The 144179-nt window shown below is 41.9% G+C and overlaps 1 protein-coding gene across 2 annotated transcripts; it reads left to right on the plus strand.

Annotated features, from left to right (window-relative positions):
- Positions 1-12611: 12611 nt before the first annotated feature.
- On the plus strand, positions 12612-76253 carry CRISPLD1 (cysteine rich secretory protein LCCL domain containing 1). 2 transcript variants are annotated; one of them, XM_050940997.1, is made up of 15 exons: positions 12612-12812; positions 14187-14509; positions 46743-46861; positions 47009-47141; positions 50665-50780; positions 51484-51584; positions 53757-53936; positions 54037-54097; positions 54221-54287; positions 55286-55416; positions 60209-60252; positions 60341-60413; positions 62629-62704; positions 72429-72559; positions 74757-76253. In XM_050940997.1, the coding sequence occupies exons 2-15, from the start codon at positions 14252-14254 to the stop codon at positions 74806-74808; spliced, it is 1542 nt and encodes a 513-aa protein (XP_050796954.1). In that variant the 5' UTR covers positions 12612-12812; positions 14187-14251; the 3' UTR covers positions 74809-76253. The 2 variants fall into 2 exon arrangements, with proteins under 2 accessions (XP_050796954.1, XP_050796955.1); XM_050940998.1 differs by lacking the exon at positions 12612-12812 and adding an exon at positions 13236-13296.
- Positions 76254-144179: the final 67926 nt, after the last annotated feature.

Consider the following 144179-nt stretch of genomic DNA (forward strand, 5'->3'; position numbering starts at 1 on the left):
CCAGATCTGGAATATCAGCTTGCTCTCTGGAAAATTCTACTGGAAAACAACCCTTTCTATTTAGACAAACAAATAAAAATAAACTTCTGCAATGTGATATAGCTTGCACTCCAAAATGTACTAGTAGATTAAGGAAATGCTGAATCACCAGTGCTTAAGGCCCAGTTTGAAGAATTTTTTTGATGCATGGAAAGGTGGAGACTTGGCAAATAGATTCAGGAAGGACATTCTAGCTTCAGGGGCAGAATGGAAGTAGGCAATGTGGAGAGGGAAATAGGAAAAAAAAAAAAAGTCTAGGAGGAAAAATGCCAGATCTGAAGGTGGTACATGGACAAGAACAGAATAATATTCAGTAGGGATTGGTGACATTTGCAGTTCTTCCCAGAACATAGAAATGGTCCTCAACAATTAACAGTTCCAGACTCAAAGTTGCCAGCCGAAATAGAGAAAGTCTGCTACTCAGAATACATTCAGAAACAATAAAGCAACAATTTTGCCAAATTGTCTAGATAATCAGAAATTGTCAACAATGATTGATTCTTTTTCAAGCTCAGTGTTCAAAACTCCCACAAGTAAAGTAATTACTCAACCTGAGCATTACAGGGATTATTTGGGCAGAATAATTTCCAGATAACTCTGTGGTAACTGATAGTCTATTCCTCAAGTCAGTTAATTTACTGTGATTTTGTAAATATTGCATTAAGTGAGTTGTACATTGAAAAGTATAGTTTAGAGGAAATAAAGTCTAGTCATTCGTTCATAAGTCAAACAACAGCAAAAATAACAAGTGGTAATGTTACAGGAAATGCTGGGGAACCTAAAATTCCTGTGTGAGTTGTAGTGGGGAATGTTTTCAATCCACACACATGAGCGTGTGGGAGGATTGTGCTGTCTTGTAATGGGGCTAAATATGGGGTTAAGTATAGCAGAAAGAATTTCATTCAGATGTCCTACAGTATATAGAAATATTAGTTATAGCTTGAAATTCTTATTTTAAAAAAATAACTTAAAAAAACCCAACAGATTCTGACCTTTGCTCCAATTTACAGTAACTACTGCCTTTCTCTGCCAAACTATCCTCTTTCTTCTTTAATGGTGTTTCCTTCATGTACCATTGTCATGTAAACTGTCTTACATGTTGGAAGAAATGGCTTTTCTAGTATTTTTAAAAGAAACATACCATTTATTGTACATCTGGAAATAATGCATTATATAGCTTCCTTGCATCATTTGTTTTCTACTGTCTATTTTGGGAACCTAACAAATTTCAAGACCTTTTATTGTGATTAGTTATATATGCAAGTCTTGCTGACAAGTCATTTTTCAAAATCTTATCCTATGTCACAGGGTGGGTGGTCCCCTAGTCAGAAAGAGAATTTGGAGAGGGCTGGGGTTGAAGGGAAGAAGTACATAGAGTTGATAGATTTGTCCAATATCAGGTAGGTTACTACACAGATCCTATGGGGTTTTTTATTATGTTATTGTCATTGTGTGTGTGTGTATGTGATAAGTAATAATTCAGTTATAATTCATACTATAGGAAATATTTAGCAGACACCCCTCCCCCCCACATGAATAACATCCAGTAATTTTCATAAAAATTATAAGGGTCATTTTACACTATATAGGCTCTCCAAAAACTTCTGATCTCAGTGAAATACCCTCTTAGGACACTATTTCCACCAAGTATATGTAAGGGGACTGTTATCCCCTTACTAACATTCAGTGGGGGTATTTGGTTGCTAGCTCTCAGCACTAAAAAGGGAGGGATCGATGGCAAATCAGGACCTTGAGACTGACAGTTCCCAGGAACAATGGCAAGAGGCCAATGCTCCAGGTCAGCCTGATTGACAGGGCGGGCAGGCTAATCAAAGAGGCAGAAGGACAGGGTGGGTCCCGTCCTCTCTGTGAGCTGGAATTGCCTGGGTCAGACAGAGTGGGGCTGAGCTAAGGAGAGAGCAGGGGCCCAAGCTAAGCTGCTGGGAGCAGAGCTGCAGCCCAAAAAAGCCAGAACACAGCCCAGAGAGAGCAGACCTGCCCTGGGAGGGGAGCTGCAGCAACCAGAGCCAGAGGGGTCAGACAAGCAGCCCTGGTCCAGGAAGCAGGTGAGAGCTGAGAGAGAGTCACAGAAGCAGCCTGCAGAGAGACCTGCCCTGGAGCAGAGCTGTAGCAACTGGAGCCAGAGAGGCCAGAGAAGCAGCCCAGGGAGCTGAAGGCAGAGCAGCAGCAGCCGTGCTGAGGCAGTGTGGAGCTGGGGCTGGAGCAGTCCGGAGCTGGGTGCGGTGAGCAGCTGGGGAGAGCGAGGGGGACCCTGGGCAGTGAGCCCAGCACAGGGAGATGCCTCAGCCAAGAGGCCCTGCAGGCCAGACTTGGAGGGGGATCATAACCCTGACAGAGCAGGGGTGACACTGGGGAGAAGAGTCCTGCCACTCAGAGCCTGAGAGTGTGTGGCCACCGCCAGAGCAAGTGTCCAACCCGCAGCATCCCTGCAGCACAGCCAGGGCCTGAGAAGGAGGCCTGGGACCTACAAGGAACAGACTGTGAAGTGCCCTAATGTCCAGAGACACTGTTTGTGATGTTCTCTGCCATAGAGCGGGGTGATGTGTTTTCCTTTAACCTTTTCCATTTTTTCTTATTCTTTTTTTAAAATTAATTGTTAATTAAATAACTTGTATTTGCTTTAAATTGTATGGTGTGATCAGTGGGTCAGGGAGGTGCGCAGTGCAAAGAGAGTACCCCGGAGTGGGGACACCCTAGCCCCTGTCCTGGGTGACCACAGCAGGGTTGAGGGTTGAGCCCCCCAGGAATCCTGGGCCCAGCCTTGTTGGGGTTACGAGGACTCTGCCAGACAGGAGAGTGGAAGGGGAGTTCTCAAGGGCAGGGAGGCCTCTGGGTAAAGGAAGTGGGAGTGAAGACTCAGATCCTTTCGCTAGCCCACTTCACCGGGGTAGTGCAGAAGCCAGGAAAGTTCCCCGCAATAGCGGGACCATTCCCCCGCTTACATATATACACACACATTACAGCAAAACCTCACTAATATGCACACTTTGCCATTTTTTTGTGAAAATTCTAATCTCTCCCACTTCTCACTACATATTCCCCAGAGTGCCGCAGTGAGTTTTATTTAAGACTAGATTATTTTTACAAGTTATATTACATCATGTTTTCTAATACATCATTAAATGTTCTCATAAATAATTAAAACCATGCTCTAGGCTCTGATTCTGCAGATGTAAGCATGTGTATAGCTATATGCACATGTATAGTTCCAATGACTTCAGTGGGGCTAATCAAGAACCTGGTTCAGTGCCTATTGAAGGCAATCATATTATTTCCATTGACTTCCATGGGTGCGGGATCAAGCCTCATCTGAGCAAAGTATGCACAGGCTTAAATCTTTAGAGGATCAGAACTTATTGCAGAATAAAATAAATAAAGTAACTTTTCTGATGCAGCATCCTTTCTTTTTTGTTTGTTCCTTTAGTAAGTCACAAAATTCAGTAATTCACAGTGGAGCTCTCGTTTATTAGTGAGTGTGTAAGGTTCTACTTTAGGACATGTAGACAGCCGCATGCCTCTGACTTCTATTTAAGGTTGCTTGTAGGCTCAGCCTGCAATATATGATGTGGGCAAACAGCACATATACTCTCCCTCTGCTCCAGGAGACACTGTTGCCAATTGCCTAAACCACACTGAGGCCCTGACTAGCATAGCTGAAACTTGAAATATCTCTCAAATCTTACTTCTCCTGGAAATAATGCAGTAAGCTGTGGTTGATAGATGTGGTGCAAGAACCTGAATAAAATCCAAATAACACCTTTGAAATAAATTATTAAACATGACATTGTATGAAGAAAATTAACAACCCAGCATTAAAACATGAACTTCTCATATAATCACACTAGACAATATTTTAACAGACCAAAAACTACATGCAGCTTCATTTATAGAAGCAGAGAAATAAATAACAGCAATACTTTCAATTGTCACTGTTTAGAAAACATGAGTAACTCTTGTGGGAGAGATTCTTGGCTCCTGCAGAAAGAATGAGTAATGGAATTTGAGCTCAGGAACGAAGATGATTGTAGGGGAATGAAATTGTCCCCCTTCCAACCAGGAGTCAGGATATAGGGTAACAGTGCAGCTAGTCCACAAGTACCACTATAAGCTGCTGTAGAAGAAGCAGGCAGCTGTGCCTCTCCATCCCTATGTAGAAATAATGGCTGGTAGATCTGTCCAGGCTGCTGCCATGCCCCCACCATTCTCCTCTAGGGTCCACAAGTTCCGCTCCATCCTTCTGCAGAGTGGGCTGCCATGGCGCCTTGATTCAAGATGCACAAGAAGCTGAGTAGTCCATCTAACTGGCCTCCAGTCCAGCTACACTAGTTCTGCTGCATTTCGGACCTTTCACACCTCCTCTCCAGCAAGGTGGATTTCTCTCATGGTTCACAATTATTAAAATAAATCTGCTTCAATCTCTTTCTCAAAGGCAGCCTAAGTAAACTTTGTAGCCTCCACTTTCTTGGCTTCAATAAGTTTCATAACATCCTCAGGAGAACAGATCACAAAAATATGTATGTCCCACAAAATTTACTTTCAACTTGGCTGGGTACCATATTGCTATAGCAATGCCAAGGTACCAAAGCTCTTTTTGACATCATCAAAGGTGTCTTTGTCTGTATGTTGTCTGCAGATTTGAAAACCTTTAGAATACTGTTTCTTCAGGAAAGAGAGACACTGGGCCCAATGGGTTTTATGAATATATATATTCTAACAGTTCTACACATACAGGTGTTAGTCTGTTTAAAGTATGAGTGTTCAAGAGCATATACCAAAGATTCCTCCCAAAAGGGAAATTGACTTTGAATATTAACCCATAAGGTGTTTTACCCTCCTAACTAATATTGGTGACACATTTTCAGAAAGTCCTTATAGGCTTTGTAACTCTTACAGCAAATTTGCAAAACATTTAATATATAACTTGCCTGATTCCACTTCTTCTGGGACCTCAACAATCTACCAATTTATGAATTCTCACTTTTAGTTTTCATAGCATCGTGTTCAGAGAATAGTATTTTAATCTAATCTAAATATCCTGTATAGAAATTAGTATACATCTGTTCTGTTATTAAAGGATCAAAACAATTCCTTACCCTCATTTTAGGCTGATTTCTGAGTTGCAGCAGCCTCAGTAATTTGTTGTTATTACCTTTATAGTTTTATATATCATATTTGTAATAGGGTCAGCACCCTCCTCTTGTGAGCACCTGCTCTGGTTGGGTGTGTCTGCATTCTTTCAGTAAGTAGTCCCAGCCCTGGTATGGGGCCATATCCCCAGGGCTTCCTCCCTGGAGACACTATATTCCTGCAGCCCTTCCCAGGCTCAGTCCCTACTCAGTCCCCACAGCCAGCCATGAGCTTCCTTAATGCTCTCCTGGTCCCTGCTAGCAAACTGTCTTAGGCACAGTCCTAGCAGCAGCCTCTCAAGCTCCCAGTCCCTGCCAGCAGACTGTCTTTAGTACTGCTGCTCTTCCAGCCAGGCACACAGTCCTTTCTTCTAACTAACCATCAACTAACTGCTGCTGTGATCTGCAGCTCCTTTTATATGGTCCTCCTGGCCCCTGATTGGTCATTCCACCAGCCCCTCTGATTGGTTGCTTCCTTGCAACCACTCTAGGACACTTGGGGGACCTCTCCACTGCTCTTTTCCTGGGCTGGGTGTTGCAGAATCCTGAGGCCTCTAGTCTTTGGACCATCACAATATTGTTTATGTTTATAGCACTAATGATGTCCTAAAATATCTTCAGGAGGAATGTGGCTGAACTGTTTCATGCCTTGAGCTGTATAAAGCTTTATAATGGAATTGTGCTCTGAAGATAGCTGAATTTTTGTACTAATGTAATTATTATTTTTTTACAGAAATCATGGATTGGGGCTCCATTGTGGTAGGCACTGTACACACATGTCTTTAAAAGATAGTTCCTGCCCCAAAGAGTTTACAATCTAAATTAAACCAGGACACAACAGGTGGACAAAGCAATGAGTGGGTGGGATGGAGGAAGGATAGAAGTGGAGAATGAGTTAACAATTAAACAAGTGTATCTGAGCACAATGAGCATTAGTTCACCACCTGCCTCGCCATTGTTGGCTCTCAATGTCTCGAAAACGTGATGGATAAGTTCATGCCTAGGTGGAGTTCACTGGAGAGTTTTTCCTATAGTTATGAAGGCACATAGGTGAAAGAATGGAAGCATTTGTGAAAAAGCTGAAATGCAGTGGAAGCTGAGAATGTTGGTTGAGTTTGGATAGTGACTGATGCCACAATGAGTTAATGGACAAACTGGACAGCTTGGGGCTAAGTTATAAGATCACTTAATGTTGAATCACCAGCTGAAGTTTTGGTATGGTCTTCCTAGCCTGGAGGTGATCAAGCCTTGCAGTACTGTGACTGGGTCAGCATTTAAGATGAAAGAGTCATAAAGTTCAGCACCAGAAGGAACCACTAGATTATCTAGTCTGACTTTCTGTATCTCACAGGCCACCAACACTACCCAGCACCTGAACACTAAATCCAACAACTGAAAAGGCACAATCTCTTGGCTTTCCAAAAAGTGAAAGAAGACATCCTTCTGGCCTGTATCTTCAGACACAGACTCGGACAAATAACACTTAAATGAAAAAAGTGTTTAAAAAAACCAACAGCAAAAACACCTGTGTGATGTTACAGTGTGTGTTAACGCTACATGCTGTTTTCAGTCTCATCTTTCTGTAACCATATTCTTGTCCACTTGATTCAACAAGAAAAGTCACATGACATGATACACAGAGCCTGTAACACATCAAGAATGGGTCCTCACCTGACACTCCTAAGACAATTTGCCCAGCACAAGGAAGCAGTTAAGTAGTGTTAACAGTCCAGAGTGTACATTGAATTGTAAATGACTAGCAAATAAGCTATTAATTAAAATAGAAATTGAATCCATCTTATGGGATTTAAGAAGAAATAGGATTCTCAAAAGGTCTTGTTGGAGTGCTCCTGTAATATAGCTAGAGGCAGTATTTTGATTTTCAAATAATCCAACTCTATAATTAAAGTTACATTTTGCTGTAAATTTTAAAATATTAATAAAACTTGAATAGATCTGGCCAAAGTGCTGGTAGGCAAAAACAGAAGTATGCTAATGACCACCTTTTTCAAAGAGATATGTATGAAAGAGCCACATTCCAACTGACAAAGTTCACTGGTCTAGTTTAGCTGTGCTTTGTAATTCTAATTAAGTTTTCTTTATCAATCAGTTTTTTAAACATTTTTTTCCTTTCATGAGTCTGAAGCAGACATTTAATTAAATTTATTTAGAAAATGTAATAACAAATCTTAGGCCATCTTTGTTTTACATGCTTTGTTGTTTTTTGTGACCCAGGATGCAATATTGAGAAAAAATCTTAGGTGATGTATAAAGTGGTGTACATTAATTGTTAATATGTGTGTGCTTGGAAACTTTCCAGAAGTCTAGCTAGGTTGAAACATGGGGTTTCACAAAGTTTCTAATTTTTAACTCATATTTTGTGATCTATGGCTGATATCAAGTGTGTCTTTGATCTGCAGGCAATCACAGACCTTGAGAAAGCTGATGGGCATGCTAGCTATTTTGTAAAATATGGAGTATAATAGCTGGAGACAGTGGAAACCGTAGGCAAGGGCACTAGGTCACATGCAAGGCCCAGCAGCTGTAAAGGCATGCGGGCTGAGGGGTTTCGGTGGGAACTGAATGCAGATGCAGGGGCTGGGGCATTGATTGGCTGGAACTGTGCATGAAGAGCTCTGTATGACTTGAAAGCTTGTCTCTTTCACCAACAGAAGTTGGTCCAATAAAAGGTATTACCTCACTCACCTTGCATGTGTCAGATGAAGAAAACAACCAGAGTGCCAACAAGAATGCCAGGAGACAGCAGTCTTCAGCATGGACCAGCCCGAGGTTTTTAATTGCAATGTAGACATAATCTAAGAGGCTATTTTGAGAGACAGTGAGACATCATGTGGTCCACTGTGAGCAGTATGCTGAGAAACACCCAGCTGTAAATCTTATTATCACAATGCCTAGAGAAAATCAGTTCCTGGAGCAGTTGGCATAAACTCCACCCAGGTAAGGTCTAAGTGATGCCTGTTGGTAGGATGGCCATATTTCCCTATGCTGAATACGGGACACCTGATAAAATTACTCATATTCAAGTGAGTTCAATGGCAATCAATCGTACACATGTTCACATTAACATCAAGTTGACTGGGCCCCTGTTAAAAAGAAATACTGCATAGTAGGATTCTTTTTATTTACTTTGTTATCTTTAAGGCTTTAGGGTTCACATGGGGACACACACACACACACACACACAGAGAAAGAGGGGTGACCGATCGACTTGATCCTCCCTGCTGGTGCTCTCTGCCCTCCATGCCTGGCTGGCCCAGCATGGACCCACCTGTCCTTGTACCTGGTGCTGCATCTTCAAAGGCAACACATGGAGGGGCACACGGGGTCACTTGCCCCCACCCCGTCCCCCAGATTCCTGCCAGAGTTCATACCAGAATGTGGCCAGCAGCAGTCTTTCCTCACTGTGCGGGAAGGAAAGGATGACATTTCAGTCTATGAATCACCATTTCAGTCATAATCACCACAGTTGTGTTCTGCTGGAGCAATGCAGATCATAAAGATCTGTAACCAAAGCATTCTCAGTTGAGGGGATCCAGCTTGCAAATGAACTTCCTGAGCGATTAGAGGAAGCCAGAGTCTGACCAATTTTTGGAAATGAAATAGGAATTCTCTTTTGGGGGATGGGGAAGAAAGATGGAAGGAGGAAAAAGGAGATATTTTCTTCATTGACCACGCCCTCTTTCTTTCATTCCTCTTTCCCATCCCCTCAAAAAGAGTCCCTACTCCAAGCAGTTTGTCAAACCTAAACGGAGAAAAATCAGAGACTACCTGAAGTCCTCAAGAAATAGATAAAATAAATGAAGATATTTTTACATCAACAGAAATCAGACCCCATTTTAGCTTATTTCTTTTGGTCTTTTAAGTAAAGTCACAAGCTTTTACAATTAAACGTATCCTCTCAATATGGGTATGTATATTTCCTAGATCCATTCTCTTTGCTTTTATCAATTTACATAAAAAGACAGCACGGGTCTTTCTTTTCATATAAACTGATAAAGACATAAAGAATGGAGCAATTACATGTATATATACACACATATTGACAAGATAGGTCAAAACCACATTTGTCAAAGTTGCAACATTTTTAGGTTGTCACAAATCATGGGCTGTCACAAACCAAATACAAAGGATGCTGCTTAAACACAAAAGGTAAGGAGTTTATTTGCTTGCTGATAAATTAACTTATTTTTATGCATTTTATTGAGAACAAAACCTGTACTCCAATATTGTAACATAGCTTTCAACCTGCCAAGCTCCAAATATGTCTCAGTAAAATTTGTGACGAATATCCAAAATGAGGTGTGCAAGATGATGGTTGGTGTGTGTTTCATTTTAAACTGAAAAGAGTGCATACTACTGAGGTAAAGAGAGATACAGTGCCTCAGTGATTTACAGGAGTACCACGGCCTCTTTTCCCTTTGAGAATTTTGAATTTGTTATGTGTGATAATCAGGGCGAGTGCAAAGATGTTTTGTGCCCTAGGCGAAAATTCCATCTTGTGCCCCCCTCCGAGTCCTGTGGCAGCTCTCTGCCCCCACCTCCGCCCCAAAGGCCCCCTTGTGGCAGCTCCCCACCCCCTCCCCATCCTAAGGCACTCCCCTGCAGCAGCTCTCCCCCCTCTGCCTTGTGGCCCCCCCACGGCAGCTCCCCCCAGCTTAGGGAACCGTGCGGCAGCTCTCTGCCCCAGCTCACCTCTGCTCCACCTACTCCCCGAGCACGCCATCACCACTCTACTTCTCCCGCCTCCTGGGCTTGCGGTTTCAAACAGCTGTTTGGCGCCGCAAGCCTGGGAGGGAGAGAAGCAGAGCGGAGCGGCGTGCTCAGGGGAAGAGACAGAGCAGAGGTGAGCTGGGGTGGGGAGTTCCCCTGCGTGCCACCCCCCCCCTTACTTGCAGCAGCTGGCCCTCCCCGTGCCCCCCAGCCCCAGCTCCCTCTGCCTAAATGCCACCGATGACTGGGGCGGCCGAAGATCCGGGCACTGCGGTCGCCGCCGAAGGGCCCGAAATGCCGTCCCCCAAATGCTAGTGTCCTAGGCGACTGCCTGCGTTGCCTAATGGGTTGCACCTTCCCTGAAGATAATATGCAGCCATAAACTACTACCAACAAAATTCCTATTTATAGTTTCATAGATTTCAAATCCAGAAGAGACCATGGTGATCATCTCATCTGAACTCTTGTGTAACACAGACCATAGATAGTATCAGAGGGGTAGCCGTGTTAGTCTGGATCTGTAAAAGCAGCAAAGAATCCTATGGCACCTTATAGACTAACTGCTCCAAAACCTCTTTTAGTCTATAAGGTACCACAGGATTCTTTTGCTGCTTTTACAGGCCATAGAACTTCTCCAAAATAATTCCCAGAGCACATCTTTTACAAAAAAAAATCCAGTCTTGATGTAAAAATTGTCAGTGACGGAGAATCCACCACAAATTGTTCCAGGGGTTAATCACTTCAAAAATGTATGCTTTATTTCCAATCTAAATTTGACTATCTTCAGCTTCCAGCCATTTGATCTTGTTACACCTTTCTCTGCTGGACTGAAAAGTCTCTTATCACATATTTGTTTCCCATGTAGGTACTTTCAAGTCATCCCTTAGTCTTCTCTTGTTAAGCTAAATAGATGGAGCTTCTTGAGACTCTCACTATAAGACATGTTTTCTAATCCTTCAGTCATTCATGTAGCTCTTCTTTGACCCCGCTCCAATTTACCAACATCCTTCTTGATTTGTGGACACCAGAGCTGGAGACAGTATTCCAGCAGCAGTTGCACCAGTGACTTTCTATTCCTACTTGAGATTCCCCTGTTTATGCATCAAAAGATTGCATTAGCTCTTTTGGCCACAACATTGCACTGGGAACTCACGTACAGAAAGAGGAACAGAAGCACACACAGCATGCAAACTGAGATGCAAGCATTACAAAAACTCAGATCTGGCATATGGATCTTGCCAGATCCAACTAATTTTTGGCCTCCACTCAAGTTCCAAACCATCAACAGAGAATAAGTATAGCCACTCCCACTACACCCCAAAATTTCAGATTGTGATGAATTCTGGTGCATAACCCCTGCAATAACCTGACTCTAGCACCTGGGTCCAGATGGATCTTGGCAATTGTTTGCCTCAAACCCCAAACTGTACAATCTAAATAGATAACAAGTTTAGCTGCTCCTGTTTCAGTGGAGAAATCTGTATGTACTCTGATGGATCCCAGATCAACAGCACTGAAAAAAAAAAAAAAACCTCACATAGCTGGTGGATCCTTCTGATCCTGCCAATTTTTAACCTCAACCCCTTAATTTGTGTTGTCTCTATATATAAATTGCATGGGCACCAAAAAAACTCGGACCATGCTGCAAACTGAGACAGCAGTACCAATGGGTGAATGTATGCGGCACAAAGTCAGCTGGATTCTGCCATTTTTTGGACCCAAGCACCTAATTCATCAAAATAGACAACACGTTACCATTCCTGACCTGGCTAGAAAAATCCAGGCTCTGACAAAGCTCCCTGTAAGAACAATGCAAAACCACCTATTTAACAGTGATGTCTTGCTGCATTCAGCACCCTTTTGGGCATAAACTTCTAAATTCTACGGGGGGGCGGGGGGGGGGAGGGGAACAAGTGCAGCTGCTCCTATTCCATCTGGTCCCTGATAACTGGATGGATCCAGCAGGTTCTATGGGATCTGAGTGTTTGCAGTGTTGCTGTGTCCTTGGCCAGTGTTTTGGTTGGTTTGTTTGTTGTTATCGTTTGTTGTTGCAGCTGGACCTGTCATCCCTTTAGCTATTAGGTTAAACTGTAGGGACAGATGGGGCAACATTTGGCTGGATTCAGGGGTTTGACCTGGGTTTTCCCAGTACCCATTTTGTAGGATCCAGAATGTTTTGCTGCAGTTGGAGCCACATTTGTCTTGACCTGATTTTGGTTTTTTTAAGATTTGGAGCTTCACACCCAAAACTTGGCTGGCTGCAGCTGCAGACTCTGGGGTTTTAACGTGCCCTTGCTGCCGGTCTGGATTTGCTTGGTCCAGTGAGGACCTTTGTTCTCTGTTCTGATGGTACAATTTGGGGGTAAAAAATCTGCGGGAGGGAGGCAGGTAGCTGAGCTCAGAGGGATCCAGCTTTTCCCTCTCCAGACAGGGTTTGAGTGGCGCTAAGCAGAGCCCCTTTCCGAGTCTCCTGGCGGGTTGCTGGTGGGGCGGGGTGGCCAGGGCACGTCACTGGGGGCGCGCTCTAGGCCCAGGATAAATGGCTGGGAGCAAAGGGGAAGCAAGCGCTGAGCTCCTGGCACTGGCAGCAGCAGGGAGCAGGAGGGGGCCTTCCAGAGGCCGGAGCGAGCGCGGGAAGGGGACTCCACGTCCAGAGCGGGGGGCAGGGAAAGTGTCTGCGCTGAGGGGCTGGGACTGGTGCACAAACTTCTCGCAGAGTTTGCAGGCGCAGCCTCCAGCGCGCCTCGGCTCCTGCTCTGCTGCTCTGGCAATTCCGGCGCGTCTCCCGGCTCTGCGAGGCGGGGAGGAGACGCGGGCGAGCGGCGGCGGCGGCCCGAACACGGCTGTGGCTGGGTGGCTGCAGCCGGGACCTGGGGGTCCGAAAGGCCGGGAGAGGTAAGGGCTTGGCTCAGCATCGCTTGGGAACGGCTCCGCGCCGTTCAGCCCTGACTCCCGCAACCATCAGCAGCGCCCCAGCTGCGAGCCTGCGCGCGGCGCCCCCCGGACCTGCGGTTCTTCCCACGCACGAGTCGGGGACTTCCCGGGGAGACCCAGCTCCCGGCCTGGGCTTTCTGTCCAGTTCTCCTCGCCGTGTAACAAAGGGCCTGAGGAAGGAGGGCAGGGGCCAGGGGAGAGCTCCAGGTCTGACTCGCTGGGAGACTCAACTCTCCGCAGAGTTGTCGCTCCATCGCGCGCTCGCAGGACGCTTGCTGCTGAGCAGCAGCTTTGGGGCAGCAGCAGTTGATTTGTCCTTAGAAGCCGGGCGGGCGTGTGGTTGAAATGCAGCCCAGTGAAGCCAGATTGATGTTTTTTTTCCATAGGAACGGGAGCCAAAAAGCCAGACTTTCTCATTCCAGCATCTTTATTTAATGCCTAACAGGTGCGGAAAGTGCAATTTTGCCCCAATAGTATAGTACGATGTATCTTCCCTATTGGAACATTGGATATACTGGGCACCTATGCAGCCTCTCTGTGCATTTTCTTCAAGATGCCAGATGTTCCTTTCCCCCCTATACCCTCCACAGCTAGGTCCATAACTGGAGTGCTAGGGGATTGGTGTTACAGTGTTAATATATTTTGAGCTGGGATGAGGGAGCTACTGTAGATAGAGCACTGCAGCTTTCCAAACGGTAGTGGGCATCAGAAGAACATTCTTGATTGGAGAACTGCATCTTAAAACCTTCTTTTAAAATAATTCATTTCTGTTCTGCAAGTATAATAAATAAACCCTGTTTGACTAACAGGTTTTAATAATCTAACTTTTGTTGTTAAGTTTGGAGACTCAAAATGTTTTTAAATCATAAAACAAAAGCTTCTGATCAACATCAGATTTGATAGTTCTGATTTTTTTAAAGCATACTTCACATTCTTTTTGGGGGGTGGTTTTCATTTTGGGATTCGCTGCAAGACCCTTTAGTTTGAGAACAGCTATATTTATACACTGGGATAGTCTAAGAGGACCTTATTTAATTTAACCATCTAATTTAGATTGCTTAAAGGGAGGCACTATCAGTTGAAGGCAGTTTTTGAAAAAATTGCTTTTATTTATGCAGACTCTTAAGTGTGCTTTACATAACTACCTGAATAATCTTCAATTCATGAGGTCAAAGCCACAGTGTAAAGGATGGGTGTCTGTGTTCTCTGGCATCCCTAAAAACCACACTGGCACACTCCTTTCCCAACTACAGTTTGACTTTTGTTATTTAACAGATTAATTCAGGCCAACACTCTAACCTCAGAATCACTTTACTCTCTCTTATGCCTTTGCAGCCAACAGACCTGGAAGAAAGACTTTGTCCTGGAATTAACCCTGGGGAGTTTTGAGGTCATTCATCATGAAGTGTGTAGCACAGGAATGGCTCACAGTAACTGCCTTGCTATTCATAGCTCAAACAGTTTCTGCAATGGTTCTTCCCAACGGTACACTATTAGAGGAACTTTTGGAAAAATACATGGACGAGGATGGTGACTGGTGGATTGCCAAGCAAAGAGGGAAAAGGGCTATCACAGACAGTGATATGCAAAGTATCTTGGATCTTCATAATAAATTACGGAGTCAGGTGTATCCACCAGCTTCCAATATGGAATATATGGTAAGGACAATTTGATAGTGGTGTCTAGAAAGAAATGTTAATGCAGTAGTTGCTGTCATATAAAATAGCATACTTTCAGCCATTGTTTCTTGATGTTTGTCTATTTAAAACATTGTTATAAAAGGATGAAATGCAACACAGTGTCTTCAGGAGCTAAAAGATAAGCAGGGTGCTAAACTGGAAACATTGCATTGCAAAATAACACAGGTTCTTCCTAGTTCGTAAACTGGTATATTTCTATGTTTAATATATTAGTATGTGATAATTTCCCTTAGTTTTTGGCCGTTTTCCCTCTCAATATGTATTTGGTATTTGTTGAACCTAAAGCTTTCACATTTATCAACTTCTGTTTGTTTTTTTTTTTTTATAGGATAATTTAGGTTTCATTATGACTAGGGCCCTACCAAATTCAGGGTCCATTTTGGTCAATTTTAGGTCATAGGATTTTAAAAATAGTCAATTTCATAGTTTCAGATGTTTATATCTGAAATTTCAGGGTTGTGTAATTGTGGGGGTCCCGACTCAAAGGGAGGCCATGGAGGGGTGGGGGGTAGTCGCAAGGCCATTGTAGGGCGGGTTGTGGGATTGCCACCCTTATTTCTGCACTGATGCTGGTAGGGATGCTGCTATCAGAGCTGGGCAGCCGGAGAGCAGTGGCTGCTGTCTGGGTGCGCAGCTCTAAAGCCAGCATCACCGCCAGAAGCAGTGCAGAAGTGAGGGTCACAGGGTATGGGGAGTTGGTTACCATATATTCCAGTTTTCCTGGCAGCCTCCTGGCTGGGTCCGCCTGACAGCTGCCCTCATTTGTGCACTGCCTTCAGAACTGAGCTCCCAGCCAGCAGGTGTGGAGCTTCCTGGAGCCTTGGGAGGTTCGCAGAGGTGGGTCTGACCGGGCTTCATGAGTGACCCGTGCATGGGAAAAGGAAGTCCCATCCCTAGTTAACTTGGGCTGGGATTAGCAGCTGGAGCCTGGTGCATGATAAGATTCCCCATCTGGAGCACTCTCAGCCCAGCCCCTGCCCTCCAATAGCCAGATTTCGTGGTCCATGACACGTTTTTCACAGCTAGGAATTTGGTAGGCCCCTATTTATGATCCTGCTAACTTATTAGAGCACATTTGGAATACTAAAATTCTATCCTTGGAACTACTCAAAAGGCCAGTGGCCTGAGAAGAATGGGGCAATTGTATTATTACTCTTACATCTGCAGAAAAAATAAAACTTTTATCACAATGTTCATTTTTTGACTATACAGATATTAAGGAGATTGCATTATTGTAGGCAGGACTGATTGCACGCTTTTACTAAGGTTGCCCAACAGTTTCCATCATAAGATCCTGTTTCAGTTACTTATAATTTAGCCAAACTTGAACTGTTCAGGCTGAAATTTTCCATGCCAGGTATCTGCCACAGGCTGGTGGTTTTTTTTGTTAATTTCAGCCACAACAGTTCAGCCATATGCAAAAATGAGGCTAGGAAAAAATATATTTCATTCTTGCTAGAAAATTCTGCTGACCATTGAAAAGCATGCTTTCAAACAGGAAATTTAAATTTGTCAAGCAGGCAGTCTTATTGTTAGGGCAGTGCTTTTGTTATCCATGTGAAATCCACCCAAGTTTAAGACAAGTTAGAAGCCTTTGAAAAATCTCAGTTTGCACATGCTCAGTAGAGACTTCTTAGATTTTTAGCAGTTAAAGTTCCTGACAATTCTATTTGTGCTGAATATTCTCCAGCATGGGGCTGAGCAGGCTGCTGTGAGCTGGGTTTGGGCATCTTAATTGAAAGCAGGAAGACAATTTCTTCGGTGCTGCCAACGAGAAAAGGGCTGGGCTCAGGCATGGAGGAAGAAGCTGCCTTATTTGAATGCAGAGGGAGTAATAGGTGGACTTGTGCAGATTGGCGTGAGGTAGATGGGACGAGGACCTGGGAGAGGGATTGAGACTGGGACTAGAGGCTAGCTGGTGGTGGGGCAGGAGGAACTCGGACTTGACAAGACAACTGGGACTCAGAGCTAAGGGGAGACTGACTCACCGGGCAAAGAGATTGGAAGGTGGGAAGGGAAACAGGTGAGGGAAGATACTGGATGAGGAACCTTGATGGGAGACTGGAACTGGTTGGTCAAATAAACTGTGACAATGAAGTGGTGGGATAGATGTAAGGGGACACTGTGGTTGGGTCAAGAGCCCAAGGAAGGAGTTTGGGACAGGGAGGTATTGAAGATAGGGAATGTGGGTGGGACGCAGCTGGAGATCAGGGTTGGGGAAAGAAACAGATTAGACTCATAGACTCATAGGTCAGAAGGGACCAATCTGATCATCTAGTCTGACCTCCTGCACAAGGCAGGCCACAGAACCCCACCCATCCACTTTTATAACAACCCCTAACCCAGGACTGAGTTATTGAAATCCTCAAAATTTGTTTGAAGACCTCAAGCTGCAGAGAATCCACCAGCAAGCGACCCATGCCCCACGCTGCAGGGGAAGGCGAAAAACCTCCAGGGCCCCTGCCAATCCGCCCTGGAGGAAAATTCCTTCCCGACCCCAAATATGGCGATCAGCTAAACCCTGAGCATGTGGGCAAGACTCACCAGCCAGCACCCAAGAAGGAATTCTCTGCAGTAACTGAGTTCCCATCCCATCCAACATCTCCCCGCAGACCATTGAGCAGACTTATCTGGTGATAATCCAAGATCAATTGCCCAAATTAAACTATCCTATCATAACATCCCCTCCATATACTTATCAAGCTTAGTCTTAAAGCCAGAAAAGTCTTTTGCCCCCACTACTTCCCTCGGAAGGCTGTTCCAGAACTTCACTCCCCTAATGGTTAGAAACCTTCGTCTAATTTCAAGTCTAAACTTCCTTATATCCAGTTTGTACCCATTCGTCCTCATGCCTACATTAGTACTAAACTTAAATAATTCCTCTCCCTCCCTAACGTTAACCCCCCTGATATATTTATATAGAGCAAGCATATCCCCCCGCAGCCTTCTTTTGGCCAGGCTAAACAAGCCAAGCTCTTTGAGTCTCCTTTCATAAGGCAGGTTTTCCATTCCTCGGATCATCCTAGTACCCCGTCTCTGGACCTGTTCCAGTTTGAATTCATCCTTCTTGAACATGGGACACCAGAACTGCACACAATATTCCAGATGGGGTCTCACCAGCGCCTTATATAACAGTACTAACACCTCCTTACCCTTGCTGGAAATACCTCGCCTGATGCATCCTAAAATCGCATTTGCTTTTTTAACAGTCGTATCGCATTGGTGGCTCATAGTCATCCTGCTATCAACCAATACCCCAAGGTCCTTCTCCTCCTCTGTCGCTTCCAACTGATGCGTCCCCAACGTATATCTAAAATTCTTATTATTAATCCCTAAGTGCAAGACCTTGCACTTTTCACTATTGTATTTCATCCTATTACTATTACTCCAGTTTACAAGGTGGTCCAGATCTTCCTGAATAGTATCCCTGTCCTTCTCGGTGTTAGCAATACCCCCCAGCTTTGTGTCATCCGCAAACTTTATTAGCACATTCCCGCTCTTTGTGCCAAGGTCAGTAATAAAAAGGTTAAATAAGATCGGTCCCAAAACCGATCCTTGAGGGACTCCACTAGTGACCTCCTTCCAGCCTGACAGTTCACCCTTCAATACGACCCGCTGGAGTCTCCCCTTTAACCAGTTCCTTATCCACCTTACAACTTTCATATTCATCCCCATCTTTTCCAATTTAACTAACAGTTCCCCATGTGGAACCGTGTCAAACGCCTTACTGAAATCGAGGTAAATTATATCTACCGCATTTCCTTTATCTAAGTAATCCGTCACCTTCTCAAAGAAGGAGATCAGATTGGTTTGGCATGATCTACCTTTAGTAAATCCATGTTGCAATTCGTCCCAATTACCATTGACCTCTATGTCCTTAACTACTTTCTCCCTTAAAATTTTTTCCAAGACCTTACATACTACAGACGTCAAGCTAACAGGCCTATAATTACTCGGATCACTTTTATTCCCTTTCTTAAAAATAGGAACTACATTAGCAATCCTCCAGTCGTACGGCACAACCCCCGAGTTTATTGATTGCTTAAAAATTCTCGCTAACGGGCTCGCAATTTCATGCGCCAGTTCCTTTAATATCCTCGGATGGAGATGGTCCGGGCCCTCCGATTTTGTCCCATTAAGCTGTTCAAGTTTGGCCTCTACTTCAGTTGCGGTAATATCCACCTCCATATCCACATTCCCGTTTATCATCCCTCCATCATCGCTAAACTCCTCACTAGTCTTATTAAAAACTGAGGCAAAGTACTTATTTAGATATTGGGCCATGCCTAGGTTATCCTTAACCTCCATTCCATCCTCAGTGTATAGTGGCCCCACTTCTTCTTTCTTTGTTTTCTTCTTATTTATGTGGCTGTAGAACCTTTTACTATTGGTTTTGATTCCCTTTGCAAGGTCCAGTTCAATGCGGCTTTTAGCCTTCCTCACTTTATCCCTACATGTTCTGACCTCACCAAGGTAGCTTCCCTTGCTAATCCCGCCTTTCTTCTACTCCCTGTAAGCTTTCTGCTTTTTTCTAATCCCCTCTCTGAGTTGCTTGCTCATCCAGCTTGGCCTACAGCTCCTGCCCATGTTTTTTTTCCCCTTTCTTGGGATGCAGGCTTCCGACAATTTCCGCAGCTGCGACTTAAAGTAATTCCAGGCCTCCTCTGCATTTAAATCCACAAGTTCCTCCGTCCAATCCACTTCCCTAACTAATTTCCTTAACTCTTTAAAATTAGCCCTCGAGAAGTCGAAAACCCTAATCCCAGATCTACATTTGTTTATCCTTCCATCCAGTTTGAACTGAATCAGCTCATGATCACTTGAACCAAGGTTGTCCCCTACCACCATTTCTTCTACGAGGTCCTCACTGCTCACCAAAACCAAATCTAAAATGACATCCCCTCTCGTAGGTACTTCAACTACTTGATGAAGAAATCCATCCGCTATCACATCCAGAAAAATCTGACCCCTGTTATTCTTGCAAGCACTCGTCCTCCAGTCTATATCCGGGAAGTTGAAGTCTCCCATAATCACACATTTCCCCTTTGTGTTTACTTCATTAAAGAGGTCTCTATCCATATCCAAATCAGATCCCGGTGGTCTATAGCACACCCCAAGCACTATCTCAGGGGAAGCTCTAGTTGCTTTTTTACCCAGTGTGATTTTTGCCCGGACAGACTCTGTCTTATCCATTCCATCGCTTCTTATTTCATTACAGTTAATATCATCATTGATGTACAAGGCTACTCCACCACCTTTGCCTTTCTTCCTGTCTTTTCTAAACAGCACATAGCCTTCAATACCTGTACTCCAGTCGTGAGTACTATTCCACCAGGTTTCTGTTATCCCTATAATATCCGGTTTCACTTCCTGCACCAGTAGCTCCAGTTCCTCCATCTTGTTACCTAGGCTCCTCGCATTTGTGTACAGACATTTTAATTTTTGGCGTTTGGCGTCAGTGACATTCTTTCCCCTGTCGTGCACAGACCTTCTACCACCAGCATCACCCGTTACTCTGGTTTCTACTCCACTATTCCTCCTTAGATCAATTCTTCGGTCCGCAAGAGTATCCCCTCTCACTTTGTTTACTTCCCTCTCCAGGTTATATTCTGGCGTGGAGATCTCCTGAACATCTCCCAACCATCTCCCCCAACTTCCTAGTTTAAAGCTCTCTTGATGAGGTCGGCGAGCCTCCATCCTAGAATTCTATTTCCCTCCTTACTTAGATGAAGTCCATCCTGAGCGAACAGTTGTCTATCCGTAAACGCTTCCCAATGACTGTACATCCCAAAGCCCTCCTTATAACACCAATGCCTGAGCCATCTGTTGGTAGCTATAATCTTGTCACTCCTTCGTCGCCCTGCTCTAGGAACTGGCAGAATCCCATTGAAGATCACCTGAGCCTCGATTTCTTTGAGCGTCTTCCCCAGTCTGGCATAGTCCTCCTTGATACAGTCCTGCGAGTAACTAGCTGTATCATTCGTTCCCACATGAAGGACAATCAGCGGATTCTTTCCCGCTCCCGCTAGGATCCTATTCAGCCTCCGGTCCACATCCTGTATCTTAGCCCCTGGCAGACAGCACACCCTTCTGTTCTCCCGATCAGGTCTAGTTACAGGCCTGTCTATTCTTCTCAGTAAAGAGTCTCCAATCATGTAGACTTGCCTTTTCCTGGCGACAGTGTGATTCTCCGGTCTATCCCCCACACCAGCTGGCCGCAAGTCCTCTCGATTTGTATTCGCCCTTACAATCCTCCTAGGGCTCATACTTGGTGTCGCCTCCATTGACTCCTCCCCTCCTTCTGCAGGACTAGCTGCTCGTCTCTTTTTTCTTGCCCTCTCTCCTTCAGCAGCCTGCTGTGCTCCATCCTCATTTTCCAACTCAGCAAACCTGTTCCTGAGTTCTATTTCTCCATCACTGGCCCGTCTTTTCCTCTGCCTGGTCCTCCTAGTCACATGCTTCCACCGTCCACTTTCCTCACCCAGCAGCCCCTCCTCAGAGTTCTTTGGTCCTGCTTCTATCCGCTTGTTTGAGCTTATCCCCTGTGCCTCATCATGTCTGTGTTCCATCATCTGCTCAAACCCCCTTCTAAACTCAGCCAGAGTTTCCACCTGCATCTCCAGTCCTCTTATCTTTTCTTCCAGCAGCTCTATCAGGCGGCACTTCATGCAGACAAAACTCCTTTCAGGTGCCCCCTCCAGGACCATGTACATGCCACAGCTACCGCATCCGGTCATCCTCAGTGTGTCTCTACCTGCTGCCTCTGCCTCCATCATAACCTTCCAACTCTGTGCCTGGCAATCCGCGCCTCACACCGCACCACAGGCCACCAACACGCACTGGGCTGCTGGTGGACCCCTGCCCCTTCCCTTGTCTGACTTCCTGGTTTCTCTGCCTTGGTCTCCCCTGTAACCTCCCCCTGGAAACTCCCACTGAAACTCCCCTGTTAGCAGCTCTGTTCGCTGGCTCCTGTGCCGCTGCAGCTGTCTGGATGAGGAGCCAGGAAATGAGGGCCTGAAACTTACTCAACAAAGAGACTTAGGACATGGTGCTAGGGGTGGGACAGAACTAGGACTGGGCAGTCAGGAAGACTGAGACTAGGAAATGGGGGGACACTGGGACTAGGATGGAGAGTCAAGAGTGCTGAGATTAGGACTTGGTGGGTCAAGAGGCTGGGACTGGGATGAGGAAAATTTGAAGAGTGGAGACTGGGACAAGGAGAATGGGAGTGGGATGTGGTGCCAGGGATGGGGAAGATATAGGAATAGGTCAGGGAGAAGTTGGGAAGGAAGTAATGGAAGAGATTATGCTGGAGTGAAATGGACAAAAGAGTCTGTGCCCGCTAGAACACACTTCCCCCGAAAGCCTGGAATGGAACCCAGGTTTCCTGAGTCTTATCTATCCTTTCTCTGCTATCAGCAAATATCTGTGAAACCCACTGTCAAAGCCTCTCATCCTCCTTTAGTGTTGGCCCACATAGAGGGTAACACCTTACTACTGCTATCATTTACTTTGTCAGCTCAAGTGCCAGAGGCACGTGTAGGGGATCTAAAGGTACCAACCCTGCTGATGACCCATATGGTGTTCATATGATGCTACATAGTGGGGTTTCTGATTTTTCAGTTTGCTTTTTTTATAACCTAGAAAATTACAAAAAAAAAACTATGTTAAAAGAAAATAATTAAGGTTGCAAAGTGAAGCAAACACTCAAAAGTTAGGAAATGCTATAATTAAGGTTAATTAATTTCTCCACTTGTAAGGTAACTCCCTTCTCTTCATGTGCCAATATATATTTATGCCTGTATCTGTTATTTTCACTCCATGCATCTGAAGTGGGATTTTTTACCCATGAAAGCTTATAACCAAATAAATCGGTTAGTCTTTAAGGTGCCACCGGACTTCTCAATACTTTTGTGGATGCCACCCTGTATGTGTTATGTGTTATGATACAGTCTTTTATTATATGATCAAATACTAATTTTTCTACAGGATCACTGCCTAATTCACTGGCCAGGATGGATTTGCTCTGGGGATTCATAGATTACGAGGCCAGAAGGAACCACTGCGATCATCTAGTTTGACCTCATGTGTAATGCTAAGACCATAGGACTTCCCCAAATTTCTATTTGAACTAGAGCATATTTTTCTAGAAAAAACATCTTAATCGGGGTGTTTAGTGTGGGACACTGTTGTCTGGAGGCATCCCTGCTTTATGTGTTGTCCAAGTTGGAAAGCATGTATTGAAAGAGACAGGAGATTGCAGGAAGAGAATGGATAGTCTCGTGGTTAGGGCAGTTGAATACAGTACTACCCAAGCAAACTGAATTCTGTCCCTGCCCTTTAGACACGTTTCCTGTATGATTCTGATCAAGGCATTTAAACTAAACTCTCAAAATGTGTTTTCCTCATTTTCTGGGTGCCTGACTTGAGACCACGGGGTCTGATTTGTGGAAGTGTTGAGTACTCACAGTGCAACGGAAGTCCATGGGACCCGTGTTTTGAACAAACATAATTCTATATAATATTAAGTACTCTGAAAAATCAGAGCCTGGGTGTCTCAGCTTGGGCAACCAAAATTAGTGAACACTCCTGAAATTAATCTTTATGTGCCTCAGTTCCCCATCTGTACAATAGAGAAAATACCACCTCTTATCTCTTAGCGGTGTTGTGACAATAAATGCTCAAAATGAGTTAGGCTCCTAACTTCTACTTAGACTTCTCACGTCTGCTGATTTCAGTAAGTTAGATGCCTAACTCCTTTTTGAGCATTCAGCCCTTAAACAGTATAGTGATGAGCAGGGCCATCCCTAGGTGGTGCTGGGCCTGGGAGAACCCCCCATTCCGGCCCAGGCCCCGCCCCCACTCCACCCCTTCCCCCGGTCCCTGCACCACCTCTTCCTGCTTCACCCCGGCCTGCCTTTTCCTGACCCTGCTCTGCCCCCATTCCACCCCTTCCCCAAGCTGCCACCCCCATCCCGCCTCTTTCTGGCTTCTGTCCCCTCCCCCAAGCTAGCAGAGTGGAGCAGGCTGGATCTGGGTTGCTTGTTGCTGCTGGCATCAGGCCCCCCACTAACCACCCAGGCTGCCCTGGACCCCGTGTCCCAAAGCGTGGGGCCCCCCAAAGCGCAGGGCCCTGGGCAGTTGTCCCAGTGTGTCCTATGGACAGGATGGCTCTGATGCTGAACACCATAGAAAAGCTTGTGAGGAAATTAATAATGCCATCTCCAGAGTTGAATTGAGTGTGTTAAGTAAAGCATGGGGCTAGATACTGAAAAAAAATATGAATACAAAGATTTGGATAGCTGTTCATTATTTGAATTCCATCCATTCTGTGTACTGAATGAGGCCAGGGCACTGTGGAAAAAATCGTATGTAATCATGTAATTGAAGACTGTATTATAAGGCATACACATCTAGTGTTGCACAGACAACCTTAATTCTGGTATTTCATAACTTTTGAGTGCTTGACTTTGCCATTTTAACTTTTTTTGGGGGGGTGGATAATATGGTAAATAGAGAACTAAATGCTGAGACAGTCAATGCACATTTTCATGTTCCAAGACACACTTTAGTAATAGAAAAGAGCTATTTATTTATCCCGGTTGCTGGGACTACAAAGTATAGCTGGCCCTTAGTTGAGATGGGCATGGGAGAAAGACTTCTTACACTCTCTGTTCTTTGGCAGTAGCCAATATAAAGATTCAGGAGGCAGACAGAGGGAAAGAATAATATTAATAAATTAATCATGCATGATTTCCTGATGACATTACAATGACTGGATTTTGAATTTTGCCTCAGCCTGTGATGTTGATTTGCAATGACGCAATGTCACTCTGTATGATGATGTTACACTGTAATACCCCTGGGGAATTTTATGCCACCGCGCAATGCAGAATTCTGCATTAATGTTGGGCTGGGCCTGCAGAATTTTCCCTTCCTCCTCCCCCACCCCCCATTGGGCTGCAGAGATGTTGACCACCACTAGGGGTCACTGGATCCTGCAGAGCTCAGCTTGCAAATAGAAGACAAGGCCAGGGGGGTGGGAGAGGGAGGAATCTGGAGGGTTCCCAGGACTCCTTGAAGGAAGGATGCAGCGGTGTGCAGGAAACTCTGTGGAAACCCAGGACCCAGCATCAGGCTTTTCTCCTTCTGGATCCCTGGGCTCTAGGAGGGTAGGGTCTGTGAGTGTCTGGGCCAGGGGGACCCTGCAGCAGGCCTCTGGGGGATAGGGGATGTGAGTGTCTGGCCGCCCGGCTGGGATCTGTTGGGGAAGGGGCAGAGAAGCAGGAACTGGGTTGTAATGGGGGTTCTTTAACTTTCTACTCCTGGGGGAATTTTTATGTGTGTCTATACTATTATTGACATTCGGAAGAGAAATAGTAATAGATATACTCACCAAGATCTGCAACAAGATCTGGCAGACCGGTGAGTGGCCCTCCGTGTGGACACAGTCACTACTCATCACTTTGCTAAAGAAAAGCAACCTGCAATTGTGTCAAAATTACCGGACCATAAGCTTAATTAGCCATCCCAACAAAGTGATGTTGAAAGTCATATTGAACAGATTGAAGTCGCAAGTGGAGAATATCATCGCTGAAGAACAGGCTGGCTTTTGTGCTGAAAGAAGTATCACAGAACAGATTTTCAGCCTTCTGTTCTGTGTGAGAAGTACTTATAACCCCAGGAGGACATCTTCCACATCTTTGACTTCAAGAAGGCATTTGACAGAGTATGGCATGAAGCTCTCTGGGCAACATGAAGAAGTACAATGTTGGTCACAAGCTTATTCTTACCATTAAACAACTGTGGCCAGCAGTGCAGTTCTCGTCAATGGCACAATAGGAGAGTGGTTTTTCACCACTGTTGGAGTCTGGCAAAGCTGCCTTGTTTTGCCCGCACTGTTCAACATCGACTTGGAGCACATAATGACTGATGTCCTAGATGATCACTTATGCACAGTCAGTATTGAGGGGCCGAACAATCTCAAAACTTCGGTTCGCTGATGACATTGATGGTCTGGCAGGCAGCAAAGATGAACTTGCCAACCTTGTGAAACGATTGGATGAAACCTCTGCAAAATATGGCATGGAAATTAGTACAGAGAAAACAAAGCCGATGACAAACGTACGTGATGGTATCAGCTCACATATCACTGTCAGTGGACAAGAGCTGGAGACAGTGAAACAGTTCAAGTATTTGGGGGCAATCATCACTGACGAAGGATTCAAGGCAGAAATTCAGGAAAGAACTGCGCAAACAACAGCAGCAGTGGCAAAGCTAAAGCCAATTTGGAGGAATAAGAACATCTCCCTGGAATCCAAACTGAAACTGCTGCACGCATTGATCATCTCCATTTTTCTGTATGCATGCAGAACTTACGGCAGAACTTGAAGAGAAAATACAGGTAGTAGCGATGAGATATTTTGGTTAAATTCTGGGCATCTCCTACTTCAACCACGTCACTAATGAAGAGGTCTGCAACATCATCGCCCAATGTGCTGGGTCATATGAAGACCTCCTGCTGACAGGTTGAAGTGGTCTGACCATGTAACAAGATCATCTGGCCTATCCAAGATCATCCTCCAAGGGATAGTACAGGAGAAGAGGAGAAGAAGAGGTAGACAGAAGAATGAACATAAAAGAGTGGACAGGAATGGACTTCGTGGAGACTCAGGCACTGACACACAATTGTCAGAGGTGGAGACAATTGGCTGATTGCTCATCAGTGATGGCTCCCGAATGGCCAATGCGGTTATGGAAGATGATGTGATGATGATGATGATGATATTGATACAGACATACTTGCTGATAGGTATTTTGAAATAAATTTCCAAAATAATTGAAACGGGTGTGATTTTATATAGTGTTGTTTTGACAAATATAATTTGCAGAATTTTATAGAATTTTAAAATTTTTGGCACAGAGTGCCCCCAGCCGTAACTGTAACTATGATGTGGCTCTTGGAGATTCCACTGGATCTCTTGGTATTTATGGTTGGCTACTAATTATTTAGACCCTGATTTTATAAAATAAGCTTTCACTTTAAATCCTAGTTTTCTTTTTCGCTATGAACCTTACTTTTCTGTACATGACAGGAAAGATTTTAGTCCAGAAATGTATCAAATCACAGGCTACGGTAAGATCTATATTAGCACTAGCTGTGTATAGTTACACTGCATCTTTTTTCACAGGCCACTCTCTTGAACAGTAAGGCAGTTTTTGAACCCACCCTCAAATAGTTATTCACATGAACCCCACCCACAATGTGACATCAATAGAATCAGCCCATCACTTTGGGTTATGAGTGAGTCATAACATGCATTATGAAAATGCTACATACAATGGAAATGTGCATATGTTATGTAAATGTAGGCCCACATTCTGCCTTGCATTGTACAAGTATGCTACTGGGAAAAGCATGAATAAGGAGCTTATCCTCTTCTTGTTCCCCACTGCCTCCTTGTGCACCTGTGCAGGAGGAGCAGCTCAAGTCTAACTAGCACTCAAGAGAGCACAAAGAGGCAACAACTCTGCTTTCTGACTGTCCACACCCTTTGAGGAGCTGTGTGTGTTGTGTAATGTGCTCCATTCAGCCTCTAGCCGTTACTCTGGTGTGCGGCATATACTAATCTAAGGTGTTTGCTAATCTGTTTTAAAAACATGCAGATTTTTAAAACTGTGTCATTTCCGATCCTGCACCCTTGATTATGGTGTTGTTTGCACTCTAGACTCTACATTGCTTCAATGGACAACCTATTTACTCTATAGTGAGTGTGGTTGTGTATAATTGTTTGTTTGATGTTTTTAAATATCTTGTTGAAGTTCATAGTGCAGGAGTACATGAGACAATATGCAGTGTTTGTGGCTATATTCTTCACTTGGCATTTCACCATTCTTGAAAACGATTCATGGCCTTATAGACTCATCTGCCATGAATGTTATCCTTTAAATAATTCAGTAAGTAGCATCAAAAGGACACTTCATCAAATAAACCATGGAAATATTATAAATCAGAAAGGCCAGGTAGCCATATTTACATTTGTACTGTTTGGAAAATACAAGGAACACTTTCTACAAGCTATTTACTCCTGTATTCCTAATAGGTGGTTGGGGAGCTCCGTTTGCTATCCCTGCCCTCAAACGCTGGCTCCACAGCTCCCATTGGTCTGGAGCCCGCACCCCAGCTCCCTGTCCCAGCCCTGAGCCCCCTCCGACACCCAAACTCCCTCCCAGAGCCAGCACTGCTTCCCACACCCCAACCCCTTGCTCCAGACTTGAGCCCCTTCCCGCACCCAAACTCCCTCTTCTGCACCCTCATTCCCTACCCCAACTCTGAGCCCCCTCCCATACTCAGAACCCCTTGGCCCTAGCCCAAAGACCCATCTTGCACCCCAAACCCCTCATCCCCAGCCCCACTCCAGAGCCCGTACCTCCAGCTGGAGCCCTCACTCCCTCCTGCACCCCAGCCTGCAGCCCCCCCACACTCCAAACCCCTCGGCCCCATCCCAGAGACCCATCCTGCACCCCAAACCCCTCATCCACAGCCCCACTCCAGAGTCTACACCTCCAGCCGGAGCCCTTCGCACCCAAGCCTGGATCCCTCTCCCACACTCTGAACCCCTCAGCTCCAGCCCAGAGCCCCCTCCTGTACCCCAAATTCCTCATCCCAGAGCTTGCACCCCCAGCCGGAGACCCTCACCCCTTCTACCCCCCAACCTCCAGCCCCAGGCCAGTGAAAATGAGTGAGTGAGGGTGAGGGAGAGCAAGTGGAGGTGGGGCTGTGGAGAGAGTTGGGGCGGGGCCTCAGAGGAGCAGGGCAAGGGGTGGGGCAAGGGTGTTTGGTTTTCTGCTACTAGAAAGTTGCCAACTCCAATTCCTAAACAACTGTGTAAGATCACAAAAATGGTTTCCACAAATAAAACCTTCCAAAGGCATCTTTAACATGAGTTAGCCATGAATTCTGTTTTTGAACTTGCCTCCTCCCATGTATTCCTGCATTTGCCAGAAGTAGGTGTCTTTTCTGGAACAAAAAGAACCGTGTGAATTAAGTATAGTTCACATAAGACCCTCATTCCAATATTGTACTGCTGCATAATTAAGTTCCCAAGACTACTGAATTCTATTATAAGTAGTCCCATTAATGCAATTTTGAAAATCTTGGCACTTTGCCATTTACTGAGAGTACTATGTTTTGTATTTACTGTAACAGTTGAAGGTAGGTTTTATTTATTTATTTAATCTTCCTGTGGCCTGATTCTCTCTCTAAATTACCATAAATCTATAATTTAAGATTTTTTAAAATATGTTTTATTTCACAAACCTGGGGAAGGAGATAAAACCAACTACACTTTTTTCTACTTCTATTTTCAGATGTAGCCATATAGCATTGGCAACTATGCATGTGTATGTGAATGCAGCATTTGATCCCGATTTTGTTTGTTTGTCACAGAAAATGAAAAGATAAATAGTTAACATCTACAGAACTATACTCTTTTCTGCCCACAGAGGGTATAAAGAAGGATGCACATTTATTAATAATTTGTATTGTGGTAGTGTCTATTTGGTCCTCTGAGGGTCACGTCATTCTGGTGTCTTTTCATAATGGTAAGTGATTACACTGACCATGCTGACACAGTGCTGTCCCTTTCAAGACTGTGGCTGACCCATGGCTTTCACGGAGCCTCAAGTTTCAGAGCCATGAAGCCTTACCACGCCATCTCTTAGGCCTGGTCTACACTACACGTTTAAACCGAATTTAGCAGCGTTAAACCGATTTAACCCTGCACCCGTCCACACAACAAGGCCCTTTATATCGATATAAAGTGCTCTTTAAACTGATTTTTGTACTCCTCCCCGACGAGAGGAGTAGCACTGAAATCGGTATTGCCATGTTGGATTAGGGTTAGTGTGGCTGCAAATCGACGGTATTGGCCTCTAGGTGGTATCCCACAGTGCACCATTGTGACCGCTCTGGAAAGCAATCTGAACTCGGATACACTGGCCAGGTAGACAGGAAAAGCCCCGCGAACTTTTGAATTTCATTTCCTGTTTGCCCAGCGTGGAGCTCTGATCAGCACGGGTGGTGATGCAGTCCCAAATCCAAAAAGAGCTCCAGCATGGACCGTACAGGAGATACTGGATCTGATCACTGTATGGGGAGACAAATCTGTTCTATAAGAGCTCCGTTACAGAAGACGAAATGACAAAGCATTTGAAAGAATTTCCAGGCTATGATAGACAGAGGCCACAGCACAGTGCTGTGTGACAAGCTAATGGAAAGCCAAAGAATCAAATGGACTCTCATGGAGGGAGGGAGGGGGTACTGAGAACTCCAGCTATCCCACAGTCCATGCTGTCTCCAAAAAGCATTTGCATTCTTGGCTGAGCTCCCAATGCCTGAAAGGTCAAAAACATTTTCCCGGGTGTTTCAGGGTATATGTTGTCAATTTACACCCTTCCCCCCCACCCCAAAAGAAAAGGGAAAAAAAACATTTCTCGGAAAAAAAACATTTCTCGCCTTTTTTCAGTGTCACCCTATGTCTATTGCAGGCTGCTGGTAGACGGAGTGCTGCAGCGCTGAGCACCAGCATCCCCTTCCCGGTGGCAGACGGTACAATATGACTGCTATCCATCGTCATCATCAGCCCGTGAGTGCTCCTGGCTGGCCTCGGTGAGGTCGGCCAGGGGCGCCTGGGTAAAAATGGGAATGACTCCCGGACATTCCTGGCAGATGGTACAGAACAGCTGGTAACCATCTTCATCATAGCAACTGGAGGCTGAGCTTCATCAGCCCCCCATCTTTCATGTCTAAAGAAAAGATTCTGTACTGCCTGGACTATCATAGCAGCAGGAGGCTGGGCTCCTCTCCCCCTCCCCCTTTAATGTCCTGCCTGGACTATCATAGCAGCGGGAGGCTTCCTCCCCATCATTTTATCTCACTAAAAAGTCAGAAAAAAAGTTTCTTGTTCCTGCATTCTTTATTACTTCATCACACAAATGGGGGGACACTGCCATGGTAGCCCAGGAGGGTTGGAGGAGGAGGGAAGCAACGGGTGGGGTTGTTGCAGGGGCACCCGCTAGAATGGCATGCCGCTTATCATTTCTGCGGGATCTCTGGGGCTCCGACACGGTGCGGCTGTGCTCTCTGATTCTCTAGTACACTTGCCCTATATTCTAGGCAGGACTGACTATTTTTAGACAAAACATAAAGAAGGGAATGACCTGGGGAGTCATTCCCGTTTTTGTCCATGTGCCCCCGGCCGACCTCAGCGAGGCCAGCCAGGAGCACCCATGACAGCAGCAGATGGTACAGAACGACTGATAACTGTCATCTCATTGCCAATTTACAATGGCATGGCAGACGGTGCAATAGGGATGGTAACTGTCTCTGCTACCTTGCAAAGGCAAATGAATGCTGCTGTGTAGTACTGCAGTACCATGTCTGTCAGCAGCATCCAGTACACATATAGTGACAGTGACAAAAGGCAAAACGGGCTCCATGGTTGCCATGCTATGGCATCTGCCAGGGCAATCCAGGGAAAAAGGGCGCGAAATGATTGACTGCCATTGCTTTCACGGAGGAAGGATTGAGTGACGACATTTACCCAGAAGCACCCGCAACACTGTTTTTGCATTGGGATCTCAACCCAGAATTCCAATGGGCAGAGAAGACTGCGGGAACTATGAGATAGCTACGGGATAGCTACCTACAGTGCAACGCTCCAGAAATCGACGCTAGCCTCGGTACATGGATGCACACCGCCGAATTAATGTGCTTAGTGTGGCCGCGTGCACTCGACTTTATACAATCTGTTTTACAAAACCAGTTTATGTAAAATTGGAATAATCCCGTAGTGTAGACATACCCATAGTTACCATCTGAGGACTGGCCCCTTAGAAGAAGAAAATTCAAAGATGGCCATTTGATATTTTGTGGTTCTTGAAAGTCCCACGTTTGGGGCCAAATGCTTGCTCAAGTTTTCTGTTTTTACTTAATCCTTGGGCAAATTCCCCTTGAAGTTAAGAATACAGCATGACTCATTGCTACACAAAGCCGTTCTGTGAATGTGATGGTAAGCTGTTATTCAGCTCACCAACCTGTTGGCAGTCTGGGATCATGGCTAAAGACCTTACTCAGACACCGTAAGGTTCTTTTGGGCCAGAGGGTCTATATAAGTCTGGATCTAGTAGCCCCATCCTCCTTATCCATTCCTGTCAGCCCCATCTCTGATGAACTATTTATCAGCCCCATTTTACAGCACACTCAGGTTACAGTGTCAGTATGGGTATGTCTACACTACCTACCGGATTGGCGGGCAGCGATTGATCCAGCGGGGATCAATTTATCGTGTCTAGTCTAGACGCAATAAATCGATCCCCAAGCACTCTCCCATCGACTCCTGTACTCCAGCGCCACAAGAGGCACAGGCGGAGTCGATGGGAGAGCAGCAGCAGTCGACTCACTGCGGTGAAGACATCACGGTAAGTTGATCTAAGTACATCTTCTTCAGCTACATTTTTCACATAGCTGAAGTTGCGTAACTTAGATAGGTTCTCCCCCACCCACTCGCAGTGTAGACCAGGGCTATGTGTGGTAGAGCCAGTCTCTGTACCCTAGTGTATTGTGAAGAACTAAAAAGGGGCTTAGAAAGTGTACAGGGACTTTCACTGGCCTTCCACACTTTGGTGAATTTCTCCATTCTGTGTATCAATGCCCATATTTAAGTTCCTAGACCTTTCTGAAACATCTCTGGCATGTCTCTGTTTTGTTTGTCATCTTGTCAGTTTTTCCAAAGCTTCACAGGGATACTTGAAAAAACACAATTCCCATTCCTTTAGAGCTGAGAACTATTGTCTGTGGAATCCTTTTAGTGGCTGGAGGGCACTTAAAAAAACAATCTAGCTCCCTTTTGAGAGTGAACTTGTCTGCTTTCTTTCTGGCTTTCCACTTTCCTGCTTCACTTCAAAGCCTGGTGGAAGTGCTTCAGCTTCTTTGCCCAATGCTGAAAGGCTACTGACTCTGCATCAAAGAATACTGTGACGTTGACTTATCCTCTTATCTATCTGGCATTTTTCAGCAAAGGATTCTGCAGCTTGAAAGTGGCCCAGTGAACAAGTGGGTAAGTCTATGTTATGACTTTGATGTAATGCCAGTAGCAACTAAGTGGCTCCAGGAACAGAAGCTGCAAGTGGGAAAGCAGCAGATTGGTTTATTGTTTCAAATTTTAAAAGAGCTTTACCAAAATAAAAAGAAAAATTACAAAAGTAGGAGGGATGCAATTCATCTGTCATTTCCTTCACCACTGTTAGCAAAATTATTAATTAGCAATAGCAGAACATAGAGCTCAAGCAGTAAAATCTATAGTGAAGACAGAGAGAATTGCTGATTTACACTGAGTAACTCTAACATGTCTTCTCCATGTTATCTGACTGGGAATCTGATTTAATTTAAGATTTGTTTATTGAGAAACATTGACTGAAACTCCCCTGAATACTATGGATGAATTTGGCCTGTCATCTACAAAAAGAGGTGCCATCAACCCTTGATTTTACAAAGTAAAAGTACCTTGTGAGGCCAAAAGTGACTCCTAAAAGAAAGCAGCTTTTGTCTGTAATGAGAACCCTTTTTTCATATTTTGTGAAAACAATACCATTTTGTAATATAAATTGAGTTTACTTCAGTTATTAAATCCAATGTTTTGGGGTGCAATTACAAGAAAGACAAGTATTTGTTAAATAGCTCACCATATTTGCCCTGGCAAGCAACTATTACTTGAAGACAGTTGCTCAACTCTGGCTTTTATGGAAAATATTTAAGCAGATCTCTTATAGGGGTGCTAAATCATATCTTGTTATTCTATCGTCCTTTCCAATATTCCATTTCTACTGTATTAAAATCAGATTTACAGGAGTCACCATTAAAAAGCTAATATTCATCAGACCATAGTATCTGAGACACTGCAATTACTTCCCACAACACCTCTTGATATATTATATGGTAACAGTTAGTTGTTAAAAACTGGCTTGTAATGGTGGTAGGAGGTGATTAAAGGAATATTTAAGGCTCTGATCTTCACACAGGAGGATATATATATATATAGATAGATATGAATAAGTTGTAATAGAAGTGGACTAAATGACTCTTTGTCAATAGACGGTGTTGGGGAAATTAAGGTCAGTTAATGCAGTTCTTCTGCTACTCCATAATACTATTGCTCTTAGAATATACAGTCCATAAGATGATTTTAAAATATTGTGGATTTTTATCTAGTTTTCAAACAGCAAGATTGACATTACAGACAAGTCACCTTAGAAATCTGAATATTTCAGCAAGATCTTAATATATTTAGATTACACTGAAAATGAAATGTGGTTCGTCATTTGTGCTGTTCCTATTTGTGTTTTTGACTCTTCTAAAACCAAAACTGCAAACACATGAAACTGTAATACAGGGTTGCTTCAGAAATTGGTGTGGTTTACTCAGTGTTCAGGAACAATATTTTTGGCTTCAGAGCACTCTGCTGCTTCCAGCGAAAAGCCACAGTTTTTCCTGCTTTCTACTCTTTTTTCCAAAAGAGTAGCTGAAGCTTCTGGGTCTGTGTAGGGATCTTTTTAGAAAGTTTTATAAACATCAGTCTGTCACAACTGGAATATGACAAAGTTCTTGCCACTTTCCTTCCAGTTAGTTTTCAGTGCTATAGCAGAAAATGGATTCATACTTTCCTCAGTAAGGGAAAGTATAATAATGTCATCTCTTCCCTCTTTTTTATTATCCTAAATATGCTTGATGATTAATAATGGAACTGGTAGTCTTTAGGGTGGTATAGTTGTTTTCGTATTTTGGAAGAAGGGTTATGTAATGGTTGGAGAAGAAATGGAGTATTTGATCCCAACTTCTGTCACTATCTGTGTGGCCTTAAGTAAGACACTAAGACCAAAGTTGTCATGGCTAAATTCAGGAGCTAGATTCATATTTAACTATTTAAATAGTGACCTGATTTTCAGAGGTACTGAGCATCACAACTTTGCATTGATTTCTCTCAGGTGTCTAAATATGAATTTAGATGTCTAACTTCAGTCATCCACATTGGAGAATTTGATCTTAACTATTTGTGTCAGTGTACTCCTCTGTATTAAACAATATAATAATTTTTACCTGTATTGAAATGATATTGAGAGGATTAAGTGTCTGTAAAGTGGTTTGAGAACTTTGGATGGGATGTGCAATGAAATTCAACTTATTACATGGAACATATAGTCATCATAAAGTGAGTCTCTGGGCACCTTGTCTTTCTTACTAGCATAATATGCTGGTGCCAAGCTGCTGATTTTTATTTATTTTTGGCTTATTTGACCATGGTATTTTTCATCCAATACTTCATCCTTCCTTTTTTCCTTTCTCAATGTAATTAGTCTTAAAGAATACAGTGGAAGCTATTAAAACTTAAATACCATACTGTACCATGGTATTTTTGTTACAACTCTACTCCCAATATTTAGAATGTATACCACTGTGAGATATTTATACCATGCCATGGTAAATGTTTACTTTCAGTGGAACTCACTGTACTTATTTCCATCTTTAGGAAGTTTAAATTTACTTCCATAGAATCACAGAAATCTAAGGCTGGAAGGACTTTGAGGTTATCATGTCCAGCTCCCGCACTGAGGCAGGACTAAGTATCATCTAGACCGTCCCTGACAGGTGTTTGTCCAACCCGTTCTTTAAAACCCTCCAGTGACAGGGATTTGACTCCTTTGGAAGCCTGCTCCAGTGCTTAACAATTCATATAGTTACAAAGCTTTTCCTAATATCTCATTTAAATCTGCCTTGCTGCAGATTTAAGCCCACTACTACCTTCAGTGGATGTGAAGAACAATTGATCACAATCCTCTTTTAACAGCCCTTAATACAGTTGAGCACTTATCTCAAGACTCAAGTCTTCTTTTCTCAAGACTAAACATTGCCTCCCCCCTTTTTTTTTAACCTTTCCTCATAGGTCAGGTTTTCTGAACCTTTGATCATTTTTGTTGCTCTCCTCTGGCCACTCCCTAGTTTGTCCACATCTTTCCTAAAGTGTGGTGCCCACAATTAGACACAATATTCCAGCTGAGGCCTCACCAGTGCTCTACAGTGGAAGAATTATCTCCTGTCTTTGACATATGATGCTCCTGTTAATGCACCCCAGAATGACATTTGCCTTTTTTTTTGCTACTCTATCATGTTGTTGACTCAAATTCAATGTGTGATATGCTTTAGCTCCCAGATCCGTGTCAGCAAGACTGCATACCCCATTATTCTAGATTGCTTCTGCTAGCTCCTCATTACCCTAGGGTGAATTTAATCAAGTCTTGCAGAGTTTAATACATCTAACTTATCTAAATATTCTTTAACCTATTTTTTCCTTATTTTGGCTTGTGTTCCTTTACCGTGGTTGATAATATTAATTGAATTGAATGTCTGATCACCAGCTGTCTTTTTAGTGAAGACTGAAGCAAAACAGGCATTAAACACCTCAGCCTTCAATACACTGTTTTATGCCTTTTTTCATTATCCAGAGTATGTGAATTTCTATCTAGCTATGTAAAGTGTTATTTTGGTATTCTCCCTCCCACTAGAAAGTGCTTTGGGATGCTGTTTGAAGGTGTTACAAGGTAGAGAGATGCTGCACAGTTCTAGCGCATGAAAGATTAACTCAGATCCCTGCTTGTCACATGGGTGATCGAAGATGAGGGCATAACTGCAAAGGAAAAGTGGCTGTGTAAATGGTTCCTTAGGAAGAAGGGTATGTTTGGTTTTTTTTCTTCTTCTCTCAGCTGACTAAAAAGCTGGAAAGTTCTCTGGCATTTAGGACCCATTGTTCTAAGTGTCTTTGTTTGTTTGTTTTGGAACTCCTTTTTTATAAATCGATAAAAGCAAGCCCTAAGGAAAGGGATTGAAACTCTGCCACTGGTCAGTATTATTCATCTTCTTTGGCTGGGGATTCTGCCCATTGGCCTACAAAAAGGATGCCCTCAGTGCTTAATATGTAATGAAAGAGGTTCCGGAGCTCAAGCAATTACATGCTGGGGTTCAAGCAATTTTTTACATTCATAACTGATGCAGCAAGCTCAGATGTACTGGGGCTCTGAACTGCTGAACCTAGAGGTGCTGGGGTCAGCCCTGACAAGCCCTGACACAAATTAAGCACTGGCTGCCCTATACAGATATGTGAGTGTAGATTGCCACGCACTTTTAGGGGCGAAAGAAAAATGCAGACCTGTTATTTACCAGGCTGCACGTGGCAATAGACTGTATAGGTAAGGGATGCAAGGAGGGTATGGGTCACGATGCAAACTGCAGGCACGCACGCAACTAAAATTAATTAATTTAAAGTTTTATTGGGGATAGTTACAAGGGGTAGGGGAGCAGCGTATGATTAGCTAATAGGGTTAATGGAACTTAAAACATACAATGGCTAAAGTATTTACTATTAAACAATATTTATAAACAAAGATGCAGTAAACAATATTTATAAACACAGATGCAGCATTTAGTAATAACCAATACTTACGAATACAAACTAACTCATAACGACCAGCAAACGTAGAAACTCTGCTTAAAACACATGAGCTGAGAGAGGCTTTGAGGTGATCAGGCTCGGTTACGGGTGTGCACAAGGTACACAGGATTCGTTTTTCTTTCTCCTCTTCTGCCTGCACATAGCAGACCAGCCTAAAATACCCACTGTGACATCATAGAAGTGTCATAGGGGACGGGGCCCAAAAACTGTGTGTGTTCGTTTCTGATTGGTATAAGCAAAGTTTACACCAAGTAGGGTAGCAGGTGCCTGAAAGTCTGGCTTCGCCCCCAAAAGGTGAGGAAATGCATATAGTTCAGAATGCGTTTAACACTGAATGACAAAGGAAGAGGCCAGGGCAATACCGGTATGGGCAAGTTTTTAGGATGCAGACAGGAACTTATCTTAACAGTGAGCACATGGTAGCAACAGGAAGAAATGAAAACAAGTGGCGGCATACACAGCTGCCAGACTTTAGAATAGTTGCTGTGAAGAGAGTCATGATTACAGTTCATTGTTGAATATTGAGCCAGGGCGATGTTAAGAGTGTTAGAGCTTGAATGCTTGGTCTCCTAGACTTTAGACCAGCAGGTAACTGATTGACTGGGATTGCTGAATAACTCTGTCCCAACTTCTGGAAATTAATTTTTAAAGTCCAATCCTCTTTTAACACCTGTCCTCTCAGTTACATCAGTTGGTTTTAAAATTCATTGTCTTGAGTTCTGAATAGTAGTAATGAAAAGGTGCTCCTTTTATCCGCCTGATGCTATTGAAATCAATGGCAAAATTCCCATAGACTTCAACAGAACCTGGATTTTGGTTCATGTTAATCAAAGACAAAAGCAAAATTTGACAAGCTATCCATTCACTATTAACAAGCTTTGAAGGTCCAGCTCAAGAGTCTGATTAAATTGATATTCCTAATACCTTAATTTTGAATAGAGAAGTTGCTTCACACAATTGATTTCCATAGAAGCATGCCACTCTGAGGATGAGCTCTCATGCATTGCAGTCATATACATTTTTGAGCTTTGTATTCTCTTTGCAGACCTATTATTAAAGTAGACTTTGCATCAATAGCCACCAGCAACTTTGCAGGCTATGTTTTTCTGATTAACCCCCAAACCAATATATATATTTATCCACTTAAAAAGAGCCTTGTCCAGACAGGTGTAAGAACAAGATCCTGTGTGGTCTTTTCAGCGTGTGGATTTTTCACATCCCTGAGAAACATAGCTATATCGATGTTATTCCTAGTGTAGACCTGGCCTGAGTCAGTATAATGATTGTCTTCTTCCTGTATGCCATATGAGTTCTGATATGAACCAGAGAAAAAAAAATATGTGAAGGTTTGTCTACAGGGGGACACCCAAGAAAATTCAATCTGAATTAACTAAAGGTGTGAATTTGAAGTGTATTAGTTAAACTGCATTAAAGCCCTATGTGGAAACCCTCATTCAGAAGTAAAGCGGCCTTAATTCAGTTTCATTTAATTTAATTCAATTCCAGAGTGAATTAAGCTAAACCAAATTTAGACCACTTTAATTCTTATGAACATCTCTTCACAGGGACCTAATCTACTTCACATTCACATCTTTAGTTAATTTGTATTAAGTTTCCTGCTTGTAACTCTTATTTCTGTTATATAGGGAGGTGGTGGAATAATGAGAGAAAGATTGACAATAGATACTGTTATTAAGAAGCTTAGTTCTCTTATGTTTTCTGGATAATTTTATTAACTTCACTGAATGTGTAATAATATGTCCATGTAAAATATAATTTTATGTGAAATTGATGTAAAGTGCCCAGAGCAAGAATAAATTAAATAAAAAACACCTTCCTATTAATCTTTTTTGTTTTGATGGAGAAGTAGAGGTAATTTTTCAGTGCACTGTAGATAGATAGCTCTGCCTGATGTCAAGAACACAGTTTCAGCTAGGAAGGGTCCATGGTCTTAATGTATTGCTCACCCTTTTCTCCACAATTCCCCCCTCTCTCCTTTCCAAAAGAATCCATTAACCGAATGAAACCATCTGATAGACAAGAAAATCGCCATACTTCTCTGTCAATGTGCTATGGTAGCTAAGTGCACTGTCCTCTTCTACTGGTTGGTCCACACAGAGAATAAAAGTGTCAATTTTCAACTCAGATGGTAGAGTCAGATGCTTTTGGTACTTAGGTTCAATCCCCACAGACCACTTATCATGTGCGGGTTATATTATAATACTTATTTTAAATGGGAGCACTATGGAAGCAGATGGCCGAGGCCTTCTTCCATAAAAATCACAGAGGAGAATTACTTGAACTCCTGAATGCTCTGGAGTAACTTTATGAGTGGTGTGTGTGTTTGGAGGGGAAGACGATAAGGAATTTGGCATTATTTGCTGCAGAAGCAAAGTCTATATGCATAGTCTCTCTGCTTTCTAGTTGGCTCCAGATATTTCCACAGCTCAGTGCCACTTACATTTTCTTTATGAACAAGTTTCACTTCAAAAATGATTATCTGCCAAACAATTGCATATTCTTTTAATATACATTTTAGTCATGACTTTTCATCAGGACAGCTCATTTCCTCTTTTATCGTGTCAATGAATGAATTAAAATCATATTAAATTAATATCAAACATTGATATTATATGATGTGCCAGATACAGCAGTAAAATGGGCAACTTGATAGAATTTAATTTTATAATTAAAATGTGTATAAAAGGGAAATCAGCTATAAGTGATACAGCTTTGGACAAAATATTGTAAATTTTAATGACCTTACAGGCAAACCGGTGAAGAAAGAAAGAGATTGCATTTATATTGTGCTTTTTTAGTTTAAGTGATAAAGTGAAGAAGTAAGGCTAATGTTTGCAATCAAGTGTGTTTTTGCTATTAAGTTAGTGAAATACACTTGTGTTGAAAGAGGCGGTAAATAAAAGAACTGAAGCCAAATAATGTGTGTATAAGGACATTTGACCACAGAGTGTAATAATCAGAAATTTAACTGTTTTATTAATAATATATGGACTCAGCTCATCCATACATACTAAGATTCTACCACTGATGTTAAAACAAGGAGATCATAGGTGGAAGGTTTATCCAGCTGTTCTGGCTTGCTGGAGAACAACAGTTCTTGAAGTGACTTTGCATTGTATAATGGACTGTTAAAACAAGTTTAAAGGGCATCAAAGAATATGGAGAAATTTGTATACATTATATGAATGTTAAACTGGACAGTTCATCAGCTAGCATAGTGTTGATGGAGAAACTGCAAGTTCAGCAAAAATAACTGCAAAATTGGCTGAGGTATGCTCCACAAAGAGGCCCACGGAAAGCAACTTGGGGAGGTAAATTGCTGACCCAAGCAAGCCAGCCGCTGTTCAAGGTATGTCCCAAGATGATTGTACCAACACTTAAAGCCTAACTGATTATCTTACATAAACTGGTGTGACAAGGTGTTTCTCACAGAGACTGGAAAATTCCAGTCACAGTTTCAAGAACTCAAAAGCTGATGTCCTGTTTCGTAATTGGATGGTGAGAGAGGATGACTTTCATTTTCACTGAATGTTTCAAATGTTAGCAAGAAGTATTGGACACTATCTGATTGGTCCATGCCAGCACTTTCAAGAAGAGAAACCAAGTTGGGTAAGAACCAAGAAATATGATAAAGTGACTTGTCTCCTTTAGCACATTGCTTCCTGAAAACAGAAGACACTTGTTAAGACAGAAGACTGAGGTCATGGGCTAGTCACTGGTGGAGTCCTCCTAATGAAATCAATTACCTGTCTTGGATAAGCACCTTTAACTGTTTCTCTTTCTATTTTCCAGCATTTCATTTTGCCTCCTATCACATCGCTAAAAGATTATGATGGTCATATCCATCCTTCTTTGAACCTGTTTTCATTGTCGACACCTGCCGTGAACAATAACTAAGCTTAAGGTTGGCAGCTGAGTAAAGATCTGATGATAAGTCACATAGACTTTCTCTTGGGTGATGATCCAAATTAGTCAGTTGACCACTTACAGAAATGGAGTACCTAATTAGTAAGGAAGTAAACATGCTTTTGCATGTGCTATAAAGATACTGGAACAGGTTCTAGTTAAGATGGTTGTAAACTAGCTTTAAAACTGAACAAGTTACTGTTAAGTAAGATTGTAAAACTGTACATTTTGTCTACCATTGGTTATGGTTTTGTACTGCCTTTCAAGTTCTAGGTGTACCCAGACATAAAATGAGACCAAATGAGCAAGCTTCTTGTTCTGCACCCATTCTGTATAGTCTGTTATAAATGTCGGAGTTTATTTGAGGTAGTTAGGAATTTCAGTCAGATCCTGGGCTAATCTTACTCCTTAGGAAATAGGTTAAAAGGGTTGATTACTATAGATTGGGAAGAACAACTTGGTGAACTGACATGTAAGTAATTGATCAAAATGTGTTGTGATCTAGCTTTGGATTGTTTTTCCTTTGTGTCAGCAACACTGAAGTTGATCATCAGTTGGCACAAGTGAGGTCCTATTCTGAGTGACTCTTAATCAAAATCTAAACAAAGTCACCTACCCAAGATAGCAATTGAGTATATGTTATTTTCTGTTGTGATTGTGTAATTTGATTCTGAAACGTGAATGATTATATCAACCAATTTTCTGGTTAGTGTTAGCCAAAGCATAGTCAAATACCATTTTTCCTTTTTATATCCTATGTTGTTAGTTGCTATTGTTACAGACATTTAATAAACTCTATAAAATTAGTTTAAACTATTGCATCCTTTTTCTTTAGTTATGCAATTGAAATTAAAAGAACCTTAAGAAAGGTGGCACAGGTAATCAGTTAAGCAGTTGATTAACAAAGATGTGTTTTATACCCTATTCTTTTTATAAAAAGGAATTCAAAACTAAATGAGTGTAGTAATTTCTGGAATTTTCATTACACATTTTTCATAGATCTTCTCAATGTTGATACGGATTATCTGATTTTTGAGATAGTTGCTATGAGCTATTAAGAAACTCAAATGTTTTGCAAATGCATTGTAATGAAAATGCCTGAACTTTAGGCATCAAATTCTTTCTACAAAGTTTTACAAGTAACAGAAGTTATCAGAGCTATTATAAAACATTATTTGATAATTGGATTATATAATTTATCAAACAGGTTAAAGGGGTTTATTTTATTGTGCCAAATGCTGATGTCCTGACTCCAATTAACTTGCTTGAGAAAAGAATAAAGAATAAAAAATTAAATGTAACTTGCGTTTCCTCTCACTTAGAGCTGGTTGGATTTTTTTTCCTGTAGAAGATTTTTACTTTTTATCAAAAGAACTCAAAGTTGAACATTTTTAGCTAGAAACTGCTAAAAACAACTTATTTCAGTTTTTTAGCATTTGTTGTTATGCAAAATTGTATCTCTTTGAGAGAAGACGCTCTCCATTAAATTTTTCATTTAGATGAACGTCTATATTTTTGTCAAAAACCAACAATTTTTGACCAGCTCAACTCTGTTGTCACCTTGACCTCTCCTCAGCTGCTAGTATGTACTGTATCAGGAACTGAAGACTCTTTGAGCTTCTCTTGTGTGACAGTCCTTTTTTGTAGGTAGAGAAGGAAGGGCCAAAGAAGGGTGATGATATCATTTCCTGGCATCCATCTTAAAGAGAGAATTCTCCAGACTAGGAGATGCAGAGGGAAACCCAAGAGAGAAACCATACTGTCACAGCCCCTACACAACTGTGCCTTGCTCACTTTTACTGCTAGTGCTGCCACACCCCTGAAGGAGAAACCCTGTGTAAAAATCCCACCTGAGTTATAGACACTCCAACAAAGCAACCTAAGCAGCAGAGACACTGGGCACCAAAGTGGAGGGATTCTTTGAGTTTTTTCTATTTGTAAATGGAGTATGGGGCCACTATAAACTCAGTAACATTGGCTCTAGATTGTTCTAAGTGACTTCTTGTTTGTCTGTTTTATTTGCTGAATATTTTTTTAACCTCCCAATCTAAGTTCCTCATCCTCTCTGCCTGTATCTAATAAATGTGCCACTTTGTGGCATATACCATTTGATAACTTCAAAATCCCAGTCTGACTACAGAATTGTGGTGTTCCCCTTATATTGTGCAGTTTGTTTGTTTTCCTGGAGATGTCCAGTTGGAGGCACCATCTGCTAATATAAAAACCATAATTTAGGGATTACCCCAAGGCCACAGCTTTAACCTCTGCAACATTAAAACCTAGAGTAGTTATGTATCAATAGTCCTCAGAATGTGTCCCATTATGAAACTTTGAGGCCCCAATCCTATGACGCACTCTGGCTGTTCTCAGCTGCTCTGCCACAACAGATCAGCCCTAACCCTGTAGACCTAGGCCCTAGAGGATCTCACATGCATAGATGGATCTTCAGTTGGAACAGAGCTCCTACAATGGCTCATAAACCACTACTCTTCTGCTGCTGCAGTATGGGCTGTGGCTGAGGGGCACGCCTAAGGCATCCCTGAACCTCAGTAATCCACAGCTACTTGAATGTTTCCTTGAGTCCATTGACAGCTGGTGCAAGTTAGAGCAACTGAATCCAGGAGCCTAGAGCAGGAGAGAGCTGTTCTAAGATTGGGAGTCTGCACAGGCCTTCTTTGCACCAGCTCTACTCAGCCATGCAGAGTGTTTCTCAACTGCAGCTGAAGATGTAGCCTAAGAGCAGGAAGAATTGTACATTCCTATTTTTGGTGTAATATAGAGAGTATATTTTAATGTGGACAAAGAAGAGATGAGAACACTACACTATACCTTCTGGCCAGAAAGCATTTTGAAAAATGGAAACATTTCAGAAACTTTTTGAAGACTATCCAATCTCAACAGTGCCCGGGAGTACAGTTGTTCATCTGTCATCAGCAGTGACAATTAATAAAATGTTTTCATCAGAGACTGTTCTTGCAGCTCTCTGGATGGATACATTTCATCATTCTCTGCAGAAAATGTATTAAAAGACACTTAAGCATCAGCTTTAGGTCTTGCTCGCCAGCAGACACAAACAGACTAACTAGATTAGATCTAACAGTAAATCAGAATTTGATTTTTGGATTAACTGTATAAAGTATTTGAAACGTCTGAAAAGGAAGATGGTAAAATTCTTTTCTGAGTGACTAATTGCTTTTAAGGAAGAAGACATAATGAGGTCTTCAGAATAGAATATTAATATAGTTTGGGTGGTTCTTTAAAGAATAAAATTAAGCTTAGTTTGCCTTGGAGACAAAATATTATAGAGATTTGCAGGAAAGAAGATTACACTTTGTTTTTGTATTAATGTAAAGCACATCCCTAAAATCTACTTAATAAGACCATCCGTATGGGTAATTGTTTAGAGTGCAGTTTGGATTGAAATTTGGACTGGGCACAGAGTTCAGAAAATATACGAAACAGCTTGAACCAGCCATGTTCACATTCACTGAACTAAATCTAAATATAGCAAAATCTGAGCAGACTTGAATGGAGTAGCATTGTCACAATGCACATAGCAAAAGCACAGTGTAGTGACTTTTAAGATGCAGCATTACCAAGTCATGCTGCCATCTCAGAATGCTACATAAACTGTACTGCTATTGATTTATATGGCATGATTAAAAGAGCTAATTCTCTGTAATCTTCTACTTTCACCTCAGCCAAGGCAAATGTGCTAGAGGAGCAGAAAAAATGCTACAGGGACATTCTCAAGGCTAATATGAGGAAATGCAACGTTGATATCAACTTGTGGGAACGTATAATCCAGGATCGATAATAATGGAGAAACTCACTTCTTTGAGAATCAGATGTGATTACATGTACCAGAAAAATGGAAGTGACAGAACGTGCTCTGGCCCAAACCAATGCCCCACGTTCACCCTCCCTGCTCAGAAACACATGTCTGCAATGTGGCAGCGTCTGCGGCTCCAGAATAGGCCTTGTCAGTCATCAGCAGACCCACTGATAATTTGAAATTGACAATGCATAAAAGACAAGACAATCTTACGCAACTTTGAAAGATTCCTGATGGTGATGATGGTTAAAGACAAGATAGAAGCCACTGTGTTAGACTTCTTGAAAGAAGTTTTTGTACTCTGAGAGACAGTATTCAGAGACTGGAAAGGGGAGATAAAAGTTAAAGTCTCTAAACTTCTTGGTAAAATGTTTGCATAAGCAAAGGCACACTGAACTTACAATAAGTTTCTGGTTACTAAGGTTGCAAACAACCAGATCTGCAACATCACAGGAAGATATGATGATAATGAAACATTGACTGAAGATATAATATGACTCAAGAAATTTGGCTGAATTTCATGGAACATGTCATATCTTCCTATGATGTTGCAGATCTGGCTGTAACCATAGTAACCAGACTCTTCTATATTCTTCAGCTCTAGCTTAGAGTTTTCAATTTTTAGCTCTGCTATAGATTTTAGATAGCAACTTCAGCTTTTGCACGGGAAGTGGGGTTAGGAAGCACTGAACAATTTTTTTTTTGATAACACAAACTCATTTTTAAGGAGCTACTAGACTGAACATACAAAGGAATAACTTTGTTTTCAATCAACAAACCTATTTACTTCCCAGAAATACTCCAGTTTGCCAACCTGAGTAATTTCAGCTCCAGTGAATCCAAGATAACTTTTCAAATATTTGGAAGCAGCTTCTATAACTACCAGTTAAGAAATAGAAGAAGTCAGGCAGCATTAATAGGGTGCTTGAACTAAAAAAAGAGATACCTGCTCAACTTTGATAAAAGCCTTTTCTAAAATTAATATTGCATGGTTAGTGCAGTACAGACAATACAAACATAGTAAGATGTGGTCTCTACTGGTGATGTGCATCAGTGAAAAGGTGGGTTTTCACATATGATTGAAAGGAGAGGGAAACTTCCAAGTTTCTGTTTACCTCTCAGCAATAAGCTTACTCCAACAATTGTTTCTAAAGGACATTGTGATAAACAGACCATAATTCATACATCAGTTTATTTTACTTTTCTAAAACACTTTGGAATAGACGGAAATATTTTTCACTTGGTGGCATAGTGAATTGCTTCACATGCTGAACATAACCTATTTTACCAGTCTAACCATACAGCCAAGACAGTCATTTTGTTTACATTCTGGAAGCTTGCGCTGTTCCTCAAGTAGATGTTCGCATTTTATGTTATTTCTACGAAAGCTGATTGTGAAAAAGAAGGAGAAAAACCTTTCATTTCAGATAAACTATTGGATTGTTGGGGGGAACCCCTCATGCTGAAAGTGTGTTGGATAATACCCTTTTGGCTAAGAATTGTGCCTTCTACTATACAAGAAATCTCACAAAACAGAAAATATGATTCAGCCTAGGAAAGTTGAACTGAGCTTGTCACTTTCATAGTTTCTTTTTCCTGCACTGGACAACACTGCTGAAATTTAAATGAGCGGAAAAACATTTTTTAATATTGTGAAAATATTTCTATTACATCATGGTTTTATAAAGAAGTTTTTTCTTACATAACCCAAATGGGGGATAAGCTATTTAAAGCTGCCTTTTTAATTGAAAAACAAGAAACTTAAAAAAATATATATAGTTTTGGTGAGATTCTTTTCAAATACATGAAATAGCCAGAAAGTATATCTTAGGTCATGCCTATCTCTTTTTTCCCTCTTGAACCGTAGGTGTGGGATGTAGAGTTGGAGAGATCTGCAGAATCTTGGGCTGAAACTTGTCTGTGGGATCATGGACCTGCAAGCCTTCTTCCATCAATTGGCCAGAATTTGGGGGCACATTGGGGAAGGTAGTTTAAAATACCATTTTATCTCAAACAATTTTAAATCATAAGGACATCTATTTCTTATTTAAAATTAGAGTGATGAAAGATACTTTTTTTTCAGGGTTGTTCTACAGTGGTTATAATTTTATTAAACATTGTCATTTTTTATAGATACAGGCCTCCAACATTTCATATCCAAGCATGGTATGATGAAGTGAAAGACTTCACCTACCCTTATCCTCAGGAATGCAATCCCTATTGTCCTTACAGATGTTCTGGTCCTGTTTGCACTCATTATACACAGGTATGTGTGTTTGGTTTACAACAAAGTTATTGCTGTTTTTCACAGTTGTAATCCCATGGTGCCTCAGGAGGACAGCATTAGGGAAATACCTGAAAGAAAATGTGGAAGCAGTATGTTCCTATGATTCTTGGGAGCCAGAGTCTATAGCGCTTACTAACTTTTCACTCAGTTTCTACTCTTATCCATTCACATTGGGTAAGGACCTTAGAATTTAACTTATTGTTAAGTTTAAGGTTAGCCAAATATGTTCCACTGAAGGATGTTTGGGTCTACTGAATTCATCACTGGCTGTAAATCAACACAATAGGTAGTATGGAGTGAGGTTGTGCTGCATATCTATTGACTTCCTGCAGCTTGGGGATGTACCAGTGATACAGTGAGAATTCCACCTTCTCAACCTATCCAGGGATTCTCTACAAAGCCCAGTTCTCAAGGATAATGGGGGTGCGGTTGTGTGAATTTCATCCACTGCTTGCAAAATCTTCTTCACAAGTCCACTTTGCAGATTGCAGATTCTGCACTTAGCTAGTTGACAGCAAGGGAAGTTTCTCATGCAGATACGTAGTAGAGATTTATAGTGCAGAAAAGAAAGAAGAGATTTGTCCTATGACTAATCAGGAACAAACATCATATAGGAAATAAACCACCTTTTATGTAATAATAAAGTATTATAGCAATGGACTTATATTGCTACAATAGCAGTAACCTTTTGAAGTGGCATAGGATCTTCTGTTTTCTGTATGGACCCTGTCAGCACCTTGACTATCATGTGGGGGAGGGTGGGGTGAACTCTTTCTAAGAAGTTCCCTGCCATATTGCCTTGGCATTGACAGAGAACTTCAAGCACAAACCACTGCAGCCATGTATCAGTAAAAGTATTTAACTTGAAGCCTGAGCATAGTGGTATTAAAAGTGGTTAAATAAAAAGATTTGAAAAGTACCAGATTGAAATAGCCAAACAGGATAACAAAAAATTGTTAAAATTATACTTAGTCAGTACAATGTCCCAAATAACTCCTCCTGTCTAGAACATATTTTTCAGTTTGCAAAGTCTCCTTTGCCTGAATGTTTCCCTAGTGCTGTGTATTGTATGCTTCTAAGTCAGGGGCAGGAAAACTTTTTGGCCTGAGGGCTGCATTGGGTTTTGTAAATTGAATGGAGGGCCATTAGGGAGGGGGTTGTGGCCTGGCCCCCACCTCCTATCTGCTCCCCCGGGACTCCTGCTCCATCCAACCCCCCATACCCTGACTGCCCCCGGACCTCCGCCGCCCCATCCAACCCCTTCTCTCATTCCTGACAACCTTCCCGGGATCCCTGCCCCATCCAACCACCCCTTCTCCCTGTCCCCTTACTGCCTCCGGAACCCCTTCCCCTGACTGCCCCCTGCCCCCTCATCCAAGCCCCTGTTCCCCACTGACCGCCCCACCCGCTATCCACACCCCCGCCCCTGACCACCATCCCGAACTTCCCTGCCCTCTGTCCAACCCCTCCTGCTCCGTGTCACCTTTCCGCACTGCCTGGAGCACTGGTGGCTGGCGGCGTGGCCAGCTGGAGCCAGGCCACGCCACTGCCACCACCACCACCATGCAGCACAGAGACCGGGTCAGGCCCGGCTCTGCAGCTGCACTGCTCCAGGAGCTCACTGCACTGCTGCCCAGAGCATTGCACCATCAGCGGAGCAAGTGAGCTGAAGCTGTGGGGGGACAGCAGGGGAGGGGCCGGGGGCGAGCCTCCCGGGCCAGGAGCTCGGGGGCCGGGCAGAATAGTCTCGCAGGCCGTAGTTTGCCCACCCTTGTTCTAAGTCCTGACCTAGAAATTTCTCTGTCATTTGGCAATGAAAACAAAAAAGTATTTCTAACTTCTTCTACCAAAATCTGATGGGCAAAACTTCAGTTAAGAAACTTATGCAAATTACTACTAGCAAGAAAATTGACAGTAAGCCTTCTGTACAAATTTTCTTGCTAGTAGTAATTTGCATAAGTCCATTTTACCTAGTATTAAGACATGTTTTCTACTAAAGTTCTTTTAGAAACATCCGTAGATTATCTTTCTCCATTACAGGCAGGATCCCCACCACATGGGTATTCTTAGACTGTATCTACACAGTGCACCACTGATGGCAGTGTGTAGAGTATGTGTGTAGCTTCACACCACAATGAAAAGCGGGCTGTGTCCACCCTAGTATGTAGCTACACATGTCAGAGAGAGGCTCGGGTGGGGGAGGCAGAGAGGAATGATTCTGGCAGCTCCCTGCTGCCAAAGCCTTTTATTGCAGCAGGATAAGAGCCTATCCTGGCAGCGGGGAGCCTCCAGAGCCTTTCCCTGCTGCTGGAGTCTTTCTCTGCAGCGGGAAAAGGCTCTGGCACTTTCCTGCAGTGGAGAAAGGCTCCAGGGAGCAGCTGGGGTCTTCCCCCATTGCCTGAGGTGGGGAAAGACTTCCACAGCAGGGCGGCAGCAGGACATCATCCTGCTAAAAATAGCAATGTGGATGGGAGAGGCGCCACTTGGGCATGTAGAGAGCCATGTAAGTTATACACCCACAGCGTTCAGGCATGTCTTTAGTCGCTTTAGCAATGCCTCACTGTCTAGCAATACCTCACTGCTATTTATACCTGTCCGGGGGTGGAGGGAGGGGCATGTTGTGTATGTGCTCTATACTCCAGTGAAAGGAGTGTGCAGTGTTGACATACATTTAATGTGCTGGTGGTTCTACACGGAATCGATCTGAGCCTTTAGGCTGGGATGGTACAAGAGCCCAAGGGAATGAGATTTGCATTGCACCTAACTCCCTTCAGCACTTTTGAAAATCCCAGCCTTAGTCTTTCAGAATCTTTTAAAAATTATGTAATCAGAGTTGTTTCAACAGCTGAATGAAGGAAATACAACTTTCCTTTCAACTGCAATGACACAAATTTCCTAATTGTTTAAAATTTGTGGTCTGTAGTAGACATAAGTATTTTCAGTGAATTAAGCCTTTTGTTAATAGTTTAATTACTTGTGTTAATTGCTTGCTTGTTAATTGCTAACAATTATTGGCTATCGTTTGTCTACCTACCTAATTCTGAATTTCTTCTGTGTTCTTAGATTGTGTTCATAACTGTGATGTGTAAGAGCCCAACTTCTCACAGTTTAGCTTTATTTTGTGAAACCTTTACGCATCAGCATAAAGTTGTTCTTTATAACAAGGGATATAACTGAATGGCCATATCATCAGCTGGTGAAAATCAGCATTACTCCATTAATGTCATTGGAACAACACAGATTCATACAAGCCAAAGATCTGACCAGCAGCAACCAATACACATGACCCTTGGTATTGAATGTTCAAAAATTAAATAATAGTTGAATTCCATGCTTGAGTGTTTCCCCTGTCCAGAAGTATGTGTGTATGAGTATGAGAGAGACAGAAACATTGCTGCTTTTTTGTGATTTGAGTTTTATAATTCAATGTTTCATAGATATGTTTGTTTTGTGTTAGTTACTCATTTAATTTTCACATGTATTCTTGTTTCCTGTCATCTAGGTGGTATGGGCCACAAGTAGCAGGATAGGTTGTGCTATTAACTTGTGTCATAATATGAACATCTGGGGACAGATCTGGCCAAAAGCAGTCTATTTAGTGTGCAATTATTCTCCCAAGTAAGTATATACAGTAGGCTAACACTTCCTGTAAAATTTATCCTGAAAGGGGAAAATACTTCATAATCCAGGAGATAATCCCACAGAAAATCAAGCTAAATTTTCTATTTCTGTACAGCCACAAAAAGATACTTTGTTTCTATTGAAGCTGTAACTGAATGAAGCAAAACAGGCTGTTTGTTTTCTGGCCTTTCTTTTAGTCCTCTGGGGTTAGAGAACTTTATTTGCCAGACAAAATGATATGTCAGACCACAATAAAGCTATCTCCCCATTATCATTTTAGTAGATTTATAACATTACCAAAATAAACAATAGATTCCTCATTTAGAGAGCCTACCATGCCTAGGGTCAAATTGTACCTTCAGGTGACTGAAGTCCAGGACAGCAGGAGTCCTGTTCGGTTATGGTGGAGGAATTTACTTAGGTGGCATACTAATAACAGCGTCCCACCTGATCCAACATTGGACCATGCTACTGCCTCAATTTCCCCTTCATGAATTTCTCAGTGACTGAACCCAGACTCTTGTAAGTCAAACACCCCTTTTGGAGACCTGGTTTATCATAACAACATCACAGTTCAAATGTCAACATAAATAGAAACAGGTTTTTCCTCATTTTGTTTGACCACATATTGAAATGATGTTAATATTAACGATGAATGCATTTATGCATATTTTTATTAATTAGCATTTTTATTTTTAAGGGGCAACTGGTGGGGTCATGCTCCTTACAAACATGGCCACTCTTGTTCTGCATGTCCACCTAGTTTTGGAGGAGGCTGCAGAGAAAATCTTTGCTACAGGGGTATGTACCATTTCAACAAATGCAGCTGCTGTTGGATTTTGTGGTTGGATACCATAAATGTAACATTTTCGTTTACTCTCTTTATTATGCTCTACGACAGTGGAGTATACTATAATATAATTTTGCTTAGGAAACTACTAAAGTTCTGATATTGTGACAGTCTGAGCCCTTTTTATGAAGAGTTAAGTGTGCTGACTTCCCACTGACTTCTGTGGTGGTTGAAGGTGTAGGATGCAGCTGAATGCTGTTTACATCACTTACTGATGAGTAAGGCTAAGATTGTTTTCATGGTTATTTTTAGTAAAAGTCATGAACAGGTCGTTACTTTACTACGAATTAGGGTGACCAGATTGCAACTATGAAAAAATAGGAGAGGGGGCGGGGGGAGAGTAATAGGCACCTATATAATAAAGAGTCCATAAAACCGGGACTGTTCCTATAAAAACAGGACATCTGGTCGCCCTACTACAAATAACCAGGGGCAGGACTAGGTAGGCAGGGAGGAATGGAGTCCCATGGGTGGGGAGGGGATGACTGACAGGGTGAGCGCCCCACCAGGGCAGGAGGCACAGCCCTGACTCCAGTGGCTGCAGCGGGGGTACAGCCATGCACACAGCCCCTGCTCTACAGCTGGCCCAGGTGCGGGACAGGGGTGCACAGCCCCTAGTGCAGTTCCTGCCAAGCCCCGTCTCTAACACAGGGCCCTGGGAAGCTGCAAGAGGAGTGCACGGCCCCCAGCTGCAGGTCCTGGGAAGCCGCGGGGCTGAGGCACACAGCCCTGGCTGCAGTCCCGCCAAGCCTGAGATGGCACGGGCCTGGGGTGCATGGCCCCAGTTGCAGCCCCCGGCCCCAGCTGCAGCCCACCAGAGGCAGGGGTGGCTCTAGGGATTTTGCTGCCCCAAGCACTGCAGATAGGCTGCCTCCGGTGGTTTGCCTGCGGAGGGTCCGAGGGTCCACGCCTGCGGGAGGTCCACTGAAGCCGCGGACCAGCGGACCCTCCGCAGGCAAACCTCCGGAGGCAGCCTGCCTGCCGCCCTCACGGTGCCGGCAGAGCGCCCCCGCAGCTTGCCGCCCCAAGCACATGCTTGGCTTGCTGGGGTCTGGAGCCACCCCTGGACAGAAGAAGAAGCGCAGCTGGGGCTGCGGGGTCCTGGTTTCAGCCAGCCCCAGTTACAGGGCAGGGGCTCACAGTCCTGCCTCCTCCTTCTGAAGACCTAGACGTCATGGAGGTCCAGAAAGTCACAGAATCCGTGACAGCCATGACCTCAGTGATTAAGTCGTTGCCTTACTGATGAGCCACTGAAAAGTCTATGTAATAATTTGTTTAACTGGAAATTCCTGCTATCTCAGCAAAATACAAAAGAGGAGCCTATAAAGGGAAAAAATCAGTGTCAGCAAAAAGAACATATTCATTCCAGTAAAATGCCAGCTTGCATCATTATTATCTTCTATATTTTTCAAAATTGCATTAATTACATTTTATAAGATTAGAATGAAGCATATTATGGGGCTTATATTTCTTTTCTTTTTTTTAATGTAAGTGACTTTGAAAATTACTTACGTTAATACTTTTGAAAAGTAAGATTACTGAATACAGTTCTTCAGCTGCTCATCTGGGTCACAGTTGAGTGTCTAAATCCAGGTACCTAAATAAGGGACTTGCGCTCAGATGTGAACACCTCTGAAAATTAGGATCCTTATTAACTTACCTAGAAAAGGGCCTAATTTCTGGTGGATATAGATTTGGAAGCCCAATTTCTTTAATTATAGCAAGCTGCACTTAAAAGGTTGGTTAGGTAGCATCATGTGAAGAAATACCACTATTGGTCTATGGATTTCCTCATGACAGAGGGAAGTTACCACCATAGAAATATTGCCAGCACATTCACAATCAGTGCTACAAAGTGAGCAAGACATCCATGTAAAGACACCAGTAAGGTATATGGTGTATGTTACCAAACATCAGGTATTCATCTAGCTGATGAATCCTATGAGTCAATGGAAGGATCAAATTTTTCATTTTATTTATCTCTTTTTAAACCATTCCATGAAAACAAGATATTAAAAGCATGAATATTCACAAAAGTTGCCACATTTATGTCAGTGCCATTTACGAAAAGAGACTAAAAGCTGTTCTGAGAAATTATTTGTCTCATTCATTCACTAAAACAGAGGGTTCAGACAGGCATTACTCCCCTCATGAGCCAGAGGAGGAAACCAACGAGATTGAACGGCAGCAATCCAAAGCACAGGATAGAACATCACAAAGTCGATCCAGGATCCATTCACCTGCAGGCTCTACAAGGAGCGATGATAGTGAGAGAAATGAAGTAATAAGCACACAACAAATGTGTAAGGAGTTTGCATTTTTTTAATATGCCAACTATTTTGAATCAAGTGGTACAAAAAGCATTCTAAAACATTTTAATGAAACTGACTTCTTGTTATTTAGCTCAGATTGTTTCTTGTGAAGTAAGGCTAAGAGACCAGTGCAAAGGGACAACTTGCAATAGGTATGATACATTCTACAGTTTGCCTATCTGAGGTTATTCTAAACAGTTGTGTGTATGTTATCTAAAATATTTTCCCTGTTGCAATCATAGGATCTCAAACCAATGTGTATTTTAAATTTCTAGGTATGAATGTCCTGCTGGCTGCTTGGATAGTAAGGGCAAAGTGATTGGAAGTGTTCATTATGAAATGGTAAACATATATATATATACATATATATATTTAAATTGAGTTTAGCATAGATATAATTAATGAAATTCTGTCTTTTTAATTTGGAATATTAGCTAAAATGTGTTATCAGCAAGAATGCATTCTGAAGAAGTCTATGCTCAGAAAAGTAAAAAGTCTACAGCAAATTGTTAAGGTAGCCTCATCCTGGTCTAGATTTGTTCCTGCACTTCTGAACATGTAGTTTTTGGGTATATAATATCTCACATTTTCCACATAAGCAGGATTTGTGGGTGCAGATAATTTAGTCCGATATAAATCTTTACAAATGCTGTTTAGGATTTTGTAGGTGCATATTTATAGGCTGCTTTTGGGAATATGGGTCTAGATGTATAAATTTAATCCTTAGTTTTAAATATCTGGTCCTTCAGCTTTATCCTGTTGCATATCATTGTGGGGCACTAAAACAAAAGGGAGGAAACAATAGACACTATGAAAACATATGCTTTCATTTTGAGTAATGGGAAAATGACATTTTCTTCATGTGGGGTGGTGGCTGTCCTAACTACATTAAGCTCAGCAGGGATTTCTGTGGAGGCTTCAGCCCCAGCCAGTAATACTACCTATGCCAAGTTTGGTAAGGGCTGGATTCAGGACCATGCTCCTACGGCTTTGCCTCACTTTGAGGGCACAAGCAGCCAGAAAGTGGTTTCACTGGCTTCCTCTGTGTAGGGGAATCTCCAAGTGGTGAAGGCCTCATGTAGTGACTCACCACTCACCCTCCCAGTCCCTAGAGAGTGTGGGCAGGAAAAAATGGTGGAGTTGCTACTATGTGTGACTGATCCTTGGTTTTTGGAATTGCTTGATGGACATGAGGACTGCAAGGCATAAGACTGAATAGCTTTAACAAATGCAGATATTGGGCACAATTGTAATGATGAACTGCGTTTTCACATTTAAAATACAATGGAAAATAATTGTTTCACCTGACATGGAAATGATTTTCTTGCTCCATTTTTTAGCAATCCAGCATTTGTAGAGCTGCCATACATTATGGTATCCTAGACAATGATGGTGGTTGGGTTGATATCACTAGGCAAGGAAGGAAAAACTATTTCATCAAATCTTATAGAAATGGCATTCAGTCAATTGGGTAAGTCCAAGATTACTGATACTTTGAGTGCTTACAACTAAAATGTGTGACATTTCCAATATATTGCATTTTTTTTTGCATCTGAAATAAGTCACAATAATAGTTTTCCCATATACTTTTTTTCATCCTGAAGGATCTGAAAGCATTGTAAAAATGTCACATACTGGAATACAGGTGTCATTTCACCCACCTTGAAAGTGTAGCCATTCTTAAGAGCATACTGCAAAATGACAGAATAGCTATGGGCTAGGAAGTGACAAAAATGCTATATCAAATAGAAGACGCAGGGAAAATGTATAATTGTTGCCCTTGGCAATTAAGTCGATAGTCAGACCTGAAGAAGAGCGCTTATCTCCCTTACCCACAGAAGTTGGCCCAATAAAATCATGCCCTCGTCTCCTAAATAGCTAAATTAGTATTTATTATTAAATTACATCAATATTTGCAGCATTCATCTATTTCCGATACAAATGTTAAGATGTACCTACAAAGGAACAGTGCATACTGAAACTGAGTTAAGGCAGGTCTACACTACAGCTGGGATTGACGTTCTGAGATTGATTCACCAGAGGTCGATTTTAGCAGGTCTAGTAAAGACCAGCCAAATCAACTGCAGATCGCTCTACAGTCGACCCCTGTACTCTACCCCCAACAGGAAGAGTAAGGTCAATCAATGAGAGATGTAGACCCCGCAGTAACTAAGGTACGTTATTCACGTAGCTGGAGTTGTGTAGCGTAGGTTGACTTACTGCAGTAGTGTAGACATAGCCTGAGTTAAAATGATCTGCTCATCCTATGTAACACTGGTACTGTAATGTTTTTTAAGGACTAACCATGGCAGTGCTGCCTAATTTTAGGAGATTAATCATATTGTTTATGCAATATGGGTTATAGGCTCACCAAATAATCTAATCAGAAGATAATAAGGTTCTTGTCCCTGAATCAGGCTACACAGAGTTTGCAAGGACCCTCGGGATGTATGACAAGGACACTTATACTGAGAACAAAATACAGCCTTAAAGTCTTTTATTGAGATAAAAGTAATCAAATAGTAATCAGATGGAAAATCATCGGAATTACAAAGGCAATAATATTGTTTTAGAGGTACATGTGATATTATATACTAGAAGGGTTTCTAGATTAGCATACTCACACCCTTCCTTGATAACCTGGTAGAAAGAGACAAAGGACCAGCCTTGCCTCTTGCATGCTAAGAGAGTCCGATGGTTCAGGTTCCTCAGTTCTCAAATGGGTGGTGAATAACTTAGGAGAAGCTAGAGCTAAAAAGGTATGGAAAGACTGCAGAAGCTAACTTAAGAGTTTGACTCCACTAAATAACTTGAGAACTAAGAATTAAGAACTAACAAGGAATTAACAACTACAAGCTAATGAAGTAAGTGAACAATGATGACCTGCCCTTTAACATGGTGGGTTACCCTTCTTATAGAACCTAAGCACTGTGTGTCCTCCTTCCATGTCCAAACTGAATTTCCTCACCCACAAAGTATCAGGGTACATGTACTCTATAGGCTGGCATGTTTGAACATATTAATGACATATTCATACCTATTAATGACCATTTACTCATTCTCACATCTGTTATTTCTGGCCAAACCAGTTATTTCCTGCAAAGCACCTGCAAAGTTTAAAGAGGGTATGAACTTAGGTAGCTCCTACCTATACCAACTTGATTGAGCAACCTCACTTATCTATGTTAAAGGTCACAGACATATATAACCTTTCTGCTTTAGCTCATCATCACCTATTTAGGCTAACAGTCTCAAACGTATGTATGCTAACTTATCTTAACTCAAATACAGGATATGTCCTGTAGTTTCTTTGACTTACGGCCAAAAATATTCTAGTACAAATCTTTAAACCTATTATAATAAAACAAATAACAAACCCATAAGAAAAGCTATATAAGCAAGCAAACAGGCTAGCCCTGTAGGGCTTCAGTAGGCAGAATATTCTATAATAATTAGCTAAACTGGAATTTTCCCAGGATACTGGAGCACATCCCTCTCTGCTGTTCTGAAGAGTGCTATGGGATCTTTAATAACTATAAGAAGTTGTATTTAGAAGTGAATCACTCCTACTACGTGCTCACATAAAACACAGAAATACATCTATTTAAGTAAATATTTAACAGTTTCCTTACAAGGCTAAGTATCTGTATGTGAAACTTCAGGAAAATTTACAATTCTGTACTTGGCACAACCTTTTATATTTGCTAGTGATGGGATAACTTAAAACACTCTGGAGGTCTGATTCAGAAATGTGTGGCAAAGTTTAGATCCTTATCTGAAGACTTGTTGGCATGACTGTACAGGAAAACAGGTGCAACTACTTCTCAACTTGTAAAAGAAAACAAACAAAAAATGTAGTGGGTGGGAATGGAAGATATAGTCTGCCAGGGCTCAACTATGGCGCAGCATCAGTACTAACTCTTTAGAATACTAGGAGGTTGATGTTACTTCAGTGTTAGTATTAACAAAGTAGGGTTCACCCTAGCATATTATGATGAATTGTCAGTTGCTCTTTTTGTTCATGGCCGTCTTATATAAACCGGGATGTGGAGTGAATGGAGCGTGGCCTCTGACCCCAATACAGGCCACTGAGGGGCACATAGGCTGGTGCAGTTGAACCAGCACAGAGGAGAAGTCACAGTTTACTTTCCACTTAGACTGGATCTGAGTTCTCCTCTGCGATGTGCTGCTCCTTACTCAGGCTGGATTGCCACATGCAAATCTGGCGTTTGTTTCTCAATGATGCAAACCTGAGTGAAGATGAAACAGTATGTGATTAGCCAGAGGACATTACTTGCAGAGTGGATATTTGTAATACTGACCTCGCTCCCAGTACTGGTATTTTTAACCATAAAAGATATCGAAAAGAAAATCCTGCAAATCATGACTGACTTTATATAGCATATGGGAATGTAATCTAATACTACTTTTACTACCTTAGTAAGGGAAAATGCAATAATGTCCAGCTATAATTCACATGTTTCTGTGTATATAGAATAGCGTGCAGTACTGAAAAGTCTAGAGCAGGGTTACAATGCTAAACTAGGGATTGGACAGAATGTCATGTGAGGAAAGTTTTCCTGAGGTAAAGCTCATTTGTCTGGCTCACTCTGTACTTTGCATCAGCCACACAACATAAATTGGACAGAAATTAGCTTTGTCTTCCCAGGTGGAGATTATCGCAGTATGGAGGAAGCTCCAGCAAGCATACAGCCAACATAGCTGACTATTTTTTCAGCCCTTGATGTGCAGGGTAGGAATATGGTTGGAATGCACTTTGCCCAGTCAATCTCCAACTGGCAGAAGTCCCCTTGCATGCCATAGCCAGATGGTATAGATTACAGCAGACTCCAGGTCTATCTAATCTATGTTGGGGCAGGGGCCATTGTAGAGACAGCCATAGGAGCTATGAACAGCCCCCTTGTTGCTCTCTCTCTGCTGTGCCCAGTAGTGATCAAGTTAGCATGCCAAAAATAGAAGTGTAGCTGTGGCAGCAGAAGGGGCTAGCTGCCCCAAGTCTATGCTTAGAGTCTTGGACAGGACCATGCTTAGGGCAGGCAGCCCCTTCTACCACTTCCACCACTACAGCTACACTTCTATTTTCAGTGCTCTAGCTCAATCGAAGCACTGGTATGTCTACTCAAGCTAAAAATTATACCTTCCAGCTTGAATGTAGACACATCCTGAGTGTGTTAGTTGGTCAAGATGAAGCTAGACTTGAAATCAAGACTATATTTTTCCTCTATTAGGGTTCACCTTGACCAACTAACACATTTAAAATACAACTTGCCCAGTCTATGCCACCACCTTTATCCTAGTCTAGGTGTACCCTAAGGGAGCAAGGATCCAAACCATTTATATAATAGGTTAAAACCAACATCTTGTATTACAGCTGGAGGCAAATTGGAAGACAGTGGTGACTTTAGAGCACGTGTGCAATTACCATGCAATAGGAATAAATCAATTAAATAAACAGGCAAACCATTCCAAGTACAGGATGTAGCCCAACAAAAACATATCACGGTAATCCATTCTGGAGATGACTAAGGATTCATCTCCTCTTTTAGTAATTAAACTTACCAAAGTCAAACAAGTTCATTACTTCTTGGTTAAAGGTGGTGTAAAAAACCCAAAGATTTTAGGACTAGTAGCAGATCCCTTGAGATGAAGACATAATGAAGAAAAGTACTGATCAGTTATTAGATAAAGGTTCAGAGACAGGAAAAGGAATTTCCATTGCTGGTGACCATGTAATTTTTAATAAAAAGAAAATTTGTATCCTTTTTGCTGCCCTGATGATGATACCAGTAACAATGTGAATGTAGAAACTGAATCTAAAGGCAGAAATGAATCTGAAAAACACGTGTTGACTGAACGGCATCCTTTGTCTGCATGATTCTAATGTTATGGTTAGGTCCTTAATGAGGAAATGGACAATGAATGCGCCTGCTGATTGGCACGTCTGACTAAAACAGGTTCACGGATCCCAATTGCATTAGCTGTTGTTGTACTGTCAAATGAAGTTATAGACAATGTGGGAAATCCAGTGCTTCACACATCTTTGTGCTAAGCATTGATTTCATGCTGAATTTCACTGTGAATGTAAACTAAATGTAGTAATTGTAGTGAACATGCAGGGATTCCATACTTGGGGTCTGAACTAGTGGATTCCAATGAAGCATAATCATTGTTGGGCCTATGTCTGGAAATCAGTGAAATAAATTGATTGTTGACTTTTTTTTTTCTTTTCTTCTTTCTGTTAGCAAATATCAGTCTGCTAATTCCTTCACAGTCTCCAAAGTAACAGGTTAGCATTTATTTATATATTATCTTCATCATACATTGGACTGTATTTTGACTGCATATATCTATTAGTTTCTGTTTTATTTCTTCAGTTCAAGCTATCACCTGTGAAACAACAGTGGAACAGCTATGCCCATTTCAAAAACCAGCCTCGCATTGCCCAAGGTAAAAGTCTTGAATCTTTCTGCCATATCAAAGCACAAAGAAATAGTCTTTTTTGTCAGAGGTGTTGAGTACCCACTATTGTTACTGGTGTTAGTGAGAGCGGTAGGTACTCAGCACCTTTGAAAATCTGGCCACAAATGTTTTGCTTGTCTTTCAGTCTCTGGTTTAAGAACTCTGTCAGCTAGTAAATACTTTCTGAGGAGAAGAGGATATGTATACTTATTTATTTTAAATAAAGGGTCTTCTACACTTTCTATAGCACATGAGTCTTTTTTCACTTTTGAGAAGTGTGGCCTACTGGTTAGACCAAGAGACTGCAAGAGTGTGTGTGTGTATATATTCCATTCTATATTACGGACTTGCCGTGTGCCTTGGGCAGTGGACTTCTGAGCCTCCGTTTACTCCTCTGTAAATAGATATCATGAAAAGGGTCTGACACAGCCCTGTGTCTTAGGTGTTGTTTATTTGGGTTTTTTGGGAGAATAGTAGGTCAGGAAAATATTTGTTTACAAAGAAATATTAATAGATTGGTAAAAGTAGGCCATGGTGAGAATCCTGTGTATAAGACAATTTATAGCTTTCAGCAAAATGTGTGAGCTGTGTATTTGAAATGTGTATTTGAAATCAACATTTTCACTCTTTGAAAGAAGACTGTGCCTCAGTAGTTTGAGGAAGGAAACCTGTAACAGTTCTTAAAACCATAGATGAGTCAGAGGTAAATACAATGTAGCATGATGTACCGCAAGAGTGGAGCTAGCCACAAGAGTAGTTTTATAGCTGTCCTACAGTCAACAGAGGAAGCAAACACAAAGCCAGAACTGCTAAGAAAACATCCCATAATGTAGCATTTAGTACCTTGGACTCGTGGTGTTTGGCTATAGCTGCACAGTCTTGCTGGATAAGGTGTAGAAATAAGTAAAAGAATGAAATGCAGGAATGGGTGGTACAAATCCCATCCTTATACTCATCTTTCTTCTTTCTTGTTACTACACAATATAATACGTTCTGAAGTGAAAAAATAGGAAAACATTTAAAAATAAAAACCTGAAGTCAAAGAGTGACAAAGAGATCAGTTTTAAAAACTCCAAAGCAAAGTCCGGTCCAACACTGTCTGGGGACGCATCTAAAAAAAACAACCCAGCAAGTTATAAGCAGCAATAAATTATGGCAACAGCACTTCTCCTCCATGCTCTCCCAACGACACTTCATATACTAATCACAGGTGATACAGGCATTTACCACAATGGCAAGGTCTGCCTTCAAGAGGAAAGACTGTAGCAGAATGGCCAGGCACAGACTGGAGAAAGGTCACTATTGCTATTTGATCATCCAGAAGTAGCTGGGAGTCTAACCACAACCCCAAATCACAACCTTTGGTCACAGATGTTGGAGGAACTTATATAACATCCAGCTTTTGTGCTTCCTTCCTCCAACCTGCACATCACCACAGTATTCTCATGACAAAGTTTCATCCAGCTCACTCTTACCCATGCCCCAGGGGTGCCTTGACACTGGGAAAGGCATTTGATTGATCTGTCTGGATTGGATGCAGTAGAGATGGTTGTCATCAGCACAGTGAAAATAATTTAGCTGGTGTGCTTTTTTTTACCCACTTTCCTAACAGTCTTGCATGCACATTGAATAATAAGAGGGTACCAAACAGATCCTTGTGGTACTCCAAATAGATATCATAAAAGGGTCTGACACAGCTCTATGTTGTTTCATTGGGGGGGTCTGGGGTTGGAGGATAGTAAGTCAGGTAAATATTTGTTTGGTAAAGTAGTGCATGGTGTTTATAAGTCAATTTATAGCTTTCAGCAAAATGTGTTAGCTGTTTCTTTGAAGCCAACATTTTCACTCATCAAAAGAAGCTTATGCCTCAATATTTTGAGGAAGGAAACCTGTAATGGTTCCTCAGGGCAGAGGCAGCAGTTGTCCAGCACTGCCCTTTGAGTCTTCTTTGCCAGAAAAGCCTAGAGCTGCTGAAGTTTTCCACCACCCACTCTTGCCAGGGACCAGGAGTGCATCAATAACTCCTATTAGTCCACAGCATCAATGCTAGCTGATTGATCTAATATCAGTGCGGATACCTTATCTTTATCCATCACTGAATTCATTGATTGTCAAATCTTGAAGCCTAGTTTAATGAAATATCATGCAGTATTGTAATATTGTAGTCACATTCTTAAAATGTATGTTTGTGTTCAATTTTCAGAGTGTATTGTCCTCGCAACTGTATGCAGGCAAACCCACACTATGCTCGTGTAATTGGAACTCAAATATATTCTGATGTAAGTAGCATGATTTATTCAAGCATATTTATAAATGTTGATGATGAAACTGTTACAGTGTACAATGGAATATACAATGAGAGGACAGTGACAGTTCAGGCCTGATCCTATGTACCTCATGCACTCAAAGACCAAAGTTTTCAAACTTGGATGTCTAATGTTAGCCACGTGCTACTGGCAGACACAGCTGCCACAGAATTTAGTGGTACTCAGCTCCTCTGAAAATCAGGACAGTTCTTTGGTGCCTAAGTATAGATTTACATGCCTTACTATAAAACTTGAACATTTTGATCAAAATTACCACTGACTTGTCTGACATGAGCAATGAATGAAGGGTTAGACCGTTAATGACCCTCTCCAGATACAAACATATTTTCTAGACTCCAGTGAAACAAAATATCATGTTATTCTAAAAATAAATATGCATAATCCCATTATTTTGGACATATCTCAGTTATGTACAGTCACATATTTGTAGCAGTCTTCAAAATTATAAATAAGACTTTCTGATGGAAAGCAAAAGAATACCATAAAGGTATTTTGGAAATCAGAAACTGATATCTAATTCTCTGTCATTTTTTTTTCTCCAGTGGGAGTACAGTACCCAGTCATTGTTATTAGAGAATGGCTCCTGAGCACTGAGATGCTGACAGTTATTCATGTTTAATTCCTTTTAAAGAATGTTTGAACCATGTTTTCAAACATATAGCATGAAAGTCATGCCCCAACTCCCCCCAATCACACACTCTCTCTCTCTCACACACACACACACACACATGCTTGGCTTGGATGGAGTTCACCCACCAGAAGCAGAGCACAGCTCCATTTCCCCTTTTTGAATACTATTTTAGCCCTTGCCACTGTAGGGTTCCTGCTCACAAAATCTGTGTATGGTGACTGCTCTTCCAGTCCCCCCAAAAGCTCTCCTGATGACAGCATATATGGAACTGGCACAGATCCCACTCCTCTCTGTTCACAATGTGCTTAAATGGCTGTAAATTCCCCTTGGGGGGGTCAGATCATTTCTCACTGGGCTCACGAGAGGGTTGAGGTGAGGATCTCCTACTTTGTGTGGAAAGGGAGATGGGATTTCTCTATGATACTTTTCCTCCTGGACCTGGTGATGGGATTTCTGAATGGGCTAGGGCCCACACAGTGAATGGGCTAGGGGTTGAATTGGAGGATGGGGACACACATGATCCTTCCTCTGGTCCTGCAGAAAATAGTCAAAAAACGCTAACAATCTTATGTCTGAACTTTCTCCTGATTCCTCTGTGTCACTTGGTGCCATCTTGGCACAGAGGTGTCTCTGGTAATGCAACTCTGTTTGAGCCATGATTATTCAATCTTTATATTATGGGAGAACCCAGGGTCCTCAGGTAGAGCCCAACGTCCCCAAGCAGGACCATATTGTGCTAGGTGCTATACAAACATGGAAGAGAGACAGTCCTTGCTCTGAAGTGCTTACAATCTAATATACAGACAATGGATAGGGCAGAGCATACAACATACAAACAAATGGACCTGGTGCAGATTGGCCTGGCTTTATTATACACATGTATAGTATTATTTTTTTTAATTGAGATTAGAGGTACTGAAAAATGGTGTAAGGAAGGGAAGAGCCATGATAGCAAGCAGTCAGCAGAGCTGCAAAGAGCCAGTATGAGTGCAGGCCTATCCACAAGATCAGCTGTGTTTTGGAGTAGTATTACTGTGGAGGGAAACACCACTGATTGGACAGTGCAGGGGGATCCCCTCAAGGAAATCTTCATGGGAAACCTAATGAAAAGTCCACTTCCATGGATTTGAATATGAGGGAAAATCTGGGCCCAGGATCCTGGATAGAGAAGTTTTGTGGCATGAATGTCACTTAAAAAGAATTTAATGAATCTTCTCCAAAAAGCGGAAATGAGGTCAAATTACAAAGGATGAATATAAAAAAAAAACTACACAAGCATGTAGGGACAAAATTAGAAAGACCAGGGCACAAAATGATCTTAAACTAGCTAGAGATATAGAGGGTAACAAGAAAATAATCTACAAATACATTAGAAGTAGGAGGAAGACCAAGGATGGGTAGGCCCATTACTCAACTAAGGAGGAAAGACAATAACAGAAAATGTGGAAATGTAAGAGGTTCTAAATGACTTTTTTCTTTCATTTTTCACCAAAAAGGTTACTAGCGATCAGATGTCTAACATACTGAATGCCAGTCAAAATGAGATAGGATCTGAGGCTAAAATAGGAAAAGAACAAGTTAAAAATTACTTAGACAACTTAGATATCTTCAAGTTGGCAGGGCCTAGAATACTCACAGAACTGGCTGAAGAGTTATCTGAGCCATGGAAAACTCATGGAAGCCTGGAGAGATTCCAGTGACTGGAAGAGGGCAAATATAATGCCAATCTGTAAAAGGGGGAATATGGACAACTCCGGGAATTACAGACCAGTCAGCTTAACTTCAGTACCCAGAAAGATAATGGAGCAAATAATCAAGCAATCAGTTTGCAAACACCTAGAAGATAACAAGGTAATAAGTAACAGTCAACATGGATTTGTCAAGAACAAATCATGTCAAACCAACCTAATAGCTTTCTTTGACAGGGTAACAAGCCTCGTGGATAAGGGGGAAGCAGTAGATGTGGTATATCTTGACTTTAGTAAGGCTTTTGATATTGTCTCATGTGACCTTCTCATAAATAAACTGGGGAAATATAGCCTAGATGGAACCACTGTAAGGTGGGTGCATAACTATTTGGAAAACCATTCCAAGAGAAACAACAAGGTAGGCCAAGTTTTAGACCAATTGACTTTGACAAAGTTCCTTTTTATCTATCAAGTCCAATTCTGTGCAGTTAATCATTTGGATTATACTCATTAGGCATTAAAATTATGTACATTTTTACCAATTATGATACCTGGCAACACTTTCCTAGTTTTACCTTCAGTTTAGTTAATTGTTTAAAAATAGGTGGGAACTCTTCTTCACCTTAGTCTATGATCCTTTAAACTGAACTGCTTTTTGACTTTCTAACAAACCAAATCCATTTCCAAAACATCCATTTTTCAGTCAGAAAACCAATGGATTTTCCTTTATTTATGTATTTTGAGGAGAAAGTTGTTGCAACAGAGCAGTGGTTCTACTCAGAGTTGTGTTGTTTTGTTACAGTATGCAGGGGACTTTAGATACAGACTGCACACTGTTTCTAACCTGTGTAGGATTTTTATATAGGAGGAGATATGCTTAGTCTTGGGGTAGGCAGCAGGGGGGAAGTAGGGAGGATGCAGTCCTTTGCGCTGTGTTCTTCTGTCATCTGTCCAGGGAGCAGCAATGGGTTAGCTACAGAGGAAGCAGTTCACCATTTTCCCAGTAAGAGGCACTAGCCTGCATATTTAATCAGTCCTCAGTAATGTGATGACAAGTAGCTGACCAAGGTGATGATACTCAAACACTTTAAAGCACTTTGAAATCGGTGGATGAAAAGCACTATATAAGTACTAATCATTATTATTAGAAAGAAGTAATACTTAGTAAATAACTTGGGCTCCCACCTTGCAAACACTGATGTACATGAGTAACTTTACATATGGGAGTAGTCCCTTCACTTCAGTACATCTCACTGAGTTATTTGTGTGCATGTTCGTTAGTATGTATGTCAACAGGGGAAATGGAAAAGCATGTGCCTTTTGAGGAAGGAATTACTTTCAGCTCCTCAGTAGCAGTCTGAAGTCAATGCCCTGGGGTCAAGATGAGTTACAGAAGATTATCCTGTTAGAGGATAACTACTAATTTCTACTCCCCTCATTCAAGCAAGAAGTCCCATTGATCTCAAAAGGCCAAATCCTGTATGCTTTGCTCGGTAGTCCCAAATAGCCTCTATTTAGTCTCCTAAGAGTTCTGCTTTCAAACAATTTACTTTCTCAACATTCATCCATGTTATACAGAAATATTTGCAGCAATGTTGCTTGGAAAAAATGCATCCATTGTGCAAAGGAAATAAAAGTTTTTGCAAACCTATTTTTGCAGCATTTGTGAAGCTCTAAGACTTTTTTTTTTTTTAACACTAGCCAGGCTAGAAGGTTGAAAATACTACTACAGAGCAGGCTGAGCAAAGTGTTTTATTCTTAAATTGATTTAGAAAATTTTGGTTCTGCTCCCGTTCTCCCTGGATATAAGCAGGGATGACCCTGAATCCTCCATGGTGCCCCACAAAATTTTTGCTATTTTCTTCTCATACCATTTCCACCAAGCTCTGAGGTTACAGTGACTGCCCCTAATCTTGATGAGATTGCTAGTTATTGCATTACTGTCTGCTCTGCCAGCAGTGCCAGTCTGTTTGTCAGCTTTTCCCACAAATTAACATATAAGCATGTACTTGTGCACAGTGTGTCAGTAACCACATGTGGGTTGCTGTCACTGTTACTCATCCTCCCTTCCCCTGTACCCTCCATTGGTTTGTGCGCCCTCTTGTTTTGTCTTATCTAAAAGTAGATTGTGAGTGCTTTGAGGCAGGGAGTGACTCTTACTTTGTGAATGTACAGTGCTAGGACAATGAGGTTCAATGCTGAATAGGGCCTCTGGGCACTATCATAATGTAGATAATAAATAACAATAATATATGCCTCTCTCACAACAGATTGTACAAATTACTCACTCTGCTAGGGGCCTGCACACACTACCAGATCCCTGCTGGCCCAGCAATGCAAACTGTCCACATGGCAATGTTTTGTCCTCTTGGTAGACCACCCAACAGCTTCCTGCCTTCCACTCATGGGAGCAAGAAGTCCATGCTTTCAGCTTCCCCTATTCCAATTATCTAAGGCTCAGAGCCTTATTTCTGGCATTTCGATATTATGCCTTATGCCACAGAACTCTTTAACAGTATTTACACTTCAACAAACAGTTTTCAAAGTTGACTTTGGTGTTTGCAAAAGGTGTAAGATTTGCAAGAAACTGAGTCAGATGAGGACTGAGGTGAATTGTCAAAGCTTTATGGAGATACTTTTGAAGCACCTATTTGTACAGTGACCGGCTTTTGTCACTGCTATTAGTCCCTGATTCCGAGCACCAAATACACCTACAGAATAAAGAGAGACTTTTGAAGTTGCCAAGTTGTCACTTGTTTCACACTTAGAATTTGTTTTGATAAAAGATTTGATGCCTGGTATGACTCCACTGACAATGATGAATCAGCTACATCCCACATATCTTCTCTCAAAATAAACTCTTAGCAAATTCCTGTTTCATTGTCTTATTTTCATTCTAGGCATCACTGCCCTGAGAACGATCTCTTTCGTTAGAGAATCCTGTGGTAATATTTTTGAGTCAATCACAAATGTTAAAAAGTGGGCCAGATCCTCAGCTGATGTAAATCAGCCCAGCTCCACTGACTACAGAAATTAATGGAGCTATGCCAATTTACACTAGCTCAGGATCTGGCTCATATTTATAAATGCTTTTGCTTCAATTAACTACATGGAAATACTTTTCCTAATATCTTCGAATAATTGTCCATAGCATTCTGAACAACTGCTATTTGTGAAAGGGAGGCTTGTGGGTAAAGTGCCTTTGCAGAGTAATGGTATGCTGTGGTATTTTGCTGAGTAGCAAAAGAAGGAAAATGATTAAGCAGCTTGGTATTCAGATTCTGTGACCTGTTAAATACTGACAAATATCAGAGAGTTCACTGCACACCAATAAAGCAAGGTCAAGTAATGCTGTATGAAATGTTTGTTACCTTAAAAATGCATGATGTTGCCTTATATATGTTTTGGGCTGAGATAATATCTGAATTAAATTAACAGCTCAAAGCTACTGATGGAGACTTCCAAGGAGAGGTATGCCTTTAAGGCTGCTAATAAAATGACTTGTTAAGTAATATTTAGAAACAGAAAGTAAACCTGTGGGGGTGAAATCCTGGCCCCACTGAAATCAATGGGAATATTGCCATTGACTTCATTATGGCCAGGAATTCACCCAAAATGTTTACCCAAGAAAGCCTGGACAAGATGTTAGATGATCTGACCCTTCAAAATAGGAAACATCCCCCTATTTAAAATAAATTACTTCAGTACAAAAATTAGTTAAGAACTAAGACTGAAGATCCAGTGAACACCCAGAATTAAATGACACTTCCTTTAGAAAACTTTATACATTTGTCCCATATCCTCACCTCTTGCATCAGCCCACAGAGCAGGCCAGGACATCAGGATAACCAATCTCCTCATCCAAGCCCTCATCCCATGTCTTCACTGCTGTAACCTCCTGTTTTCTGGTCTTAACTACTGCATATTTGCATCTCTCAAGTCTATTCAGCTTTAGCAGCTTTAGCTGCTTCTAAAACCAACTTTTTGACTCATTATTCTTACCACATAAATCCCTCCTTTGAGTCTCCCACTAGCTTCCTCTTCCCACTGTATAAGCTTCTTGTCTATATTTTTAACACCCCAAATATCATATCCCCATTCCACCTTACTGATCTAGTAACCTATTGTGATGTCAGCTCTGCCAGTGTTCCTAACCTTTACCATCCACCCTTCAGCTTCTCCCTTAAACACCTCCAAGCTTTCTCCCACACTGTCCCTTTTGCTTAGGGAAAAACACACTGATAAAATCCAAGCAGCCATTATCTTCCTTCAGATTCTTCTGGAGCATTCACCTCTGTCATGATACCTACAAAATCCAGCCTGCTTGTCATGCTTAGACAGGTGACAAGCTGTGGCCTTTCCTCTTCCTCTTGTTTCTTTTTCCTACTCCCTTCCTCACTTCCTCTAATGCCAATTAAAAACAAACAAGCAAATGAACTTCTTAAAATACATGTAACTACCTGGGCCAATTCTTCAGCGTACTCACTTGCACCATACTCATTGTGGAACTTTGCATTCACATCCCCTACCCTTCATTTGTATCTTTAGATTGTAAATCCTTCAGTACAAGGATTGTCTCTTTTCTTTTGTATGACACCCAGCACAATGGGACCCCAATCCTAACTGGGGTCTTTGGGCACTACAATAATATTAATATATAGGAACAGCAATAGCCTTAAATAATTAAAATTAGTCTCTTGATCACTGGCTGCCAGGTTGGGAATACAGCAAAATCCTAAGGCTGTTAGGGAGGAAGGAAAGAAAAGTACTGAATAGTATAAACTGTATCCCCTCTGGCTTGTTTAAGAGCTGCAGTCAATCATTCTGAGGAGGAAAGATTAGAAGGGCCTTTGGATAAACATTGTCAAAGTTATATTCTCAGAAATGTTGTGACATTAATGGACTGACAATATAACAGTGACACTGGCGACTTCAATGGTTGGAATAGGCTTTGGAAAATAATTGCTATTTTGAATTCCTGTATTTTATATAGCATTTAGATTACAAAATAACTGCAGTTACAGATATATGTTATTCCAATTATAGCTGGAACGTAATGCAAGTCTTGTTTAAACTAGTCTTTTAATGTTGATATTTATACTGGTTACGTTTTTAATGTTGATTCTGTGGAATCCTCTTACAGTGAAGACTTTTTTTCTTCTTCTTTACAAAAAAGCTTGGTTATAAATGGAGATTACCTGTACCTGGAGTTGCAAATTTCACAGAGCCGTGCATTGAAACAAATAAAGACTTATCTTCTACAGTATAAATGGGTTTCACTATATCTGCAGTTTGCTGAAAATAGCATTAAGTTATTAAAAGTTTTAAGTAATTAAAAAGAGAGATTACCAATTCTCTGAGTAATTGACTACTCTTCTGTGCACTTTATTTAAAATAAATAAGTATGTAAATCATCAGAGTTGGGCAGTTTCATGAGAGCACATTAATGGCCCAGTTCTGCAGATATTACTGAGACAGAATTCCCATTGACTTCACTGAGAACTTTGCCCGTGTAAGGTTTGCAGGATTGGTCCCTACATGAGTCAAGGTTCTTTAGGAATGTACTATCAGAACTTCCTTTGCAGTAAGAGGACATGCAGTTCAGGTCCAGCTACAGATTAATATTATGGGCAAGTTCTGTTATAAAGTAGTATGGGGAATTAGGAGCTCAAGATAGGAATAACTGCAAACAAGATTGCAGCAGCTGAGTAAAAATTGAAGACTCAAACCAGTCAATGATACTTCTCAAACTGGCTTAAAGGAGTAAATTTTCCTAGAATGCTATAAATCTGTGCAAATACTATTTAGGGACAAACACAGGATTTTGTGGGTGCATATGTATAAGCTGGGCTTTTGGGAATATGGTTTTAAATGTATACATTCAATTCTTAGTTTAACATATCTGATCCCTCAGTATTTTCCTGTTTCATATCACTTTGATACATTAAAACAAAATGAAGGACTGATGAAGGGAAACCGGTGTGGTGGTGGCTTCAGCTTCCTCCTGCAAAATACCACATCGGTTTCCCTTCACCAGTCCTTCACTAATCTATGTGCATCCTGGTGTTGGCAAAACACCCGTATTACATCCTGGTGTTGGCAAAACACTCATATGTACATGCAGATGGTTATAGATTATTCTATACTATTCTATACCATTGATCTTGAAGTGCTTTTAACTCACCTGCCGATCTCATGGCAGTAGATGGAGCTGGTCTTCAGTGGCATTGTTCATTTTCTCTCAGAGAGTTCTCTACAGGTAGTTGTAGGCAGTTGCTCCTCTTCCCAAAGAGTTCTCAAATGCAGAGTACCATTCTGTCTCCCCTCCATTTCTGTAAATATGGGGCTGGTAATGATGAGGCATCTGGTTCAGAGTTTTCAATATGTGGATGGCACCTACCTCTGTCTCTCTATCATCTGATTGAGATGAAGTAGTTCAGCTCCTCAGTCAATGTCTAGCTGAGATTTGGGCATGCATGAGAGCACTCTGAAGCACAATCCAGACAAGACTGAGGTGATGATGGTGGTTTGGGGAAAGAGCAAGATGAGCTGGCAGAGGGAACACCATCCACTTTGATGGAAGGAGTATGTCTGTCATTAGTGTTTGCAATTTAGGAGTTATTTCAGATGCAGACCTTACCACTGTTATCCAGGCTTTTGTTACCTCTCAAGGTTAGACTATTGCAACATGCTCTACATAGGGCCCTTAAAAACATTTGGAGACTGAAGCTGGCACTTATTGAATGGGGCATCTTTCTGGGAGACTTGCTGTCCATTGGTCTCTGGCTGGAGTTTATGGTATTGGTTATGAACTTTAAAGCCCTGGAACTGGCCTACCCAAGGGATCACCTCTCTTGCTGTTTTTTATGGCACAACCATTAATTCTTATTGAGGACAGACTGTCTGAGTGTGATGTTGTCACAGCGGCAGCCAGCAGGGGCACTTGAGCTGGATCCCTCTCATTATAAAAGTAAGGGGTAGGCTGACAGAACATCCCTGTGAGGGCTCCAGGACTCTGGAACTTGTTCTCACCTCCTTTTACACCTTGGTCCTAAATATCCTGAATTTGGTGACTTTCCAGACATGCGGCAAAAGATACCTTATTCTCTGGACAAAGCTAATGGGGCTTGCTTCCAGTTGATGGAGGGGGCTGGTGCCCTGCTGGCCAGCTAGCTGAGTTCCTGTGGAATGTATTTCAGTGCTGCTGAGGATTAATTTAATTTCATTTATTATATGACTAATTATGATAAGGTATTTAGAGCCATGGATATGCTTATTTATTATTATTTTTAAATCTAAAAGTTAATGAAAAACATAATAGAACTAATAAAAAAAACCTCTTTTGCTCTTTTCTCAGGTGTCTAGTATCTGCCGGGCAGCACTACATGCTGGAGTAGTTCGCAATCAAGGAGGCTATGTTGACGTTATGCCAGTAGATAAAAGGAAGATGTACATCGCCTCCTTTCAAAATGGAATATTTTCAGAAAGGTAAAATGCTCAGTTTAAAAGACTGTAGTTTTCCCTTCTCCTAGTAATGTATGCCATCATTTTCAGATTCTTGCGTTAAGTCTCTGTGTGTGGTGAGGTTAAGGGGTGTGTGTGTGTGTGCTTGAAAGCTAAATAAATAGGCTAACATGGGTGATTTACAGGGTTGTGTAAGAGTCACAATGACTGGAGAAGCTGCGGTACCAGAACTGCCTGTCTCCTCTAAGCTCATAAATCATAACCCTAAAAAGCCGCTTATAAATCAAAACAACTCTCTTGTTTATTGATCCTGTGGCCAATAATGCAATGTTTGCTGAGAAAATTATCTTTGCCTCCTTTTGCATTTTTAGATTAGTGATTCATTCAATTTAGGTGAGTGGGGTTTGGAATGGTCCAGTACTTTCTGTTTATATGGCACCCTATTATTAAGGGAGGATTATATGAAAGGCAATTAACTTTTTGCATCTTCTTATCAATGAGCATAGTCTACAAATGATACAGACAACAGATTAACATATAATATGATTTCCTAAGATATACAGATGTGTATCTGAGTCTTTTGAAATCACTTACCATTATATAGTACCTTCTGTGATGAAATACTTCCAGTTAATTTGAAGCTCTGAAATATTTTTCCAGGTTCTAGTAGAACAAAATTTTGACTTTACAATATTCTTGATACATCCCATCCCACAATCATGAAGCTAATTGTGAACTCTGGAGCTGCAAACAGTGTGCCAGATCATCTCTTACACAAGAATTACATGCATGTGGAAAAGAGGAAAAAGCAAGAATGATTGTGTAGCCTGGTGGTAAGGGTACTCAATTGGGAGGCCTAAATTCATGTCCCTGCTTCAGTCACTAATTATTTATACATAATGGAACAGCTCCACTAGGTGAAATTAAGACAGCCTTCCCCCAAGAGTCTTCCATAGCCCAGAGACTACAGTGCTCAGCTATACTACTTACTTGGGATGTGGGAGACCCAAGTTCAAATCCCTTCTTCCCATGAGGAGGGTGTTTGAATTCAGGTCTCCCATAGCTCAGCTAAGTGTCCTAGCTATTGGGTTATAAAGTGGGTAATGCCTCCCTTACAATTTTGTGAATGGCACCCAAGTCCCACCCCAAAAATAAGTTTACCTAGAACTATTCTGTGAATTTGTCAAATTAGTGACAATTTTGGGGTCAACTAAAACTTCATTTTATGGTAAATAAACAAAATGTCTGAAAAATTTTGCCCCAGTCTAACTGTGATTTGTATCTGATTAATTGCCTGGATTTTATGTGTGCAGAAAAAAATGCTATTTGACCACTATTAACTCATTGCAGCCTTTTAACAGTATATTAAAGTAAATAGATATCAGTTGTGTGGTCCATGTAAACGATGTGGCAGGTATTTAAGAACATAGAAGAACCTGCGTTGTTAATCCATATCCCCAGGCAAGAGGCATTTATAAACTAAAAACTAACGTTTCAAAGCATGTATAGCAGTTGCACAGCTACCAGTTTCCAATGGAAAGAAGCCAAGATGATGGCTCCAGTGTGCCATCTGACTTGGGACTGTTTGTCCTAAGGAACCTGCAGTTTGTCCTACAGAACCATGAGGCTGTTCAGCTGTGTGGCTGAAAGAACAGCAAAACTAAGCAGTTCTGCTATTGCTAATGTTTACAAAACAGCATTAATTCCATAAGTTGTACCCTTGGGTTCTGTAATAATTGACTAGAAATAATTGACACATTCAAGGCTTTCCTCTAAATATTAGTATTTGCTTTATTTGTTTTGTTAATAAGTATTTCTTTTGAAGTAAAGAGCATCAGTGGTAGAACTATTGTTATAGATTATTTCTGGCAGAAAGTTCTATCATTCTGATAAATTAACCCAATCCTGCTCCCATTGAAATGAATAGCAGGGTTATATAGCAACTTCACCACTGACTTCAAGAAGAACAGAAGTAGACCCTTATTCAGGATTCTCTAAAACCTACTTGCTATGTGTCATAGAGCAAATTATGGCCTGACTGTGCCACGGCATCAGTTGGCACAGGTACCAGCATTCCTCCTGCACAAAATAATTTGCAGGATCAGAGCCTAAGAGCCCAGTCAATGAGAGTTCTGAACTCAGAGGGCTTGCATCACTTCCTAAGAGTGCATTGGAGTGTTGTCGTCTTATAAATATCCTCTGGGATTGTTTTATTTTGCAGTTTACAGAATCCTCCAGGAGGCAAGGCTTTCAGAATATTTGCCGTTATCTGAGTCCAGTTACTAAAGTGTAAAAAAACAAAATAAACTGCAACCAGAGCACTTGGAAGAGGATAATAAAGATCACTTAGTATACTTCCTAAAGTTTGTATAAAGCTGTAACATTATTGTACAGAAGATATCAACTATTTTCCGCCAAAAGACTTTCAGCTGCATGTAGATCTTAGTGGAGAAAAATCTGTAAAATAAAACTTGGGAGAAAATTCATTTGAAAAACTACAATGATATATCACAATTTTTGAATCCTGTGTTAAATATTGCTATATTTTCTTAGCAGTTATTCCTATACAGTTAATTCAAATCTCGTAAATGTTCTACATTTTTTATCTGAATACATTTATTATACGGTGCTTTATGTATGCCACTAACAATAACTTAAAAACTATACCATGGATAGACCAGTGATTTTGTATCCAATTTACATTAAAAAATAGCCATCCCAATAAATTGACACAATAAATCATGCCTGTAAGTCAGAAGTATAACACTGTTTGTGATTTACTCTAGCATTAACCAACCTGAAAGAAGAGCTGGAGTGTTTTATACTTTACACTAGTTATTAGACAAATATCAAATGTTTTTAAAAATTGGAAATGGAGACGCCCATTAAAATGTGTTCCTTTAAAGAAACATTTTTTTGTTAAGAATGGTAAATTTACATTTTCTTTATTTTCTAAATTAAAATTGATAATAAACACACTGTTATTGGATGTTGGTTACTTGGTCAATTCAAATAACCAGACACTAAAAGATCATTTTCACACTGAGAGGAGGAATAAACTGAAAGGACTGAGTTTCCGATTCTGCAAACTCACACAAACTATACTTTAAGCCTCTGACCAGTTTCATTGAGTTCAGTGGGCTTCCTCACGGGAATAAAGTTAACCACATGCATAAGTAATTGCAAGTTTCAGGCCTTAAACTGTACATGGTATCTGTGTACTACACATAGATTTGAGGGTGAACAGTCAACACAATCTCTACACTGTTAAGAAAATGGTAACAAGGCCAATCTCCCTTCTCACAACCTGGCGGATACTCCTGCAGGCCAGGACGTATAATGATATGGAGCCTAATGAAGATTAACTCATTTATTGCCTCACCATTTCCTTTTAATTCATTTATGGTGAATAGCCTTGTGCATTAATTTTACCATATTATGGTATATGAAGAAAATATAATGGTGATATTATGTTTCTTTCTATGAAAAGTGTATTGTGCTTTAAGACTGAAAAGCTGTTGAACTTTATTTTTGGTGTTTTTGTTTCTGCTGATGAATTTATGATTTCTTTCTAACTTGTGAACTAATTGATATTCTTCATATTTCAGAGTATTATTTTCTGTCCTTTGTTTTGCTACATGTACTACCTCATGTAGTTAGGCAAGCCTTGTTAGTTTTTTAATCAGTTTTGAATAAAATTAATTTACATAGTAACTGTAAAATTGGCAATCTTTATTTTTTTCCCCACAGAAAATGTATGTTTGACTTAGCTCAAGAAGAAAAATACCAGCTAAATAAAGTTTACTTTTGTTGCTGACCAAAACATTGCAAGTGGTTTGTAGGACATGGCTATAGAAAGAGGTTGAAGTTTTAAAAGCTGGCTAGGTGATTTAGCTGCATAGCTCCCATCAATTATACTGGAAATTGTAAGGATAATTCCTCTGGTTGGTTTGGAAAGTCACAATCAGGATATATGGGATTAGGCTTCTTTACAGTCCATTCTGTATCAGGAAACTGACTTTGTAAAAAAGGCCACCACTTTACTCAACCCATCTACTTCCTTTATATGTGTTTAATCTTTTACTAATGGAGTTTCATTAGTGCAAAGAGGCCCAAACAGGAAATATTCCTGGTAATATCTACTTATAGTTCTTACAAATTTAAGGTTGTAATACTTTTTTTTTTCATAAACCCTACAGAACCCATGCAGCTGTGGAAGAATGAAATGGAATCTTTTCTGGCTTGCATTTCATCAGCAGAATTGTTCATTAAATTCTGATGGGGGGGAAGGAATAGCTCAGTTGTTTGAGCATTGGCCTGCTAAACCCCAGGTTGTAAGATTAATCCTTGAGAGGGCCATTTAGGGAACTGGGGTAAAAATCTGTCTGGGGGATCAGTCCTGCTTCAAGCAGGGGGTTGGACTAGATGACCTTCTGAGGTCCCTTCCAACCCTATGGTTCTATGAATGTTTACTGATGATGATCACAATCTCTGGGCCACAAAGAACTCAGCTCGGCTTGCAGACTCAAGGTTCTGGTTTGAAGAGCTGACAGTTAGCAAAAGTCATTACTTGTAATAATTTGGTGGGATTTTTGTTAGAGCCCCTCATTGTGATCGATTGTGAGGTGAATTCCTCCAACCCCCACAGTTGCTGTCACCCCTCCTTTTTTCTATCTATTCTTTCTGTCACTTTCCTTCTGGTCAACTTTTTGCTCTTCTGTGTGATTTTACTGACTCTTCTCTCCCCTCTCTGTTTTCTCTAATCCCCCTCCCCATTCACCAGAAGGCTACGTGAGGCAGGGCACCACTGATGCCACCCAAGCCTGAGCTGAATACCAAGGAAGCAGAGAAGAGAAGCTTGGTCTGCAGGGGGAGGGACTGCCACCCTGTATATGAGTGGCTCCTGTAACCAGCCTTGCGAGTAGCTCTATAACAGGGCAGTTGTGTCCCAAGCACCCCTTGCAGCCTTGGGTGGCTCTTCAGCACTCTTCCTCTTTTTGTCGTCTCTCCTGGGCAGGGCCGGTGCAACCATTTAGGCAACCTAGGCAGTCGCCTAGGGCACTAGGATTTGGGGGGCAGCATTTTCTTTGGCAGCAACCGCGGTGGCCGGATCTTCGGCCAGCCCCGGTCACCACCTGCATTTAGGCAGAGGGAGCTGGGCAGGAGAGCGCAGGGAGGGCCGCCTGCAGCAAGTAAGGGGGTGAGGGGGCAGCATGCAGGGGAACTCCCTGCCCCAGTTCACCCCTGCCCCATCTCCTCCCCGAGCATGCCGTGGCCACTTCACTTCTCCCGCCTCCCAGGCTTGCAGCACCTAAGCTGATTGGCGCTGCAAGCCTGGGAGGCAGGAGAAGTGAAGCGGCGATGATGTGCTCGGGTGGAGGCGGAGCAAGGGTGAGCAGGGGTAGGGGTAGGGGGTGCCTCGGTGGGGGGTGGGGAGCTGCCGCATGGGGGGGCACCTCAGGGTGGAGGGGTGGAGCTGCCGCATGGGGGGCACCTCGGTGGATGGGGGGAGCTGCTGCGGGGGCGGTGCTCAGGGCGGGGGCTCGGGGACGGAGGAGGACGCAAGGCGGAAGTTTCACCTAGGGCGTGAAACATCCTTGCACCGGCCCTGTTCCTGGGAGCTCCTCAATAATTCACCGTCACAATCCAATGAGAGTTAAAACACTCTCCTTCCAGGATCCAATTTATGTAGTCCTTACACACATTAATACTCCACACCAGCTTTGCCTTGCTGGCCACTGATTCCACAGTTCTCTCCTTGAAACTGAATCCCCTAGCCCTCCTTCCTGGAGTTGGGTTCAGTTCAAACTTGTCCTGTTATTCCCTGTAGCTCCCACAGCTCCTTTATTTCAGCCAGCTGTAGCTCTCCAGGCTTCTGTCATATTTAGCACTCCCTACTCTCTTAGCTGGCATGTTACCAGCTCCTATTCAAGCCCCCTCAGGGACTACTCCAGGAGTCTGTCTCATCCTCCCTTATATCCCCACACCTGGCCTGAATTAAGCCTATGATGATTCATTATTACCCATCTGAAGAAGCGAGGTGATCTTGTCACATTTCCTCTTAAAGGGCCAGCAACCCTGTGACAGGCCACTAAGGAGAGCAGGGAAGGAGGGTGAGTGGGTGACTTATCTTTATGACACAACTCTCATTATAGCTACCTGGAACTTTTCCAGTAGATGAGGCAGCATGTTTGCAGGACATACACTGGTGGATCTGGGCTGCTACAGCTTTCTCCACCCATCCTGGTCAGCCCCTCTATGTTGCAAAATTCTGCTATAAATAAACTGCAAATTAAGCTGGAGAGGCTGACAAGGATGGTGTTTCCAGGCAGTTACAAACCTTGGGCCAGTTCATCAATCGTTGAAGTCAACAGCACTACACCAATTTACACCAGCTAAGGCCCTGTGCCTAGAATTTGATGACAAGGTGTGGAGGGTATTACCCCAGACAATCATTAGTAATCAAGAAAAGCCCATTTTTGCTATTATAAAATGTGAAAATATACAAAAGGAAACCCCTCTGTTTGCTCCACCAGCTAGTACACACCACCACCCATAGGGAACGCTGCCATGGAAAACTGCAAGCTGGGGAGCCTGGTGGAGTTTCCAGTCCTTTAGGTGGGTACTTTCTGCAGAGGAGACATTTTGGTCTATGTACAGTATATGGGGTAGCTGAGCCAGGGAGGCAACCCATATATCCTCAGGTAAGAATAGCTTTGTGTAGAAGTGTGTCATTTCTTGAGCTGGCAAAGTCCTAAATTTCAAGTTAGGTAAACATCATAGACATTTGGGTGGAGAACATCAGCTGATTTTGAAGCATGAAAAAACCTAGTTTGGCTGTATTGATACATATGCAGAAAAACTTGAATGCCGTGTAGCTTGAGATGGCTGAGATGTACTCATGTCCTTACACACAATGTCTTCTGGGGAGTTATCGCTTTTGAAGGATGCTTTGGATTTGGCAAAGATATAAGATAACCCAGATCCATGTGAACACACTAGAGGATATTTACTTCCTGCATTTTCTCTGTTCATAAAAAGGAACAGACTTAGAAATACAAATATTTAGAAATGATAAAGATTATGCATATAGTACAATACTGCTTTTGCAAGATTGTGTAATAGCTTAGACTGAAATATTGTGCTGTCATATTCCTATAGTTTCTAACTATCTTAGGGCTTTCTATAGCACTTAGAAAACTATAGGGAACTATACAGAGAATGAAGAGTCTGAAGAGCTTTGTCTCATTGCCTATGTACTGTGCAAGATGCACCTTGTACAATTTTTCTAAAATACTGTGATATTATATTCTATTACCTGGGAAAGAGCTTGTGATTATGTAATTCAGGACCATCTTACAATGTATATATTGTGCATATGAAGGTACTTAAAACCCTGACCAAAGTCAGGCCATGTGCTGGCATGATTATTTTAATTTTTCAAATGAATATAATGGGAATATAATATAAAGCCATACATTCAACTTTGGCATATTCCTGCTGCTAGACACCATTGATGGTAAACAACATTTCACCTTTAGATCATTGGTTTAAATCTGACCTAGGTTGATAGTGAGAGCATCTGAAACTTGTCACCAACTATTCAATAGTCCATGTTAAATGACTTGGTTGGGTTAGTCTGGGTGCTGAAAGTCTGGTGTCTATGTCACAAAATGCCACCATTGTTGTCTGCACTAAGACTTTATATTTATTCATAGATTATTAGGTCAGAAGAACCACTCTGATCAGCTAGTCTGACCTCTTGCATGATATTGACTACTGGACTTCCCTGAATTAACTCCTGTTTGAACTTCAGCATATCTTTTAGAAAAATATCTAATCTTGATCTAAATGTTTCCAGTGATGGAGAATCCATCATACCCAGTGGTAAGTTGTTCAGTGTTGAAAATGTGCACCCTATTTACAGTCTGAAGGTGTCCAGCTTCAGCTTCCAGCCATTTAGTATATATTATTTAACGTATGTATTGTAGCAGTGCCCAAAGGCCCCAATAAGACATGGGACCCTGTCAGGCTAGACAGTGTACAAACATATAGGAAGAGAGAGTATCCAGAGTGTACAATATGATCAGACATAAAAAATCTGAAGGGTCGAGGTGGAAGGAAAAAGAACACACAAACAAAGAAGTCAGAGTCATGATAGGCATAGGTCTTATTATTTCCAATATTTTTCTTTGATAATAAAATTAATGACTTGTGTCACAGTCCAACTTTAGTTCCCAGATTCCATATCTAGCCAACGCTGACTCTATTACTCTTGTTCATGATCTTACTCTTTATCAGCCAAGAGGCCAAATATTGAAAGATGTTTGGAAGTGTTGTGAATGGTCAGAGTTGAGGTGCACTGGCAAAAGCAACATGGGAAAATTTGCATTGCTGTTGTACTTGTTTAATGGATGCACAAAGGACTTCAATTTTCTCAATAAATCCACAGAGGTCTTTTCAAACCCTTATATTCATTTGAAAAATTAAAATAATCATGCCAGCACAAGGCCTGATTTTGGTCAGGGTTTTAAGTACCCATGACATATAAGTTTTATTGTTGTTATGACTAGAAATACCAGAAATGCTTTGACGATAAGAGATAACGAAACTAGGAGAATTGGTGACCCAATAGGAGTCATTGTGAGTTATGTTCTTTATTTAAGTTATCTATAAAAGATTAAGCAAAAGGATACACTTTAGAGCAGTCCAAAGAAGCTTTTCTTTGTGCAAGGAGCTGACACATGAACTCCCAAGGCTGGTTGCTGATCACTCAAACCCAATTCAGACTTTGGGTAAATATAAATGTTTGTAATGCTCTAAATCTACTGCTACAGCATACATGTGTGTGTTCTTAAGATCTAATAAAAATAATTTTAAGTAAAAGCACTCTGGTTTGTATCAATAATTTATCAGACAGAGGGGCTGTGTCCCCTTTGATTTATTCCTGAGAGTGACTTGAGAGAAACAGTTAAATTACCACTGCTCTGGGTTCAGAAAACCTTGGGTTTTCTCCCAGCCAGCCAGGAGTGGTGGAAAGGAGTGGACAATTGGTATAAAAAAGTTTGTCTGTTTGTTTGCTGTCCAAGAGAGTGGGATGGTGGGAAGGGTAGAAACATGTAATTTCATGTGACGTAGTCCCAAAGTCAATTTATGGATCCATTCTATTACTGGGACTCAAGGCTCAGGCTAGTAGTCTGATCAAGTGAGGAAACAGAACAACTAGAAAGAAAGAAAGTTAGAAATGGTTTTGGGAAACAGCCTGACCAATTTTGTACAGAAGCATTGTAATGGTCTTTGAAAACCTGGAGCCTTCACTGGCCCCAGAGTATTCCTGCAGCTCTGTAATCAAATGGTAGTAGATAAACAGATAGATCAGTTAAAGGCAAGAGTGGAGGACTCAGAGAAGGATAGGGTCAGGAAAGAAAAGGAAATAAAGGAGTTAAAGAAAGATAAAATTGAGAAAGACCAGGAGATATCCAACCTGAAGGCAGTGTCAGACACGCTCTACATGACAAATCTGGTTCAAACAGAGAGAGTGATGGGCTGGAGCAGGAGGTATTTGGTTTGAAACAGCAGACAATAGAGAGTGAAGGAACTGTTACAGCCTTACTGAAGGATTCTCAGGATAAGACTCAGGCAGATCATGGGGAATGTAAGAGACAAAGTTGTGTTCTCAGAGCCAGGTTGGGAAAGCAGAAGGGAATAGTGGCTATGATTCGAGGCAGGTGTAGTCTGGGAAGGGGAGGTGGGTCAGAGAAGGACCCCAGCTTGTATCCTTCTTCTTATGATTATGAGAGGGATGATCCCCATGAGCTTTCCTTTCAGTTGGACCCTTCAGTCCCCATATAGTCCCTTGCTTGAAACACTGGAAGAGTTGCAGAAGCCCCCACCCATAATTTCCATAGTAAACACCCAGTAGAGGAGATTGGTCCCCAAGGGGCTAACCAAGGTGGGGAAGAATGACCAGGTCAGAGTTGCAGGAAAATTGGTTGACCTGTTAAATTGGAGCGCAGCCTTGGGGTGGCTGGTGAGGATCCCTAGGTTTCACTTTGGCAGATGTGTCGGCATCCCCCACTCTCCTCTCAGAGCCAGTTTAGGGGCCAGGAGTATGGGTTCCCAGATGCTTTGGCCAAGGGAACTCCACTTCTAGATTTGTTGCTGTCTGTACTTTTTCTTAGGCTTAGGTTTCCCTTGCTTCCTAAATTGTTCTTCACACCCCTCTCCTGCTCTCCCCTCCTCTTCCTCTTCTTCATTCTTCACATGCCCCCTTTCATTTCCTTCCCCTCACACACACTTTTTTTTTCTTTTGTGTTTTATTTTTTTGTATTAAAAGTTAAGGGTTAAGCCACAGCTTGAAGTATTTTACTGTCCTTGAAGATACGGTTGCAAGCAATAGGAATGTTAACTCTGCTACTGATCCTAATTACTGCCTTGAAAACAGTTTTGAGAAAAGTAGTAAATTAACAAAAGAAGGATAGAGCCCAAAGATTGCCTTTTATTTTTGTGGACATAAGGGGATCTGTGTCTCCATACGAAGCAATCCCGTTTAAAGCAATAGCCTTCCCAGATAAGACTCTAAAGGAAGATGACAGCTAAAAGAGAGAAAGGAAAGAGAAAGGAGACAGGCTCTGCAAAAGTTAAGGGAGAGCCCCTGATCCCTGGTGGGTGGAAATTTGGAGACAGCTCCTAATATATGAACTGAAGGAAAAGATGGATGGCTTGTCCACTGCGGAACATTTGTAAAAGCTAGCTGAGCACATAGGGAACACCCTGAGTGCACCTCCTGAGGGAGGCCAGATACCCCTAGCTCTCATATAGTGGCACATTTGTACACCAATGCACGCAGGAGGTTCACAGTTTATGTGGAATTTGAAGGAGATGTGTTCAAACTCAGAATTTGTTGTTAGATACAGTTGCCACTTATTCCTTGATGAGTACCCAGAATAAGAATCTGGTTTGAATCTCTGGCTGGAGTTAAGACCTTACCGGGATTTAATGTAGCAGGGGGAATTGTTCCCTTTTGCAGAAGGATTTTGTACTGGATGGGGCAAAGGAAAATAAAAGGGCAATTTGGCTTAAGGGATTTGGGAGGAGAAGGGATCCTGGGAATTGATGTTTTAAGGGAATTGAGAATGCTGGTTCATTTTGCTAACAAGGTCCTGGGGGAAATGCTTCCTGGCACACCCTGGGAGCCAGTGGAGATTTCAGTGAGTTACTAGCTAGCAGCACTTAAGGCATCTGAAGAATTGGAGTGACGAGTGACCTCCAGAAGTTCTAGTAATTGCAGAGAAAACACCGAGAGGTGTGGACCAATAATAAAATAGAATGTGGTAAAATTGATGCAGAAATCCCAGTTACAAACCCGGATCCCTCACTCCAGAACCAGTATAGGTATTCAAAAGAGGCAAGAGCGGCCTGAAAGAAACAATTGACGGGCGCTTAAGCCAAGAGCTTTTAGTGGAACAGTCAATTCCCAATAATGCTGCCCTATGGCTGGTCCTTAAAGGTGACGACAGGACTTTGAGGCTGGTAATTGATTTCCACTCCCTTAATCAGGTGAGCCTGCTGATGATTTCCATTGTAGGAGGGGCCCAGTGGTTTTTAATATGAGATTTGACCAATGTTTTTTGGTATCCCTTTGCATTGGCACAGTTACTATAAGTGTGCATTCGCCTTTAAAAGAAGCATTTGTGTTTTGCCAGGGTCCCCATGGGCTGGAGCAATGCCTCTATTATTTGTCATTCCCTTGTAGTCAAGATATGGGATGGGATGCCAGAAAGAGACAGTGTGATTTCTTATGTGAATGATATCCTTAGACCAGGGAACAGAATCTGGAGGGGTTGGACAGGGTGTTACAAAAGATTCAGGAAACTGGATTTAAAGTAAGCCCAAAGAAAACCCAGTTGTGCTCCCAACGAGTAAATTATCTTGGAGTGCCTCTGAGACAGAACGGGTGTTCCCCCTGACCAACAGGCTGTGGAGCTGATCCTTAAACTAGAGCTCCCACAGATGTAACTACTCTTTGATCCTTTCCTAGAATTATTAATTTCTCCCAAGATCTCATTGAGGGATTTTCAGAGAAGACAGCGCCCCCATTGCATGAATTGTTGAAGGAGGGAGCAGAGTGAGACTGGGACTCTCAACAGCAGGAAGCCATGGTCCAGTTAAAACAGGCCTTGGTTCGGGCTCCAGCTTTAGCATGTCTCCATTGGATTGGCCGTTTGTGTGGCAATTGGAAACTACTAAGAGGGGGATGGGAGCTGTACTGAGTCAGGAAAATAGCACTGTGACATAGGCCTCCAAGCTTTATGTGAAATAGAGAGGGGATTTACTCTGTGTGAAAAGGAGGTTTTGGCACAAGTTTGAGCTTTGCAACGCTGGGAGTATCTGGTTGGATTGTCCCCTATGTTACTGAAAACTGCCCACTCTCCAGTAAAATATGTACTCACTGGCAAAATTAATAGTAGTCATTTGTCCAGCCTCAGCAAGCCCTCAGCAAATGAGGGCTGATGAATTTGCTGAGCCCCAAGAGGTTGTTCAAAGCTCAGTTAAAAGTTCAAGAGCCCCATAGGGAGGAGAGGAACTCAGACGCTAATGGCTCAGAGTAAAAGTTAGTAAGTTTTGCTTAAATGTCTAGTGATACCTCCTATACAGAGAGAGGAAAGGTTTGTTTTGCTTTGTGTTTTAGATTACTGCGTGGATGCTGGAAGACTTTGGAGATGATCCACTGCTGCTTTTGTTGGTGTTTTGATTGCAGACCTGCTCCTTTGGTGGTGTGAATCCAGAACCTGTTCTGTTCAAGGCATGGGGAAACTTCCCATGGATAACAGTGTAATATAAAGTGAACAATACCTTCAACACCACTACCGCTCTCAGCATCCCAGAAGAACAAATCACTCTTTTAGGCCCCTTGGAGGGATATTATCTCACTTCAGTAAAACTGAAAGTCTTGGACTTAAATATTAGTGTGGGAATGTGTGCAAGAACTGGCAATGTATTATGATTTGGGTTGCAAATGGTCTATGCTGGCAGCTATGGAATCCCTGTCACTTTGGTGGCAATAGCATCATCTTCCTGTATACACAAGGGGATAGTGGGGGGATCAGATTTGTTAGTGGAGTGGATTGAAAGCTACCCAGGTCGGTATGGTTTTTGCTAAGTGTCACCATGCCTCTGTGGATCACAACTGAGATTATCAGATTCAGGACAAACTGCTAAGAAATAGGGCAAACATACTCCAAAACTGGTGGTTATTCTTCCATAAGATATACCATACCAGTAACAAAAGTAAACTTTTGTCTTACCACATTGACTAAAGATACTAGACAATGATGAGTGGTTATTTAAAACCAATTCCATCAACTAAAGGGTTCTTCTGGTCCCAAAGGACCAGCCACATACCCAGGTCAATATATAACCCAGATCTTACCCAATAATCACGCTGTTGCTAATCCTTTAGTATCTACTGTCTAAAAGCTTATTTGTAAGAGAAAAGAAAAAGGGGAGTTAAAATGGTCAAAGGAATCAAACATATACAATAATTGCAAAGTTCTTGTATCAGGCTTGAAGAAGTGATGAAATAAACTGCTGGCTTGTTAAGTCTCTGGCTGCTTCCAAAAGATTGGAAGGTCCTCAGTTCCTTGATTAGAATGCTCCCATTAGTATAAGCAGGGCCATCCCTAGGAGGGTGCAGGGCCCAGGACAACCTCTTCTCTTCACCCCAGGCCCAACAGGGAAATGGCTCCAGCAGAGACCCACCCCATGGAATAAAGGGTATAGAAGAGTGGATTTTGGAACCATCTGTAATTAATTTGGTTGAGGCATACGTAGTTCAAACCAATGTAAAGAAGCAACTGGTAATTAATCAAACCCACACCCTGAAAAAGGTCATTGTAGATTTTACTTTAGCAAACATCTTGGCAATAAAAACCCACTTTGAAAAGTTATATGAGGGTTGGAAAAATTGAATTAATCTTCATGATGCCTCCAGATCCCGCAAGGACTGAGCAAAAAGGGACATATTGGGAACATTTGGCACAGGGGTAGAGGTTTTTAATAGTATCAGTGAGGAGGCAATTGAGAATAAAATGATTGCAGTGTGGCAACACCTAAGGTTATCATTAGATCAGCTAAGCTCCATTCAGGATGAGGTGGAATAGGAGCAATCCCAAGAAAAAGACCACTTCCACCTCTTGAAGGTTATTGGTGCCCTCAGGGGTAATATTTCCTTGGCTCTGGCATGCAAATGCAGATGTGAATTACAGATGTGGTAAAGGACATGATTCGAGATAGTATGAGTGAGATACTCCCACTGGAAATTAGGAGCATTATTTGGAAAAATTCCACCCAGACAGAAAGAGATTTGCAATCCTGTTGGAAAAAGTTAAATTTTACCAGAATCTAGGCAAATCATTGTGTTTATCTTGCTAATGTCAGAAGCAGAAATAAAGTGGGTTTCCCCCATTGTAGCATTGGGCCTTTATGTTAATTAAATAGCAATGGAGCCCATAGACCACAGGATATGGGTGACAAAAGAGGTCCGGGGTGGAAGAGAGTAGAATTGGGAGCCTGCTTAGAAGAACCTGGGATTGGGTATGAATGTGCCAAAAATACCTTGCAGCCACAGGATGTGTGTTTAGAAATAACAGAGGGAAAATGTCATTATGCCATTAATCCATTTGAAAATAAATTTGTGATTGTGTATATGGGTGATAATGGCATAGGCTTAAAAGCTGGTGCCCAGTGCTCACAATTAAGTATATCATCTACCTCATAATCCCCATGAACACAATGTTTTGCCATATTGTAGCTATTGAAGTATGCAAGTTTAAATTTCAAGTGCCTGAGCTGAAATATAGCTAATTAAAAGTGAAATTCAGATTGTATTCAAATGTCATCCCTGTACCTATTTTAATTGTTTTACAGATATTGCTTCAGTATTCCATTTTAAGGAATTATTTACATGCTGCTAAAAAGGGAGCATTTAAAATCTTGATCACTGTCCATCGCTCTACGAATAAAATTAAACAAGTAATTGAGAGGGTTAGCAAAGATTTGTAACACAAATGGTGGGAGACATGTTGGGATAGTCCCCCACAGATTTTTAGTCTGGTTTTGCATCCGATTGTGGTGGTTTTGGTCTTTCAGATATTCGTGGTTGTTTTGTTCCTGGCACTGACATACTGGATCTGGAGGAAGATCAATCAGTTGCAGGAGGAATTTATCAGTTACAAGGGAATTTACATGAGGTCTGCTCTCTAACAAGGCAGAATGAAAACTCAGAGTGCCAGTGAGAAGATCATTTCTCAGTCTGGGTCAAGAACCTTGAGCCCATGCTGGGCGTCACTAGCAACCCACTAAACTGGTTGTGTACATGTGTACAGATCTTAATATTAAAAATATATGATCTGTAAGGAGGGGCGTGTAACCCCACAATTTAATTATACTGCATGTAACCTCAGGTCTTGATATGTAATATTACTGCACGTAATCCCAGGTCAGCCATTTTTGTGTATATAGCCACTGCTAGCTGGAAACGAAATACCCCATAGCTAGGAATAATCTTAGGCCCTGACAGGCAAGGCTGTGCAGCTGCATATTTGCAGTTCTGTTAATCAGAATGGGAGGCTGGGACAAAGAGTTAATGTACCATGATAATGGAAGGAATATTTGGACAGTTGACCTGACGTATAAGTATCATTGTTGTTATGACTAAAAATACTAGAAAAGCTTTGATGATAAGAGATAACGAATAGTTTGCTGAAACTAGGAGAAATGATGACCTAATAGGGATTATTATGGTGACCCAATAGGAATCATTATGAATTATGTGCTTTGTTTAAGTTAGCTATAAAAGATTAAGGAAAAGGATACACTTTGGAGCAATCTAAGGAAGTTTTTCTTTGGGCAAGGAGCTAATACCTATACCCCCCAGCAGCTGGATGAAAGGAGGGCCCTGGAAGGCTGGTTGCTGATCACTCAAAACCATTTCAGACTTTGGGTAAATATAAATGTTTGGAATGCTCTAAACCTACTGCTACAGCATATATGTGTGTGCTTAAGACCTAATAAAAAGTAGTTTTAGATAAGGCACTCTGGTTTGTATCAATCATTTATCAGACAGAGAAGCTGTCCTGATTGATTTAATCCTGTCACCACCTGGAGAGAAACAGTTATGCTACTACTTCTTTGGGTTTAGAAAACCCTGGATAATAATTACATGTGGACTGGTTTCTAGACAATACCTTACAAAGCTGGTATTCATGAAACAATACAAATGATGTTGTAATGGGGGTTTGAAGGGCCAGGCAGCCTAATGGTTAGAGTTTGGGCATGCCCTGTATAGTTCAAGTTCCTTTGGTGGCTTGTCTGCATCCTACTACAGTCCCAGGTTCCTCCAGGCAAGGCAACCATAAGTTTGGTAGTGTAAGAACCTCACAAGTTCTCCGAGCTTCAGTCATCCAAGTTCCTCCTAGGCTGGGTGCTAGGCAGCTTTCTCAGTCTCCTTTGGCCAGGAAGATGCTGCTTGGTTTCTGGTTGCTGACCTGGTGATCCTTCCTCTCAGGTAGGGAGGCAGCTAGCTCCTGCCTCTTTGCCTGTCAGCCCTGAACTGAGCTGGGCTCCCTCTTTTTCTCCCCTCCAGGCCTGGCATTGGCTGCAGGTATAACAGGATGGGGTTTTATTTTAACTCCTTCTGTGCTGGGTGAGTGGCTTATCTACTTCACCACAGATGTCACAAGGATTTGTACCTATTGTGCTACAGACTTTGTTTATGAAACAATGTCCTCAATAAGGGTCTAGACTTAGATGGATTTCAGGGGAAATATCTTAAATACTCATTCAAATCTTATTAAAGTAACTTGCACCTATATATTATATAGCATTTGCAAGGATTGAAAGATTCTGCAAGGTTTTTAGCAATAGGAGGGCTTGTCTACATGATGCAATAGTGCATATCAGTGGGGTGTGAATTTTAATACTTATTAATGTGTTGCACTCTAACTGGCCCATGTAGACCCTGCTGATGTGCACAAAAAGTTCCCCAGTGCACTTTACCATAGTACCATTTCAAGCAGAACTATGTTAATATGCACTAGGGAACTTCTCTTGCATGCCAGCAGGGTTTACATGGGCCAGTTAGTGTTTGACACATTGGTGTGTATTAGAATCCACACCCCACTTGCCATGCAGAACTGTATTGTATGGACAACCCTTACTTTATTTTAAGTTTTGGTGTTATATTTTGCAAACATTAGCAAAGAAACAAAAACTGCTGCAGAGACTTCTAGCCTTCAAATTTAACCTAGAGATTGAAAAGCCAGTACTTCAGTTGTTTAATTATTTACTTAAGGGTTATTTCCCCTCACAACACTGTAAATAGCAAGTTGTTTCTGATTTGCCATGAATTGCTGCTACTGTACGGCATAAGATAAATCAGAAGCATTCACTAAATAAATCTCCCTTTAGTCCTCAGTCTTCAATCCTTGTTTATCTGTTAAAATCCATCTGTTTCTGGGTTTTTGAGTTTTTGTTTTCTTTTGAAAGATCATGTCTTCCCAAAAAACATTTCTATTATTGTGTTAGAACAGCTCCAAAACCTTTTTGGGCAGCAGGCTGCTCTAAGCACAGAAACAGAGCAATCATTTTATGCAAAAGGACTTAATCTCGGATTCAGTGCACAAAGATTGGTATTGTATGAGTTGATTTGGTGCTGGCTGCACTGGAGGTGATATTCCTACCCTGGCACAGCTATAATTGATCCAACAGCTAAAGAAATGGCTTAATGAAATACTCTGATCCCCTCTCATTCATCTAGTAAGAATTATGGGCTAAATTAGATCACTCTGCATTTTTTATAAAGCAATCACTTGACAGTGGAGTTAGGATAAAGCCTTGCCCTGTCATCAGGGTTCAAGTATGGTATGTAAAATATATTCTATGGTATATGGATTATCCATCAATGACTTTAATAAGGTTGGCATTACGGCTAAACACTGATGTAAGATCAAATGGCACTGGTCATTGGAAGCTTCAGACGCAGCTATGTAAGAGACCTGGGACAACGTCAACATGGTTTAGGGGCAATTTCCCATTAGTTTCAAGTCAGTTGTTTCAGTAATGTGGAAAGACCTGTGCTAGGAATGATGAAATCATACCTAGAGTATGATGAACCGAAGATCTGAGGATATGCTATTTGGCACCTAGTAAACAATAAGGATGGGTAAGAAATGGTGTCCCTAGCCTCTGTTTGTCAGAGGGTGGTGATAGACTGCAGGAGAGATATCACTTGATCATTACCTGTTAGGTTCACTCCCTCTGGGGCACTGTCAGTAGACAGGATACTGGGCTGGATGGACCTTTGGTCTGACCCGGTATGGCCATTCTTATGTTCTTATGACTATTAAAATTTCCAGCTTAATTTAGCACTAACAAAACTTCAATTTTAATTTGTAGTTTTCATGAGGATCCTAATCACACCCCACCCCCAAATATGGTGTCATGATCTAACGCAGGAAAAATATAATCTCCACCCTATCGTCTTGGAAGGCATTCAGCTGCAGATTTGTGTTAGATTTCATCAACACTATGGTGAAGCTGCAACTGAGAACTAGTCCTATAAACTGAGATCTATGATGCCCAAAAAGTCTGTTTTACCCTGACTGCTAATTTGACTCATGTAAGAAAATAAGGCATATTCCAGTGAAGTACTGAGCACCTCCTGCAGTGCACTAATCATCCTTAATTCCTAGTGCTTGTCATGGGATCAGGCCTTTAATTAGAAGGGCAAGAACACAGGCTGAAGGCTAATTTAACTGTGTGCTCCAAGAATATGAAAAATGCCTCATCTACTGAGAAGGATGCTCTGATGTATTCGAAAATAGATGTGCTGTGTTTGCACAGCACCTAGTACAATGGGGCCTTGATCCATGACTGAGGCCCCTAGGTGTTACTGTAATTCAAATAATAAGTAATAAAAAAGATGAATCTTACTATGTTGAAAGTTGCTCGCTACTAGTCCAAATCCGATGACCTTCAGGGCATGCTGGAATATGCAGGTTTTCTTCTAGGTATTTGAAAACAGGAGAATCAAATGGGAATTTAATGTTGGAGTAGAAGGGTGGTTTTCAACTGTAGTTTTCCAGGTTGCCAGATATGAGTTTATTGAAAGATATTGTTGGACTTTAGTTATTTTGGAATGTTATTCTGAGGTGATTTTAACTTTCAATGAGAGGCACCAATACTCCATATGCAAATTTTGTCCAGGAGAATTGTCCTTTGTGCAGGCAAATCACTTAACTGGATGTCTATTCAATTCTTGTGTATAAATGTAACCTTTCTATGCACAATGTTAGGAGGCTGGGTCAAGGCTCGTTTGAAAGCATGGCTCATAACATTTATTGGGGATAATCATAGCCTGCAATAACACATACACTTTTGTAAATAATAAATCAGGACCTTTGTGGTTGGATTGTGTCTCTCAGGGTATACGTAGGCAGCAAAGAAAAACCTGCAGCTGGCCTGTACCAGCCAACTCGGGCTTGTGGGGTTTGGCTGCGGGGCTGCTTCATTGCTGTGTAGACTTCTAGGCTCAGGCTGGAGTCCAAGCTCTGGAATCCAGAGTCCTAGAGCCTGGGCTCCAGCACGAGGCTGGAAATCTACAAAACAATGAAACAGCCCTGCAGCCTGAGCCCCACCAGCCTGAGTCGGCTGGCACAGGCCAGCCATGGGTGTCTAGTTGCTGTGTAGACATACCCATTGGAGCAGCTCTATGTCTGGGAGCTGCCACTGATATAGAACTACACTGCCCACTACCAGCTCATGCAGCCAAAGCCACTGAGGAAGTGGCCAGCTGCATTCTGCAACAGCTCGACTTCTTTCAGCTCCAGGGACAGTGTTATAGTACCCCAGTCTGGAGGTGATGAATGTGTGGATCAATGTGGACAAATGCTCACACAGAGGAAGGGGCAAAATTCCCTAGTAAACAGAAGGTGGAACAAGGTGTGGGTTGTTGTTTTTTTTGCCACAGTTGTTACCAGGGTTGTTTAGACCTTTATAAATATATTTCTTGAATTACTTTGTGAGGTTTTCTATACAGGGCTGTCATCTGAGTCTGTTTCGGCCTGGAGGACATAAATAGTTCTCCACATAAGTTTGATAACTATAAAGATGCCAAGGTAATTTTCATTTTATTCAATTCTCGAGAATAAAAAATGAATTAATTGCCCACTAGTCCACTAAACTCAGCACTGTACCCTTTGTTTGTCCTTTACAAGCCGTGTTCATGAAAAAAGCCGTGCTTACAAGCCACAGATCACTATTTCTTCTACAAGTTCATTAGTTAGCAAAAACTCATGATATGCCCCATATGTATAAACTCCCAGCTGCGATGGTTTCAGTAGCGTAAATCAGATTACTTGCTAGCAACAAGAGTTGAGAGATTTTATAGAATGTAAGTCTTTGTGAATTTTGCATTCACCTCACAACTGGAAAGATAATCTTCTGACGGGAAATCAAGTTTGTGCTCCCAGCAAACCCAGGAAGAGGAAATAATTTAATTTCTCTAAATCTACTGGCTATATGACATCATTCAGCTGACAACAGGACCAAGGTGGTGAAGCAGTATATCTTGTGGGTTGGACCTTGGAGCTACTCAGTAACACGGCTACCACTCTGAAATCTATACAGTTGAAGTTGCTATCCTACTATCACTCTCATACCTCATGTGGACTGACAGATATGACTCTGAAATAGCAGTACTGTCCCTCCTCCCATCTAGCCCATTTGCTTTGAGTCTCAGCAAGAGCATAAATGCCTCTCTTCTTCTTAGTCAGAGGTGGGAGTTACAAAGTGAAAGAAAATCTTGAGAGTTACTACTCAGCTCAGCAGGGCTAGAGGGATGGCAGACTCATGACATCAAAAAGATGAGGGAAAACTTTTCAGTTCCATGATCAGGTATGAAAAAGCGTGATAAAAAGCAGAGCAGAACAACTAAAGAAAATGGAAATTTTCATACACAATGAATTTTAACAAACCACATATTATACTGTATTGTAACTCTGAGAGGGGTGAATTGCCCATTCATCTCAATAGGTATTAACTTAGGTGCCCAAATGTGTCAATATTGTTTACCATTTCACTGTTTTCAAAGCACATAAGGACTGGGAGGATCACAGATATGCACTATCTACCATGAGTGGCATCTCATCTTAGCGCCACAAGTGGATGGCATTTGGGAGAAGACCAACATTTTTTCATCATGGACTCAAAAGGCCTGAGGGGAGAAATGAAGCCCAGAGGATTTTTGCACTCCATGAAGGAGGATCCAATCACATATTGCCCAAAGGGGTATCCACATCTTATAATGATATTCTAATACTGTACAACCCAGCTGGACATCTTAGTGTCATCCCCCTACATTAGATCAGTCTGTCTTGGTGGTCAGTGTGGGGCTTGAGAGTTCCATCCCTGGAAGTAGTGGTTGCTGCTCTTTCTTCTACTGGAGGCTGCCTGCAGACTCAGAATGCCTATTTTTTCATCAGTAGATCTCAAAGCTCTTCACAATCTTTAATACGTGGTTGGATTGTGTCTCTCAGGGTATATGTAGGCAGCAAAGTACCCCTATGAGGTAGGGAAGCATTATCATCCCCATTTTAGAGATGACACAGAGAGGCTTGGGGGGGATCCACAAAGGGATTTAGGCATTGCAATGTACCACAAAGGGACTTAAGCATGTGCCAATCATGCCTGTGCCTTACATGGGTTCGCAGCTGGATTATCAGAACTCTGTTGAAGGAGAACCCAGTGAAGCTCAGCAGAGCACATGTAGCGTGGAAACCTTCGCTATCTGCTGTAAGTGAGATCTCATTTTGACGTTTCAAGTGGCCAGAGCCTCGGAGACTTCCACTGCTATTTTCTCCAATTAAAACCCGCATAGCTTTATTTATGCCAATTTACATCAGTTGCAGATTTGGCCCAATGGCTTTAGGGAGTAAAAGACAGAGTAAAAGTGAGGAGTCTTTGGCGCACCAAGATAGGAGGTGAAAATCCACAGAGAGTGAATCCTTTCTAAACTGGCTCTGTAAACAACCATTTTAGGTACAACGAAAGCAGTAGAAATATGATGAATGAACTGATGTAGCAAAATTTCCTTTCCTTTGCTTTATTTATTGGATAGCACTTGATGGAGCAAATTACACTAGACAGACACTGTGGTGGAATGATTGGGGAATTGTATTCTTGGCATGAAACAAAAACGCATGAAAAAGACCAGAAAAATTTTCTAGGAACACAGTATGGAATTGGGCTCTGAAGTATTTTAAAATATCATTCTAATGCAGCACATTTGCTTCCATATTGTCAGTATGCTAATAAAGGAGCCTGGCTTTCATTTAAATTTAAAAACACTGATTAATTTCTCAAGATCTGATGTCAGATTTTCAGATGGTGTAAACAGGCATGGAGATTGGCTCGTTTAGATCAGCTGAGGGACTGGCCCTTGGTTTTTAAAAATACAACATTCCAAAAGAGAACAAATAATGACAAGCTCTCTTTAAAGGATGGCTTGCCCTTGGGGTGGAGAGACTGGGCCTAAGCCAAACGTGATTAGAGGACAAGCCATTTCTGTGAGGAATCAGGTGACTCCCATAAAAAGGAAACTAGATTTAAGTGCTGGCAGTGTCCAGCTAGAGAAGAAGTTGCAGGGCCCTGAGTCAGTAGAGGGGAATAGGAACAGGAATGGGAGGCAAGCAAGCAAGCTAAGAGCTAGGAGTCAAGTTCTCCAGGCAGGCACCCTGAGGGAGACAGTGATGAGGCTGGAAGGCCTGGTAGAGACCCTGACTAACTAGAGAAGAGTTTGAGAGACCTGGAGGGGAAATAAAATGGCAAGGTAGGAAGTGGCCCAGGGAAAACTGAAATATGGAGTGAGATCATTGGAGTTAAAGGATCTGACCTAGCTGTGCAGTGAAAGACCCTGGGCTGAACCCAGACTTGAGGATGGGACTGGGATTCCTTACTGGCTCCATAAAAGAGTACTTGAGCCCAGCAGACTGAACTGAGGATTAGGCTGAGGAACAGCTCAGAGAGACAACCTTTTTGTTTCTGTTAAAGGCAGTTTTGGACTTCAGTTTGGACATTTAGGACCTCGGAAACGATGGCCTAAAGGTTGGAGGACCAAGTTACCTGAAAGAAAAACCAGCATGGCAACTGTCAACAGGAGGTACTATTCTGTCCCTGGTCATGGGGTGGGATCTGAGTTACTAGAGAGAATTCTTTCCTGGGTGCTGGCTGGTGAGTCTTGCCCACATGCTCAGGGTTTAACTGATCACCATATTTGGGGTTGGGAAGGAATTTTCTTCCAGGGAAGATTGGCAGAGGCCCTGGAGGTTTTTCGCCATTCTCTGCAGCGTGGGGCATGGGTCACTTGCTGGAAGATTCTCTGCACCTCAAGGTCTTTAAACCACTATTCGAGGACTTCGATAACTCAGACACAGGTTAAGGGTTTGTTACAGGAGTGGGTTGGTGAGATTCTGTGGCCTGAGCTGTGAAGGAGGTCAGACTAGTTGATCATAATGGTCCCTTCTGACCTTAAAGTCTATGAGTCTATGAGGGGGTCATGAGTGGACTCAGTTATAGGAACTTCCATTAGGCTTCATAAAATTTCATCTACAAATTACGGATTATGTGATTTCTTGTGCCCAGTATCCATGGTTCACTTACTGGCCATGCATAGTGGTTGCAAGGTAAGGAGGTCTTATTGTTTTGTCCCATTCACTGTGGGGATGTAGAATGCAAACAGTGAATGAGGTTTTCTTTAAATAGATTGTGTAAGTGTGATCCTGGCAAATCAGCTCAGGTTAAAACTAACAGGCCAGTTTACCTGAATATGACCCTTATAGGCATATGGAGAAGCATTGCAATTCCAATCAGGATAATTTACTGTGTGTGGATATTAAAGAGATGTTAATTGGGCTGACAATTAACACACAAACCTATTCACTTGTGTTGATAAGAAATTAAAGAAAATGTTGTTTGTATGTTGATGTCTGTCTCTATCCTGTCCTCAGTTAGCCTTAGGATCAAAGATACACACTGCATGGAACTAAAGAATCTTTCCTGTATTGTCCACACCAGTTTTAATGAAGGACTGGCAATTGCCTAATGTAAATCAGTGTAAATGAATTATTTGTATGCATGGGAAGTAGGTAGCTTCAAAGCAAGGGTCGTTTGTCTAACAATGGAAGCTCACATACTGTCTGGATTACCTATTCTTCCCCAGAGGAAAACCCATGCTGTGCCAGCAACACTCACCAAGCTGGTTTCAACTATAAAAGGGGCTTTGGGAAGGATTCTTTTTTTTTAATCTCTAATCTGCTGAACTCTAAACATTGGAGTGAGATCCCCAAAAGTTTACTTTGGGAAATCCCCTGAAGGATTTATGAAAAAACTTTAAGAAACTCTACATCTGAGTGATCACCTGGACTACAATCTCTAATGTACCTCTAATATATGTTATTTGCTTCAATCTCTTAACTTTCATTTTCTTAATAAATCTTTAGCTTTTTAGATACTACTGATTGGCTAACAGTGTTATTTTTGGTGAGATCCTGAAATATCCAGTGACCTGGGGTGAATGACTGATCTTTCGGGACTGGAAGAAGCTAATGTGTGGTGTTTTTGGTTTTAATAACCTTATGTCACAGAAGTCCAGCTTGTCTGGATGGTAAGCAGGGGCCGGAATGTCCAGGGGACTGTCTGTACTCTGTGGTAAATTAGTATAGATTTCAGAGTAGCAGCCTTGTTAGTCTGTATCCGCAAAAAGAACAGGAGACTTGTGGCACCTTAGAGACTAAAAAATTTATTTGAGCATAAGCTTTCATGGGATATAGCCCACTTCATCTGATGCATAGAATGGAACATATAGTGAGGAGATATATATACATACAGAGAACATGAAAAGGTAGGAGTTGCCCAACCAACTCTAAGAGGCTAATTAATTAAGATGAACTGTTGTCAGCAAAAAAACTTTTGTAGCGATAATCAAGATAGCCCATTCGAGACAGTTTGACAAGAAGCTGTGAGGATACTTAACATGGAGAAATAGATTCAATGTGTGTAATGGCTCAGCCATTATATACATCTGATGAAGTGGGCTGTAGCCCACAAAAGCTTATGCTCAAATAAATTTGTTAGTCTCTAAGGTGCCACAAGTACCCCTATTCTTTTTTTAAATTAGTATAGTGATCCAAGAGTACCCTTTTATTACTGGCTTGGTGAAATCTAATGATAGAATATATCACCAGTTTGGGGTGTCTGCTCCATTTTCTGGCAGTCTGTCCCAAGCCTGGGCATTCTCAGCTGTAAACCACCCTTGGCACAGCAACAGTATTTTTCAAATTTTGTTGTTGGCAAAACAAATGATTTCTGCATAAATATATGGAGGACAGCTCTTTGATGGTTCCATCTGTGGAGATGTTTGGGAATGAAGTTGGGGAGAATTGGATTTTCAGCATGTGGGACAGGAATTGTAGGCACTACTGCAGTATCGGAGCTGCACAATGCAGCAATTCTGCTGTCTTTTTTCTGCCTGTGGTGAAGAATTCCTTTTGCTGGTCCCTGCAGTGCCCCTGGCATAAAGCCTGGTTCTTTAGCTCTGATCACTAGGCCAAGATTTTACCTACAAAGCATAAAAATCATGGATGACGTAGAAGGCCAGTTGTTTAGAGCAGTATGTAACAAGCTAATTGGAACTGTTTTTATTATTTCACAGACATAAGGGATTGATGTTTGAGTTCCTGATTGTATTCTGCTTGGCCCAATAGCATTCCAGATGCTTGGAGAGTGCTCTGAAGTGAATATTTATGAGGAACACAACAGGAAACTATAGATCAAACAGAGTTTTGCTATTGATATCAGTGTGAGTAGACTCAACCCATGACTTGTTTCTTGATGCTGTTTTAAAAGAGAGATGCCTATTCTCAATCCTCACACATCTTTCCTGAATCTAGTGAACTTTTAAATAGTAATGAATTCATGGATTTCCTTATACATTTTCTTTTAAAAATGCAGATGGATATTATCTGGACATGTTTTGCTATTCTGACTGATAACCATTTAAGCCTTTCAGAAATCTAACATATTTTGAGAGAAATTAATAAATTTATGACTGGAATTGCATGATAGGGTTGCTTGTGACACTAGTGGGCAGGGGTCGGCAGCCCTGAGAGTCACTTCTGGTTCATGTCTAAAATTCCTCAAATTTCATGCTTCAGCCAGTCACGCTGCAGGGGTCAGGAAGGAATTGCCTCCTGCCCCCAATGTTTTCTAGGTTGTCTCTTTCCTCTAAATCATCAGAGATGGAGACATTGTGGCTGGAGATGGGACACTGGATGGGGTGGGCTGGCACTCAGGAGTGGTACTTAGCATTTTCTCTCTCTCAGGTGCTTGGCTGGCTGGTTCTTGCTCACATGTTCAGATCTAACTGTTCCCCATATGTGGGGTCAGGAAGGAATTTCCCTGGATCAGATGGGTGTGACCTTAGGGGGTGAGGTTTGTCTTCCTCTGCTGGGTGGAGTGCAGCCTTCTTGCCAGGATTATCTGGGTATATCTCTCATCATCAATTCCCTGCCATTGCAAGGGGGTTAGAGCATTGGTACACCTCGATTCCTCCTATTCTCTGCCTGTCACACATGAACAGTTTAGAGCAGCGGTGGGCAACCTGCGGCAGGCTGTGGGTGGCCATGCCTGTGGATGGTTCGTGTGAACTATCTTGCGGCCCACCAGCGGATTACCCTGACGGGCCACGTGCGGCCCGTGGGCCATAGGTTGTCCACCACTAGTTTAGAGCAAAGTATTACAGCCCACAGCAGACTAACTTCAGTTGTTGGGCTTAAGTGTATGGGTGCTAGGTGGTGGCCTGTGATACACAGGAGGTCAAACTAGCTGATCTGGTGGTCCTCCCTGGCCTCAAACTGTATGGCTGTTATTTGTATCAAGGTTCTCTATTGAGTCCCTAGGAGACACTGGAAAGTAGAAGCTGACTGCAATGTGCACAGGGTGATCTCGATTTTCCTCTTTTGAGTTGAACTTGTTTTGAAATGATGGAGGTTTGGGGAACAAATTAGTGAAGTTATCTTGGAGCTAGGAGAGGCTCCAGTGTCTGCTGCTAGAGATGAGATTCCAGTTTGAGTCAAGTGAAGGGGGCTGATTGGGGTGGGGCTAAGGGATTAGAGTACCTGCTCATTTCAGTTTGGGAGTTCAGCTAAGGCAGAGGCCAGCTCCAGCCCTAAGAGACTCTCTTCAATTTGAGAATTCAGTACATCTTGGAAGCTTTTTATAATCAGAAGATTGCCCCAGGTTAGAAATTTAGTTCAGTTCAGGAACTCGCTCTGATTTCAGGAGGTAATTCCAATGCTGACAGTTTGTAAGTTAAGTGTTGCGAGCTCTTGCAATCTGACTGAAAATCTCCTGGTATTTGGTATTCTCCTTAGGCCCCAGCTTCTCGAGTGAAGTGACTGTGTGAATCTCAGCTTTCTTTTTAGGAAAACAAAAGAGGTGAGGAGGAGTTCTAGCGGTTTAGAAAAATATGACCTGAGTGGGCTCTCAAGGCTCAAAGAATAATTTAAAAATATAGAAGCCATGCTGACTTCTTAGCTTGCTATGTGATACACCAGTAGCATTAATTGCTTTGTAGGAGACCATTCACCCTCCACCCTTTTCCTTGCACTCTGCTTCTTGAGGTCTTGCTCTCATTTACACTGGTCTTACAGTAAGTAATTCCATTGACTTCACTGATCTTCACTGGTGTGAAAGAAACTTAGGTCCTAAACTTCCTATTAGGACTCCTGCTTGGTAACAGTGCTCTAGGAACAGTACACTCTCTCTCTCTCCTTCCTCATCTGAAAGATCCATCCGCCTCCCTTGGAGTCATTTGAGTGCATCTTTGAATGTTAGCACACTGCATAGTTTGGGGCTTTTTTTAAGGGTTAGTCTGAATTATCTGCAATTATTTCTGTCCCTGTAGTCGAGGCTTCCATTTTTTATTTAGATATGTAAGCAATCTAATTTAATTTAGATTTTGTTTTTGGCAGGCTCAATGAAAGTATAATCAAAACTACAAACTGTGTGTACACAGCAAAAATAGCCTTCTTAATGTGAATGGTAAAAGTAAATAAGTATATTCCAATGTAAGCAAAATCATTTGCCAAGATGGCAAGATAAATCTCTAAAAAAGGTTTCAGGAAACCAAAAATATGGTTGTTTTATTACCAACTGTATAAAAGCTGAAATCTTTCATAGAACAAAAAATACATCTGTTATAGTTAAAACAGCATTGGTGGTTATTCAATTTAAAATTCTGCGTCCAAAGAAAAGAACGGTAAGACTCAATTTAAAAATAGAGTAATAAAATGTTAGCACACTAGTATTGCTAGTTGAGACTTACATAATGCTTTACATTCTAAAAGTGCTGTATGATTAACTAATTAGCTGAAACATGACAAAGTAGTAGAATATCAGAGACCATAACAATATTCAGATGGCACTCTAAACACCAAATGACATTACAATACTTGAATGGCCCCACCACAGCATTCACTCTCCCAAATAGCAGTCCTCATCCATGTGCCCTCTTCTTACCCTCACCAAGTTTCTGGATTCTCCATCTTTTCTGTTTCTCCAAACTCCTCCTCCAAGTTATTGGTGGTTCTGCCTCTCTTCTCACTCTCCTTTTTGGGAGTAGCAGTTCTCTGTCCACTTACACCTTTTATACGCAGGGGATTTTTCCAGTTATACTGGCATAGTTAAACAGCCATAATTACACTAGTAAAACATCTTTTAAAAAAAATCTGAAATAAGTGACATTTTCAGTTTACCTTAAACTACTTTAAAATAACAAACTAAACCAGAAAGTGGCTTATACCAGTAAATATAGTGACTTTAAATTCACACCCTACCTTATATTTGTGTAACTTTCCTGTGTAGATGAACTTTACCACTATATGGGCATCTGGCAAAGAGGCTGCTACTGCCATCTTCTATTCTCTTGCAACATATTCCCTGTTGTCATATTTTACTCCCCAGCCTGTTATTCAAGGAACTATGATGGAAGCTGGAGAGCACAGAACAGTAGCACACTGATGGGCAGCCCAAGTGGCTGCAAAGTAGACACCAAATACCTCCTAGAGCTGGTTGAAATTTTTTTAATTGACTGAAAAAAGTTTTTTGTCAGAATGAAAATGTTTACAAGGGAAAAAAAACAACTTATTTTTAACACTCTCTTCTGGCTTTTCAATGACTAGCCAGTTTTGGGGGGTAACTTTCAATCTTCAAAAACAAAATGTTAACCAAAAATTTTCTGAACTGAAAAGCTGAAACACCCTTTTTTTTTTTTTTTGGCAGAAAATCTTAATGAAAAATAAAATTATTTTCGGAGTGTTCATGTGGGAAGAATAATTGTCATTTTCCAACCAGCTCTAAAGGAACATAGGATAAAAGGGACCTCCTGGGTCTCTGAGCCCAATCCCCTGTTATTGCAGGCAACCCCGCTTCTTAGTGTAAAAACTTCCTTTTTTGAGGACAGGTTTGTCAGCTTTTGTCTTTCCTGTTGGACTTTTTTCTTTCCAGTGCCCTCTGGTGCTGCCTTCCCACATTCTCCCTGGAAATCAATCTGAAGCAAAGGAAAGGGCTGCCTTTGGAAACTGGTTCGTCCTATTCTTAGTGAAGAGTCATTTCACAATGGTAAAGAACCATGGAAGGAGTCTCATTCTTCTGACACTTTCTGAGAAAATGGAAAGTATTATTCCCTAAAGTGTCTCTATGCTTCACTGCAGAGCGTCTATCTAGAATGTTCTTTGTTTTGTAGAGACCTTCATTTAGTAGCTGTGTCGTTACTTTGCAAACTTCAGGTGAAAGTAACAAAATTTAATAGAAGCTACATAAACTTTGAAGCCATTGATATAAAGCTGCAGGGGGACCATAAATTTAACAGAAATTATGGTTTCCAAATTAAGTTGTATGGCATCTATATCTTTAAACTGTGTAATAGTATGGCACAGAAGCACTTTGGTGGTTTACTACGATCAGAAACTCCTGTGAGGCCTGATAGATTCACTATATCTGACAGTCATAATCTTTATATAAAAGATGTTATGTAAGATCACTGGAAAACTAAGTCACTGATCATTAATATCTTTGTGTGACTTTGTAAACAGCATGTTTACAAAGTTATGAATATGTGCTAGCATTATGCTCTTAATGTGTTTGGCAAGCAATACATATGCACAGTCTGCCTTAGACAAAGGAATGTATTTGTCTGAGTAGCCTGCTGGTTGTTGGGCAGACACAGCGAAGGTATATTTACATAAAAGATAAACAAACCCAGCAACTGAGTGAGTGTGAGTGGGAAGCCTCTTGTGGGGGTCTGAACTTCAAGTGATAAGTGACTGAATCAACTGATTGCATACAATATTAGTATATTATAAATGTATTGAGTAAGGTATTTTATGACACACTGGTGACTAATAGTACTAATGTACACATTTTACAGTGAGATATATATGAGAAATTATGGATATTTAATGATATATTCTTTAAAGTCTTTTTCCAAACACAGATAAACAGTTTTTTTCCCCCAGACAGATGGGAAGGGAGCTATCATAATGAAATTAAGCAAGGCAAGGTGTGACTAAAAACAGTGGAAGTCTTATTTACATACAAATCATCAGAGGAATGAGAAGCTCCCAGAAAGGGAAGAACAGCATGAGGCCATCCTGAGTCTGGGGACAAAATATTGAGTTTGGGAAGATATAAGAAGAAGCCATCTTGGCATCCACCACGGGATAGATACAAGGGAACAGAATTCTTGCAGCCTGAGAAAGATGGACCCTTCAACGAAGGAGTTGGAATCTCTGGGAACTGAAAACATATATGAGAAACCTGCTTAGGCAAAAACTTTTCACTTAGGATGAGGAGGGAAACCAGCATCTTGTGCTTCTCTGGAAGGTCCTAACTAAGTCAGGGGAAAAAAAGAGATTGATAAGAAATTCACCTTGAACCAACACTGTAGCTTGTTAGTCTTAGCCACTAGAATGTATATTTTACTTTTATTTGCTTGTAGCCACTTTTGTCTTTATCTCTTGTACTCACTTAACCTCTCTGATTAAATCAACAAGTTTTGCTTTTCATCTGAACCAATCCAGTGTTATGTTTGAATTGATGCAATTAGCTCAGTTAAAGTAATAAGCTGTGCTTTTTGTCTGTCTAAAGGAGTAACAAACCTTATTGATGCTCTGTTCCAGGAAAGGGCTGGACATGTCAGGGCAGATCATTTTGGGGGAAATTGGAACTGCGAGGTGTGTTGATCATTCTGAAATAATAACTGAGGTTGATGGAGACCAAGGTGGGGTCATGTTGTAGGCAGGTTGCTGGGGTCAGAGTGCTGAACCAAGGCTGCACAGCACACGTGCTGTGGAAACTGCATACTTATCTGTTGGCTGTTGGTATCTGAGCTGTGAGCTCCAGCAGCAGAGCATTTAAGGCATCCAGGGGTACAGGACAGGCAGTGACACAACCTCTCATTCATCTGACTTGTACTCCAAAATGTGGCATATAGTTAAAGATATGATTCTGTCATGAAGGTCTTGGATTCTGTGACTTTCAGGGACCTCCAGGACTACTTCTGGGACAAGGCTGGAGTAGCTCTCAGCCCTGGGGCCACCGGAGCAGTGGCCCCATGGTTGGAGCAGCAGTTGGAGTGAGGTCAGCCCCTGTCACAGGAGCAGCGGAGTGGCTGGAGCAGCTGAAATCACCTGGCAGAGCTCTGGGTATTTGTCCCCCATCCCAGGGTATTTTTAATAAAAGTCAGGGACAGGTCACTGGCTTCTGTGAATTTTTATTTTTTGCCTATGACCTGTCCCTGATAGCATCTTAATCTTACATAGGGTTAATGCAAATCTGAAATGAAAGATGTTTTTTCTAGTAGACATATGGATACCATTATTAAGAAATGACTGATTCTGAACACAACTCAGTGGTGCTAGTAGAATTAGGTTGAGTTAAGGAATCTCTTGTTCTTAAATGTAGCAATACAAAGAGCCAGATTCTGCCACTGTTACTCATGGCCCCAGGCAGACAAAAATATAAAATGTGCATCACTTATACCACCTATTTTGAGGATGTAAGTGAGAATTATGCATACACTTCATGCTGACCCTCTGCACAGGGGCGAATTTCACCTCCATATGAGCAACAGTGACAGAATTTGTCCCATAGCAATTGGATAGCATTTTACAATGGGAAGAGCAATTGTAAAACTCTGATTACAAAGGAGGAATGTGAAGGTGGGGAAAGGCCACTGTGGAGTATGTATGAAGGACGGTAAAATGTTTTGCTTTCTTCTTGACCTCTTATATACTGTAGGTAATGCTAGAACACATAATACAACTATATTTGATTCCCTGTCCTGCAGTCCCAATGGTACAAAGTCAGTTGCCAGTGATCTTTTTTGTATTACTTTGATTAAGAAGACAAATTTCTGTGGGTAAAAGCAAAAATGTTAGGAGTAATATATTAAACCTGTTTATTCAAGAACCTTTAATCTGAAATTCTTTATGACTCTAGTTAGGTCTTCCAGTATAAATCCTTACCAGTAACTCCGCCATCCCTGAAACCCCATTTATCTGCATGCTTTTCATGCTCGCAAAACACTCGTATTATCTGGGAGGAGGAAAAACAAAAACCCATTTCCATCTCTCAGCTCCTGTCATCATTTCATTTCCTTGTTTCTGATATTATTTTCTCTCATATCGAAAACAGCATGTTCCTGGAGTGGATGTCTGCGCCTCAAGTTGGATTGCTAGTAAATACTGATATTAAATTCAGTTATTTAACTGAAGAAGCTGTTTTGTTTTTGAGATTCTCTTGGTGAATATTTCCTGACTATGTTCAATGTTTTCACTGGGGAAAACTACTTCATTTTCAGCTCAATACTCAGTGGGTGAAATTCACCCCTGCCTACAGGGTACAAGGGCTATGAACCGCTAAAGCTGTTTTGTTTTGTTTTGTTTTGAGAACTTAAGTGGGATTTAAATGGTGCAAGAGCTTTGCCTCGGCCCCTCTCTGTACTGGGATGAATTTTACTTATTGGTAAAATTAGACTCTGTAGCTTGTTTTTATAAGGAAATTTCATACTTTCTTTTAAACAAGCAAATAGCAGTATGATCTATCCCAAACAAATTGCTCTAGACAAACAGATGATGCCAACTTAATTTCAGTTAATAAATAATTGCCTGATAGTGCAAACTACTTAGATTTCTGGCTAAGAAGAGTGGTATGCATTAAAAACAAAATTTCAACAGGAGTTCTTTTTAAAATGTGGTGGCATGTTATGGCCCTCTGATTTAAATTCATCTAAATATTAAAAAACTGGCTGCATGGACAGACAGAACTAATTCACAGAACTGCAATTCATTTTAAGTATTAGTTCACAAGTGCAGTCCCTTTCTGGAGAGACATTCTGAAATTATTCTCTGAATTGACTGGTCCACAAAGGAAAAAAGTCATGGCATCTGTTTAGGGTGACCAGCCAGCAAGTGTGAAAAACTGGGACAGGGGGTGGGAGGGTAATAGGAGCCTATATAAGAAAAAGACCCAAAAATTGGGACTGTCCCTATAAAATCAGGACATCTGGTCACCCGACATCTGTTCCATATTGTGTCAGGAAGCTGCATCTTTCAACATAAATAAGACTTACACATTCCCTATTTCTTAAGAATTTTGCAATCAGTTGCTCAGATAGTGAGGTCCTTAGCGTCTGTCTGGGCTAAGGACTAATACTAATGTAAGCAGGCAGTTGATAACCTCATAATTTCACTAAGGTACTCTTTTTTCCAAGTGCATAAATCATTTATTTTGTATATACAATTTAATATTCTCTAATGGTGTCTCTAGTGGAATAATCGGAAATGAACAAATGTCTCCTGAGTTCAGGTTCAGTGCCCCGATCTAGTAGAGGGATGCGGGTTCCAGTAGCTGAATGGAGAGTAGTGGGTGTGCAGATCTGGCCTGGACTCAGGAGCTCGCAGCTGTCTGTGATCTGGAGAAAGCTGCCTCACATGAACTGACCTATAGCTAATGTTAATCCACAAGTAATTATGACCTTCATACATTGTTTTGAAGTCCAACTATTGGTCTATGCTAACTTACTGTTCTCATTAGTGTGTTCCGTATAAAGGCATCTCTTTAAGAAGCTAACATCACTTCTATTTTCATGGAATAGATGCCCTACACTTTCAGGGGTTTCTTATAAGACCAAATGTGCACTGTTTTCACACTGGTACACAACTGTCCAGTAGACACAGTCTTTCCCCCACTCCTTCTAGCCAAGAAAAAGCAAGACTTAAGGTCAGATTCACTTTTACAGAACACAGGAAAACTGAAATGGCATTTCCCTGTGTCATCTGGGAGGCTGATACATTTACATTTCCTAGTCTTCTTCAACATTTCTCCCTGAGCGAGACAGCTTTAAGATCTGCATAAAAGCCCAACTGGTGGAGGCTAGAATGGCATCGAACTGAATGAATAAATTCCCCAGTTACCTTAGCCATGCCCCCAGTTCACTCAGCGCTTCCCATTTGTATTCCCTACTGCCATTATTTTGATTTCATCTGCTCATGTGCAAACCTTCATGTTTTTTGTTTTTTTCCTCTAGGAATAGGTGACACTTTAGTTGTTTCTAAGACTTTCAGATTTATGAAAGGGATTTAGAATGAGAATCTCAAATGAAATGAGATTTCTTATGGCAAACTAAACAGAGTTTTTTGGTGTTTTGTTTGGGAGGGTAATACTGAAGGGTGCGCTCTTGTTTTCCTTTTATATTTCTGTGGTCTGATTGGGAATGAGGCATTTGGTAAGACAGACACATATGTGGCTTAGTCCTACTTTAAATTGGAATGCACTTAGTGGGAGCATGCATTTCCCTGGCATTTTTTAACATTGTTTTTCTGCACTGGTGATCTGCCAAAGTCATCCCCCTCTTCAGAGGAATGTGTATAAAAATGCTTATCTTACTGTGTGTAAATAGCTCACTTTAAAAAAAAGAGGTTTTTTTGGAATGCATTACATTCTACTTGGTGTTTTAAACAACAGGGGCTCCTTACCATGCAGGCATCCCACAGAACCAGCCGGAGAATCAAACTGAAATTGTCATACTACTATAACCTCAGTAATGCTAATAGCAGTTTTACTCTCACAAAGGCTACTTTTGTTCTCTCCTCGTAAGTCTCTTAAGGGTCTGGATAATGACTTTGGGTCAAATCCTAAAAGTTATCCTCAGTGGGAGTTGTGGACGCTCAGTACATCTCAAGGTTCAACCCTATACAGAACAGTTTTCTCCATTTTTGATTTATATATGGAAGTGAATTGGGGCATTTTGATAGATTTCTTTCTTTCAACTGTGTGTTTTAAAAGTTTTTAAAAAAACAAAAGGGAGAAAATTCAGAAGTGAATCAAAGAGCGTTCTGGTACAATGAAGCATGTAAAATCTGCCCTTTGACCTACCTATCCTGTAGGCATTTCACTTGATAAAAGGAGAGCTGGTCTGGCTGGCACAAGTTACATTTTAAATATTTAGTTTCAGAAACTCTTTACTCACAGCTGATCAAGTCTGGGGCTTAGTTTACTATAAATCAACCAAAAACAATGCTGGTTTTTTATTATTATTTCTGTAAATGCGGTGAGAATAAACTACTGCAGCATTTCAAAATGCTGTTTTGTCTTTATCTGGCAAATTCTCTTCTAAATTGAGCTGATTTGTTGGTTTCTCTCTCTGTTGTCTGTTTCCAGTTCAGGATCTCCTAACTTCTGATGCCATTTAACAATCAGTTAGACTCTACTATGAACAATAATATTGTGTCCCTTCAGCTGTTACAGAAATCTTTTGCAAGTCATGCACAGTTGTTACTACACTAATAGGTGCCTTCCTGTGCAGAAAATAATCACCAATAGTAATAATTCGCAATTTTATAGCCCTGTTGATATATAAAATGGATGTTTTGAGAAACTTTGCACATGGATTACTTTATTCAGCTGCATTGGAGTGAAATTGTTTAAAAGCACACAAGTGCAATGCTGCACAAAAGTTTCGGATTGAAAGTAAACCAGTGCTCTAGCAAATTTAAATAGGCATTTGGGTTTTGGCTGGAACACTGTTTAATACCTTAGGTATGAACACACTGGGTCAAATCCTCAACTCATATGAATCAGTGTCATGCCTTTGAAGATGCTGGAGTTATGCCAATTTACATCAGCTGAAAGATCACTGACTAGCAAGACTCATGCAGTTTCTTAGCATCCCTGAGTTTGAAGTTTAACTAACTGGGGCTTCAAAAGTTGTAGGATGCTGCTGGAGTTAAGCTGCAACCACTGTTTCAGTGACCTTTGCCCAGAAAGGAGAGGTTAGGGACTGGGTGATTGGTGAAAAATGTGTTTTGCATGTTGTCTTGAACAGGAGCTTCTTCACCAAAATGTGCGACATGGTTGCAGATTGCCTATTTGCTCTGGCATTTCCTATTGGCTCTGACCAGCTGTAGGGGCCAGGCCTTCAACTTACAGAAGGCTGCACAAAGTTCTCTTAGAGCATTCATTACCTTGATAAGAAAGTGGATGGCATTCACTCAAGGAAGACATTGTTTTTTCTTCATACTGTTTGATGTTATATCTTGGCTCTAGGTGGATTGCCTCACATCTGATCTCTCTTAGCTGCAAGTATGTTGACCACTTCTCATTTCAGTTAGGCTTTGCCAACTCTATGAATGCCTTTTCAGTAGAGTTATACTTGTATAACTATACAATCAGAGCCCTGTATTACAGACACAGCTTATATCAGCAGAAAGCTTTTGTTGGTACCACTAATAGCACTCCTTTGTTGACATAGCTATGTGTACACTGGGGATATTGCCTGCAGAGCTATGTCCATTAGAGGGTGTAGTTTTTTTCACACCCTGACCAACAAAGCTGTGATGACACTACTTTACTGTGTAGACCTGGCATAAAAAAGTATTTCATCTGGGATCTGGAGGAGGCTAACTCAGTTTTGTTTCTCAGGCCTTCACAAATGCTGTGGCAGAGGAGAAGGGGGATCTCTTAATCTTTGCTGTGGCATAGAAAATCAGATTACTTTGTCTCAGCTGGATTCAGCACCAAGTTTTTACCAGTGAATTGTACCCCCAATCCTCCTCTTGTTCTGACTGTTTTATGTGGTCAGTAAAACAAATTGACCTGGGAAGATAAAATGGAGGAAAGAGACAGCTGAGTGAGACATTAAGAGTATGTCTACACTATGAAATTAGGTCGATTTTATAGAAGTCAATTTTTAGAAATCGATTTTATACAGTCAATTGTGTATGTCCCCGCTAAGCGCATTAAGTCAGCAGAGTACTTCCTCACTACCGTGGCTAGCATCAACGCATGGAGTGGTGCATTGTGGGTAGCTCTCCCACAGTTCCTGCAGTCTCCGCTGCCCATTGGAATTCTGGGTTAAGATCTCAATGCCTGATGGGGCAAAAACATTGTCGCAGGTGGTTTTGAGTACATGTCATCAGTCTCCCTTCCTTCCCTCTGTGAAAGAAACTGCAGACAATCATTTCGCGCCTTTTTACTTGGTTTACCCATGCAGATGCCATAGCATGGCAAGCATGGAGCCCGCTCAGCTCACCATTGCTGTTGTGAGCATTGTAAACACCTCATGCATTATACTGCAGTATGTGCAGAACCTGGCTAAGAAACCACAGCCCAAGGACAATTGTGAGGAGGACATGGACACAGACATTCCTGAAAGCACAGGATGTGGCAACTGGGACATCATGGGTGGCAGTGGGGCTGGTTGATACAGTGGGATGCTGATTCTGGACCCGGCAAACAAGCACAGACTCAGCCTACCCCTTGCTCCCATGGCTCATGAAGCCTTACACAGGCAGCCTGGACAGTAGTAAGGAGAAGTTCAACTATAGGCTGAGCAAGTGCAGAATGGTGGTAGAATGTGCCTTTGGACATTTAAAAGCATGCTGGCGCTGTTTGCTAACTAGGTTAGACCTCAACGCAACCAATATTCCCACTGTTATTACTGCTTGCTGTGTGCTCCATAATGTATGTGAGAGTAATGGGGATACATTTATGGCGAGGTGGGAGGTTGAGGCTGCCAATTTTGAACAGCCAGACACCAGGTCGATTAGAAGAGCATAGGTAGGCACACTGTGCATCAGAGAGGCCTTGAAAACCAGTTCATGACTGGCTAGGCTACGGTGTGACAGTTGTGTGTGTTTTTTCTTGATGCAAACCTGCCCCATTTGTTGATTTTAATTCCCTGTAAGCCAACCACCCTCCCCCCTTCGATCACATCTGGCAAAGGAAATAAAGTCACTATTGTTTGGAAACCATGCATTCTTTCTTTATTAATTAAAAAAAAAAGGGAGATAACTGAAAAGGTAGCCTGGGTGGGGTAAGGTGGGGTGAGGGAGGAGGCAAGGAGGAAAGGACAAGGACACATTGCTTATTGTAGCAACACTACAAATCAAAATTATTTGAATGACAGCCTTCTGTTGCTTGGGCCATCCTCTGGAGTGGAGCGTCTGGGTGTCCAGAGCCTCCCCTCCCCGCGTTCTCAGGCGTCTGGGTGAGCAGGAGATGGAACTTGGGGAGGAGGATAGGCGGATGTATAGTGGATGCAGTGGCACTCTGTGCTCTTGTTTGCTTTCCTGCAGCTCCACCAGACACCTGAGCATGTCCGTTTGCTACCCCATTAGCCTCAGTATTGCATCCTGCCCTCTTCTCATCATGCTCACTTAATGCTTTCCTGGACTCTGTCACTGAATGCCTCCATGCATTCAGCTATGCCCTATCAGTGCAGGAGGACTGCATGAGCTCGGAAAACATGTCATCGGGAGTGCGTTTTATTTTGCCTTCTAGTCTGTGATAACCTCAGGGATGGAGATGATAGGGGGAGCATAGAAACATTTGCACCTGCGGGGGAATAAAAAGGGAGAGTAAAATTTAAGATGATACATTTCTGAGAACAAAAGGGAGACTCTTTCACAGTGAATCAAGCAATTCACAGCAGACCGCACATGTGCTTTAGGTACAAGGTCACATTTTGCCTTTTATATTGAGCATCTGACAGTGTGGTGATACATCACACATGGCTGGGCAACAGAATTTGGTTTCCATGGTTAGCCAAAGGATACGCGGGGTTGGTTTCTAACACCTTCATAACATGTTTTCAAACTGCAGCTCCTTCCGTTCACATAGCAAGCAATGCCGACTGGGTTTGCCATTAAAAAGGAGGGGCTGCGGTTTTCAGGTTTCCACATCCCTCTGCTATTTGGAATGATCCCTTCACCGCTCCCACCACCACATGGCTATTCTCAGGGATGATTCCTTTTAGCCAAGCACAAACAGACCAGCATGAATAGAGTCCTTTTACCGTTCCCTTACAAAAAATCCCCTATTTCAACCAGGTGACCATGAATGATATCACTCTCCTAGGCTAACACAGAAAGATAAAGACCGAACATTGCTTGAATGCAACCAAAACCCAGGACCATTTGCTGCCATGCTTTGTGCTGCAATGATTCCAAACTACTTGCTACTGGCCTGCCATGGTAAAGTGTCCTACCGTGGAGAACAGAATAAGGCAGCCCTCCCCAGAAACCTTCCGCAAAGGCTTTCAGAGTACCTCCAGGAGATCTTCATGGAGATGTCCCTGGAGGATTCCTGCTCCATCCCCAGACACATTAACAGACTTTTCCAGTAGCTGTACTGGTGCGAATGCATCCCAAGTCTTCAGGGAAAATCAAACATTAAACACTATTGCTTTTAAACTCTGTACTGTAGTTACAAATGTGCACTCACCAGAGGTGCCTTCTTCGCCTTCAGGGTCGGGGATCCCACCTTGGGAGGGCATTGGCTCCAGGGTGATGAAAGGTTCCTGGCCTTCTCTCGGGGAGAACGGATTCACCACTTGCCTGCTGTGCATTCTCCTCCTCCTCCTCTTCCTCATCCACAAAATCCTCCTCCATGTTGCATGAGACTCTCCCTTTTCAGTTGTCCATGGACAGTGGTGGGGTAGTGGTAGGGTCCCCCTTTAGAATGCCATGCAGCTGATCATAGAAGCGGCATGTCTGAGGCTCTGACCCAGAGCGACTGTTTGTCTTTTGGTGGGCTTTCCTGAGCTCCTTGACTTTCACACAGCACTGCTGTGTGTCCCTGTTGTAGCCTCTGTCCATCATGCCCTGTGCGATTTTGGCATACATATTAGCATTTCTTCTTTTTGATCGGAGTTCTGCCTGCACAGATTCTTCTCCCCATACAGCAATCAGATCCAGTGTCTCCTATTCACTCCATGCTGGAGCTCATTTGTGAGTCTAGGGGGACTGCATGGTCACCCGTGCTGCTGAGCTCGCTGCTCTGACCAAACAGGAAATTAAATTTAAAAGTTCCCAGGGCTTTTCCTGTGTACCTGGCTAGTGCATTGGAGTTGAAAGTGCTGTCCAGAGCAGTCATATTGGAGCTCAGAGGCCAATAACATCAATTTGTGTCCACACTACTCCAAATTTGACCCCGAAAGGTAGATTTTAGCGCTACTCTCCTCGCCGGGGAGGGGTACAGACGTCGATTTTAAGAACCCCTTAGGTCAACGGAATGGGGTTACTTGTGTAGATGCATTCATTATAAAATCAACCTAATGCGGCTAAATTCGACCTAACCCTGTAGTGTAGACCAGGCTTAGTGCCTCAGCAGATGTCTATATTACTGTCCAGAGGAAGGACTGTTTTTTTTATCCCCCAGAGAGCTTTGCAATACAATAGGATTCATGTGGCAGGTCAGGGTTCTCAGAGCTGGACAGAAACTCAGCAAGAATCCTGGGTTTCAGAAACAAAATTCTCCCGGGGGGGCTCAGGTTTCCTTATCTTTCTGAAGCAGTCAACGTTGAATACTAGGAAAGTTTCAGGCTACATTCAGGTGCCCACTTTTTAAATACAAACGCAATAGAATATTAAAAGTGCAGTTCTTGTGTCTTCAGAGCTCTCTGCCCTGGCTTCTAGGCTATCCCCAGATTCTCCTGGAAAGCTTAGCAAAGATCAAATATAGCTGATTACCTCAAATGCAGGTAGGAAACGCAGGGCTTCCATACGTTATCCTTAGCTCAGTGAGGTAGTCCTACATGGACAACAAAGAATATAAACCTCAGCAGGTTTTCCAAACTAACTCTGCAGTTTCCAAACCTCTCTCCTGCCTGGGTATTAAAAATGCACCCAGTCAGCATAATTTTTAAGGGCTAGTGAAACAAGAGGCGGAGATGACACATGAGCTCCACTCCAGAAATCCGGGCATCCTACTTCACCTCTAAGGGTTGTGGGGAGTATCTACCACCACTCTAGCCAGGATCACGATGGGAAGCCCTAAAACTGATATCTGCCTAATAACTAATGTATGCATTAGTTCTATCAAAGAGACTTGGCTAGCAGGGCAAATGCCACTTTCCCTGGAAACCAGTTTAAGCAAGGAACTGTTTTAAAACAATTCTGACATATATATGATTATTTTACACTGATAACTTCATGCAAGGATGTGGAACAGTCCCTTTGTCATAGCCATGACACATGGGGGTAAATGTGCTCTCTTGCTGTCATGAGATGCTGTTGAAAGTTGTGAATATTAAACAGCTGTTTCAAACATGCTGTATGGGCCTCAGCAAAAGTAATCTCTTCTACAGCTTGTCATCCTTCCCTCAGTGAAGTCAATGGGAAGTTTACCAGTGACTTATGAGATACTCTGTACCTCAAGGCAGCCCTGGAACCCTCATATACACCACTGACATAATTATGAGACGTTTTGTACAAAGTATGCCTTGTGAAGTATCATTTTAAAAGTCTTGATCTGTTGAACATTAATATCCTGTTGGATTGTATGTGCTATCATTATATATGAAGTTATGAAGTTTGCTATGTATGTGTAGAGGGGTGGTCACCCCACTCCTGCCCGGAGGGGTTAAAAGCAGCCTTGGAGAGGGCTATGGCTGGGGAAAGGCTGACTGGGGAAGCAGCCACAGCTGAGGTCACACGCCAATCAGGCCACAGCTGGCCCTATAAAAGGGCTGTGAGCCAGGAACTCAAGAGGAGACTCTCTCTCTAGCTGCATGAGAGAGAAGGATCTGGCTGCCTGAGAAGCTGAGGAGGGTACCTAGGGTGGAGCATTGCTGGGGAAGTGCAGAGGGAGCTGGGGAGCTGCAGCCTAGCAAAGCCCCAGGCTGCAGACCGAGTTAAGGGCCCACAAAAGGGTACTAGGGCTGCAGCCCAGGAATAGGCACAGGCAGCTGGTCCGACCCCCCCTTGCCGATGATGAGTGGTTTATACACTGTAGTCTGCGCCAGGGAGCGGGGGCTAGATGGAGACTGATAGTATCCACTGAGGCAAGGTGGGGATAGAGGGTTGGGGGTTCTCCTGGGAGGGGATACCCAGAGCTGGAGGGGTTACTGATGGGGGCAGAACTCTGGTATACAAGGGCACTCGCGTCCAGGAGGGACACAGGGGGCCAGTGGCAGGTGTAACACCATCCTGCAGAGGGTGCTCTGGGCTGGAAGAGCTAATTTCTGAGACAACCAGCAGAAGGCGCCGCACCAGTGAGTCGTTGCCCTGCCGCAGTGTGTTACTGAAATATGTTGTGAGGTTGGGAACATCACAACCAGCCTTTCAGATACAACAGTGGAGTTGCCAGACATGCTGGGCTACTATAAGGTGGGTGCATAACTGGCTGGATAACCGTACTCAGAGAGTAGTTATTAATGGCTCTCAATCCTGCTGGAAAGGTATAACAAGTGGGGTTCCGCAGGGGTCTGTTTTGGGACCGGCTCTGTTCAATATCTTCATCAACGACTTAGATGTTGGCATAGAAAGTACGCTTATTAAGTTTGCAGATGATACCAAACTGGGAGGGATTGCAACCGCTTTGGAGGACAGGGTCATAATTCAAAATGATCTGGACAAATTGGAGAAATGGTCTGAGGTAAACAGGATGAAGTTCAATAAAGACAAATGCAAAGTGCTCCACTTAGGAAGGAACAATCAGTTTCACACATACAGAATGGGAAGAGACTGTCTAGGAAGGTGTATGGCAGAAAGAGATCTAGGGGTCATAGTGGACCACAAGCGAAATATGAGTCAACAATGTGATACTGTTGCAAAAAGAGCAAACGTGATTCTGGGATGCATTAACAGGTGTGTTGAGAACAAGACATGAGAAGTCATTCTTCCGCTCTACTCTGTGCTGGTTAGGCCTCAACTGGAGTATTGTGTCCAGTTCTGGGCACCACATTTCAAGAAAGATGTGGAGAAATTGGAGAGGGTCCAGAGAAGAGCAACAAGAATGATTAAAGGTCTTGAGAACATGACCTATGAAGGAAGGCTGAAAGAACTGGGCTTATTTAGTTTGGAAAAGAGAAGACTGAGAGGGGACATGATAGCAGTTTTCAGGTATCATAAAGGGTGTCATCAGGAGGAGGGAGAAAACTTGTTCACCTTAGCCTCTAATGATAGAACAAGAGGCAATGGGCTTAAACTGCAGCAAGGGAGATTTAGGTTGGACATTAGGAAAAAGTTTCTAACAGTCAGGGTAGTTAAACACTGGAATAAATTGTCTAGGGAGGTTGTGGAATCTCCATGTCTGAAGATATTTAAGAGTAGGTTAGATAGATGTCTATCAGGGATGGTCTAGACAGTATTTGGTCCTGCCATGAGGGCAGGGGACTGGACTCGATGACCTCTTGAGGTCCCTTCCAGTCCTAGAGTCTATGAATCTATGAATATATGAATCTATGCTGATGGCCCATTAAAGAGAATCTACTATCCCAGGAACTGTATACAAAGGAGACTTCTTAGAGAGTGCGTAGACAATGGAGACTGCTTGACCAATGGGGTCGGACTCCCATGTCACAAGCAAAAGATCTTTCCAGCAAGCTGGAAGAAATTATAAAGAGAGGAAGTGACATATCTTGGCTTCCCTCCCCCCACAACTCAATATTTTTGTCTGGAGGACAAAGACTTTGAACCAGGCTAGAGGAGAGCCCCAGCCTGTGTATTGAACTAAACCATCTATCAGGATGAGACACTGTGTTATTCAAATCCAGTTTAGTTAATAGAACTTAGACTGCAAATTTATTTTATTTTTTATGTAAGCAACTTTTATGTCTATGCTTGCTACTTACAATCACCTAAAATCTATTTTTCTGTACTTAGTAAACCTGTTTTATATTTTACCTAAAACTGTGTTTTGGTTGAAGTACTTGAGAAATCTCAGCTCAGTTTACAAAGGCTAGTGTGTGTTCTCTCCACATCAAGGGGGTGGCAGACTGGGTAATGAACTTACACTGGCCAGGTTCAGACCAGGGCAAGACAGTACAGTTCTGGGGTACAAGGCAAGAGAGCTGGGAGGAATTGTCTGGAGCCTCTGTATTGTTGGTTCATGAGTGGCTGGGAGAATCGTTCATGTACCTTGGTTAAGTGTGTCCCTGCTGTGGAGGTGTCATGGTATAATTCCCCACTCTGAACCTTAGCGTCCAAAAGATGGGGTACCAGCATGAATTCCTCTAAGCTCAATTACCAGCTTAGTACTTGTAGCGCTGCCACCAACCAGGAATTACAGTGCCTGGTACACTCTGGTCCCCCCCAAAACCTTGCCCAGGGAACCCCAAGACCCAGTCCCTCTGGATCTTAACACAAGGAAAGTAAACCCTTTCCCTCACCGTTGCCTCTCCCAGGCTTCCCCTCCCTGGGTTACCCTGGAAGATCACTGTGATTCAAACTCCTTGAATCTTAAAACAGAGAGGAAAATCCACCTTCCCCCTCCTTCTCTCTCTGAGAGAGAAAGTAATCCTAACACAGAGAGAAATTAACCTTTCTCTCCCCCTTCCCTCCTTTCTCCCCACCAATTCCCTGGTGGATCCAGACCCAGTTCCCTGGGGTCTCACCAGAAGAAAAAAACAATCAGATTCTTAAACAAGAAAAGCTTTTAATCAAATAAAGAAAAACAGTAAAAATTATCTTTGTAAATTTAAGATGGAATAGGTACAGAGTCTTTCAGTTGTAGACACTGGGAATACCCTCTCAGCCTAAGTATACAAGTACAAATTAAAATCCTTTCAGCAAAATACCAATCTGAATCTTTCCAGCCAAATACACATTTGAACTCCTCCCAGCCAAATACACATTTGCAAATAAAGAAATCAAACATAAGCCTAACTTGCCTTATCTACCTAGTACTCACTATTCTGAACTTATAAGAGCCTGTATTGGAGAGATTGGAGAGAAACCTGGTTGCACGTCTGGTCCCTTTGAGCCCCCAGAGTGAACAACAACCAAAAACTAACAGCACACACAAAAACTTCCCTCCCTCAAGATTTGAAAGTATCCTGTCCCCTGATTGGTCCTCTGGTCAGGTAACAGCCAGGCTCACTGATTTTGTTAACCCTTTACAGGCAAAAGAGATATAAAGTACTTCTGTTCTATTAACTCCTACTATCTGTTTATGACAGGAGGTCTGTGTAAGTGCAGTGTCAGAGATTTGTAGCTTGCCAACAGCATCACAGTGTGAAAAGGAGTCCAGGTTGGCTGGACAAAGGGCTCAGCGATCCCACAGTCAGGCTCTGAAAAACTAAAACTAATCTCCCCTAAGGCTTGTCATCCTGCCCTCAATGAAGTCAATGGGAAGTATGCCAGTGACTTCAATGGATTTAGGATTGGAGCCTTACAGTACTTGCTGTTAATCAGAATGAACCAATCTCTAAGTAGTCTTACAACGCAATAAGCAGTCAACTACAACTTTTAAAGTTTTCATTCAATTCAAGTGCACCTACAAAGAGAAGATCAGTTTTAAAAATATATCGTATCGAATTTTTAAGTTCTCTGTCAGCTGTTACTGCCTCTATCTTATCTGTTAATGAGTGTGCCCATTCTGGAAGCTGTCCACTTTGTCTTCTAACTTGTAATATAGTGGCAGGTCTCTGAGCTGTACAGCAATGAGACCATGATGCAGACATGCCCATGTGTTTACATACCTATGAGAGCGGATAGTCACACACTGAGACAGCTCTAACTCTGAATACATTTTAACAAGGATTTATTCTATATTAACTTTGGTCATTGACCTCAGCGATGGGACGTATGTGCATAGTTCAATGCCTGCTCTTGATTTATCTGCCTATTTTTAGGAAAAAGAAGATTAAAAGCGCCTAAAACAATCTAATATAAACATACTTGGCTGTGGATTGTAAGTAAAATCTAAAATACAGCAGATATGAGACTAATACAAATTCCTTAATGTTTTCAGGCCAGATTCTGCTTTGTCACATCATTAGTCTAAATAAGGAGATACAGTGCAAATAGTAAGGCAGTAATACGTTGAATGTACTGAGCGCTTTTTATTTAAAAGATCTCAAAGCTCTTTACCAAACATAAATTTGACTTCACAACATGTAGGAAAATTGAGGCACAAAGAGGTTTGAGTGATTTAGGGGTGGAGCAAGATCACCCAGCAAATCAGTTGCAAATCTAGGACTAGTTCTGGGTCCCAGATTATGACTTGCATTCTTCATGTGCACACAAGTGATAGAATATAACTTTGGGAGGACCTTTCATTGTATACTGCCTGAAAATTTTTTATTCCACTCGAGGAACAGCCATGCAGTAACTCAAGGCACTATTATGCACAGTGTCTACAAGCATTGTGTTACATTTTCCCATAAAAATATTGGCCAAATGATTTTTCTTGTTGTACATTAGCTGTAAGTTGACAGGGCATGAGATACTTGTTTTTAATAAAGGCACTGAGTAATATTTATTCAGTGCTATGTTTTGAAGCTTGTGAGAATCTAAAAGTAAATTAGAAAAATAATTGCTTTAAGAGGACCTTATCTGAATTGCATGAGCAGGACTCTTCTCTGAGTTGCAAAGACGAGTTCTGAGCAGTACTCAGTGAATTCTGCCCAACAAAACTCTTCCATCATGCTACTAAGTGGCAAATCACTTAATCAAATGTGCTAGAAGCATTACATCATCTGAACACACTGTCACTGGGTGCCTAGCAAGCAGTTCTGAGGGGAGGATACCATTGCACTAAAAGTGTTGCTCTTCCTTGGGGGCCCAGTCTTGCTCCCATTGAAGCCTTTGGAAAGACTTACATGAAAGGCAATGGGAGCTGAATGAGGACCCTGCACTCTGTAACAGCAAACTTCACTAAAAAAAGAACAGCCATTAAAACACTGATTCAGCAAAGCTCTGAAGTATGTGCTGAATTTTAAGCATGGGCATACACCTAGCACGATTCAGAAAATCACTTTAAGCACCCTAAGTATATGATGCTATGCTCTGCTGACGGGTACACAATGAACAGTTAAATACGTTTTTCTTTTACAGCCCCTAACTAAAAGCTTCCTATTACAGAGAGATCCAGTTATCACACTGGATCCCATTAATCCCTGCTATAACTCCACTCCATTAGAGAGTTGGGTCAAATTCATGCCTTATATACTGTAGGCTAACTAAGAGGATCTTGGTGTGTATGCAGGGCCGGCTCCAGGCCCCAGCGCGCCAAGGGCGTGCTTGGGGTGGCATTCCACAGGGGGCGCTCTGCTGGTTGCTGGGAGGGCTGCAGGCAGCTCCAGTGGAGCATCCGCAGGCACGCCTGTGGGAGGTCCACTGGAGCCGCTGGATCAGCGAGCGGCAGAGCGCCCCCCACAGCGTGCCGCCGTGCTTGGGGCGGCGAAATGGCTAGAGCCGGCCCTGTGTGTATATCCTTTCTTTTCTCCCCCAACCTTCTTCCCCCTAACCCCCCAAATATAAAAACATTTGTGCTATCATTGGAAAAGCTTGGACCATCTCATCTAGAAATTTCCTTATGGAAAGGACCTGTAGAATGTAATATGGATGAGACTACTAGGTTCTTATAAAAAGTGTTACTCTAAAAAAGCTAATGTAATAGCAAATGATGTCTATAGACTTCTATACAGGAATATAACTTCTCATAAAATATATAAGATGGTTCCAACTCCCCTCCACCCCCCACCATGGGCCTGGATCAGGCTCTGCTGCAGAGAAACCAATGAAAAAATCCTAAAGGGAAGAAGTTTCTGCCAGAATTACCTTGCCAAGATTGCACCTCCAGTATCAGCCTATTGAGGCTAGGAGTTTGCTCTCCATGAAATAAGCTGCAAAGTCCACATTCACCCCTGGTAGACCTCCAGGAATTTGTATGGATTCTAACCCACCCAAGCAGGGGCCTCACACCTCCACAAGCCCTGGCTCCCTAGTCACTTCTCAAACTTTGGTACTGTTGGCTCTGAATAAAATACAGTAAAGTCCAGGAATCTCTGTGAGGCCGAAAATGACACCTTCTGCTTCTTCCCTGGAGCTGCTAGAGTTCACTCATTCTTCCTGCATGGGCCTAGATCCATGGGACAGGGTGGAGACTATAAAGGTTGTGGGAGGAATGCAGTTGCAGACATGACTTCATTCTGCACTGAAAGGAGAAACTTTATCACAAGTCTTGTGATATTTAAGGATTTTCTTAAAACTAAACTCCTGGAGTTAGGTGATTACATGAGAATTTAGATGACTTTTTTTTTGGGGGGCAGTTGCAGAGAAATTGGAAAATGAACCAAAGGCAGCTCCCTAAATGTTCAAAAATCAGAAGGCAAAACCCCCAAATGTAATTACTTTTTTAAAATCATATGAATATTAAGCCAATCTCATGATTTCTTTGGGTGCTGACTCATGATTTTTTAATGCTTTGGGCTGGTCATACTGGGGAGCTCTCTATCCTGACAGGAGGATCTGGGCCACAGAAAGTTTATCAGTTCCAGTTGTATCTGAGAGCGCTTTCCCAGCTGACTGGCAACTTGAGACTCTGCAGATGCCTCAGGCTATTCCAAACCACTTGCTAGCATCTGTTCCAAATGAATCTTTCACTTCTTTCATTAATTTCCACTAGCAGTGTTATTGGACTTAGGATTTTATTAACGTGTCCTGGTAATCCTGTTCTTCTATTTCCCTGTCCCGTGAACTGTCAGGAATACAGCAGTGCTATGGCAAGATGGAGCCTTCGGGTACATCTACAGCACAAAATTAATTCGAACTTATTCTATTCAAATTTTCGGAAGCAATTTTATACATTCGGTGTTGTGTGTCCCCACTAAAGAGCATGAATTCGGCGGAGTGAGTCCAAGGTACCGAGGCTAGCATAGAATGTCGAAGCGGTGCACTGTGGGAAACTATCCCAAAGTTCCTGCAGTGCCCGCCGGCCACTAGAATTGTGGGTTAAGCTCCCAGTGCATGATGGGGCAAAAGCATTCTTAGGGGTGTTTCTGGGTGTGTGCCGTCACTGGCTCCTCCCTCTGTGAAAGCTACGGCAGACACCATACTGCCAGCAGATGGTGCAGTACGGTGCACTATCTGTCTCCTGGTAATATGAATCCACCTAGCATGTCCTCTTGTCTTTCTACCTACTCTTTTATCTAACCATTTCCTGCCTTTTTTCAGCTACCGTGAACCGAGCAACACACTTTCTGCCACAAACTCTGCTCTCCTGCTCTTGCATCACTAGCTAGTTTTTCCATGTTGTTAATTCCTCGCCATTTTTCAGCCATCATGAACTGAGTCACACAGCTTCTACCACAAACTCTGCTCACGCTTCCGCTGCAAACTCTGCTTTCCCACTCTTGTAGACTTAGCGAGCTTCCCGACTCTGTGAAAGCTACAGAAGACAACCATTTACCACCTTTTATTGGCCATCTTGAACTGAACAGCTCTCCTACATTTCATGCCCTTTTTCCAGGATTACCCGTACAGGCATCATAGCGTGACAAGCATGGAGCCCACTCAGATCTCTGCTGTAGTTTTGACAGTTGCAAATACCTTGCGCGTTATCTGGCAGTATGTGCAGTACTTGCAAAACCGGGCGAGGAAGCGACAACAGTGCGATTGCTATACTTTTGAGGACATTGACACAGATGTTTCTAGAAGCACGACATGCGGCGATTGGGAGATTATGGTAGCATTGGGCCAGGTTCATGCCGTGGAACACCGTTTCTGGGCCTGGGAAACAAGCACAGACTGGTGGGACTGCATAGTGTAGCAGGTCTGGGATGATTCCCAGTGGCTGCCAAACTTTCACATGCATAAGGGCACTTTCATAGAACTTTGTGACTTGCTGTTCCCAGCCCTCAAGCACAAAGACACCAAAATGAGAGCATCCCTCACAGTTGAGACGTGAGTGGCCGTAGCACTGTGGAAGCTTGCAACGGTTGACAGCTACCAGTCAGTCGGGAATCAGTCTAGAGTGGGTAAATCTACTGTAGGGGCTGCTGTGCTGCAAGTAGCCAACACAGTCATTGACCTGCTGCTATCAAGAGTAGTGACTTTAGAAAATGTGCAGACCACTGTGGATGGCTTTAATGCGCTAGGGTTCCCTAACTGCGGCGGGGTGATAGACAGAACGCATATCCCTATCTTGGCCCTGGCACACCCGGGCGGCCAGTACATAAACCGCAAGAAGTACTTTTCCGTGGTGCTGCAAGCACTGGTGGATCACAAGGGACATTTCACCGACATCAAGGTGGGATGGCTGGGAAAGGTGCATGACGCTCGCATCTTCAGGAACTCTCGTCTGTTTGAACAGCTGCAGGAAGGGACTTACTTCCCAGACCAGAAAATTACTGTTGTGGATGTTGAAATGCCTATAATTATCTTCTGGGACCCAGCCTACCCCTTAATGCCATGGCTCATGAAGCCATACACAGGCACATTGGACAGTAGTAAGGAACAGTTCAACTATAGGCTGAGCAAGTGCAGAATGGTGGTAGAATGTGCTTTTGGACATTTGAAAGCACGCTGGTGCAGTTTACTGACTTGGTTAGATCTCAGCACAGCCAACATTCCAATTGTAATTGCTGCTTGTTGTGTGCTCCACAATATCTGTGAGAGTAAGGGGGAGATATTTATGGCAGGTTGGGAGGCTGAGGCAGCCAATTTTGCACAGTCAGACAGCAGGGCCATTAGAAGCGTAAAGCAGAGTGTGCTGCGTATCAGAGAAGCTTTGAAAGCCAGTTTCATGACTGGCCAGGGCACAGTGTAAGAGTTGTGTTTGTTTCTCTTGAAGTTACCTGCCCCCTATATATACGAAAGGAAATAAAGTAAAAATTGTTTAAAAACTGTTCTTTATTATTTGTTGCACAACACATTGAGAGAAATCAGAAGGTAGATCGGGGGAGGAGCGTATTAGTGGGGTGGAGGAAGAGGGAAGGACAGGTCCAGAAACCAAATCAAAAGTTCGCATATGCCAACTTTCTGCTGCTTGGGCAATCCTCTGGGGTTGAGTGCGTGGGGCCCTGTAGCCTCCCCGCTCATGTTCTTGGGCATCTGGGTGAGGAGGCTATGGAACTTGGTGAGGAGGGAAAGCAGTTATACAGGGGCTTCAGCAGCAGTCTGTGATCTTGCTGCCTTTCCCGCATTAGATCCACCATACAGCGCAGCATGTCAGTTTGCTCCCCCATGAGTTTGATCATAGCATCCCGCCTGCTCTCATCGCACGCGTCCCTCCTTTTTTTATGTAATGCTTTACGAGACTCCACAATTGTTTGCCTCCATGCATTCAGCTGGGCCCTATCAGTGAGGGAGGACTGCATGAGCTCTGCGAACGTGTCGTCCCGACTCCTAGTTCATTTTTTCCGCCTTCTAATCTGGACCAATTTCTGGGGCGGAGTAGATAGGGGCCGCTTTAAAACATTTGCACCTGCAGGAGGGGAAAAAGGGAGGGTAGTATTTTAAAAGTTACATTTCAGCAAACAAAGGGGACACTTTGGTGTGCATAAGCCATCACACACAGCCAGGCAACAGAATTCTGCTTGCAGGCAGTCTAGGGGCACGCTGGGTTCTGCTTCTTTTACATTCATTTCAACGCTTTCAGACTGCTGGGACCCCTTTCCCATAGCAAGCAATGCCTGGTGGGTTTGCCATATAAAAGGAGGGCCTGCAGGCTCTCTGGGCTGATTGCTTCACTCCTCCACCCCCGCACCCCATATGGCTCTGATGAGGCTCTGAGCAGGGATGAGCCCTTTAAACTAAATGTGAATAGCCCAGAGTGACTGGGTTTACCCCTGCCCCCCACCGCGTGGCTCCGATCAGGCTCTCACTCACCAGAAGTACCTTCTCCAGGGTCATGGTCTGGGAGCCCACCTTGGGTGGGGGGAGGCTAGTGGCCCAGTGTTAAGAATAGTTCCTGGCTAGGAGGGAAATGGATTCCCCACTTGCTGCCTGTGTATTGTCCCCCTCCTCCTCTTCCTCCTCTTCCTCCTCCAATGACTCTTCCTCTTTGCTCCGTGCAACTCCCCCCCTTGCAGGTGTCCACGGACAGTGGCGGGGTAGTGGTGGCATTACCCCCCATAATTGCATGCAACTCACAGAAGAAGCAGAATGTATGGGGCTGTGACCCAGAGCACCCGTTTGCCTCCCTGGCTTTTTGGTACGCTTGCCCAAGCTCCTTGATTTTTGCACGACACTGCTCTGTGTCCCTGGAGAAGCCTCTTTCCATCATGGCCCTGGAGACTTTAGCATATGTATTTGCGTTCCTTTTTTTGGAACGTAGTTCTGCCATAACAGACTCATGTCCCCAACATGCGATGAGATCCAGTACTTCCCGTTAGGACCATGCTAGAGCTCGTCTGTGAATCTGGGACTACGTGATCTCTTGTGATGGTTGCCTCTGCATGGTCACCTGTGATGGTGGACTGTGCTGATGGTAACCTGTGCTAATGGTGTCCGAACAGGAAATGAAATTCAAAAGTTCCCAGGGCTTTTCCTGCCTACCTGGCTAGTGCATCAGAGTTGAGTGTGTTATCCAGAGCGGTCACAAGGGAATATTCTGGGATAGCTCCCAGAGGCCAATAACGTTGAATTGTGTCCACAATACCTTTAACCTAGGACTGTGATCTTGATTTAAGCGCTACTCCACTTGCCGAGGTGGAGTACAGAAGTCGGATTAAAGATCCCTTTAAATAAAAAAAACGGTTTGGTCATGTGGATGGAATCATTTTTTTTAATTAACTCAGCTAATTTCAAAATAACAGACTAGTATAGACCAGGCCTTAGTAAGAGCAGTTCTATAGTTATGATTTAGGTGGTATCTTCATTCTAAACTGCTATTTTCAAACTTATAACTTTTCAGAAAAGGTTACCCTTTGGATTGAAATTTATCATGTTTAGTTTATTGTGCAATCATTTCAATAAACACCATTGCAGCATAGTAGATATATGCACACTGCCACACTTGACTCTCACGTTGTACATTGAAATAAACGACTGCATGCATTTATATCAATTTCCAATCAAGTAAGCTTTTTCCTTTTAGCTGGATTTACTCTTTTTTTTATTATTTGACTGTTGCATGCACACAAATCAGTCCCAGGATGTTTGTACATTTTATGTGCAATTACTCACACTTTTTAAAGGCAAGGGAATTCAATGCAAAGAATACAACATTAGGGATGAGAATTTAAAGAATCCAAGTCAGAACCTTCTCAACCAAATTATGGTTCCCACAGCAACGTTAACTCAGCACATTAAATATATATCCATGAAGAATAAATCAAACAAGATACAGTTTATAGTGGCATAAAATACTATATATGTATAAGAAGATGACTCCTGAAGAAATTGTAATTCATCCTGGATTTGTTACAGCTGCTGAGGGAACCATAACTTTGAAATTTCAGATTATTGCATGCTTACGTTCTCAACCATAGTGCTCCAATTTTTTCAATGACTATATATTTCAAGTTTATCTGAAACTATTTGTGGTGACACAAAGATAATCCACAATGTGTATTGGAACACCTCCTGCTGAATACTTGAGGTCACTGAGTAGCAATTAAAAATGCAATGGGACTAGAGGTGCGGGAACAACTTTCATACTGGGGGCGCTGACAGTTATTGAACCAAACTGTAAACCCAGAATATAATGGAAACCACTTCAAGCCACGGGGTGCGGCAGCACCCCCAGGACCTCTAGTTCTAGCATCTGTGAATGAGACACAGATAAAGCATCTGTGAATGAGACACAGATAAAAAAGACAAAATCCACAAAGGTTCCTCAAATGTCACTGCACAAGCAAAATAAAGCAGCCTGTAATACCTCTTTAAAGAGGGGTTGAAGTAGCGGTGGTTAAGATCTCTAATATAACCCATTACGCATCATTGGGGTTTCTGCTGCAAAGGCATGTTTGCTCACTGACTTAAAGTAAGGTGATAACAGCAACTGTTGATTTGAGGAGTGCAGGAAGGAAAAGAAACCGGCCATAGATATTTCAGATAGGTGGATTGTAGTGCATTTAGAGCTTTACATGTCAACAAGTGAAGCCTGTCATTCACCCATTGGCCTTGTCTATGCTGGAGGTGGTGGGTAGGGTATGTGTCACTACATGTCACAATGAAAAGCAGACTGTGTACACGCTGTGGTGTGTAGTTACATGCATCAGGGAGACAGTGGGACACTGTACTGCATAAAATAGCAGTGTAGGTGTGAGAGGCAAAACTTGGGCATGTAGTGAGCCTGTAGGGTATACCTTACGGTTCTGGTGTATGTGTCTACTCTACTTAGCTAAGCAGTGCCTCTGGCTTCATTGCTATTGACATATATGCTAGTGGGGCATGCCATGGAATGTACTCTAACTGCTGTAAGTGTAGGTATAGCTTTATTTAGCTTCTTAGGTCTTCTGGGCAGGAAGCAGGGAGACAGAACTTTCTAGGCATAGAGCTCACTGGACTGGCACACTTGGGGATTTCTGAGCAAGGACACTTCCTGCTGCTGTTTGCATCTACTGTGTTCAGGGAAACAGGATTCCATGTGCATATTTGTAAATAAACAAGATTACACCAATAATGTATCTGCCTTTTATCACTTATTTCTCAGCCTAGTGGAAACAATACTTCAAGGTCTCAAATTTTGTTTAGCTGCTTGGGCCAATGGTACATTTATTTTTAAAGGAAGTTTCTTCTGTAATATATCTTCTTTTTGGAGAATACGTCCATGGCACTAAATAAGGTTAAACAAAACAACCATGAATCAAACTTCCATATAGGAAAGTGAGGTGGACTGTAACAGTTGAAGCTATTATGAAGCATCAAATGAAAATGAAAACTTGAAGTTAGAATTGTTTATGGTGAGAATTTATATTAAAGTAACCATCTGTGAGAAGATGTGTCACAAATTCAGTGGACTATAATAAAGTTGATTTAGGACAAAAGTGAGATGATTCCACTTCTTGGAGTGTACTTTTGATCTTGACCCCTAAAATTTAGACAGTAGGAATGCAGAAATTACATGATAGAATTGCAACAGCTAGAAAGGGAAACTGTTAAATCATGAACCAGGATTTCAGAGGAGTTGAAGTCATATGTTAGTAATGTACAGATGGTGATGACAAGCAGATTTAAGTTAGAGAAATAGGAGAGGTACTTATCTGTAAACCCAGATTTATTTGAGAGTTGCTGAGGAGAAAAGAAAAGAGAGGAGTAGCAAAGTGATAGCAGAGTTCTGAACATCAGAGATGGTTGAGAAGTCACCTTTGTTTCAAGTAATGCAGTAACAGCAAATGTAGCAGGGTGTAATGAATGTGTCTACACACATACTGTCAATTCATTGTTTCCAGGATATATTGATAACATATAGTGGTACTGTTTTTCTGCTTGGATTTTGTTCAGTGTTAGCATATTGGACATTAGACTTTTCTTTTTCATACTTAAGTTATAAAGCTGCTCAATAACTTGAGTTATATTTTGTCAGCTTGGTCATCAATTTTTAAAGTAGCTACCGTCAGTTGCAATATAGTAGATCTGGGATGAAGATGTAGTTCTGATCTCAATCTGGATTTGAGTTAGACTAGAATTAGGGTTTGGATTCAGCAATACCAGAATCTCAAGAACTGCTGTTGCAATGTTCTGGTTGACAAGGGTGCAGATCTTGTGAGATTTCTGCTGTTTTGAATGATGAAGATCTCCAGATACCATTTTGTGCAAGACTTGTGCCATTGTTATTCAAATCTCTTCAGAAGTGGTGATGAAGTGAAATTCAGGCATGTTTGCACTGGAATTTGAAAATAGGTTACTGCTGGTTTTCAAATCCAACCCAGCATCAAAGATGCAGAGGCAGGTTCAGACCTATGGACTTGAATTTAAGGATATTTAGACTTAAGATTCTGGTTTTAGCCCACTTCTTAAATATACTATGGTAACATTACTGAGATTGGTAAATTTCTTTTCCCCATCAAAATAACCAATAAACTGAGTACATATATTCTGAATATATTTACTTGTTCCCATTATATAAGAACTAGGGGTCACCAAACAAAATTAATGGGCAGCAGGTTTAAAACAAATAAAAGGAAGTTCTTCTTCACACAGAGCACAGTCAACCTGTGGAACTCCTTGCCTGAGGAGGTTGTGAAACCTAAAACTATAACAAGGTTTAAAAGAGAACTAGATAAATTCATGGAGGTTAAGTCCATTAATGGCTATTAGCCAGGATGGGTAAGGAATGGTGTCCCTAGCCTCTGTTTGTCATAGGGTGGAGATGGTTGGCAGGAGAGAGATCCCTTGATCACTACCTGTTAGGTTCACTCCCTTGGGGAGCACCTGGCATTGGCCACTGTCAGTAGACAGGATACTGGGCTGGATGGACCTTTGATCTGACACACTATGGCCATTCTTATGAATTATGCCTAAGGCAGTCTTGAGAGAATTTGTTTCATTATTTAATAGCCTACTATTGTTTTGATTATGGCTGTGTTTCTGTTTATTGTGCAATATTTGTTAGTCCCTAAGAAAATAATTCTGGTTTGTTTTCTAAATAACAATATTTTAAAATAGACTAGTTCTGATAAGGGGTAGATATTTTTCTTTAAAACGCAATTGGTTTAAAGTTCAGTGACTGTTCATACAAGCCTCTGCTAATTCAGCTGGTTTAATTTAACATAACTCGCAGAGCAGAAGTAAATGCCGACATACATTTAAACAAAGCATTTCAGGATTATTTGATTTAAAAGGGAAATACCCAGATCCCAGGTGCTTGAAAAAAATGCCAGGTCCTAAAATCCTGAAGTGAACACTGAATTTGCAAAAATGAGTATTAGAATTGGGGAAATTAGCAATGCCCCTCTGCCATGTACATTGGCCAGACCGGACAGTCTCTATGCAAAAGAATAAATGGACTCAAATCTCACATCAGGAATCATAAAATTCAAAAACCAGTAGGAGAACACTTCAACCTCCTTGGTCACTCAATAACAAACCTAAAAGTGGTAATTCTTCAACAAAAAACTTCAAAAACAGACTCCTACGTGAAACTGCAGAACTGGAATTAATTTGTAAACTGGACACCATCAGATTAGGCCTGAATAAAGGCTGGGAGCAGCTGGGTCATTAGAAAACCTAAACCTAATTTCCCCAATATTAATTTCCCCCTACTGTTACTCAAACCTTCTTCTTGTCAACTGTTTGAAATTGGCGACTCTCATTACCACTACATATGTTTTTTTCCCTCCCTTGGTATCCTGGTGTTAATTGAATTGTCTCGTTAGACTGACCTCACACTTGATAAGGCAACTCCCATCTTTTCATGTATTTATATCTGCTCCTGTATTTTCCACTCCATGCAATTGATGAAGTGGGTTCTAGCCCACAAAAGCTTGTGCCCATATAAATTTGTTAGTCTCTAAGGTGCCACAAGGACTCCTCGTAGTTTTTGCTGATACAGACTAACACGACTACTATCTGAAACTTAATTTTCAGGTTTCTGTGGTACAATGCAGATCCTTCTATGGCTGGGTGGGAATGGATCTTTTCTATACCAATTTCCTAATCACAAGAGCCAACCTTATAACTGTTTAAAATTTGAAAAATAGAATATTTAAAAGGCAGCTTGTGGAGTTAGGAAATGAGGAAGTAGAAGACTCACTTTAGAGATTTTCCAAACTCTTTCTGACAAAGTTGAGTAACTCCAAGTATAGAATTACTTGCTGATTTACTGGTAAATTATAAAACCAAAGACTTAGTCAAGTTTGAGTTAAGGTTGAAAATACTTTCCACAGAAGTAACTCTAGGGGAAATGCTATAATAGCACAGTGTCATTTAAAAAACAAGCTTATGCTTAAAAAAGCCTGTAAAAAATAGAAATACAAATTTAGGGTCACCCAAACCAACTATTATCTGCTTCCATCAATCATTACCCTTGTATAGTCACACCTGTGCAAGGTAGATGTAAAATACCACTGGAAGAGAATGCTTGCATTTTACACTCACTTTTTAGACACTTACACCAGTACACAAAGCAACAGAAAATGAGACCTGAGATATGGGATTAAGACACTTTAAGGAGGTCTTACAATCTTACATATTTGCTCTAGCACACTTGGTATGTAAACTAGAAATATTTTGACAAGGATTTTAACCTTGGCAAATTTAATTTCTTAAATTATGTATCTTTTCAAAATTCACTTATGAACTCTACAAGGGCTGGATTATGTTCATAGTAAAGACATGTCTATATGGAATAAAATAGTTGCCAATGCTTAACCTCACAGTGTGTCAGTAGCTTTGCATATTACACTTGATATGCCAAGGCTTTTTTCTCCTGACTATAGTCTTTTCACCTAAGGACTTTAAGTTTTCTATCAACTGTATCTAACAGGATGCTAATTTATGTACATAGTGAAGACTGGAACATGTAGCTGCAGCTATCGAAAGTTCATTGCATTCCATTTCAGCTACCACAGCAAGGTGTATCCAGCACATTCAGGAAGCTATACATGGTTTAAGAGGACTGCATCTACAGATCCTTGGACAACTGCAGTCATAAAAAGTTATGAAGATTTAAATTCTCAGTTTATGGCCATGCACTTCAGCTGGAAAAGTGAGAACCTCTTTGCCTGTTTCTTTAGATTTGTATGAATTACACTGTAATATGCATTTGATTTGTGATTTGTTCTTTCAAGTAGAAGATGAATGGATGAGAGATCTTGTATAGTGTTCAGGTGTAGGGTTATTTGTTAATTTTGGCTGGGGTGGAGGCTGAGTTAAATTTGTTTGGCTGAGCTTAACTGTTCATTTCTATATTTTCAAATAATTGTGTTTTTTAGTAATTGTAATTGTAATTTTGAATGTGCTGATTCCTAGCCCTAAAACTAGTAACACAGCAAATTATCATAAACTTTCTAATGGCACTAGTCTTCTCAGAAGCTGACAGGATACAAAATACTGTGACTTTTTAGGCCACTATCATTTCTCAGGCAAAAAGTTAGGAAAATTTCCAAGAAAACACAAATTTTTCATTTTTTAAAATTGCAATATCTTCAAAAGAATACCAATAAGCAAATAATTCCAGCCTCAGATCACATATGGAAAACCTCAAGCAGACTGCTGTATTCTCATCAAAGCTAGATGAGTGTGGGTATCTAAATCAGACATATAATGGAAAGCTAGCTTCAATAACTATAGAGAGACAAATGCCCACCTATAACTAGGTGTTTTCCATTTGCTGTACTATCATTAAAGAAACGAAGTAGCTGCTACAGGGCTGTATGCTGAACTCCTAACCAGGCAAAACAACCCTTTTAAAAAAATGAATATTCATTCCTTTCTTGTTGCATGCATACAAACCTAGCTATCGCATCCAGTTCTGTCTATATAGAAAGACATATATACTTCTAAGAATTCCCTATTGTGTTAAATGTGATGTCTAGCTGTTGTAACATGGCCGACATCCCATAAACAGATGGGACATATCACCACATAATGCGTCACTGTGGGACATAGCAACAGATTTGCTGTTCAAAAAAACTGTGGTCAAAACATCTAATGTATGATTTAAAGAAATATTTATTTTTCAAAAGTAAAAGATTTCCTATCCACAGAAAATGTTGTTCTAGTAAAGCTGATGCTTTTCAGTTGTAAGAGAGTTCATGCTTTTACTAACTACATGTGAATATTGTATTGTATGGCCTCTGATCTGTTTACCTGTAGTGAATCAAAAAAAACAAAACTCCAAACTAAGAACCAATATATTTGTTTTGTGTCAATATGAGAGCCCAATAATACAATCCTTACAAAGAAAAAATTCCATTCAGTCAACAACTGCTTTGCCTGAGCAGGATTTGCAGGACTGGGCATTTACTTGGGATATTAAGTTTGTATAATAAAATCCATGCTATTACTCCACCCTATCACCCTTTTTCGACAATTATTAGTTCACTGTATTTTAAGCAATATGGCTATAAAAATGTGTTTCTTGTTTTACAATACAATTCTGCAGAGACTTCTAGGACTCTTTAGTGAGATATTATAGGCTTCAGGCAGGGCTGCAAGCATCCTACAAAAGCACTCTTCCACTATTTTTCTTAATACTGCTAAGTAAGTCATTGTATTTCTTCCACAAACTTTGAAATTTTAAAAATATATCGTTGAATAGATGCCAAGATAGTAAAATTTATGTGCTGGACTCTTTGCTTCTCAACTGAAAGTAAAATTATGTGTATAATTTTTAATGTTGGAATAGATAACTCCTGATCCAATTATGGTTTCTTTTGGAAGTAGATAAAAAGACACAAAATTAGAGGGAGGTGGGGAGGGAAAACTGAGAAATAAGAGTTTGTTATGAGGCAGAATGTTCCACAGCCTGAGGACCACTTTATTGATACTCTGGTGGGGCATCATAATAATCTCTTTCCAAGGCTATTAATACAGTAGCTCCTACCTTTTGCACCATTGGTTGACCAAGGTATGTACAGATGGCCTGTGACAAATGAAGGAAGCATAGAGGTGGCCAGAGTACTGATGACAAAAATTATACTTTTAGGTTTGTCCAGTCATGATAGAAAGCATTTATAAAGATTTATGATTTGAAGTACTACCCCATAACTGGGTTGGAGGCAAAGAACTTTTTCTTGCCCTTCCCCATAGTTTCTGCAAAGACTTTAAACTATGGGACTGTTCTGGTTGGTAGATAAGATGGTGAAACTCAGCTGTCCTCACTGAAGAATGGAGTTGTTTCTTGCTGTGAGAATCTTCTTTCTCCAGTCACCAGACTGTATTAATTCAGACGGATTGGTTGTCTCTATAGTAGCAGTTCCATGTCAGGGGATGACAATGACAAATGTAAAGTAATCTCGGGTAAAGTTTTAGCCAGTTTTGCACAACAAATTTCTGTAAGTGCTGCTTGAATTTCAAGATGAAGCGTATATGTTGAACCCATGTCCTTCATGGCTGGCAAAATCTAGAGTGAGGACACTGGTCTGGTGACTGCTAAAAAATGTGCCTCCTTTTAGGAGGATGAGGGTCAGTATCTCTTAAAGCTTAATAAGCTCATACTTGGAGAATATTGCTTGATGATAAATCTACCATTTGTTGCCCTGTCTATAACCTCTGCTTATGGGGGAAAGAGGTTTAAAAAGTTTATGGTAAATCAGCATCTGGAGTCCTCAGATTTCCTTGATTTATTTCAGAATGACTGTGAACTTGAGTTGTCTTGGCTGGTGAGATTCTTCGGATGACAACTGTCAGATGAGCATATTGAACTTCTTTCTATATACCACTAGCCTTTGGTACCGTTGACCATGAGGTAACTTTGCATTTGCAGGCCCTGATGGGGTAGAGGCAGAGTAGTCCCCATTCTTCCTCTGAAGAATATCCCAGAAGAGGGTGTTGGACCCCTCTGCCCCAAGGATTTTCTCATGTGTGATACCACAGCATTTGATTGTCACCTCTCTATTCTCAATGTATGGAAAACCACTAGGGAGATAGTGATCTGGTTTAGGGTGCAATTTCATCAGGAATTAGATGATTTTTTAGTATGGCCCAGGAGGTGTCCTTGGTTTTCCCAGTGTTTGCCCAAGGCAGGAGTTTGGATAAGAGCTAGATGGTTGAAACTCTGTTCAGATAATGTTAGCTTAAATGGTGAAAGAGCTAGGAGAGATGGTGACTGTGATATCCTTTTGTGGCTGTGATATGCATGACATTTTTTTTAACAGGATTCAGAATCAAGGAGTCCAAAGGAATCCTAATCATTGCTTTTCCAGATACTAGCCCTAGTCAAGAGTGTATCACCTGTTTGCAAATGAGCATGACTATTCCTTCTAGAAAAGAGTACTGTCACTTGTCTCTTGGGTGGGATCACCACAGTGCATTCTACTAGGGTTTTCCACTGAAGAATACTTAGGCTTCAGCTGGTGCAGAATGCAATGGCCTATCTGCGTAGGGATGTTTCTGGCATGGAGCATATTAATTCTTGGGCTACACGGGATTTCTTTTTCTTTCCAGGATGTTAATTTTGATTTATAAATCCATAATGGATATCTTAATAATTGCTCCAAAGTGGCATTTAAGATTACTTCAGACATTCTTGCTAACAGACCCAAGATTCTACATGCGGAGACTAAGGCAGGGTGTTCTCCAGAAAGGACCTTTAAAGCGGGAATTTGCTACCTCAATGGTCTGAGCCCAAAATTATTGTCCTTACGTGCACATTGAATATAGGTAGGACCTGCAGTCAATTTTTTAATAGACTTTTCAGTGACTTTGTGCCAGTTTAATTTGGGCTAATGTATGCGTTTTTATTGCTAATTATGCATTTAAAGATGATAGGTGCATTTTATAAATTGTAAAATAACAAATACACAGATACAAGTCTTGTTGGCAAGTATTCTTTATTGGCATATAGGTCATGCCATTCAAAGACTTTTTAAAAGAAGGCATTTGAGAAGATGGTTTGGCTGTTCTTCTGATGAAAGAACATCATGCCTTTCCATAGAGAAGGGAGGGGAAATACTTGTTTTGCACAAAAATGAGACACAACATTAGCCTTGTACCTTATGGAGATAAGAGAATAAGAGGCCAGAAAGACTTAGTAGTTTAATTTTTTTATTTGTAGATTTTTTTATAGCTGTAGAACGTGCTCCTTTTCATAGGACAAGAAAAAGCAAGTGCAGAGCAAACCTGAGGGTGGCAGGGAAATCTGGAATTTTGGAAAGCAGAAAACAGTAAGAGCTCCAGGAAGAAGTATGAGGTGAGAGAATAAGACATACACAGTTAGAGCTGGAGACTGAGAGTCTGACTATTGTGTTCGGTTCTGCCCCCAAATCTGACATGACTGGTGGCAAATCATTTAACATCTCTGTGCTACAGTTTACCTAGCTTTAACAGTGTATTTATTAGAGTTGGTGAGAAAAAGGAGAGAGAAAACGTCACAAAAATGTTGTTGAATATTTTCCCTTTTTTTAAAGCAATTCAAAACTTTAGCAAACATTTTCCCTGAAATTAAAAAAAAAGTAATAATCTGATGAGGTCTAATAATGTACTCACAGGGCTGTTGTGAAGCATAGGGCAGGTCTGCACTACAGCCTAAGTCGCTATAACTTGCGTCGCCCAGGGGTCTGAAAATCCCCCCACCCCGAGTGATGCAAGTTTCACGCTGTCCACATCAGCGCTATGTGAACGACTTAGAGTTCCTTGGATAAAAGATGGCCTTCCCAGGCAGACACATAGGATCCAGTCACCACCCTCCTTCAGGAAAACCCTCAAGGGGGAGCTCTGCAGGGAGAAAAAACTTCATGAAGATCAAGGAGTTTGAATGAACTATTCTGTAGGGTAATGACATTTTCTGACTCCCATAAATGACCATTGGGTCTGCTCCCCTACCCAGTATATTCCAGAAGATCTTCAGAAGAACTAGGCCATCCATTCAGATACCCTCTGTCCCTTCATCAGCATGGTGGGGCCTTTCACACCCATCCCGCTAAGTCTACTGGAGCCATGTTACACGATCTCACTCTGGCTGGAAATGCCACCAGATCCTCCTTAAACATGGGGATCTCAGGCTGAATTTATTTTGCCTCCCCCAGCAATGATGTGTGTGAATCCCAGCCCTGCCTGTAGTACTACCTCTCCTATCTTCTTCCTATATATGATGCTCCAAACCCAGAGAGGGTTCTCTACAGGCTGTGGGGGAAAAGAGGATGGTGCCACACATGTGTTTTGAGATACCTCCCTTGCTCAGGTCAGGGAAGACTCTTGTAAGAAGCCTTTTCTGTGCTAATCATTTTGTGAGTAAGAGGGAGTGGGAGTGGAGCAGCAGTTAAGATAGAATTAAGGATGTGGAATACCAAAGAAGTTTAGACTATATGAGGGCAAAGGTGTCAAAGCCTACATTTTGAACGCTCATGCTGGGAACTTGAATAGGAGAAAACAGGAAGTGTTTTTTCAAGTATTTAGCCCAAATCTACTGTATAGCTAATATTTTAGAAGTGCCTGAGGATAGGAAGTTCAAATGTGTGGTCTCCCTTGCACATTGTTCTATCATTACAGTTTGGGTTTCTGAAAGGTTAATGACAGGTACAGCTTGTGGCTTCAGCTGCCAAAAAAATTCCAACAATTTTGGTCACTTTCCCAGTATTCTGAACATTCTGTCTCTTTAGCGAAAGAAATAACCTGTCTGAAAAGAAAATGATGATCCAAGATGTGCTCTAAGTATATTTTTACTGTGTGCCAGCATCCCAATGTCATATATTCAGTTAAATTCAAAATATGTTAAAAGAATGTTAAAGTTGCAAAGTGAAACACTCAAAAGACAGGAAATGAGAAAGTTGCTTTCATAACCTTAACTCTGCTCCCTTGTGCATATGCATTAAGATAATGTTAATGATCTTATACTATTATTCCTCAGGACTCCTGCCTTCTTCAAGAGGAAGTTCGTCAATATGCAAAGGACCAGTAAAAAGTTGGGCATAAATAATGCATGTACTGAAGCTCTATTCTGAGTCTGCATGGACATTGAACTAACACTTTACCCATGGGTGAAATTTTCCTCTCTGTGTGCAGGATGGAAACAGCCCAGCTCCATTCCATATGGATCTTTAATATATTGTTCTTTGGGGCAGCAACTGTAAGTATATATTACTGCTACCTAAACTACTGTCTCCTCCTGGGACACTCAAACTCCACTGACCTCTTCAAGCCCTTGTCCTGATTATAATGACTATATTCAGTGAGAGAAAATACCATGCGACAAATATGAATAATCATAATGAACCAACATAGCTTTACTTTAGACGAGGCATGGCCAACCTGAGCCTGAGAAGGAGCCAGAATTTACCAATGTACATTTCCAAAGAGCCACAGTAATATGTCAGCAGCGTCCCATCAGCTCCCCCACCCTTCTCCCAGTGCCTCCTGCCCACCGGCAGTCCCAGCGATCAGCGCCTCCCCCTCGCTCCCCACACCTCCATGTCAGCTGTTCATGGCATGCAGGAGGCTTGGTGGGGGGAAGGAGCAAGGGCACAGCAGGCTCATGGGAGGGGGCAGGAAGGAGTGGAGTCTGGGCAGGGCCTGTGGAAAAGCCAGGGGTTGAGCTGTGAGCACCCCCGGCACATTGGAAAGTTGGTGCCTGTAGTTCCAGCATCGGAGTCGGTGCCTATATAAGAAGCTGCATATTAATTTCTGAAGAGCCGCATGTGGCTCCAGAGTCACAGGTTGACCACCCCTGCTTTAGACTACCAGGAACTGAATACGCATTGAACTACTCATCATCAATCCGTAAAGGGGCAATGGTCAGCAAATCATTATGAACCATATCTGAATAGTGACAAAGCCAAGGAAATGTCAAACAACTTGTGGACATGTTATTAATAAACAAATGCTTTTAGTAAATTACTCATGGCAAATTATGTGCTCAGAGAACCTAACTTCTGAGGAGACTATCTGATATAGCTCACAACTGAGTACGTCTTTATTAGAAGGACCCACTTTATTAGAAGGTTATATCTATTAAGCAAACTATTTTACTCCATCTCTTGCTCCAAACAGGTTTCAGTGCATTATATACATGGTACTGTTGTGTTCTATAATGGTTTTATTAGTATGAGAGTTGGATGGCTGCAATCCATTTGTCCTATTTATTTACAGAAAGCCAATCAAAATAATACACATTACAAGAGTGTGGTTGCCTGAGAAGTAAAGCCCATTTCCCATTCAATAGTTATCCAGGCTGCTATCAGGAAATGCAGAGCATCTGTTGTTTTTAAAAGTAATTATTCTTAAATGTGATTAGAGTAGGTAAAACTACTGTACTAGCATCTGAAAGTACTGCTTGCTGCTGATGACTCAGAGGATAACACATACTGCACTGTGTGCCTCTTTAGTGCTAAATCATCCTTTATCAACCAGGTTTTAAAAAAAAAAGAGATGGTGCCAGGAGTTGCTTTCAACAGACGTCATTTGGGGTGTCTAGTTTAATAGGGTGCAAATATACCCTAAAATTAAAACCCAATGCTCTGTTTATTTCAGCTGTTTGGGAAGCAGTCAATAAACTCACAACAACATAGTCTCTCTAGTAAGGTTCCAATGTCAGCTGCTCCTGTGGCCAACTTTAGCTACTGTGAATGGACTTCATTCAGTTTCCCCATTCTCTGCATACAGTAGGCTGACTATCCAGGAACCATATTTTATTTTCAGCTTCAGTTACTTTTCCACTGCAAATAAAAACAAAAACTTATTCATGCCTCCGGGGTTACTCTGTTACCACTTTTCCTGCTGTAGAAGAATATGATATTTTACACTTATATAATGTAACCCAATGGTCTTTGCCAAATCTGTATTCTGGTACCACTTCACCCATCACCAGGGAGCAGCTGCCAGTCAGGTGAAACCCAAGAGCTGTTTAGCTGGGCACAGTAGCACTACACAACAGTTCCAGTCAGTACTTATAGCCAACAGTGAGGGAGCTAGAGGAAGTCCTAAGACAGCTAAAGACTGTGGAAAAGTACTGTATCCTAACTGTAAATGCTATATTTTTCATATACAAACATCAAGGTGATACAGTGGTGGAGTTTACAGTGCACCCCAGGCAGGAGCATATTCTTTGTTGACTTCCTGGTCCCTATTTACTCTCTCACAGTGCAGAGTTACAGATTTTTTTTTAACTCGGCATTGCTTTCTGGAGCTGGTCCTTTTAAATTTGGCAGAGCCAAACACATGCAGACCCCAGAGCCACTTTGCAAGTGTTTGCTGCCTGGAGTTGGTAAGTACTACTGTGTTTAATTCCAGTTTCCATTTTCTTATGCCTGAGGAGATGGTACTTTCCCATAAACAATCCTATAGCTTCAGTCTGATTTATGTTAGATTCTGAGAAACTAAACCACAAAGACAAAAGTGAAGTCTCCACAGAGCAGTTGGGGGAGAAGGCATAGTGTAAGTTGCCTCTATAACCTGTTGAATCAGCTCTACCTCTCAAATGGCATCTTACTTCTACACAGAGCAGACAAACAGTCAAAGTGCCTTATACACAGCAGACAAAATGTGTAATATACACACCTCACAGCTGCAATTTTTCTTAAACTCTGTGTGTGATCTTTTATGCACATTTTATAATGAACTATTTTGTACAGTTGTGGATCATATGACCATACACTTCAGCTTATGTCCAATGCACCCTGGCCTAAGCTATGGCAGTTGTATCTGCGGTAGGTGGGGGAGTTTGTTGGGCTGATAGGGCATACTGTGTTCAACCATTGCTCTGGGCCTGCGGTGCTTGAAAGATCCTCTTCAATCACTAGTTTCAACTGCATAACAGAACATGAGTTTCTGTCATGCCTGGCCCAGATCTGAAGCTAAATAACTTTGGGTATGTCTATAGTGCAAAGTACAAGTGTGACTGTAGCATCGGTAACAATAGTAGTGTAGACATGGCAGCAGGGGCTTCACTGTGGGCTAACAAATCAAATATGTACTCAGGCTCCCAGGCTAGCTGCCTGAGTACAAGTCTGTGGGATCATGCTATTGTTACCCAAACTAGTGAGATTAAAGCTACACCCATGCATACACCTTGGAAACAATGCATAATTTAAGAAGGCAAAATACAACCGTCAAGGTTCCTTCCCCACTCTGAACTTTAGGGTACAGATTTGGGGACCTGCATGGACACTTCTAAGCTTAATTACAAGCTTAGATCTGGTAACACTGCCATCATCCAGAATTTCAGTATCTGGAGCACTCCCTGTCCCCTCAAAACTTTCCCCTCCCTGGGTTGCCTTGAGGGACTTCACCAATTCCCTGGTGAACACAGATCCAAACCCCTTGGATCTTAAAACAAGGAGAAATTAACCATCCCCCCTCATTTCCCCCCACCAATTCCTGGTGAGTCCAGATCCAATCCCTTTGGATCAAAAAAAAAACCAAGGAAAAAATCAATCAGGTATTAAGAAAAAAAGGCTTTTAATTAAAGAAAAGAAAGGTGAAAGAAAACCCTCTAGGAGAGATGTCATAAACAGATAGCTAAGGGTTAATGTCTCTTTCACCTGAAGCACCTGACCAGAGGACCAATCAGGAAACCGGATTTTTTCAACTTTGGGTGGAGGGAAGTTTGTGTCTGAGTCTTTTGTCTTTTGTCTGCCTTCCTGCTTTCTCTGAGTTTTGGAGAAGTAGTTCTACTTTCTAATTTTCTGTTTCTAAGTGTAAGGACAAAGAGATCAGATAGTAAGTTCTATGGTTTCTTTTCTTTGGTATTTGCATGAATATAAGTGCTGGAGTGCTTTGATTTGTATTCTTTTTGAATAAGGCTGTTTATTCAATATTCTTTTAAGCAATTGACCCTGTGTTGTATCATCTAAATACAGAGAGAACATTTGTATGTATTTTTCTTTCTTTTTATATAAAGCTTTCTTTTAAGACCTGTTGGAGTTTTTCTTTACTTCAGGGAAATTGAGTCTGTACTCACCAGGGAATTGGTGGGAGGAAGAAATCGGGGAGATCTGTGTGTTGGATTGCTAGCCTGATTTTGCATTCCCTCTGGGGGAATAGGAAAGTACTTTTTTGTTTCCAGGATTGGGAACAGAGAAGGGGAGTCTCTCTGTGTAGTTTCACAGAGCTTGTGTCTGTGTATCTCTCCAGGAGCACCTGGAGGGGGGAAAGGAAAAAGGATTATTTCCCTTTGTTGTGAGACTCAAGGGATTTGGGTCTTGGGGTCCCCAGGGAAGGTTTTTCAGAGGGACCAGAGTGCCCCAAAACACTCTAATTTTTTGGGTGGTGGCAGCAGGTACCAGGTCCAAGCTGGTAACTAAGCTTGGAGGTTTTCATGCTAACCCCCATATTTTGGACGCTAAGGTCCAAATCTGGGACTAAGGTTATGTCATGAGTGGCAGTGGTGGGAGGATATAGACAGAATCCAGAAGCCAGTGGAAATATTTTATTTTTCTTTTCTCTGCTAAGGGCTTTTTAGCAGAGAGAGAAACAGTTGGTTTTAAAAGGGAACCAGAGAGAATTTTTTTTTCTGCTCTCTCTGGCAGTTTGTGGCTTGCATGTTAAGCGAGAAGCCATTACCAAACTGTTGAGGGTCTTTTGTCATGCAATAGCCCTCCCATTAGGAGGCAAGTACCAGCACTTATATGCATGCAAATAAAGTGGTTTTTTTTGGTTTCCCTTCATTGAACATTAGCTAGAGAGAGAAAAGGAAAAAAGCACTGTTGCTAGGCAGACTTCAGGAGGCAACAGAACCTGCAGTTCAGAAGATAAACACCGGAGGGCACCCCAACACAAGAAAACAGGAATCATGACTTCTAAGGCAAAAATTGAGGCCGAAGAGCAACTCAAAGAAGCTGAACACAGGCGACAACTGGAAATAAAACAAAAAGAGATGGAGATGAAAGAAAAGGAAGAAAGCATGAAACTGGCAGCCTTCCAAAGAGAACAGGCAGACCAAGAGGCAGCACACAAAAGAAAACTAGAAGAAGACGAGTTGGCCTACCGAAGGAAACAAGCAGAAGAAGAGGCGGCCCACCGCCGAGACATGGAAAAACACCAAAAAGAAATGGAAAAACAACAAAAAGAAATGGAAAAACAACAAAAAGAGAATGAAGAGAAGGAAAAACAGAGAAAACATGAACTGGAGATGGCAAAAGCTGGGCTGCATGTGCCAGCCAACCCTAACAACCCGGCGCCAATTATTGCTCCACAGCACAGGAAATTTCCCACCTACAAGGCAGGTGATGACACCGAGGCCTTCTTGGAAAATTTTGAAAGAGCCTGTCTTGGGTACAACATCCCCGAAGACCAGTACATGGTAGAATTGAGGTCACAGCTCAGTGGACCTTTAGCCGAGGTGGCAGCTGAAATGCCTAAGCTGCAAATGAATGACTATAAACTTTTTCAAACCAAGGCCAGATACCGAATGGGGATAACCCCAGATCATGCCCGTCGGCGCTTCAGAACCCAAAAGTGGAAACCCGAGGTGTCATTTCCCAAACACGCCTACTACATTGCAAAAAAACTATGAGGCCTGGATAACAGGAAACAACATTCAAACCTTGGAAGAACTAAACCTCCTCATACAAATGGAGCAGTTCTTGGATGGTGTTCCTGAAGATATCACACGGTACATACAAGATGGAAATCCCAAAGATATCGCTGAGGCGGGGGAGATTGGAGCCAAATGGATGGAACTGGCAGAAAGCAAGAAAGCTACTGTCAAGGGGAACGATTACCCCAGGGGGCACACAGACCATAAACCCTACAACCGAGGACAGCCAAAGACCCCACATACCACCCAAGTAAAGCCACAGATACCCTACCCTTCAACCTCACCAGTCTCCAGTAACTCACCTCGGCCCAGTGACCCATCAGATGGAAGATGCTTTAAGTGTAATGAACTGGGACATATCAAGGCCAACTGTCCCAAGAACACCATGCGAGTGCAATTCATTACACCACCATCACACCAAAGATCCCCAGGCCCGGATGCCTCTCAAATACCCTTGGAGCGAAGGGAAAATTTGAGAGTGGGCGGAAAGAAGGTTACTGCGTGGAGAGACACGGGGGCACAAGTGTCAGCTATCCACCAATCCTTCGTTGACCCCAAATTCATCAACCCAAAGGCCAAAGTTACAATTTACCCCTTCATGTCACAAGCTGTAGACTTGCCTACAGCTCAACTGCCTGTCCAGTACAAAGGCTGGTCACGAATGTGGACTTTTGCAGTCTATGGCAATTATCCTATCCCCATGCTACTGGGGGAAGACTTGGCCAACCAGGTGAGGCGGGCCAAGAGAGTGGGAATGGTTACACGTAGCCAAACCAGGCAAGCTTCCAGACCCATTCCTGTTCCTGAGCCGTCCACAGAGGCCCCGTCTGTGTTACCAGAGACCCAGACAGAGGTAGTGGACCCGGATTCCATGCCAACCACTGAAACAGCCACAGCACCTCCAGTCCCAGGCCCGGAACTGGAACAGCAACCAGCACCAGCCATTGCAACCCCATCTTCAAACTCAACGCCAGAGGGCGCCAGCGAGCCAAAACTGGCAGAAGCAACAGACAGCCATACCCAAAAGGCTCAGCCAGAGCCTGAAATACCCTCAGGTGCACCAGCGGAGAGCGGTTCACCAGCAACGGAAACAACCCCATCACCTACATCGCTTCCAGAGGGACCAAGCCCAAGTCCCCAGTCTGAGGAAGAACTGGTGACCCCAGCCTCAAGGGAACAGTTCCAGACTGAGCAGGAAGCAGATGACAGCCTTCAGAAA

This window comes from Gopherus flavomarginatus, chromosome 2, assembly GCF_025201925.1.
Source record: "Gopherus flavomarginatus isolate rGopFla2 chromosome 2, rGopFla2.mat.asm, whole genome shotgun sequence".
NCBI lineage: Eukaryota > Metazoa > Chordata > Testudines > Testudinidae > Gopherus > Gopherus flavomarginatus.

What these genes read in the sequence shown, in the direction of transcription:
- CRISPLD1 (XM_050940997.1), top strand. Translation starts at nt 14,252, where the DNA reads ATGAAGTGTGTAGCACAGGAATGGCTCACAGTAACTGCCTTGCTATTC. An exon ending in AATGGCATTCAGTCAATTGG is followed by an intron (nt 55,417 to 60,208) that starts GTAAGTCCAAGA and finishes TCTTTCTGTTAG; the next exon opens with CAAATATCAGTCTGCTAATT. An exon ending in CCAGCCTCGCATTGCCCAAG is followed by an intron (nt 60,414 to 62,628) that starts GTAAAAGTCTTG and finishes TTCAATTTTCAG; the next exon opens with AGTGTATTGTCCTCGCAACT.